Genomic DNA, 116,626 nt, shown 5'->3' on the forward strand with positions numbered 1-116,626 from the left:
TCTTTCTCTGTAGTCTGATGAACTGATTTCTTTAGTTCTTGGCATGATGCTGAAGTTTTTAAACTGAGTGTAAATCGGGTGTTAACTCTATTTTGATTTTACAGCTTTGAGTATTACAAAGGTAAAGCCCATCGATGGCTTGTGCCTGACACTGATTATTTTTTCCTGAAATAATGCTCTGCTGAAAAAGCACCTTCAACAAATTTCATAGTGCGGCTAATAATTTTGTCCTCCCCTGTGCTATAGTTATTTACCCCAGTGAGAGGCGAAAGAGCTTGTAGTGCAAAACCCCAGGCTTTACCGTTACCTGGATGAGACCAAATCCTGCTTCTTCTCAGTCCGATCTTCTTTTTATTTCCCTTTTCCTTGTGTAGTCAAAATGACTAAAGTATCTAAATCAACTTAAGCTGTCGTTTAAAAGAAGTAGGACATAAAAGAGTCTCCAGTTTTAGGAGAATGAATCTGATCTTAAACCTCGCACTCTGCGACACACTCGATACATCCCCCCACAAGCTGAACCATGGAAGGTGTCAGGAACGGACCTGGATCCAAAACCAGAAGAAGGCCGAGTGCCGTTTGGATTTCTACTTAAAATAGAAACTTGCTCGCCGAAGCGCTCTTACTTCAGTCTGAATGATGAAGATTCCATCACATTCAGGAAACACACATCTCTATGGTCAGTTTTTCTCTTCCTCCTTTATTCATGCAGCTCTCATCACATCTGGAACAATTTTTTTCATTCACCAACAAAACAACAACAACAATGTTGACCTGTGTGCACCAGGACTTCATGCCCTCTATGCTGGCTCCGGTGCACCTGTAAGGACGGAAAGATGTTCGACTGCTACAGAAACACACTGCACGACACAGATACCATTTTTGAGCCTGGCTTCATACTAGACTGACCAGCTGCTGTGCAGATGAAAAACAACATCTTATTACTATAGCAACAGCCTGCCACAAACATGGTTGCCATGGGCTGCGTGGACACTTGTGAGCTAACTGATGCTAACACTTCCAGGATACAAAAAGTGTAAAAAATACAAAATGAACTTTGTACAAGTCTAACACACTGTTAAAAATCTGAGGTCATCAGAGGACAAAGGTCAGAGGTCATGGTGGATACTTACAGCAGGATCTGATCATGGACGTAACCCTAACTGATGGCTCAGCATTCGCCCCGGTGTTTCACTCCAAGAAGGAGAAAAATGGCCGTTATGTAAAGTCCAATGAAAGAGTCAGAAATCCTACTGAGAATGTGCAGATCAGATCAAGCTGTAGTGTAATGATATTATGTGGCTGTGCTAGCCTCCTTTGGGAGGTGGGCTTTGTAGGGATTGCTACTTGCAGGCTATCTGGATTTCTTAGCACCATTCACAGCCAGAGAAGAGAACATCTGTGTGAATCTGAAGGAGTTTAATTCTGATTCGGAGATTTTCAGAACGTCATTAAATGAATGAATTAGAAGGGCACTCGGACAGGCACGAGTCCTGTCTAACAAACAGGAAGCAGAAGCATTTGACACAACCAGCTGTCGCAGACAACAGCTGAAAGCAACCAGAGGAGCTTCCACCTGGAACAGAAACCTGACCTGAAGGAATACTGGTGCGACTGCGACAGTTCTCTCACGATGAAGTGGCATGACCATGTCCTGCTAATCAAAGAGCACTACAGAAAGCACAAATGTTCGGTTATAATTCTGCTACTACGACTGAAACTACAACTACTGCATTTATCAGAGCTGACAGAACAGATGGAGTGACAAATAATGACATGAAGATGAGAATACCAAAAACATTCAGTACCATGTTTCTAGGGTGTAGTACTAGTTACACTAACACTGTAGGGGTTGCTGTTGGGCTTCTACTGCAGAATGAGTCAGTAGGCTAAAGTATTATAGGGTCATAGTTCTAGGTAAAGTACTATTATAGAATAAAGTATTTGCTGTATGGTGTAAAACAGTCGTTATGTAGTTTTAGGGCAGAGTACTAACAGCTCTAATGCTGATGTGGTACTTAGTGGTAACTGTGGGGTTTGTACTGGGTTAAATACTAGCTGAAGTACTAATGGCATATAATTTATAACCCTTCCTTTATGTCAGGTAGCTTTAGTACTTGTAGAGGTACCACTCTGTCTGATGTAATACTTGTTTAGTAGGGGTGCAACGATACTCGTATCGGTATTGAACCGTTCGATACAGAGCTTTCGGTTTGGTACGCACAGGTATCGAACAATACAACATTTTTAATTTATTTTATCAACTTTTCTTCTGACGATGCTGTCTGTGTTGAGCGCTCAGTGGATCTGCGCTCGACAGTGCAGCCTAGGCGGAGTAGTCGAGCGCAGATTCACTGAGCGCAGCGCAAGCTAGTGAGACAGAAGCTAAGCTCGTTGCAACATGGCAAACTGAACCTCCCCCACCCTCATTCAGATCTGGCCTTTGGAACTATTTTGGTTTTCATGTGACGTATGACCCTGAAGGTAAGCGAGTCATGGACTAAAGTAAAACAGTATGTTGGATGTGCCACGCAATGCTCAATTACATGGGTGGGAGCTAGTGTGTTAGCGCAGTTAGCTCGTTAACGTGTTGGCCGTGTTGTGGCGTTAACGTCATTTCAGATTAACGCTGACAGCACTAGTGGGAACACAACGAATATGACTGCACATTTACTCCGACATCATCCTAGTGCAAAGACAAGTGGAAGCAGACAAAAACAACAAGCATGCTACAAACTTTACCCGAGTCATTTAGACAGCCGTTAGCACAGGATTCTCCTTATGGGGACCTGATATGTTTAATATGCTGCTGAGAATATAGCCCAGAAGAAGCTATAGTAGAGCTTTTATTTTGGAAAGAGCCATTTCTCTCTAATAAACTCTCTTTTCCAAAGATGAGTGATTTCTCCATCAGATAGATTTATTATTTTTGTTGTTTCAGCAACATTAAATTTAAAAACTGTACTTTTGAGTTAAATATATATTTATAATTTTAATAAATGACAAATTAAAAAAGCATGAACATTTTTTTTTGTATCGAAAAAATATTGAACCGTGAATTTTGTGTATCGTTGCACCCCTATTGTTTAGTAACTTGCAGTCTTAGTTGTACTTGATGCTTTTATATGCTGGAGTACTGCTATCTTAGAAACGTGAAGTAGTTCAGTGTAAGCAGGGCTTACTGGTATTTATCGAGTTGCATTGCCATTTTCTACTAGCTGAAATACTACAGCTTTATAAAAGTACAATTAGACGACTCAGGAGCTTTCAATTTAGGATTTAGTAGTTTAAGATTTTAAGACTAGCTGTAGGGTTGTTTGGAGGGTTGCATTTGAGTTCATGATGAAATATTACTATTATGAAGCGCTAGTAGTCATTGTAAGGACTGTTGGACAGTCTCACAGCGACTGCTTCATTCTTCCAGTTTTAGGATAATGACGTAATGTTGGATCGTCCACCAGGAGGTGCCACAATCCTCTGAGTAGAGCGCCGTGGTATGTGGTCATCAATCTGAGTTCCTGGACAGAAAAACAAGAAGATGATCATTTCAGTGTCACTGTTATCGTGTTTTTTATTGCTAACCTTACACTGGTCAGATTATTGACCAGAAAACAGCACCTGCGAGGGTGAATCCCGACTGGTGGAGATTTCGGGGGCCAGTCAGGGTTTTTGGACATGGGGGCCCCCTGGTGGTCGGGGTGGGTGGGACTGATTTAGTCATGCTGATGACATCATGGACTGGACCATCGTAATTTCCACGGGGGACACCGCGAGTTTCGGCCATCTGAAACGGGAAGAAATAAACCTCCAGATTACTGGATCATTTAGCCTACTGGACAGGTGGAGGCTGTTACCATGCATCTGTCACTAACTACCTCTCAGCGGCCGCTAACTGCCGGTTACCTTGCTACGGGCTTTGATTCTCTTGTACACGATATCAGGAAAAGCCTTCCTGGGAATGAAGCGTCCTGAACCTTCGGTCACGTTGAGTTTTCCGTCCTCCAGAAGAACTCGTCCGCCGCTGATCACCACCGATGCCACTCCCCGAAACTCCAAACCCTCAAAGATGTTGACCTCTAGGTTCTGCACACAGGAAATTGATCATGATGAGAAGTTTTGAAGAGGTTTGACCCTAGATGTAAATGATTTATAGCGGTGTTATTACCAGGTTGTGAGTGTTTGCAGAAACGATTCGTGTCTCCTTCGGATTCCAGATGACAATATCAGCATCAGATCCAACAGCGATCCGACCTGAGTGTACAGAAGCATCAATCCTTAAAAACAGCTAATGTTTGGGGAAGAAAGGGCTGCAAGACTTTGTAAGATTGTTCTTCAGGATGGCCGGAGTGTTTTGTGATGTAAAGCCGGTATGTCCTTGGACTGATCCAAAGAATCTCTCTTCTCTGTGAGTGTAAAGAAGTTTTAACCATGCCAATCTCTGAGATATCGAATTATTAAAAAGAGCAATTTTAGCAATGTATCTCAATTTTTCTGGATGAAAAAGAAATGCTGCTGTAGTAAATGAAAGAAATTTGTCAGCACATCTCTTTGGGCTGTGAGACATGCTTGTGTAAAATCTGGTAACTTGTTGTCCATTGTCACTGAATTGTTTATTTATTACGTAATTACTTTGACCTAGTATGATTCATTAGCAGCAAAAGTTGTATATATATTTATTCACATTTTTCAGTGCCATCCAATGAGGTGGCTTGGAGTCTTCACCTGGCCTATCCTATATTTGACACCCCTGAAATTTGTCCTCTTGTCCCAGAAACCTGTCTCCAGTATTTATCTGGTGTATTTATCCTTTACAACATTTACCTGTGACTGACGTCATACCTTTTCGTGGATACATGCTGAAGAGCTTTGCAGCATTGGTGCTGGTTACTGCAACAAACTCATTCTCATCCATCATTCCAGTGGCCTGAGAAACACAGTGGAAACAGCATGAATGCTGGGACTCACAGTAAAAGCAGAGAGATGGAGATCAGGAGGAGGAGAATCAGTACATTCACACTGATGATACCATGAGACTGAGGGTCAAGTTTTCTTACCACTGCTCTGTCCCAGACCACAGACATCCTCTCCTCTATGCCATTAGTTCCCTCTGGAATCGAAGTGAAGTTGTCTTTACCAACAGCTTTCTGAGCGGTGGAAAAGCTGGCCTGAGCGCTGGAGGTTACTTGGAGGTCTCCACTGGAAAACACACAGCAAGCACTTGTAAGGGTCACCTGTGACATCTCAATGGTTCAGGTGAGGGGTAGTAAATGGCCTGTATTTGTATAGCGCTTTACACAACCAGTCATCCACCCATCCACACACACATCCACGCACACATTCACACACTGGTGATGGCAGCTACATTGTAGCCACAGCCACCCTGGGGCGCACTGACAGAGGCGAGGCTGCCGGACACTGGCGCCACCGGGCCCTCTGACCACCACCAGTAGTGAAGTGTCTTGCCCAAGGACACAACGACCTGTCCAAGCCGGGGCTCGAACCGGCAACCTTCCGATTACAAGGCGAACTCCCAACTGTTGAGCCACGATCGCCCCATGAAATGCTTACCATGCTAACAGGGAGGTCAAGTACTGCGGAGTCGAAGGATCAGGGTTAAGGGGCGGGCTTGTGACGAAGGCAGCAGCTATGGCCCAGTCTTTCGACCAATAATGGGAGCCGTCGGTAGCCAGGCCAGCTGTGATTGGTTCCCCATACACCACCATGCCTGAGGACAAAGAAGTTCAACTTTAGGGCACCAAGTTGCTTTTAAAGTATCAGTACCTGAGGCTGGGGGTGTTGTTTATGGTAACAAGTTACCCCAGAGCTGTGTGCAGTCTGTCAAAGTAAACTGGCTTAGGTGACCCCTTTCTCTGTATGACTTGAACATGGTGGTTAGTTCACCAAATGAAAAGCTCAGACAGCTCGACATCCAGTCCAGAAAAATGTAAATGTTGTGTTTCAGGACAGCTGGAAATCCAGAGGCTCCTGATCCAAGCCACAGGTGCGGCCAGCGACAACTCTAGAAACTGGCACCAAACTACTGACAGTCCAGAACAGTCACTCAGACCTCTCTCAGAGTCCAGGATTCCTGCGTGAACAGGAGCAGAGGGTAAGTGGCTGGTTTGGCAAACGAAGGAGACAAATGACCAGATATGGAGGAAGCCCAGCGTCACAAACATTCAGAGACTGCCTTCTTCCAGCATAAATAGGAACCGGCTAACAACCAAATCTCTGCTAGGTGTATTAATCAGATTCTGACCTGAGAATGTCAGAATCTAAGAACAACCATACCTTCTGACCTGGGTGATAGGTAGCAACAGTGGTACACCAAAGGCTGTCAGGAAACTTGTTTTGTTCTTTTGTCCATAACAGGGCTGCTCGAGTGGCCCTCCAGATCCTGCGGCAATGACGGACATGAAGTTGAACAGAAGGAAATCTCACCTTCAAAAGTTGGAAACAGACGTAGCCCAGAGACACTTCGAAAGATGACAAACCCGTAGCAGAAGATGCCAGCGAATTGTGAGCAAATTCGATCCAAGAAATTGGTTGGCTCCAAGTTGCCTTATTGGAGGATGCAAGACATTGAAGAGCAGCCTCCGGCTCCTGACGTGCCCTCTCCACCTGCCCTTTAGTCTGTGGATGGAAACCAGAAGACAAGCTCACCTGCTCGTCTCTCCAGACTCGAGGTGTAAATTGTGGGCCACGATATGACACAATGTGTTGAAATATACCGTGAAATCGGAAAACATGGTGGACCATGGGGTTGAGCAGCTTCTAGCGCAGACTGGAGTTTGGAGAGGGCGAAAATATGTACAGCCTTTGAAAAATAGTCTATGATGGTGAGAAGGACTGTTTTACCCTCCGAGGGAGGCAGACCAATGATGAAGTCCACTGGGATGTGAGACCAAGGTTGTTCCGAGGTTGTAAGAGGGTGCAGGAGGCTGGCTGGAGGTGAACTGACAGATTTGTTTTGAGCACACAGAAGACATGCAGAAAAATGCTACCAGGCTTCTTTGATCAAGGACGGCCACCAGAAGGAGCGTTGAAGAAGAGTGATAGCCCGGTTCTTACTGGGATGGCAGGCCAACTTAGAGGAATGGAGCCAGTGGATGACTCATTAATGGATGTTGGATGGAACATACAGCCGGTTGGGTGGACCGCCACCTGGATAAAATTCATCCCTTTTGGCAATTCAGATCAGTGACTTCATCTTGGAGGTGAGTGAAACTCAGAGAGAAAATCGGGCTTTGCATTCCGAGAACCTGGTCGATGAGTAATTGTGAAATTAAAGCCTGGGAAGAAGGCCCCCCTGGATTGAAATCTAGTTATCATCTCAGTAGACAAAGGAGAAACAGTTCAGGAAGTCACGGACCATGTGAAACACAGATGGTGCACAGATTAATCCAAAAGGCATTACGAGGTATTCAAAATGTCCTAAATCTTTACTAAATGCAGTCTTCCACTCATCCTCTTCTTTGGATGCAAGGTGTTTCGCAGTTTAAAGAACACCGTTGTGCTCTGTGGGAATTCAACATTCAAACTTGATGTTTTTTAAGTTTTGTTTTTTCTCTTGTTATTTTAGTTATATTTGCATGTTTGAAATAAAATAAAAAAATAAAATCTATCTAAAAGGGGGATACAGCAGTGGGGGGAGTGGATATTTGTTTTGGATGGTGATATTATTTAGACCTTGGTAACTGATGGACAAAGAGACTTGTCCTTTTCTCTACAGAAAAGAACCCTGCACCTACAGGAGAAGTGGAAGTGCAAATGTGCCAGCTGTGAAACCCTTGGTAATATATTTTTCCATTTTCAGGTTTGGTGAGACTGTAACTATGACTTGTAGGTAGCGAAGCTATGGGAAGAAGGTCTATTGCACATTAGGCCAGATCTTTACGAAAAAACTGAACAACAGATCTGGGGCTTCACTGGGGCTCTGCCTCCCGTTCTACTTTTAAATACTCTAGGAACAACAAGTAGGCCTGCAGTGTGAGAGCAAAGTGCTCTGATAGGGTGATATGGTACTACAAGGTCATTAAGATAAGATGGGGCCTGATTATTTAAGACCTTGTAGAGATGGGTGAGCCGGGAAACAGAAGGACCACCAGCTGAGCTCAGCATTCACCCTCTGACTCTGAAGGCTCAGGACCCCAAATAAGGGTCTGAATGAAACCTGTTAAATCTGGATTAAAGGCCAAAAGGACGAAGCTGACGCCCTCACCTTTCTTCCTGGCTTTGGCGATGACATCAGCAGCAGATTTGCTCATTACCTTGGTAATGTACAGCGGGCAGTTGGACTGTTTGGCAATGGTGATGGCCCGATACACTGCCTCAGTCTCTACCTGAAGCACACACAAAAACACACATCAGAAATATGCAACATGCCAACACATCAGCCACAATCTGCACAGGAGTGTGTCTCAGGTGTGCGTACCTCTTCTGAGTGCGATATAACATGTCCTTCAGGTCCAGTAATGCCAAGACAGAGAAGCTTCTTCTGCTCCTGAAACAAACCAGTATATACCAGTTAAAACATATTTACACCAGTTAAAGCCTCGGGTAACCAAACAGTGAAACTGAGCATGAACCTTATTCTCCAGGAACAGGTAAAATGACAAAATCAAAGGGTGTGAGTCTGTTTGTTGTGTTAAAATCTCTCTCTGCCATGTCATTAGAGGATGTCACATTCTGGCAGGAGGCAGCAGTGTACCTACAAGCTATTTGTGAACCACACGCAAACCATAGTAGTGGTTCGCTGCAGGGTGTCAGACCAGAGACACCCCAGCTTTAAAGGCTCATTATGGTAATGGAAGCTGTGAATGTTGGAGGAACTGTGGCTATGACACAGCTCACCACTACCATCCAGTGGCTTGCAAAAGGATTGGCCCCCTTGAACTTTCCCACATTTTGTCACATTACAGCCACAAACATGAATCAATGTTATTGGAATTCCACGTGAAAGACCAACACAAAGTGGTGCACACGTGAGAAGTGGAACGAGAATCATACATGACTCCAAACATTTGTTACAAATAAATAACTGCAAAGTGGGGTGTGCGTAATTATTCAGCCCCCTTTGGTCTGAGTGCAGTCAGTTGCCCATAGACGTTGCCTGATGAGTGCTAATGACTAAATAGAGTGCACCTGTGTGTAATCTAATGTCAGTACAAATACAGCTGCTCTGTGACGGCCTCAGAGGCTCCTTTTTGTTGGTTGCCAACCGCCGTTAAACACGAAGAAGAAGAAGAAGAAGAAGAAGACGGCGGCGGCGGCGGCGGCGGCGGCGGCCTCGGCGGCCTCAGAGGCCGTCTAAAGGAATATTGGGAGCAACAACACCATGAAGTCCAAAGAACACAGCAGACAGGTCAGGGATGAAGTTATTGAGAAATTTAAAGCAGGCTTAGGCTACACAAAGATTTCCCAAGCCTTGAACATCCCACGGAGCACTGTTCAAGCCATCATTCAGAAATGGAAGGAGTATGGCACAACTGTAAACCTACCAAGACAAGGCCGTCCACCTAAACTCACAGGCCGAACAAGGAGCTGATCAGAAATGCAGCCAAGAGGCCCATGGTGACTCTGGACGAGCTGCAGAGATCTACAGCTCAGGTGGGGGAATCTGTCCACAGGACAACTATTAGTCGTGCACTGCACAAAGTTGGCCTTTATGGAAGAGTGGCAAGAAGAAAGCCATTGTTAACAGAAAACCAGAAGAAGTCCCGTTTGCAGTTTGCCACAAGCCATGTGGGGACACAGCAAACATTTGGAAGAAGGTGCTCTGGTCAGATGAGACCAACATGCAAAACACTATGTGTGGAAAACTAACACTGCACATCACTCTGAACACACCATCCCCACTGTCAGATATGGTGGTGGCAGCATCATGCTCTGGGGGTGCTTCTCTTCAGCAGGGACAGGGAAGCTGGTCAGAGTTGATGGGAAGATGGATGGAGCCAAATACAGAGCAATCTTGGAAGAAAACCTCTTGAAGTCTGCAAAAGACTTGAGACTGGGGCGGAGGTTCAGCTTCCAGCAGGACAACGACCCTAAACATAAAGCCAGGGCAACGATGGGACGGTTTAAAACAAAACATATCCATGTGTTAGAACGGCCCAGTCAAAGTCCAGATCTAAATCCAATCCAGAATCTGTGGCAAGATCTGAAAACTGCTGTTCACAAACGCTGTCCATCTAATCTGACTGAGCTGGAGCTGTTTGCAAAGAAGAATGAGCAAAGATTTCAGTCTGTAGATCTTCAAAGCTGGTAGAGACAGACCGTAAAAGACTGGCAGCTGGAACTGCAGCAAAAGCTGGTTCTACAAAGTATTGACTCAGGGGCTGAATAATTACGCACACCCCACTTTCAGTTATTTATTTGTAAAACATGTTTGGAATCATGTATGATTTTGGTTCCACTTCTCACGTGTGCACCACTTTGTGTTGGTCTTTCACCTGGAAGTCCAATAACATTGATTCATGTTTGTGGCTGTAATGTGACAAAATGTGGGAAAGTTCAAGGGGCCCAATACTTTTGCAAGCCACTGTATTTTGGGATTGTAAGAATAACTACTGGAGAGATGTCCATAAAGTGATGCAAAACATCTTTAGTACATATTTAGCCTTTGATTTCAAATCCATATTTTTAGGACACATAGCCTCAGACATAAAGTGTATAGATAAATACTAACTATGTGAACTGCTAGCTGCAAGTAAAAAGGCACCGACCAAAAGATGGCTAACATAGGATCCACCAACATTAAACAGCTGGATTGATGTAACTTTTGAGATGTATAAGATGGAAAAGATAACTTTTTTAGTGAATTTTGAGTATGAGAAATTTGTAAAACACTGGGGAGAATGGCTCCGCTATGTGATGATATTCATCATTGAAGGAATGGTTGTTTAAATTTTTGTTTGTTATAATAACATGTACTAATGCTATGTCACCATCTGCTACTGAGTGTGTTGGCTTTGCAATTGCTCTCTCTCTGGATAGTTACAAACTGTATCTGTCTTTAGATATGTTTGTTTGTGTGCTTTCTTTTCTTTCTCTTTTTTCGTACCTGCTTGAAGAAAAAGTACTTGAAGTGATGGCGGTCACCCAGACTACTGTACATATATGAGTCTTAGAACAAAGGAAGCCATCAAATAATGTACATTTTATTTCATGCATAACTTCAATAAACACTAAAAAAAACAACCTTTTTTTGCTTCTGACTACAACACTTAATTCAGTTCAATTTTGTTTTATTTACATATCGCCAAATCACATCAACAGTCACCTCAAGACACAAACAGTTGTCTCCAGCTTCTGTTTGCATTATGCTCATCCTTAGTTTGGACTCATTTAACTGATTCAAGCCAACTGTGAAACACCAACTTTCAGTTTTCTGCTCTTTATTAAATGAACAGTCAGAGTTTTGCTCAGTTACCTCATCAATGATGTCACCATTCTCAGCATGGACCTGCGCGATGGCTCCGAGATCACGGAGGACACTGAAGGCCTCATAGAGCTGAAACCATGACAACGGTAAAATGAAAGCAAAACTAACAAAAAGAAACGATTAATGAGAAGTTACTCTGTCTGCACACCTGAGAGTCGGAGCTCTGGTACTTATCTTTGTAGGCCATGAAGAAGAGGAAGGAGTTCACACCTGAAACACAGAGTACTGCAGTTTATACTCAGCCAGACTACAGTTCACCCTCTGTGTCTTGCGATATCTGACTATAATTGATAATGAGCTTATTGATTATTGCTTGGCAATCTTGACCTTTGTCCTTGACAAGTGTCTCCAGCTCCTCGTACAGCCCTTCGTGCCAGCGGGTGATGTCCACATGGAGGGAGAAGTCGCAGCACGCCCTCTGCTCTGCCGCATCTTTCCACTGGTCAAATGCCGTTAGTAAACTAGTCCCCGGCTCCACCAGCACGTGGTCCACTGCCAACACAACCAGCTTACCGTTAGCACATCACACTGAGGCCAGATGGTATTGATCGAGTATTGGTTACTGACTAATGGTGGTGGTTCCTCCGGACAGGGCGGCTCTAGTTCCCTGGTAGAAGTCATCTGCCGGGTTCAGGCCTTTCTGCGGTGAGTACAGGTTTGTGTTGGCGTCGATTCCTCCAGGGATCACCAGCTGACCATATGCGTCCACCGTTTTCACGCCGGGCGGGACAATCAGGTTCTCGCCGATCTGTCTGATCAGGACACAACAGGAAGTCCGAGGTGTCATTGGTGTAATTATCGATTAGAATGTTCACTCGACATCTGACTATAGGAGTAACCTGATGAAATATACTTTGCTGTGTTGTACCAGTGCTCGATGAAGACCACTAGTATACTTCCAGCAGGGGTGGGGAACGCCAGGCCTCGAGGGCCGGTGTCCTGCGGGGTTTAGATGTGTCCTTGATCCAACACAGCTGATTTAAATGGCTACATGACCTCGCCAGCATGTGTTGAAGTTCTCCAGAGGCCTGGTAATGAACTCATCATTTGATTCAGGTGTGTTGACCCAGGGTGAGATCTAAAATCAAGGCCTGGAGTTGGACACCCCTGACTTACAGTAAACCGGGCTTTTGGATTTTCTCGTTTTCACTTCTGGTAAGATGAGCAAGCAAAAGGTTAAAAACAATGAAGCAGATCTAAGAACACCCTGGGAGAAGACGACTGGAGCTTGGGATGGCCAAAGAAGAGAAACCAGCACCTCATCTCTGACTTTTTTAAAGATGAGGAAGCAGATGAAGGACTGCTCTGTCAGAGACTGAGCTGTGATTGTCTACAGCTCAAGATGATGCTGATTCTCTGAAGTAAAGAGAGTTTAGGAATAAAACTTTGGAAGATAAACTTTTGCTTGAAGACGTCATGAAGAACACCCTAAAGCTTGTAAATTGACTTTTCTACTCTTTCTGAGCACTTTAAGCCTTTTTTCTATGTAACATTTACACACATTCATACTCCAGTGGATGCATCAGAAAGCAGATGGGGGTTGATATCTTGCCTAAAGCATGCAGGCTGGAGCAGATGGGTATCAAACCACCAACCTTCCAATTAGTAGGTGACCTGCTCCACCACCTGAGCTACAGCCGCCTCAAGTGGCAGAGGCTGAAGGACCAGATGTGCTGGTCTTTGGATAAAAATGGACAAAAGAGCTGCTCAGTGTGGAGAGAGCACCACGACGGGATGGGGAGATGCTTAGGCCACACTGGGAAGGTTGATTATGAAGATTCTCAAACACAGGGACAAAGTGAAGGCGATTCACACCGACCACAAGTAAAAACCTGACACCCAACCAGTGAGATTTTAAAAGTAAATTAAATGAAATAAAGATTATGTGTGAAGAACTCAGTGCGGTCCAAACAGCTGGAAACCAGTTTTCAGATGCAGCCTTTAGACTGAAGGTCAGTATGATCCAAATTCTGCTGCCTATCACAGACATACGTGAGCAATGACTCGGATGAGAACATCTGGTTTGACACAAAGATCCAACCGTTTCAGGAAGAGCTCAGAGAGACGCAGAGGAAATGATTTGTTAAGAAACTCCACTGAAGCTGCCTCTCCTGCTCTGAATCCAGGGTGTCAGCATTAGTACAAACGTGAACAAATATCGATGAACTTTCAAGATCACAGTGAAATTTGGTCTTCTCAATGACCAAATGCCCCCCACTAAAAAAACCCAACTAATTACAGAAAATACACTGCAAATGCTCCATCAGAGGAACCAATAACCCCAACATATACCTGAAACATTGACCTTTTTGAGTCAAAGAAAACTTGGTTTTAAACATGAAGGGCTATGTTGTTCTTCAGATGAGGAAAACGTTTTTTCTTCAGTGAATTTGCGTGTTTCGTTTGCCATGTGTGGAACACGAGGACATGTTTGTTCCTCTTTAAATCAGAATGATTACATCAGTGAGAAAAAAGAGAATATATTTACTTGATTGTCCCATCCTCAATATAGATATCAGCGTAGAACGACTGGTCGTCATTGACAATCTTTCCTCCTTTGATGATCAGACGGTCGCCCTGGAAACAGAGAGGATGGTGCATAGATCATAGGAAAGAAGCTTCTGACTGCAGATTCAGACGGGGTCGACGGGAGAGGTGTGGCCACCAAGCAAGTTGAGAACGCTTTCTTTGAGTTAGCTGGATCAGAGTTAGCAGCTCCCACCACATTATCATCTTTCTGGTAATTCTGACTCTCTGCTTTAGAATTTAAGCCTGCTCATGTTTAAAGAGGCATTTCACAGGTCACGTGACTCTTCTTCCTCACAAAATGATCCTCGTTCCGCTTGTCCTTATTATGTTGGGGATGGGGCTATCTCAGCTACCGTTGGTCAGGAGGCAGGGTCACAGTTTTTATTTGATTCCTGATGTTTTAGTTGTTTCCTGCCTTCCTTGCGTCCCCTTGTAGCTTCTGATCTAGTCTTTATCTCTGTGTTTGGCATCTATGTTCTTTCCTGTTTTATTTTGATAGTCTCGTGTCTTGTATTTATTTTTACTTTGCATGTTACAGGTGTTTCCCCTCATTAGCACTCGGTGTGTCTGTGTGCATGAATAACATGCCTTTGCCCTCAGTCACCTCCTGAGCGCCCTATGCTGGGCCGTGAATATTTATAATATTCATAACATATAAAAATGTATATTATATGATGTCATATTACACATATACAGTTATTATCCATGTGAGACGGGTAAAAACGAGTCTCCGGTTCTGAAGATGAAGCCGGTGTTTCTCTAGATTAAAACGGAGGCTGTGCTCTGTATTTACCCGTTGTCATGGCAAATCCTGGACGATGACCTCAGAGTGGACTGAACTCTGATCACTAATCTCAGCCGATTATCTGCAGTCACAGTTTTACAGATGTGCATCGCCTCTGATGAGGTCCCTGATTGGAGGAGTAACTCAAAGAAAGCCTGGATTTCTTGAACTTGAACATCTGTTTGGTGCAATCCAATCTCGTGATACAACACAGATGGAGGCTGCCACCCCAACGTCACCCACTAGACCAGGGGTCGGCAACCTTTCTGATGATGAGTGCATCTAAAATTTCCTCAGAAGTCAACGTGCCACATGATTGCATTAGCATTAAATTTAATAACGCTCTATATGAACAGTTAAACACTATATAGAACAACTTTATAGAATCATATTTGTTCGCAGATGTTGGCAGCTGTCAGCGAACAGTTATCGCTGTCTACATGTTTTTAATGTATGCTAGCATCATTCAGAGCCAATCAGCTTTTAGCTGATGGTGACTGCACACCTGACCTTACAAAGGGAGATAAAGCATGTGTGAGTGCTGTAAACACTGCGGTCAGACTGTAAACGAGCTGCTGTGTGAATAAAGTTTATATGAAGCAGGAAGTAAAGGAGGTAAACTGGTGAGCACGGGTTTTATCAAATATCGAGTGTTTGAACATTAAGGCCAGCTGTAGTTTCCTCCTGTGGCCTGCAGCCTTACTCGGGTTTATCGCACTGAAGAAAGAATAAGAACAAAGAACAAATATACGCTACGTGGCTCAAAGTGGTGAAACCGCAGTCCTGCAGTTTCACTATACCAATAAATACATTTACAGAAATAAAGTCGCCAGTATGGAGAAATATGAAAACACAGCAGATTAGTGTTTTAAACTAAAACACTTCAGACGCTCCAGCCGTCTGAGCTCTGAAAGATCTGATTGGTTAGTGCTGGTGAGTTCATACCTGCTGATCTCTGCTCTGGAGCAGGTTGGGTCTACAGCATCAGTTACCATGGTGATATACCCTGAATTACCTGGATAGACCAAATGCTGCCCCTCCCACTGCCACAGGTGAGCAGGACGGATGAACTGTTTTTAAAAACACGCGTAAAACGTGGATCCTGTCACCTGACAGGTGAACTGAAACAAATCGAACCGTGCTGTGCCAGGACTGGAACTGGCTCAGGTTTTAACCCGTGCATTTTTATCGACCTCCCCTGAAGGCAGCGTGAAAAAACCTGTCAGCATCCGTGACCTCTGCAAACCGAGCCAAGCCGAGCCAGGCCGAGGTAGACGTGTCTAATCAGCCCCGCCCCGCCCGGCCCGGCTCGCTTCCCAGCCTCGGTATGCTTCTGACTGACCGGCGGAGCCGCAGCATCACCGGTTGGTTTGCCCCGGCTCGGCCCGGCTCGGGTGGACCTACCGCGTGTCTCGCGCTGCTCTTCTTGGCCTGGAACGACATCCCGATCGATCTGTGATCAGCTGATTGATCCGCTCAAACACGCACACAGACACAGCAGCTATTGTTGCGCCCGTCGACACTGACGTCACGTTTCCGACAACACAGCCTGACACAGCTTCCGGTGGGAGCTTCAAAGTAAATCTCCCGAACGTGTCTTCTTAGAGTAATCAGAGTAAGAGTACGAGTATTGGAGGCACATTAAGAAAATATATCTTTTATTGATCATTTTTTGAATAAAGTCGAAGTTTCGAGATGAGAGTGGAAATGTGGAGTTAAACGGCTGCTGTAACACACTGAGGCGCTCATAAACAGCGCGGACATCAGGGAAGCTGCATCCGTCGCAGGAGTGGATCTGAACAAGTGAAATCGTTGGTCAGATGCCAGGTTCTTGCAGCCTCGGCAGTCAGTTTGCGTTGAAACAACGGTCATCTCCTCAGAATGATGTCTGGTTCCAGTTCAGACTAACAGCAACGAGTCAAAATGATCAAATGCTTTAAAGTGTTTATAATGTTTTAAGTGCTTTAAACTGATTTCTCTCCGAGTCCACCTCGAGTCTATGAACTGAGCAGATGCTGCTGTGTTTTTATTAAATTAGGAGATCCGGTGACTAAACAAAGAGCAGCTTCAGCTCAGCTTGAACTTTTTCATCAACATCAACTTTCAGATATTTAAACTCCTCAGGTTTTAGAGCAAATTAACAGCCTTTTATTCTGAAAGGAGATTAGACCTCTCGTGGCTTCTGATTGGCTCTTAGTGTCAACTAGTGGTCACAGATTTATTGAGTGATGTGAGTTGGATATTTTTTATTTGGATATAATTACACACAGTACAGAACAATAACACTCATGCTGCATGGCTGCACTGTCATTTAATCCTTTTAGTAGAACTGTACGCATACTTTTGTTTATTAGTCTGTCTATTTTTATTTTATTGTTATTTTATTCTGTAGAATGAATCACGAGTGAAAGCATGTAATAATGCACGTGTGCTAGTCTGCTCCAATTTCTCTGTAAGTACAACGACAGTAAAGGAATCTTTATCTGCTGAGGCCTGAAGGATCTGTTTATCCTCACCTTCATCTGTAGTTTGACTCTTAGTCCACACACACACACACACACACACACACACACACACACACACACACACACACACACAGAAACGTTTCGTCACTCATCCAAGTCAACTTTTGGAGATGTGTGTCTGATTGATATGCTGCTGATATCAGACTGATATTTCCTTACATGTAACAAGTAACTCCTCTCAAATACCTAAATATACCACACCTGAGTGTACCTGCTGCTGAGCCTTGTTTCAGGTTCTCAGTTCTTTTAGTTTTTAGTCAGTACTGTAGGGAGCGGCACGAGGATTCCCATCCCTGATATTTAGTTCGGTATCGTACTAAAATATAGCATTACCCAGGGAGGTGTTACTGTAGTACGCTCAGTAATCACAGTACAGTGAATGAAGTCTTGAATTATTTATGAGATGAGCGGATAGAAGAAACAAATCTACAATCAGCCTCTAACTTCTGAGAGCAATTAATCGTTGTGATTTACTGCACGAGGGATGAGAACGTGATGTAACAGACCTGTCTGCTGTGACCGTGGGGAGGATATGAATTGCTGAATAATTATTTTAAAGTGAAACTGAATCGTGAACTGTGTCTGTGACATTTCATTAGAAACTGAAGTGGAAGGAAGAAAAACTGGAAATGAAGTGAAGTCTCCACAGCCTGGGGTCACACTAACCGTATGCCCATGAACTTTGTAATACGATACAAAGTTGTTCCAAGCCGTCTTATCAATGATGTGTCACATGACTATACTTATCTGTAACAAATGACTGAAGCAAAATAAACACTCACCATCTGATGGTCAGTAACTCTGAGTTGTGTGAAGGTTGAAAGGTGAGATCAGCAGGATATGAGCATTACAAGGATAAACAGAACTCACATTTTCAATTCACTAGAAATAATACAAACCTCTCTCTTGCCACAATTTTCCCGAGTGTGTCCAGATGTGTGTCCTCTTCTGGCGGCGTGGCCTCCATCTCGGCTGTGGGTGCAAGTGGCTTGGCATTGCTGCGGCCGCAGACCCAACGACTCAAAGTTCAGTGTCTTGTTCTCAAACGCTCCCTCGACATTGCAGAACATCCCGCCATACTTCATCCGAGGTCGAGGAGAGTCTGAGCCGAGCCGCGAAAGGAGAGAAGAGCAGTCGTCCTCCGGGGAGCACCTCCTCTCAGACATCCTGGAGAGATGTGACCTGATCAGAAACAAGCAAGAGAAGAAAAGGAGGAGGAGGCGGGGAGGATGAAGATCTCAGACGATAAACGAACCGACAGGATGTGGAGGAGGAAGAAGGGAAGAAAGGAGGTCATGGGCCCAAAGTAAGATTAAGAGGGAGGAGGAGGAGAACACAAACCTTCAACCAATCAGATTCACAGGTCTGTCCTTTGTCTCCTTTTCTCTCTCAGGAGTTCATCTTTATTGCTCAGCATACCCTCACACCTCCTCACTCACTGATATCTCTGACTTTATCAGCTTAGAATCAGACGAAGGTCGTGACCAACACACACACACACACACACACACACGTCAGTGCTCATTACTGCTGATGCTCTGAAGTTGCTGCAGTTTGAACTTGATTTCTTTGCCTGTCAGATTTAGTCCATCTAATCACGCGCACACACACACACACACACACACACACACACACACACACACACACACACACACACACACACACACACACACACACACACACACAGCCAGTGAACTGTAACAAAGTCTGTAGTTCATGCCCACATGAAGCTTTCCTCTTTGAAAATGAAGTCAGAGTATCTGCAGGGCGACCGCAGTCAGAAAGTAAACAAAGGTTGTAACAACAAACATCAGGTTATTGGATGATCCAAACACAGTAAAGAAAAGGCATTCTATTCTATTCTACTCTAGTTTTTACTTCCCACTGTCACCATTGATGCTTATATAGGTGCTCTGACTAATTTTGTGTCGTCTTTACCTTATTAAAGTATATTTAGTTGACTGTTGTTGTGAATTACTGGTCTTTGAATGATGCTGAACTGATTTGGATTGGATTATTCTGGTGAAAATGCACTTGGACTCAATAATCCAACATAAGCAACAAAACACAGACTGCTCCTTGTTCGGTTTCCATTTTTAATCGCCAACTCTTCAGATGTTCAGTGTTTAGACTCACAGCAGGGATAGAAAAATATCATCTGGAATAATAAAAGTACAACAGCAGGATGCAACTTTTAAAACAACAGATTCTGATACTGCTTCATTTGAACACTGAGGATAACTCAGAGAAATGGTAAATGGTCAAAATGACAAAGTGCAGAATTTGAAGTCAAATACGGTTGCTGGCAGAAACCCAAAAGAAACAAAAGCTTTAAAAATATTAATGTAATGTAGGTATTAACCAAAATACAAAGTCTTTAGCTTTTTTATAATTAAACTTTTTATTTAACAATATCCGGTAACTTCAGTGTAAAGTGAAAAGGTGCATCATTTCATGTAATACTAATTAATCATATATTATATATTGTGATATAGTTTAGTTTTAGTTCTGTGACATTATTTAGATATGGATTTAGGAACAGAAACATATTGGGAGTCATTTCCAGGACCTAAATCCAAGATATCTAGCACCTCAAGGTCAGAGACCACTGCTGTGCTTCTCTCCATCAAATTAAACACAGTCTGAACCTGGTTTCTCTGGACCTCATGAACCTGGTTTGCCTGCACCTTATGAACCTGGCTTGTTTGGACCCGGTGAGACTGGTTAATCTAGACCTCCTGAACCTAGTTTGTCTGGACCCGGTGAACCTGGTCTATCTGGACCTCATGAACCTAGTTTGTCTGGACCCAGTGAACCTGGTTTATCTGGACCTCCTGAACCTGGTCTATCTGGAACTCCTGAACCCGGTTTGTCTGGACCTCATGAACCTGGTTTGTGTGGACCTCATGAACCTGGTTTATCTGGACCTCCTGAACCTGGTCTATCTGGAACTCCTGAACCCGGTTTGTCTGGACCTCATGAACCTGGTTTGTGTGGACCTGGTTAACCTGGTTTATCTGGACCTCCTGAACCTGGTTTATCTGGACCTCATCAACCTAGTTTGTCTGGACCCGGTGAACCTGGTCTATCTGGACCTCATGAACCTGGTTTGAACCTGCCAACACGGACGATGCTGCAATTCTACACTGCAATCATCGAGTCCATCCTCACCTCCTCCATCACCGTGTGGTACGCTGGAGCCACTATCAGGGACAAACAGAGACTGCAGCGTGTTGTGCGCTCTGCTGAGAAGGTGATTGGCTGCAGACTCCCATCTCTGCAGGACCTGTACACCTCCAGGACACTGCGGCGTGCAGCTCGGATCTCAGCTGACCCTTCTCACCCTGGACACAGTCTGTTTGACCTGCTCCCCTCAGGCAGGAGGCTCCGGTCCATTCGCACCAGAACCTCTCGCCATAAGAACAGTTTCTTCCCCTCTGCTGTTGGACACATGAACAATAACCATATGACTGTCCCCGCCACTAACACATGACCCTACGCTGTGTTCACTGCATCATTCCATGTTTGGCACTGATCACCACCTGCACTCATGTATATATCATGTATATATCTATCTACTTAGCACTTTTAATTCTTATTCTCATTTTTATTTTCATGTCTATTTAAGCTTAATTTATAACAGTATTTATAACAATATGTCTGTGAAGGTTCTCAGTCATCCAGGTCATCGTAGTCAAAGGAGCTTGCAAAGAAAAGCGTCTGGACTTCTTTAAGTTGCTTGAAGACGTTTCACCTCTCATCCGAGAAGCTTCTCGGATGAGAGGTGAAACGTCTTCAAGCAACTTAAAGCAACTTAAAGAAGTCCAGATGCTTTTCTTTGCAAGCTCCTTTGAGTATTTATAACAGTATTTATAACAGCATGTTTGCACTGAAGCACCGCAACAATTTCCTAATGTTGTAAACCTGCTCAACATTTGGCAATAAAACCCTTTCTGATTCTGATTGCCTGGACCTGGTGAACCTGGTTTATCTGGACCTCATGAACCTGGTTTGCCTGGACCTGGTGAACCTGGTTTGTCTGGACCTCATCAACCTGGTTTGTCTGGACCCAGTAAACCTGGTCTATCTTGACCTCCTGATCCTGATTTATCTGGGCCTCATGAACCTGATTTGTGTGGACCTGGTTAACCTGGTTTATCTGGACCTCATGAATAATGAATGAATGAATGAATACATTTTATTTAAGAAAGCGCCTTTCAAAACACTCAAGGACACTGTACACAAGCAATAACAACAACAAACATAACAATTTACAAAATAATAATGATAAAACGTTGAGCAAATAGATCAAATAAATTAAAGTAGCAGGATGGAAAGATTTATGTGGAATAGGCTAATGTGAATAGGTGAGTTTTGAGTCTGGACTTATATAGAGGGATGGAAGTGATGTTCCAAAGTCGGGGGCAGAGCAACAGAAAGCCCTGCGCCCCACGGTGGCTAGTCGGGGGGAAGGGATGGAAGAGAAAGAGAGGAGGAGGATCTGAGATACGGAGAAGGAATGGTGATTTGAACCAGGTCAGAGAGGTATGAAGGTGAGAGATGATGGGTAGCCTTGAATGTGTACAAAAGTATCTTGAAATCGATGCAGTATTTAACCGGACGCCAGTGAACCTGGTTTATGTGGACCTGGTTAACCGGGTCTATCTGGACCACTTCACTTCACTCTTATCTCCTAACAGACCTCCTGACATTGTGGAGGTCCTTCTTCTGTTGCAGACGAACCAGGTGTGACCTTAGCTCTGTGAATAAAGCGGGAGGAGCTAAATTCACTGTCTGCTCTTCAGGTGGAACAGCCAATCAGAACAAAGAATTATTGAACTAAACTTCTGTCAGGCTGGTTTCTGATGTTTTTATGTCTAGTTCTTATAGAGATTTTGCTCTTCAGCCTAACTCTGCTGAGCTCAGGTTCAGCTCTGTCACAGGTTACTGAACCAACCCCATCTGACAACTTCAAAATCAGCGACCTAAGCTAATCATATAGGGTGTCACCTAGTTTAGCTAGTAAGAGTCCAACACCAGTTTGGGCCAGACTCTTTTACTTAGCTGAACATCAGCAAGCTGAAACGAAGCCATCAGTCATTGTGAGACAGCACAGTGGCATTCTAGGAACGTGTAACAGGATAGTTTGAGAGCCAGCTGACAGCTGGGCTCTGCTCTGATTGGCTGGCAACGGAGAACCCATAGACCCTCGGTTGGTGAGCTGCTGGTTCCAGGAATCCTTTCAGGTCCTCCTGGTCTGATCCAGACTGAGCTGACCTGGCCACTCAGCTGCTGGACTGTGGTGGTCTGCACACACTAAAGCAGAGCAAACATTTTACTACACAGAGATCCAACAGGTAAACTCTGCACACCTGGGAAAGTGTGACCAACCTGCTGCTGTTAGGACCATAGGATGAAGGCCAAAGAGAAGAAGAGAAACAGGAAAAGGAACTGAAAGAAGAAGAAAGCAGTGCAGAATCTGTCGATGTCAGAGGAAGCAGTTTTTTACATACATGTTTCTGTTCGATTTGTCTTTACCTTCTCTTCCAGCTCTTTAATCTGTCGTTTCTGTGCTTCTATAAATTCTTCCAGCTCCTTGTTCCTCTGACAAACACAACATCATTGATTACAGACTACAAAGGAGAAATCATAATAGTGTACCTGTGCTCATTTCAGTGGTTTACCTGTTGGGTGAGCTGCAGTAGTTCCATCCGCTCTCGAAGGATTTGGGCATCTCTCTCTCTGAGCTCACACATCACAGTTCGTTTCCACTGGTCCATGGCTCTCCTCAGCTCCTCTCGCTCTCCCTCTGTCAGACTCTCAGACAGTCGACCCTCCATCTTTAATCCCTCTATCCTGGATTCCTCTTCCTGCTGCAGAGCCTCAAACAACATGGCCTCCAGCTCCAGGATCCTCTGGATCAAAGAAACATTTTTGCGCTGTCATTGTTGTTGCTCAATCATCCAGCTAAGGAAATCCCAAAATGTTGATCCTGTTCATTTGGATGTTTTCAGTGGGAGAAACGTTTTGTCACTCATCCAGGTGCAGGTTTCCCTAACTTTATAAACAGGACATTTGCACAATGACTGAAACGAGCACCACTGAACAAACAACGGGCCGTGAAGTCATTTCCTTGGTCATTAATATGCAGATTGTCATGGCCATAGATTGACAACCATTGATCACAGCCCACTGATCAACGGGCCAATGATATCAGAACAGGCTCAAAGACTTGCTCTCAGTTATTTGGTTGACCTCTCCACAGTACAGGTTCAGCTATTCACTGACCTTATGGGCCTGATCCATCGACTGCTTCCTGTAGTCCAGCTCTTCATCCAAGTAACCTTTCTGCTTACTGAACAGCTCCTAGAAAACAACAGCATCTTCACTGGCACCACATTTATTTACCCCAGACAACAACTTCCCAACATGGATACTGCTGCTTTACAAACCGCTAAGGCCTTTTAATGTTTTCTGTACAAACAGACTCCGACATATGAAAGAGTTGAAACTAAAAGCTTCCTGTCCAGCTCGCGATCACCACGCTCTTCTTACTGGACCGACTCACCACAGAGCACTTATTTTAGCCTCATAATTCAGATGGATCTAGTGTCATTGACCAGACCACAGATCAGATCACATGATTTCAGCAAGTAGAAAAAAGTCCCAACAGAGACCAGATACACTTTGTCTTTCACCTTCTCACTCTCGATGTCCAACATTTTCTGCTGCAGGGCCGATTTTGTCACTTCAATGGACTCCAGCCACTGAAAGGGGGTAAAGAGAGACAGGTGAGCAGACAGGTAGACAGAGACAGGCTGGTCGTAAAGCAGATATTGATTGTGCACTGTCTGTCCTCCTCATCAATCCAAGTTCATCTTTAAATTTCTGTGTATGTTCAGCTTTATTCACAGAGTTCACACAGATTTGTGTGAACTGTTTCTCACCTGAACTCGTTCATCCCAAACAAACAGTTTAGGAGCCTCAGGTGACGCATATGAACAAACGACGAGGACCGGGCTGTGTCACGGGATACTAGAGTATACTGAGTACTACTTTTCAAAGCTTTTATTAACCCACAGATGCTGGAGAATCTGGGAACCTCATCAACACTCAGCATCTTTAAATCTCACCTAAAGACTTGTTTTTAAATGTTTCTGACACTTTTCTGTTTTTCTGTATCTTCCTGCAGTAGGGCTGCCACAAACGATTATTTTGATAGTCGACTACTCACCGATTATTTTTGCGATTAGTCGACTAATCAGATCATCATCCATTGGACGTAAAACGTACAGCTTATTGCACCAGCAGCATCTGCTCTTATATAACTATCATTAGCTTACAGCTTTAAGTGTTTAAGGTGCTAACTAAAAATAAAGACAAGATGATAGTTTATTATATTATTTATTATATTATAATTTTAATGAAATTTGCAGATTGTTTCGGTGAAGTTTAATAAACTCCTTGCTATCTAAAATATAACAGGACACCGGAGTAAATTCTGGAGCATCTCACACTTCTGATAATCAGCTGTCTGCTTGACGTTTATTCAGCTGTGTAAAAACTTTAATCTCAGCCAAACCGATTTACTCAGGAACAAATAAAATACTAAAAAAAGCCAAACAATAACATGTTTAAGTTATCTAAGTGACTCATATGTTTAACCTGAGTAGCGAAAGACGGCGGTGGGTTTGAAAACAATTTGCCGGGAGTCCGGTGTTCTCACGGCTCTAGTTAGCCTAGCCCCCGGCTAGCTATCGAGCTAGTGGGTAACAGACGTCTCCGAAAACGTCGGAGCGCTTTTGAAAATATGCGGTGTCTTGATAAACTGAGCAGATATTTGAGGTTTGCACAGCTACATTCTCGCCTGAAAATATGTTAAACGTTTATTTTGTGACCCAGAAAGAATAATAAGAGTAAAGTTAAAACTAACAAGCTGCCGCCATTGTTGGAAACTGAGCTGGGCTGCGCTATGAATTCTGGGACACAGCTTCTTCTTCTTCGGGGTTTAACGGCAGCTGGCATCCTTGTACATGCAGTGCTGCCATCTTCTGTTTCAGTCCGTTATTACACTCTTAAATCCTGCTACTTATTCCTGCGTCCTTTGGGATCTTACTAAGCTTCAAACGACACGTCGACTATTAAATCAGTCGTGACTAGTCGACTAATCATGGCAGCCCTATCCTGCAGACATGCAAAGTACCTGTTGTTTGAATTTATTCTAGTCCATTAACAAACACATGATGGTAAGAGCCAACTTAGCTGGTGTTCATGTTTCTTGAATCACATGGTATTTTTGCATGTGCACACATTTCATATTGTTACCTCGCAGAGACAGAGCAAACAACTTTGTGAAACAATAGCGACGAGCTGTCTGACTGTTCACCTGATACCTGCCGAGATCAACAGCAACTTTACGAGATCGGACTGATCTTATGTAAACTTTGATGAGCCGTCAGTTATTCCACGTCCTCAATCTCACTATGCGAACCTGCTTTTTCCCTGTGCCAATAACTCTGAGAGGTGCAAAGAATAAGAAACTTTATCTGCATCCTGTCAGAGAGCAGAAACCTCAGCTCTCTGAGAACTGACAGGTGGGACGCTCACCTTTTCTGCTAGAGTGAGTACCGTCCGGGCATGTATTACCACCACCTGCTCTTCATTGGACAGATTCTACAGAAAAACAACATGTCAGCAATATATAAACAACACGCTCAACATGGAAAGTATTGTTGTCCCGACACAAACTCAGATTTATTCACTGATCATCAGAAAGGACTCACTAATGAAACAGGGAACGTGTCACCACGGTTACTAAACAGCATGTTTACAAAATGCACACATTCAACACACGTGAAGCCACAAGCGGATTACATGGATCACATGTTTCAGTGACACAGACATGTACAAAATAAATTCAACATACACTTACGGCGTTATCTCCCAGAATGTCCAGCTTCTTCATCAGCTCACTCATCACAATGTCCTGATCGGCAAATCACAAAAACAACCATTACACAGTGAAAAAATAAACACACACAAGTAGACGGCAAGACACAAAAGCAAAACAACTCAGTCACAATTAAAAGCTAGAGAGTAAGGATGTGTCTTCAGATGGAGAGACCCTAATTTGAAGAAGCAAACTGTTCCAAAGTTTACACACAGCAAAGGCCCCTCCTGTGTTTCAGTCAGAAGCAGCCTTCAGTTTATAGCATGAGATAAAGATCAGAGAGGTACGGCGAAGCTTATCCACCTAGAGACTTAAAAACAAGCAATAACATCTTAAAATCAATTCTATAACGTGCTGGAAGCCAGAACGCAAACAAGCCTAGACGGGGAAATACGGTCGCGTTTACGCCTGCCTGTCAGGAGCACACGTAAACACGCGAGAGCTGAAGATGAGAGAGCTGCTGCCAGGTCTGGATCAATTACTTGCATTAGCTACTCTCTCAAAGCCTTTAACAGCAGTTTCTCAATATGAAGAAACATCAAATAACATTCCCAGACTTTTGCAAAGGCAGTTCTGCTTTTCCCAGAGGGTCAAGGTCACCCTTAAGAGAAGAACGAGGGTCAGAAGGTCCACATAGGACAATCTCAGCTTTTTGATTGTTCACATTCAAAACATTTAATGCCAGCCATGATTTAATATCATGAAGACAGTCACGCACACTTTCAAAGTCTGTAGAATTCTTTTTAAGAGGAAAGTAGATTTGTGAATCATCAGCAAAACAGTGAAAAGAGAATCCATATTTTCTGAAAACAGAGCCTAATGGGAGCATGTGAAAGGAGAAAATGCTGGGCCAAGGGTGGATCCTTGAGGGACTCCACATGGATGGATGGATGAACCTGACAGAAAACATTCTGCTGCTTAAATAGAATCTAAACCAATCAAGGGCAGGTGCCTTAATACCCACAGCAGTCTGGACACTACAACACCATGACCCACTTTATCAAATGCAGTGCTCAGGTCTAAAAGCACTTAAATGGCATTAATAAAAGATCATTAAAAACTTTTAAAGGCATAGTTTCAGTGCTGTGTAGCGCTTTGAGCCTGGCGCTGGACGCAGACAATTTTCTCCAGGACTTTGGACACGAAAGGGAGCTCAGAGAACTCTGGCAACATGAATTATAGTTTGAAGGCCAAGAGAAACAGAATAGAACAATCCTTTAATTGTCCCACAAGGGGAAATTTGGTGATGCCCACCTGATTTATTTTTCCAAGTGGATCATTATTCATCCACTTGATTGATCTTTATTAATTATTTATTCTTTTAAGTTATTACAATTGGAACAGACAGGACCCGTGGATAGAAAAGGGAAAGACAAAGACAAGCAACCTTCCAAAAAAGGAGAGGGAAAGAAAAGCAGAGGGGAAGCGCGACAGAGAGAAAAGATCAGCTGGATCACCTGCTGGCAGAAAGAGGAGACCACAGCAACAACCTAGATAAGCAGAACTAACAGTAAATAATAAAAACTGAGCGGAGCAGCACACAACGACAACGCATGGAGGCAGCAGCCAAGGAAGAAGTGTGTGTCTGTGAACACAGGTGTGGACAAACAGGTACTCAGGTGTGAACACCTGTGTGTGCAAGCGCACTTGTATTCATAAGGTTCCTCCATGTAAGTGCAGCTGGATAGTGTAGTGGTAAGACTACACATCCCACTTTGGAGTGGGAGGTGCAAGTTCGATTCCCACCCAGTATCCACTAAGGGTCCAAAGGGACCAAAGCCATGGACCAAAGGGCTATTACTGACAAAGCTTGTTTGTTTGTAATAGTAGGTGTTGCGAGCCATGAAGCAGGCATGGAGATGATCCCAGACATCCAGAGGCCCCCCAGAGCACCGGAGGAGCAGCTGCGTACATCACCATTGTGGCGAGATCGCCACAGGCTCCGCCAGCAGCCGCCAACCGAAGAGGGGACTGAGCCCCCCACCCCTGGAAGGGGCCTGACCGAGCAACGGGCGCCGGATTGATCCAGTACACGGCATGGTGTTAATAATCAGACAGTAGGTCCAATGGTGTCAAAGACTTATTATGTCGAGGCTTCAGACGGGACACTACTTCAGTGCACCAAGAAACAGGTTAAAGGTGTGTTCAGGGGTATTCAGCACAAACAGCATCGACATGTTGAGGATGATTTTTAGTTATCTTGCATCACAGGGATGTTTGTTCTAAACTCCAACCTGAGCTTTTCTTAATCCAGATCTGCTGCTGCGACTCTACCGGCCTCTGATGTGAATGCGACGACTTGTGTTTGGAGGCGGTTTGACCCTTGAATCTGTGACAGACTAATTTCTACGTCTGTGACTGAACACTGACCAAACTTCAGCGCCTAAGGGTTCACAGATGCAGCGTGAACCCTAGAAATAAAAAGCTGTGAATGGTTGTCTGTCTCTGTATTAACCCAGTGACAAACCTGTGACCTGTCCAGGTGTACCCCGCCCATCGCCCTATGACAGCGAGGATGTGCTGCAGTCCCCCCACAACACTGAATTGGATAAAGAAAACAGATGGCTATAATAGATTTATCTCACTGCTGCTTGATGATCACAAATTCAATAATCTTCTGCAGCGCTGCTGTCATCGTTTTTGCAGCACTTTATTTTCTTTTACATTTTTATAGCTCTGTCAGCATTCCTCTAATAACTCCTCTCACTGGAGCAAAAGGAGCTCAGCTGATCCATTTGTAAAGAGAATGAAATGACAAATCAAACGCACCTTTCAGGCCCAGTTTAACAGTGAAAGTGTAGCTTAGTTCAGCCAGCTAACACAGCGAAAGCCTGGATATGCTGAATATGCTGGCAGTGCACCCCTCAGAGATATTTACAGGTGCACTCAGGTGTACTGACGGATGTACTCACAGTGACTCCCTCTGCCTCACAGTAAACCTGTAGAGGACTGAGGCCTTCAGGGAAATGGAGCTGTTGGAAATTGATGGCGGGTGAGCGCCGCTCCCTCTCCTGAACAGCAAACAGAAATCACAGGTAAACGTCTGGAAGTTTGAGATGCTGTTACTGGCATCTGCAACGTTTTCACCTCTAACTCCAGGATCCTGAACTCCAGCAGCTCGTTCTGGTCTTTGGCATCCTGGATGTCGTTTTTCAGTCGCAGCTCTTCACCTTCCATCTGCCTGACCTGCAAACCATCCGTTGTTACGTGTGACATTAAGTCTATTCTCAGCCAAATACCAAATATACCAAATGCAAGTTGTTCTTTTTGATTCAGAAGAATTTGTGTGTATATTTACTGAGACGTCACGATTGACAAATGCGATTCACCTTCGCCACCAGTTCCTGATTCCTCCGATACAACGCCTGCTTCTCCTCCACCCACTTCAGGTCCTGAGACACAGACAGAGCGACCGCACTGTCAATGTTGTGATCGTGTGATCTGTTTTCAGACCTGTTCTCTGTTCTCATCACACGTGTTCGGCTGTGTTCCACAGAGAACCACTGGTTTTGCTGTTATATGTTCAGATATATATTGAAAACTATCTATTCAGGATTGCATACCTCTCATCATGACTCTTAGTCTATTTATACCTTGTTTAGCTTTTATACTTGTATGTTTATTTTTTTTTAAATTTTTGTTTACCTTGTTACTAGGGGTGCAACGATACTCGTATCGATATTGAACCGTTCGATACAGTGCTTTCGGTTCGGTACGCACAGGTATCGAACAATACAACATTTGTAATTTATTTTATCAACTTTCCTTCTGACGATGCTGTCTGTGTTGAGCGCTCAGTGGATCTGCGCTCGACAGTGCAGCCTAGGCGGAGTAGTCGAACGCAGATTCACTGAGCGCAGCGCAAGACAGAAGCTAAGCTCGTTGCAACATGGCAAACTGAACCTCCCCCACCCTCATTCAGATCTGGCCTTTGGAATTATTTTGGTTTTCATGTGACGTATGACCCTGAAGGTAAGCGCGTCATGGACAAAAGTAAAACAGTATGTTGGATGTGCCACGCAATGCTCAATTACATGGGTGGGAGCTAGTGTGTTAGCGCGGTTAGCTCGTTAACGTGTTGGCCGTCCAGCCCCACGCACGGGGCGATCCGCGGTAGCTCGTTAACGGAGATTTGCCGTGTTGTGGCGTTAACGTCATTTCAGATTAACGCTGACAGCACTAGTGGGAACACAACGAATATGACTGCACATTTACAACGACATCATCCTAGTGCAAAGACAAGTGGAAGCAGACAAAAACAACAGGCAGCATGCTACAAACTTTACCCGAGTCATTTAGACAGCCGTTAGCACAGGATTCTCCTTATGGGGACCTGATATGTTTAATATGCTGCTGAGAATATAGCCCAGAAGAAGCGGATAGTAGAGCTTTTATTTTGAAAGAGCCATTTCTCTGTAATAAACTCTCTTTTCCAAAGATGAGTGATTTCTCCAGCAGATAGATTTATTTTATTACTTTGTTGTTTCAGCAACATTAAATTTAAAAACTGTACGTTTGAGTTAAAATATATATTTATAATTTTAATAAATGACAAATTAAAAAGGCATGAACATTTTTTGTATCAAACCGAACTGAACCGTGAATTTTGTGTATCGTTGCACCCCTACTTGTTACAGAACACTACACTCCAAGCTGCGCATGTGCACAATTGCAACTGCTGGCACGGTCTCTGCACACAGAAAATCTGCGTTGCGCACAAAAAAAATAATCTAACCTGAATTGAAATTAAAATTAAAACTTCAACAATTCTGTTTTGCAGTGTTAGTCAGTGACTGGCTGCTCCCGTATGGGAACGATGCCACCTTATCCCACAGTCCAGCCAATGATGCGATTCACATTCGTATATACGCAGCTAATCAACGTTGTTGACAGGCTATGACAGCGTCCTTATGTGCCGACACCGGTGTGCTGACACTAATTGGCTGCTGCCGGTCCAAACAATTTGATTTTTGATTTGACTGATAGTTGTTGAATAACAAATGTTGTGAAGCTATATAATATGTATATAGCAGTTGAAATGTTTTAGTTAAATCCTTATTGGTTAAATATATGGTTTGTTTATTTATTTATAAATTGTGTACACAGGAACAAGAATGTATTTAGCTTAACTGGCTGACATTTTTGTGTTATTCTTGTGATTTCTTATTGGCCTTGTTTATTTAATGCAGGCCAGGTGAACCTTTTTGGGTATGGAAAAGGATGGTGAGCCAATGAACGGCTAGGAGCAGGACTCATTCTGCATTCAAGCTTCCACTGGACTGGTAGGAAGCTATCAAAGATGACGCTCTGTCCCCATTTTCCGAATACACTGATTTCCACAATCATACACACCATTTCCCCCGTTTATGGACAATAGCGCTTGGACATCTCTCATGGACATTCAGATAAAACTCATTGACTTCAGTGTGGATCAGTGTTTTTGATGTTAACATGTGTTATTTATGGGGAACTTTTTTTTTTCTTGTTATTTTTCTTTGCTTTCGATTAAATACATGGTACCTGCAAAAGCATTTTGTGTTGTGTGTATTTATTAATTACTGCCCATCAGCTCCAGTAGCATTCCTAAATCTTCTGATTAATAATAACCTAATATTTCACTCAATACCTAGCCTGTATTAATTCATTAGCGCTTCATCAGTGTTACACATACTACCCTTTAGGCCTAAGCCCCGGGTGTATAAAGTGTTTGGCTCTGCCTCTGGAGTCAACAGTGTCCATGACACACAACGTAACGTTCGATAATGTGTCATGCGCAAAAGCATCAGCTCTAAGAGCCGTGCTTACAGAGTGCTTTGCAGTGAATCAGAAGAGTCGACTCCCATGAACAAGAGCCGGCTCCTCCTTTCGCTGCTCAGCTCTCACACAGTTGCTCAGCTATGCTCCAATCCCTCCATATTGTGGCCAATCACATGCGAGGTTATAGGATAACATCATTATGTGAAAAACAGAGAGGATGAGAGACACGACAGTCAAGTGGAGCGTGCGTCCGTCCTCTCAGTAAGTGCTAACAAATATAACTGTGTGGATTCCTACAGCATCCACACTATTGAGTTCCTGTTTCTCTTTATTTCGCTCTTTATGGGCGATTGTGGTTCAAGAGTTGGGAGTTCACCTTGTAATTGGAAGGTTGCCGGTTCGAGCCCCGGCTTGGACAGTCTCGGTCGTTGGGTCCTTGGGCAAGACACTTCACCCGTTGCCTACTGGTGGTGGTCAGAGGGCCCGGTGGCGCCAGTGTCTGGCAGCCTCGCCTCTGTCAGTGCGACAGGGTGGCTGTGGCTACAACGTAGCTGCCATCACCAGTGTGTGAATGTGTGGATGACTGGATATGTAAAGCGCTTTGGGGTCCTTAGGGACTAGTAAAGCGCTATATAAATACAGGCCATTTACCATTTATTCTCTATTCCACTATATTCTAGTTACTTCTGTACGTTTTCTGGCACTTAACTAGTCCCACAGTTTTTATCTGATTTTCACCATTCAAACATTTAAAAATTCTGCTATTTCTGCTATTTCCTGCTATGACTTTTGGTGCTCATATACTTTTTGAGATATTACATTTTTATGCAATTTTTTTGTCCCATTGAAACGAATGGACCAAATTATCAGTGTGGTCATTGATTTTGCTTGCCAGGGTGAACTGTGTTTTAGCTCAGTGAGATGAGTAGCCGTTCTCAGAGCGGGAGGCCCGGGTTTGAATCCCGCCTATGGCAACATTTTTTTCAGGTAACAGTTAAACTTATCAACACAAATTTCAGCTTCTTCACCCCTTTTCAGCAGAATTATTAGTTTTTTCATTCCTTTTCGGGAAAAATTCCAGATTCTTCAGCAGAAACTTCCGCAGCACAACATTCCGTTTCTTTTCAGTTTCTTCACCTACTTTCAGGACATAGTTTTACTTCTTCAGCTGTTTTTAGCAGATTCCCCTACACGGCATTCATGCAGCATTTTCGCAGGAAATGCAACTTTTTCTAGGTTAAAATATTTCTGCCAAGTATTATTTTTCCTCTTCGTTATTGCAGTTCTGCTAAGTAATTACATTTTTGCTAAGTTCCTATGCTTTTGCAAAGTTATTACCATTGGTGCAACTTTTCAGCTATTTTCAGCAGACAGCTTCAGCGTTACAGCATCCACACAGCATTTTCGCAGGAAATGCAAATTTTTCTAGTTCTATAAAGTTGTTCTATATAGCGTGTAACTGTTCATATAGAGCGTTATTAAATTTATTGCTAATGCACATTGACTTCTGAGGAAATTTTAGATGGCACTCATCAGAAAGGCTGCTGGCCCCTGGTCTAACAGATCTTCAGGATGAACATGGATCTGGTCAAGCATTCAAAGATTTCCTCTCACCTTTATCCATATTTATGAGAGAAAAAGAAAAAGAAAAGTCAGGGCGTGCTCTCCTGAACTACCTCTCCAACCGTTTGCACCAGCAGAAATGGCAGCTGATGGAGCTGTAATGTTGTGTAACTCTGGGCATGTGCAGTAGAGGTTCAACCTACAGGAAAAACAGTGCTTTGGACACACCAAATTGTTGGATGTGGAGGTTTTACACCCACCAAGCACCAACATGAAGGTTTTGCCTCTTTCTCCAGACGTTAAGGTCAGAGCTCGAGGAGGAGATACGACCTGCCTGTCACTGTGAGTGGAGACTGTATCACAGCTGTGCCTCCTGCTGGCTCTCTATGGAGTACAACTGTAGTTTACTCTACCTCTGTATGGCTCTGATTGGTTCTTTGATTAGCTTGAAGACACACCCCTTTATTGCAGGATTCTAGCCTAGAACCAATCAGAATGCAGATAATATTCTCATTCACCTGCCTCCTCTTGGTTTTATCCTTCTGTAATTTTTCTGCGTTTTAGAAACTCAACAGTTTTGCATGTTACCAGTCCTTGCTGCTTCAGCGCTGATTCCAGATCTGAAACTCTGCTCTGGTATCGACTGATCTCACTCAGCAGCTGCTCTCTGGTCTGAAACACAAAGAATACAACCGTCAACCTGTTAGTGCCTTGCTTCATTGCAGCTAATGCAGCCCTCTGTGCCCCCACCGGGGTCACCTTGATCTCCTTCTCTGCATCGTAGTTTCCGCCACTCGTCTCCGCTAACAGAGCATACGCTCGCTGCAGCGCTTGGTACTCCTGAGTCAGCTGACGGTAACGAAGCTCCGCCTCCTCATGCACGCATAACTAAAACACACAAAACCCCAACTTCAGACCAGCGAGTCAGAGCAGTAACTGAAACAGTCTCAAGCTCTCATTGTTGCTGTCATCATGAAACGTAATACAGATAGCACAACCAATCATGCACAACTACACACATATCAGCCAATCAGACACTTGCAAGTCGCTGCTGGACGTATAAAAAACATGGCTAATATCGTGCCACTTCCGATTTAAAAGCTATTTCAGAAATAAACTCAGCTCTGTTTTTAATTTAATGACTCTATTAGGACTGATGCAGTTAACTGTTTATAGATCAGGGGTGTCCAACTCCAGTCCTCGAGAGTTTTTAGACGCATCCTTGGTCCGACACACCTGAATCAAATTTATGGCTTGTTCCTAGGCCTTTGCAAAACTTGATGGGATGCTGAAGAGGTAATCCAACCATCTGATTCAGCTGTGTTGGAGTAGGGATGCATCTAAAAGCTGCAGAACTGTAGCTCTCGAGGATTGGAGTTGGACACCCCTGTTATAAACACTGGCAGCTTAAGCAGGTTACAACTTAAAGTACCTGAAGGATGTTTTGTTGTTACTATATGAATTATTATTTAAAATCTAGCAAAGGTGGATCTTTGAAGGTTTTGTCTTTCTGTCGGCTCTCCATCAAAGGCTGAGCGCTGTCTGTTCCAAGAGTCAGAAACTACCAGCTGTTTCCTTTTACATCCCACTGGACTTAAGGACACGTTTGGATGTCCTCACCTTTGGAAACAGTGGGTGTGTGTATGTGTGTGTGCGTACCTCGTCTGGTTCAGTATCTGGAGTTCTGTCAGTGTGAAAGGACAAAGACGAGCCATCAGAATCCACAGACGCCTCTTCATCATAGCCATAAAACGTCTCAATGACCTGCAGGCAACACACAGAGACACAACGTAGTTCTGAAAACCCACCACAAAGTGCCATAACACCATCAAGACATCCTCCATTTTTCTACATCACGCCCAGTTCAGGATGCTTTACAGATCATCAGAGATCTGATTTCTGGTCCAGAAGAGCTGACCAGAGTTGGTCCAACCAGCTCTCAGTATGTTTACATGAAATCATCGAAATCTGATGATTGGGCTGTAACCTGATTGGTCAAAGCTAATTTAATTTGGAGCTGTGACAGGAGAAGACTCTGAATTAGTAAACGACGTTTAGTTTGTGACCTTTTAATATTTCAATCATTATTCAGAAAACACTGAATGTCTGTCACCATGGTGACTTAATTTAAGGAGCTTGTAAAAACACAAGCGACTGGACTCGTTTAAGTTTCTTGAAGATGTTTCAAGTTTCATCCAAGACGCTTCTTCAGCTGTAAAACCAAATAGTGGCATGTCCCTTATTTGATCATTACCCTCATCACAGGAGCCAAAGTGTGAAAAAAGGTGTAGTTGCTATTAGCAGAGGTTTAGCGAGAGCATTTAGAGAGCATCCTCACACAGAACATGACATCGTGGTTTGGGAACAGCTGTGTGAAGGACCAAAAAGCTCTCCAGAGAGTGATCCGTACAGCAGAACGCTGCTGCAGGATTGCTCTCCCCCCGCTTCAGGACACCTACACCAGGAGATGCCGGACTAGAGCAGCGCAGATACTGAAGGACCCGTCCCATCCTGCCAACAAACTGTTCCAACTTCTGCAATCTGGTAGAAGGTTCAGCATCATCCGGGCAAGGACAGAGAGACTCAAGAGGAGCTTCTATCCCCAAGCCATCCGTGCCCTAAACACACACACCCGCCCTCTCACATCATCTATAATTGACTGAGACAGGACTCTTCCAGACACTAAACCAAGGCACAATGTACATTTCAATTCCTTTAATTTTAAATATGTTTATATTGTCTATCCTGTAAAATAGTCAGATGTCTATTCATATTAATGTACAGAATTCACCTGCTTGCTGCTACTACTGCACATTCACCCAGTGTATATACTATATGTATATATATATATATAATGTTCTTCCTCTACACCCCCCCCCCCCAATTTTTGCACATGTCGAGGAGCGTGTCAGGCTACATTTCACTGTGTTATACTTGTATAACTATGCATGTGACAAATAAAGAACCTTGAACCTTGAACCTTAGCTGAACCATCGTGAGTCATGTGACCTACTGAGATCAACTCACCCATGTGAGTGGGCGTTAAGGTCTCTGTGAAGGATCTCAGAACTGGATTATAGATGGCAGACAGTTGGTGTGGTAAGCCCCGCCCTCTGTTCAAAGATAGCCGTTCACAGTGGACACAGATGCTTCTTTTACTCCTCTTTCAAACCTGTCCTCTCTGTCCAACATGTGAACATTTGCATCCTTAAAGCAGTGACCTTTGTCCTTTAGTACAGCCGAGCCTTGTCCCGTGGAGGTGGCTCTTCTATGTTGTGCGTTTATAAAGTGGATGTTTGGTGTCTCCAGTGTAGAGGTCTGAGCACTCCTCCCTACACTGTACAGCTACGCTACATTGTTGAGGTTGTGTGTGGGATGAACCAGTTTGTGTCTGAGTGTGTGGCTGGGTACACTGGGATGTCGTGCTTGGAGAAGACTCTCCTGAGTTTCTCTGATAAACCTGCCACATGAGGGATGACAGTTGTTCTGTTTGTCCTTCTGATCCTCTCTAGTTGGTGTCTGACCGTCTTTCCTGTGCATCTTAGTTGATTTGATGAAAGCCCAGCTGGGATAACCACATGTTTATGAGCTTTCTTTACATGTGTGTTCCTTTGTTTCCCCTTCTGGCTTAGAGGGGATGTTTTTCCAGGGTTGCAGGATCCCGATTTCCCCAAGTTTGTGTTCCAGAGGGTGGTGGAAGTCAAGTGGGGAGTAGGTACTGGTCTGTGTTTGTGGGTTTCCAGCAAATGTAAACGTTGAGGTTTCCATCCTCCTCAATGTGCCATAAATAGCCCCTACATGTCGTTTCTATTGACGACAACATTAAGCAGACATTTAAAAAAAAGTTGTCACCTGGTTTTACAGTGGACCCTCTCAGTGGACCAAAACTGGAGGTCCAAAAATGACTTATAAAAGACGTCGCTCCAACTTCACTTTACATAATGGGATGCACATTCAGTCTGAGCTGCTGGAGCTTTGCAGCAGGGCTTCATTTGCTGCTTTCAGGAACAAGCTGCACACAAAACACTGAAAGCGTTCTGCACATGAAAGAAATGCTGAGGGTCACCTGCTTCTGATCAGGTAAGCTGGTCAGCCTCGGTTTTCATGGAGATTCAATAGGTAAACAGCTCGCTAAAGAATTAACCTGGCTTCGTCATACACTTCTCTGCACATCTCTTACACACAAACAAAGAAATATCGGGGTACAGGCCTGGCCTCACCCTGCAGGCTCTGAAGGTCCGTTTCCTCCTCCCTGATTCCTGACGCCGGTACCTCAGTAACATGTCTCTCTCCTACAGACAGACAGACAGCAGCATGTTTCACTATTAACAGAAAGACCTTACTCTCAGGGTTATCACTGATTCTATGCATGTTCGATACAAAGCTCACAATCCATCACACAGGACACACCAACAACTGTATTAACACTGGTACGATTCAATACTTACAATCACATTCTTCACATAACCAGCTGTCTCCAGAGCCTGTAAACACAAACTAAGTCTTATTACAGTGAAGTACTGAACTGTAGTACAAGTATAAATGTGTGAGTGTGTGTAGTACTAGTAGGAGCAGTAACAGTATTACTTGTCGTCTGTATGGACACAGTTGCTCACTTAATGGGTTTTTTCACATTGTGGTTCCTCACTGAAGGCATCAAAACTATGAATGAACACATATGGGCTTATGTGTGTCCATCCATCCATCCCCCTCTTCCACTTATTCAATTCAGGGTCGTGGGGGGGAGGGGGGGCTGGAGTCTATCACAGCTGTCTTAGGGCAGGAGACAGGGTAGACCCTGGATTGTTTAAAGATCAGGCTTCAAACTTTCCTTTTTGCTAAAGCATATAGTTAGGGCTGGACCAGGTGACCCTGAATCCTCCCTTAGGCTGCTGGGAGACTCCCATGATGCATTGAGTGTTTCTTCTTCACTCACTATGTTTTTATACAACTCTCTGCATTTAATTACTAGTTATTATTAATCTTTGGCTTCTTCCTGTTGACAGCAGACGGCCCCGCCCCTCCCTGAGCCTGGTTCTGCTGGAGGTTTCTTCCTGTTAAAAGTGAGTGTTTTCTGCCCACTCTCGCTAAAGTGCTTGCTCATAGGCAGTCATATGATTGTTGAGATTTACTCTGGTTTATTTGTATTATTGTAGGGTATTTCTTTTACAACATAAAGCGCCTTGAGGCAACTGATGTGATTTGGCGCTATACAAACTGAACTGAATTGAACTGAATCAGTAGTATGGGTACCTTGGACAGGTCATCAATGATGTGTTGCTGCTCCAGGACTTGTAACCGCAGAAACTCCATCTCTCTCTCGTCCTGACTGTAACCATGGTAACTGGTGGAGTGGCTGCGGTCCAGATCATTTAATGAACTTGGCCTCCTCTGTGGACCACAAAAGCATGGCTGTTACCATAGCAATGGTACGCTAAAGTATTCGATTGCAGTTTGATGGTTTTTCATGCTCACTGTCACCAAGTGCTCGGCCATGATGGGTTGTCTTTTCTTTCATATAGAAATATAACTAAAATGAATAGATGTGGAAGAAATGCTCAGCAGCTGATGCAGCACTGTTTCACTGTGTTTGAATAAAGTATACTATAACTAGGGCTGTTCGATGTAACGATATAAAAACGTCTATGGTTTCATATTACGCTATCGTTTGTTTTGTGGTAAAATAAACAGTTTTCAGCAATATTTTTTCATGGTTTTGATGGTCACGGTAGAATTTCCCAAAGCTCTATTTTTCTCTTATATTTAATATAACCACACTACAGTGGACAAGTGACTGTTTTTATGCGTTGTCATTACCAACAACGATGGTAAAACCATCGTGTGGCTTGTTTATTTTCCACATAAACCTTTCACAATAAAGCTGAAGATCCTGTTGAGATTTTTCAAAATAAACTGCAAAGTATTTCGGACAAGAGTGTTTACGGACGATAAGCTAAGAAAGAGCCCATAAAGAAAATTGCGTCCGTTTCAACTTATGTAACACTCGACTCCAGGTAAACGACGCCCAGCTGAAAACACTTCACGCAAGTTGAGTGGACCAAATTTCACAGAATTTACAGAAAATGTTAAATTTTTGTCTTACATAGGGATATGTGATTTTGGTCATATCGCACAGCCCTAACTATAACAATTTCCCGTTTAAGTGTAATTTCCATTACAGTAAGTAAGTAAAAGTAAGTAAAATGTATTTTCACAGATAAAAATCACAAAGTGCTAAATAAAATAATATAAAACAATGAGAAAATGAATTAAAAGCTTGTATAGAAATGCCTTCAGCTGCTTTTCAAAAGAGTCAATTGAGTCTAAACACCGTAAAGCCAACAGAAGAGAGTTCCACAGCCTCGGTGCCTGTTTTGAACCCAGTACATGGGGCCAACAGTAACTTCTGACCTGAAGACCTAAGTGCTCGGGATGGAGCATGAGGTTTCAACAGGTCAGATGGACTGGGGAGCTTCACCATGCAGAGCTCTAAAAGTTACGACTAAAATTTTAAAATGAACCCTAAAATTTACTGGCAACCTGTGAAGAGAAGCCAGAACTGGAGTAATGTGTGACCTCTTGTCAGTGCCAGTTAAAAGTCTCGCCGCAGCATTCTGTACAGTTTGAAGGCGATCCCGAGCAGATTTGTTGGAAGCACAAAGACCGTTACAATAATCCAAACGAGAAGAAATAAAAGCATGAATCATCTCAGGTTCTGTCTTTGACACCAGTAGTCTGAGTTGACAAATGTTTCTTCGATGATAAAAACAGTTCTGGACTAGTTGTTTGGAAAGATTCACACTGTACTGTCAAATATGATGCCCAAGTTTCTGAGACTCGATTGAACAGGAGGGAGTAAAAAACTGATATGCTGCTTAATTTCTGAGATTATATGGTCAGGACCAAAAATCAAAGTTGTGATTAAATTGTCATTTGATCATTGTTGGATTTCTGACAGACAATTATTTAAACAAGGCAATTCATAAAACTCAGAAGCTTAACAGTATAACTGAATGTCATCAGCATGGAGATGATAATTTGGCCTAGAGGGAGGATATACAGCAAAAAGAGAATCGGACCTAAAACAGATCCTTGAGGTGCCCCAGAAGGCAGAGCTGATGTTTCAGACAACACATGATTCATACAGACAGTAAAGATCTCTCAGATAGATGCGACATAAACCATTTTAAACAACACCAGTAATCCTGAACAAGTCCTTTAGCCTATTTATCAGGATGCTGTGATCAACAGCATCAAAAGCTGAGGAGAGAACCAGTATAACCAGTACGAGCACTCCCCAGAGTCTGCTGCCATCAACATGTCACCACACACTGTAAGTAAAGTGGTTTGAGTCGAGTGCAATTTGTGGAAACCAGACTTGGAAAATGTCCAGAACATTGTTCTTCTCCAAAAAGTTGTTCAGTTGTTCTGCAACTCTTTTTTCCAAGATCTCTGACACAGATGATCATTTTGATATTTTCAGTGTGATACTGAGAGGATGATGGAGAGATAATAGACCTGATGGCAGCGACTTTATTTACAAAATAGTTCAAAAATTCATTACAATCAGATTTAGTATAGACTGGTACATGAGGGATATCGAACAACACTTTGGGATGGTTCTTTTTTTTTAATTCAGTTCTAGCATTTTTTAATCATGTCATTAAGTGAGGAAATTGATTCCTTGAGATGTATCCCATGAACCTCGAGCTTGGAAGCCTTCCATAAACGTTCTAACTTGCGACAATATTTCCTAAAATTCAGAATATTTTCATTTATCCAGGGACAGAAATTTGAAGAATGGACGACACTTTGTTTCAGAGGCGTCCCTGTATATGAGATAGATTTACATTAATTGTTAAAACGTACGTATATATCTGTGTATATGTTTGTGTATATAGGTAGGTATGTATGTGTGTATGCGTATGTACTCCTTTGTATGTATAACTTGTACATATCTTTTTTGTGTAAATGCCTGTGTTACTGTGTAGCCTGTGTTACGCTATTGTGTGTTACACACACTCCCTCAGTAGGTACCCTTAAACTTATGTCTATCTTATCTTCCTCTCCTATCCAAAAACTGAATGTAAATCTACATCCTGCCAACGGAGAGATGCCAAACTGTGTTTCATTGTTCTTGTAACAGTGACAATACAGATCTATTCTATTCTACAAGACACCAAGAGTCCTGCCAGGGTCAAGCGTGGCCGAGAGCCTTCCAGCAGCATCCTGGTTTATAATCGGGATCATTCAATCTTTTGGATCATTGGTGTAAGAGGTGAAAGATCCAAATAAAATGACAAATTAAACTTCAGTCTTGTAATTGGGTTGTCAATGAAGTACCTAAACCCTGAAGTGTGAGTGAATCCTGACACCTGCTGGTAAAAAGCAGTAACTGCGTGTGGAAGCTGGACATCACATCAATTCCAACACCATCACCAGTTTGACTGATACAGAATAGGGTGTGTTAGAGTCAGAGGTTACCATAGTTACCATCTCCAGATTCTCCTGGGTGACGAAGCGAAGCTTGTTATCGAGTCGACGCAGCGCTAGAGCCAGCTCTTCGTTTTTGCGGCTCAGACGCTTGTTCTTGTCCAGAAGAGGAAGAAACTGACTCTCGGCCTCTCTCAGGCGCTTCAACTGCAGAACACACAAAAAATAAAAACATACAGGCAGGAAGAGGACAAGGATTTTATCAAGTAATTCATTAGCCCCAGGTAAGATAACATTAGGGTGACAGTGCCCTACAGTGTTTGTAGTTCTTATGATTGGAGTCCATTAAGCTTACGGTCTCATTTCAAGCTCCATATTTTGTTTCCTGGGCTGGAGAGGCACTGCATGAGTTGCGGTTCATTAGCTGCATAAGGTGGAATGTAACAATTAATTTACTCAACATTACCCTCTACAGGTGTAGCTGCCTTATTAGTTAGGATCAGCCTGGGTTAGAGTTAGGACAATAAAGGGAAGGAGGAGCTAACACGAGACCCAGCGTGAATCTCACCGGGCGTGCTACTGATTGAGAACATTTCAGTCACTAGCTTTCTCTGCCAACTTACTCCTATACAGCTTGAAAACTGTGTTTCAACCAACTTAAGCACTCTGGAGGACCACAAAGAAGACCGGGACAGTAGAAGCAGTATACCTGCAAGTGTTTCAGGTCCATTGTTAAGGGGAAACAAGACACTGACTCCATCCAGCAGCAAAGGAAACATGTTTGGAACGGGCTTCTCCTCAGACTAGCAACATGATGGAGATTTTGGTGTCCATAGATAAAAAAAAACCATCGAGCTTTGACATATACCTGCCCCCACTGGAAATCTTGCATAAAGACTTTCAGGTGCTGCGTAAGTCCGTGGAGTTCAGCCAGCCGCAGGTGAACACACTCACTGCTGTGGCCGGGGAGAGTCGGGGTAATCCCTCAGCGACGGTATGACCCAGATCTCAGACGAAAATTTAAAAAAATCAAGGAAACTGTCGTCGAGCTCCAGGCCTGCAGCATGCTAGGCCTGGAGGCATCCTAGAGAAGGCAGCAAAGGACCTGCAAACTACAGTGAGACATTACATCTAGATCCACCTCAAACTCCACATGGTAAAACATCAGCTTCCATTATGTCCATCATCTGGGACGTAAGCAAGCTGATGGACGCAGACCCAGACCAACTGTGTCCAAATTGGAAAACTTTAAACAGAAAGAGCTGGTGTAGAGCCATGGCTGGGAGCTGACAGCAACAAACTTCGGTTTCTCAAAGAGCTCCTGGAGCAATGCAAAGTCCTGTTCCTGATCTGAAAGAAATTCATCCACGGAGGCTCCTGAGCTGTCACTGTGGTCTATAAACTGTGCATCAGTGGCAGCTTTATCGTGACTAGACCATCTGTAGCTATACTAAGGCCTCTTTCTCATTCTTTTCCATATCCTTTTCCCCTGTTTAATAGACATGTCTACACAGAACAATTCATGCTGGTTTAATGACCACAGCCTGTTTTCTCGTGTTGTTTTTTCTTAAATTCCCCTCTATTTGTTTGTTGTTGTTGATATAACGTCACTTGCGAATGGTTCATTGGTGGCTGCACATCTCAGTTTTCACACCATTTCTCTCTGCACTCATTGTATTTGCTCTGCCTCCAATGCTGTGATTTACTTCACAATCACACAGCACAGGTACATACACAAGCAGACAGACACACACACAGCGATTTAGCGAACATTCAACACCCCACCAGTTACTTTAAACATGAACGCTCTGAGGTTTGTCACATACAATGTTAATTAGTTTGCTTCACGCATGGAGTCGTAGATCAAAAGAGACGGAGATTTGTGGAAAAAGCCACCCGGTCTCTTGACATAAACTCAGCCACTTGCTCATCTTCTCCTCGTCCATCCAGCCCTTTGAGTTAGCCTTGACGATGACGCCGCCCGGAAACTTTTCTTTTGGCAAAGTCTTCCTCTTGAAAATGACCATGGGTGGTAGTTTCTGGCCATTAGCTTGGCAGCCCAGAACTACAGTGGAGGATGACTTCTCGTTCTCTGTGGTGCGTATAGATACCGTACTGGTCCCTGTTTTCTTGACAGTACGGTTCACGGGGATGTCAAAGGTGAGGAGGACCTCGTCCATGCTAGTGATGTGTTCTGGCCGGATCTTCTTTTCAGTGATCTCATTCTGGCAGTAGGTGCTGAAAATGGCCAACTTTTCTTTGTAATCGTTTGGCAGTTGCTGTGAGACTTTAGTTCTTGTGCGGATTGAGAGATTATGCCTTTTCATAAAACGGAAGCACCAAGAAGGTCGCCCTCGAAAGTTGTTAATCTGCACGTCACGTGCTGCTGTAGCCTTGAGTCGAATAGAGACTGTAGAGACACTTCTGCCTGCTGTTCTCTGTTCAATAACCCACTGTTCAATTTTGTCCTCTAACTGCGGCCATCGCGCCGTGTTCCCTCGGAAACTCCTTTTGGTTGTCTTTACTTGTTTTAGGTCATCTTCTTGCTTCCTCCACTTGCGCACCATCGACTCATTAATGCCGAATTGTCTGGCAGCTGCTCTATTTCCATTTTCTTTTGCTTAACTAATTGCTCGAAGTTTAAAATCCGCTTCGTAAGCGTGTCTCTTCGCGGGTGCCATTTTGGAGTCGTTATACACACACAACACGGTAATGTTGTGTTGAAGCACAGTACGTATTACTCCGCGAGGCTCCTGGCAACAGTAACCGTAATGCTCCAAAAAGTGGCACTAAAAATCTTTTTTTGACAGATTTTTGAGCACAGTGTGCCACATAAAACCGGTTCGAGGTCAGTAAGCACAAACCAAAATTCATACATTAGGCGCACCAGATTATAAGGCGCACTGTCGATTTTTGTGAAGATTTAAGGATTTTACGTGCACCTTATAGTGCGGTAAATACGGTAAAACAAAGACATGTAGCCATATTAATTAGCAGAAAAATAAACTTGACCATTAGCAACAGTATTACAGATCCAGAAGGTGGATTTATAATACTTAATTTATGTTTTCAAAATATGAATCACTAAATGTTGATAGGCCCTCCTTTTTATTACATCTTCACTTCACTTTCAGATCACTCTGACATCACTCCTATAATAGGAGGAGACGTCAACCTGGTATTTAATCCACAAATTGATATGCTCAGTACAGCTGTGAGTCAAAGGAACTGGAAGTCTACCGACATTCTCAAACAACACATGAGTGATTTTGGTCTTTGCGATGTTTGGTGTTCATATCAGTGGACATCAGAGTGGGAAAGATAATAATGACCTTCCAGGAATATAACGGTGTTTTTTTGAAAATCAGGAAAGACAAAATAATACACAAATAAAATAGAACCGAAAATGTAATCATTAGAAGCTCCCTATTAACATACAATTAACAACCTGAGAAAACTAAAACTATAGTTAAATGAAATAATTAATAATAATAAAACACAATTTCTGACACAAATGCTGCGTTTGAAGAACTTTAAACATGGCAATAAATCTGGAAAATTCCTTACTAACCAGTTAAAGATAAATTAAGAAAAAACATCTATAAGGATTCAACGGAGAACAGTACTGCACAACAAATAATTAGGAAACGTATATTCACCCCAGATTAATCCATGCTGACATTGAAGAATTTCTTAACAATATAAATCCACTGAAACTAAACGGCTAACAAATGACAGCTCTGGATTCACCTCTCCAGTGTCTGAATTTCACAAAGCCCTACAGCAGGGGTGCCCAATCCCGGTCCTCGAGAGCTACCGTCCTACAGCTTTTAGATGCATCCTTGTTCCCACACACCCGAATCAAATGAATGGCTTGTTATCAGGCCTTTGCCAAACATGATGGCATGCTGAAGAGGTAATCAAACCATTTGATTCAGCTGTGTTGGAGTAGGGATGCATCTAAAAGCTGCAGGACGGTAGCTCTCGAGGACCGGGATTGGGCACCCCTGCCCTACAGCATCTCCCAAACAATAAAGCCCCAGGTCGAGACGCTTTTCCAGCAAAGTTTCATCAACATTGGCACCCACTTTTTTCAGAATGGTAAACCAAATTCAGAATGAACTCTGCCATTGTCAGTGTACTTCTTAAACCAGCCAACATAAGGACCCTACATAAGGAAACCATTTGACCAGGTAAACTGGAAATTCATACACCTCTCCAAGCACATCAGCTAGGACAAACAACCTTACTCCCCAGCTTCAATCTACAGAGGGGCACCAGACTGGGCTGTCTGCTTCCCCCGTTGCTTTTGTCATTTTCATCAAACCACCAGCAGTAGCAATCAGACACAATGTAGATATTAGAGAAATTCAAACTGGAAATACAGACCATACAGTAAGCTTATTTGCTGATGTTTACTTTTGCGTGGTAACTCACAAACCTCTTTTCTGAGGACAGACACTCTTAATATTATACTACTCCATCAGCTGAAGCAAATCAGCAGTTCTGCCTTTGAATTGTAATTTTCAGAACTGCTCCACCACTCCAGTACGGTCAGGTGACATTAATTAAATCTGGGACTCTCCACCATCTACCCTAGAACTGAAGATGAGAGGTGAAATGTCTTCAAGCAACTTGAAGAAGTACAGATGCTTTTCTTTCCAAGCTCCTTACAATCACCTGGATCAACTCTGTTCAGGTCACCTCCTCCGGTCCTAGCTGTCTACTAAAATAGAAAGCGCACGATTAAACAATCAGTCCCAACTGCTCTGCCAGCCCTCATGGAACTGCCTCCGAGCCCGCTGCACAGCCTCTCCTTTCCAGCAGAGCCGCAGGCCAGAACTCGCCACGTAGCCATGACCATCTGTGCCTCCAGCCTATAGAGCACCTTTCACTTAAATGGCTGGAGAGCCAGATACCACTGGGTGATCCAGACATTGAGATCCTTCATGCGGTGAAGCTATTGCAACAGTTTTTGGTCTGAATGAATATCCCAAGAGATAATAACGAAGGCAGTCGACCACCCACCAAATTGCCAGACATTCCTTCTCCACTGTGCTGTATATGGCCTCTGTCTCAGGGCAGTCGACCCCCCTTACCTGCTGGGGCAAAACAGCCCCGAGCCCAGTTTGAGGCATCCATCTGCAGAATGAAAGAAAGGGAAAAGTCAGGGGTGTGGAGCAGAGGTTCCCCACAAAAAGCCTCTTTGACCAGGTCAAATGCTGCCTGGCACTGACCCATCCTCTGGTGCACGTTCTCAAGTGAGATCAGCCAAAGTGTTGGTCAGCTTCATGAAGCCAGACACAAACAGCCAGCCCCAAAAACCACTTCACGTCTTTTTTGGTCATGAGACGCAGGCAGGATGTTATAGCTGTATTTTCTCCATCTGTGGACACACTTATCCAACTCCCAGGTGGCACTGCAGATACTGTACCTCTGTCTGTCCAACCACACACTTCTTCCGGTTGGCCGTCAGCCCTGCCTCAGGCACTCCAGGACCACCGGCACATGCTCCACATAGATGTTGTTATGGATCATAATCTAATCCAGGTAGGGAGCAGCATATGAAGTGTTTGGATGCAGCACTTGGTCCATGAGAAAGGTGACTGGGGCTCAGAACAACAGAAGTGTGATGAATTCGTGCAAACCATACAGAGTGGAGAAGGCCCGTTTTACTTAGACTCTGGAGACAAGGATCTATCCCCTGGATATATCCAGTACCTAACCAGTCTAGGAGCTCATCGACCCAGGGCATAAGCATCAAACTGTGATACCTCATTTACCTTGTGATAATCCACACAGGAACTACAAGAACTATGGGGTTACACCAGGAACTGTGGGATTCTTCTGTTACCCCTATCTCCAGCATAGCAGCCAATACAGTGTGAGCTATTTGCCTTTTATGTTCGGGGAATCTATAGGGAAGTGCATGCACAGTCACTCAGGGTGCTTTTCAAAACAGCGCTCTGTGAGAGTGGTATGACGGGGCAGCAGGGAGAACACATCTGGAAAAAGCTTTTGTAATGCAGCAACTCATACAATACAAAACTCTCCATAGAACAAACTATACAGGACAAAGGATGTTCCACAAAGGTCTTGCAGACTCTAGCATATGCAAACACTGCAGAGGTAACTCTACTGAGAACTATATACACACTACCGTATATGGTCTTGTACACCTGTTCAGAGGTTGTGGCAGAGACCAGGGCCGTGCAGAGGTTTAAAGGGGCGGGTGCTCAAGCCCCTCTAGCCCCCCCCTCTGCACGTGCCTGGCAGAGACCTATCCACATGGTTTAGTTGACATATCCCAACCTCAGCCAAGCTGTGCATCTTAGCTGATGTAAGTGAATTAGATATGGAAACAAATACATCGCATAGTCCTCACTGTGTGAAGGGGGCCCGGGAGCCAGTATGTGAACGTGGACCGAAGCGCAGATCAAACATGGAGACAGCAGATAGATTTCTCACAGGCTTTATTACAAACACGAAAATAAACTTGAAACATGAGGAAGGGAAATGTAGTGTGTTCGGATGTGGAGTAACTGCAAATAAAGGAGAACATAGTTAGAAGGTGAACCAGAGGTAGATGAAGATTGGTTTGAGTTGCTTGCTTGGCAGGTGGAGCACGTGGGGCTCTGAGGGGGAAGGAGATGCTCCGGGTAGCATTGAGGGAGGCGAGTAACTGAGTTTGTTTCTGACCTTAATTCCTTGTGTTTCAGAGAGTTCCAGGCTTCTTCTCTTTGTGTGCATGGTCCAGGGCCCTGGTGCTGGGGTTGCCCATTTTCTGGTTGGGACCGTGCTTGTGTGGGGGTGCACTGCATCCCCTTGGCTGCTTCACCTGGTGGGGTGGGTAGGCCCACACTGAGATGTCCGGTCTGTGCCTTGGGGGCTTTTGAGAACCTGCAGGCTTATGTGCTGAGAACTACATGCTTTTTCCTTCCCCGCTTCTTCTGACAGCACAACACTAACACACGTAATATCACGAGGGGGAATATATGCCTCACAGGCCTCAATCGGCAGGACTTTGCTCACTGTGCTGCACAGCCATTAATTACACTGTAGTCATTACAGTTCAGGACACATAACCATACACATAGGACGTCTGGGGACATATGTGATACCCAGAGGTTGGTGGGTGGGCTGCTGAGGCGGTAGGGCTGCTCAATTAATCGAATTTTAATCTCGATTACGATCTGGGCTTTCAACGATCATTAAAAATGACTGAGCCGATTATTAGCCCCTCCCTCGTGCTTTACTCTCGCGCTGCTCCGTGTGGCAAATCGAGCGCACCTCTCTGCATTTCCAACACGCGTCACAACAATTAAGAGGACCCGAGGGAAGCTCGGAAAGCTAAGCAGAAGTTATTTGGACAGGAGAGTGGCTGCTGTTGGTTGAAAAGAGGTAAAAAAGACTTCAGTGGTGTGGAAACATTATGGGTTCGCGGAGTCAGACGTGGATCAAGTAGACATAGTGTGTAAACTTTGCTACGGTGTCGTAGCTGCACCACAGAGCAACACTGCAAAGTTGACTAAACACAGATGTTTACATTTTTCATTTATTTCTTATATTGCAAACATTTGCACTGTTATCAGTATTTGCACACCATTTTATATTATTTTTTAAAGTCATTATTCAATACGTTGTTATTGTTAACCCTTTAAAGCCGGTCGCTCCATTTTGCGTAACTATTTTTAAATCCCTGTAGAACCTGAACCGCGTAAGCTAGCGCAATAATTTTTTTGCATATGAAACCGGAGGAGTTGTACTTACATCTGATGCCATCAGCTTGTCCTCGGTCACGGTTTCCTTCCACATAAAGCTTTGCAAAAATTGCATAAAAAGCGCTTGCAGGAACAAAAACACAATATTCCAGAAACACGCTTTGCCGATCCGATCAGCTGTTTGTAACACTTCCCACATTGAAAAGGAGGTCAGCGCGAACTATCGCATGTCCGCCATTTCCTGCCCGAAACCGGAAGTGACGTCATTTTCGCAGAAAATGTAGTTTTTTACTTGTAGGCCTTAAAAGCCTATACTGGTCATGTTTGACTTTTCTGAATAGTTTCTGGGATGCTTGGAACTCAAATTGCACTGCTGGAAATAGTTTATTTTGATGCACATGCTGTTTTCTTTGCAAATTTGCATCATAGGATTGTTTTTCGTTTTTCCTGCAGTATATAAAAATTGCTGTATCTCCAAAATAAAACTATGAAGACACTCAAAATAAATTTCCTGTTGTTGTAAACTATTTTTTACAATTTTTTTGTATTTAAAGTTTTGAGGGACAAACCTCTTAAATTTCTCCAAGTAGAAATATATGCAAAAAAAACAAAAACGATTTTCAATTTTTTTGTAGTTTTTTGCACTTTTTTGCAATTAATGTAGTTACTATGGACTTAATGCATACATATTATTAAAATATGGGCTATAACAGTTGTATTGATGTATAGCAACTTGAAATGCTCCCACAAATGGCACTACAGCATGTAAAAAAATAATATAAGCTCTGGCGGACTTGGTTCTATAGTAGGTCTTAAAGGGTTAAATAAATATCGTCAAATAATCGAGATCTCAATTTCAGTGAAAATAATCATGATGATCATTTTTGCCATAATCGAGCAGCCCTATGAGGCGGCGATGAGCACTGTTGACCATCTGCTCATGTCTCCTCAAATCTAATCGCAGTCTAATTTCCACACTCACCCAACAGGCCACCACTGCACTGACATAAAAAGAAACATACTGCTCATACAAACGCTCACAATCTTCTCCCACATATGACAAAATTGTATGTTTGAGAATCTTGCCTTGTTGTGTCTTTCAGGTGCTTTGTGTTTTGTTACAGATGCAGCAGTTGGAGACCCTGTTTGCATCAACCTAGACTCTCCACCTTCACCAAACTGGCCTCCAACCTCCTGTCTGCTTCAGCACAACACCCACTCTGATAATAATGTAAAAAAAATATATATATAAACAAAAAAAAGATTAACAATAGGAGCCTACAGAGAGGCCATAGTTCTCCTCTTGGTAAAACAAATGTGTTTGGCACAACAAAGCATTCAGGCCATGATTCTGTTTGCTAAAACTACCACACATGACAGGTAAAGAGATAAATAAAGAAATGAGCAATGGGTCCAATATAAGGTTTTGTGTGTGTGTGTGTGTGTGTGTGTGTGTGTGTGTGTGTGTGTGTGTGTGTGTGTGTGTGTGTGTGTGTGTGTGTGTGTGTGTGTGTGTGTGTGTGCTTTACCAATTCGTTGCGTTCTTCTGACAGTAGAGCATTTCTATCCTCTAACTTCCTGACGACGGCACTGAGCTCAGCTATCTTCAGCTGAAACCTCCGAGTGTCACGATCCTCCTGAGACTGAGCACAAGAACGACAGCCCAGGTCAAAGGTCAGCCACCAACCAAATGCCTAACTGCAAACTGCATTCAAGCATCATCAGCGAGGTAGCATGCAAACACATGAAAAATCTAAAGTTTCTTTTGTATTTTCATACAATAGGAATTTCTTCAACACTGAATTACTAAAAATATAATTTGAAACAAACTGAAAATCAAACAGAACAAACTGAAATCTTAAGAGAATTCAGTAACAGTACAAATGGTGTTAAAAGGTGAACCTCTAAGGAACTTTGGCACAAAGTCAACAAACCTTTACAGAGGACTTTTACTTATAGACATCCCATTTTAGTGTTCTATCACTCTCTGATAACTAGTCAGTAAAAATTTAAAAGGTCCATGAGAAAGTTGAGTGCATCTTTCTGCTAGAGTGTTAAAGGTCTGGTTAGCTCCAAGTTTGTTTTAAAAGCCTAAGTTTTCTGTCTCTCTCTGTCTACCTTAGCCCTTTGAGCCTGGTCTGTAGAAGAAGACTGCACATGTAGTTTGTGTAGACACCACATTTCTTGAGGTGAAACAGCAAAAAGTTTGGCTGAAGTCAACCTGTTATTGGCCTTAATTTCCGGTCTCAAATTAGCCTGGATGGTAACTCAGGACTTTACCATGCTGTACACTTCAAGACTGTTAGGATGGCTAGGAAGGCCCTGAAACACTCTGCTGGGCAACTGGGGTATTATTTATAAGAAAGATGCCTCTGGTGGTATACTTTGAGAGAAGTACAGCATGACTCAGTCTAACTATTAGGGGGTATTATACTGTGTTATTTAAAACATGTTGGATATTAGCAGTCACAGAGCAGTCATTAGGTCAAGTACCATCTCAACAATGATTATGAAACTGACTCCCAGCCCACTGTTCGTCAGTGGTGCTAGTTTCAGTCATTGTGCAAACGTACTGTTTATAAGGTTGGAAATTTGCAGTCAGACTGAAGAAGTCACCTGGATGTAGGGCTGCTCAATTAATCGAATTTTAATCTCGATTACGATCTGGGCTTTCAACGATCATTAAAAATGACTGAGCCGATTATTATCCCCTCCCTCGTGCTTTACTCTCGCGCTGCTCCGTGTGGCAAATCGAGCGCACCTCTCTGCATTTCCAACACGTGTCACCACGATTAAGAGCAGCGGTCTCCAACCTTTTTTGCGCCACGGACCGGTTTATGCCCGACAATATTTTCATGGACCGGCCTTTAAGGTGTCGCGGATAAATACAACAAAATAAAACTAGTACCGGTACCGAAAAAAATAAGATTTATTATATTTATATATTATATTATATAATAAATATATTTATATTTATATATATTTATTCATAACACACGTGAAAAGACCCAGGAAAACAGAGTAAACGATAAAAACGATAACAAAATAACGCTGAAAACCGATAAAAACCCTGAAAACCAGACATTTCAAGCCTGAGCCTCAACTCTCGCGGCCCGGTACCAAACGACTCATGGACCGGTACCGGTCCGAGGCCCGGGGGTTGGGGACCGCTGACTAAGAGGACCCGAGGGAAGCTCGGAAAGCTCAGCAGAAGTTATTTGGAGAGGAGAGTGACTGCTGTTGGTTGAAAAGAGAGGAAAAAAACTTCAGTGGTGTGGAAACATTATGGGTTCAGTCAGACGTGGATCAAGTAGACACAGTGTGTAAACTTTCCTCGGTGTCGTAGCTGCACCACAGAGCAACACTGCAAAGTTCACTAAACACAGATGTTTACATTTTTCATTGATTTCTTATACTGCAAACATTTCAGAATCAGAATCAGAATCAGAATGGGTTTATTGCCAGATGTTGAGGTTTACAACATTAGGAATTTGCTGCGGTGCTTCAGTGCAAACAATAAGAATTAAAGTGCTATGTAGAAAGAAAGATATGTGCATGAGATATACATGAGATATATACATGAGAATAAGAATTATGAGTGCTACGTAGAAGGATATATACATGAGTGCAGGTGGTGATCAGTGCCAGACATGAAATGATGCAGTGAACACAGCGTAGGGTCATGTGTGAGTGGCGGGGACAGTCATGTGGTTATTGTTCATGTGTCCAACAGCAGAGGGGAAGAAACTGTTCTTGTGGCGAGAGGTTCTGGTGCGAATGGACCGGAGCCTCCTGCCTGAGGGGAGCAGGTCAAACAGACTGTGTCCAGGGTGAGAAGGGTCAGCTGAGATCCGAGCTGCACGCCGCAGTGTCCTGGAGGTGTACAGGTCCTGCAGAGATGGGAGTCTGCAGCCAATCACCTTCTCAGCAGAGCGCACAACACGCTGCAGTCTCTGTTTGTCCCTGATAGTGGCTCCAGCGTACCACACGGTGATGGAGGAGGTGAGGATGGACTCGATGATTGCGGTGTAGAACTGCATCATCGTCCGTGTTGGCAGGTTGAATTTCTTCAGCTGCCTCAGGAAGTACATCCTCTGCTGGGCTTTCTTAATGACGGAGGTGATGGTGGGCTCCCACTTCAGGTCCTGGGTGATGGTGGTACCCAGGAAGCGGAATGAGTCCACAGAGGTGATGGGGGTGTCAGTCAGGATGATGGGGGGGGAGTGGGGCTGTGTGCTTCCTGAAGTCCACAATAATCTCCACTGTCTTCTGGGCATTCAGCACCAGGTTGTTGTGGCTGCACCAGGACACCAGACGTTCAACCTCCCTCCTGTAGGCAGACTCATCCCCGTCCGAGATGAGCCCAATGACGGTGGTGTCATCTGCAAACTTGATTAGCTTGACAGACTGGTGGGTGGAGGTGCAGCAGTTGGTGTACAGGGAGAAGAGCAGAGGAGAAAGAACACAGCCCTGAGGGGAGCCGGTGCTGATGGTCCGGGAGTCCGAGACATTCTTTCCCAGCTTCACATGCTGCTTCCTGTCCGTCAGGAAGTCAGTGATCCACCGGCAGATGGGATCAGGCACATTCATCTGGGAAAGCTTGCCTCGGAGATGGTCTGGAAGGATGGTGTTGAAGGCAGAGCTGAAGTCCACAAACAGGATCCTGGCGTAGGTTCCTGGGGAGTCCAGATGCTGCAGGATGAAGTGTAGGGCCATGTTGATGGCGTCGTCTACAGACCTGTTGGCTGTATATGCAAACTGCAGGGGGTCCAGGAGGGGGGCCGTGAGGGTCTTGAGATGGGAGAGAACCAGGCGCTCAAATGACTTCATGACCACAGATGTCAGAGCACTGTTATCAGTGTTTGCACTATTTTAGATTATTTTGTGACAATCTTTAAAGTCATTATTCAACACATTGTTATTGTTAAATAAATATCGTCAAATAATCGAGATTCAGTGAAAATAATCGTGATTATCATTTTTGCCATAATCGAGCAGCCCTACCTGGATGAGTGACAAAAAGGTTCTCCCACTGAAAACGTCCAGATAAACAGAATCAACCTTTTGGGGTTTACTTACCTGGATGATAGAGCATGCATCAAGATACCAACTCAACAGTTTGGAAAGGGTTAGTGTTAACACATTCAAACACAGTTTATATGAACTATATTTGAAGAGTTTTAGTCAGGTTTCAGAGCTCATCACAGTAAACAGCTTTAGTGAAGGTTACAAATGATCTGTCCAGTAGACCTCAGTGCAGTTACAGCGATTAGACGATGCACTGCTGTGGTTTCTTTAATCATATCTAAATAACAGACTCCAATTTCTTCTTTACACACTTAGGTTAATTATAAAGTTCCACAAGGTTCTGCACTAGGGCAAATATCAGTATCAGGGCAGTGTCATTCAAAGGCTTGCCATACATTTTTACTGCTATGAGGATAATACCAAACTTTATCTACCCATCAGGGAATGTCTTAAAGACATAAAGACCTGGATGGCTGCTAACTTTCTGCTTTTTAATTCAGATCAAACTGAGGTTATTGTACTCGGCCCTGAAAAGCTTAGAAATATGGTATCTAAGCAGATTCTTCCTCTGGATGGCATTACCTTGGCCTCCAGTAACGCTGTGAGGAACCTTGGAGTCATGTTTGACCAGGACATGTCCTTCAACGCACATATTAAACAAATATGTCAGACTGCTTTCTTCCATTTGTGCAACATCTCTAAAGTTAGAAATATCCTGTCTCAGAGTGACGCTGAAAAACTAGTTCATGCATTTATTACTTCCAGGCTGGACGACTGTAATTCATTATTATCAGGAAGTCCTAAAAACTCCCTGAAAAGCCTTCAGCTGATCCAAAATGCTGCAGCAAGAGTCCTGACAGGGACTAGAAAGAGAGAGCAGATTTCTCCTGTTTTGGCTTCCTGTTTAATCCAGGATTCAAAATCCTGCTCCTCACATACAAGGTCTTAAATAATCAGGCCCCATCTTATCTTAATGACCTTGTAGTACCATATCACCCTATTAGAGCACTTGGCTCTCGCTCTGCAGGCCTACTTGTTGTTCCTAGAGTATTTAAAAGTAGAATGGGAGGCAGAGCCTTCAGTTTTCAGGCCCCTCTTCTGTACACACTCACTCTACTTTTAAAATTAGGCTTCAGTTTTGTGACATTTTAAAAATCTGTCTCAACACAAGACCACAGCACTGTCTTGGTATTGGTACTTGCTGTGGTCCCTGATGCTGTTTGTCCTCCCAGTATTAGTCACCTGAACACATACACCTGTGCAGGTTTTTGGATGGCTCAGTGAATGTTGAGTATATTGATAGTTGATGAAGAAGGAGCCTGATGTGGGATGTTAAAAAATACACAGAGCCCCTGAGAGCTGACATTGGGGAATGTTTGCTGGATTATTTTAGCTAAACTGCTGCCTTCCTTCTGGTCTATGTGAACAGTGAAGGGAAACACTGCAGACACCACAGTAGAGAGATGCTGTGCCAGTTTAACTCTCTGTGAACAGCTGATCTCTAGCAGCATCCAGCTGCTCTGTAGGTATTATCCTGTCTTTGACTGCTGCGGTTTGGTCTGTGGTGCTGTGAATATTCGGTGAATACAGCAGGCTTGTATCACTAAAGTCACAATCATAAATCGCAGCCATGACGACAGGCTCAGTCCCAGTGGTTGCTGAATCTGCTTTGTTTCTGCACTGGTGCAGGCTTGTGCCTGGCACACAGCTGAGGGTGACACAGTATATAAGTCATGAATCAGTAGCACAACACAAACAGGAACTCCCACTGTAATGCTCTGGGGCTTTTGTGACATGAAGCAAATGAGATGGCTTTTTCACATGCAGTTTAAACAAGCAGGAAGAGGCGGAGCTTACAATGTGAGGAGCGTTGTTGGGGTTAGGGTTAAGAGTGGGGTGGTTTAGCCCCGCCCTCTGTGCATCTCTCAGGGCTGCAATTTGCTGTTCAGCAGCCTGAGTCTGCAGCTGGAGGCGGTGGGCGTGTCCAGCCTGCAGACCGAGGGCTTTGTCCAAAACACTGACAGCTCTGTCCTTCAGCTTTATCTCATCCATCTGCGCACAGACAGGTGAGAGACAGACATTGAGACAGGTTAGAGGAGACGGGGTTAGTCAGCTACGTCCTTCGGTTTTCTCTCTCTTCAGTCAGGTGAGACACAGACAGGTGAGACGGACAGGTGAGCGACAGACAGCGAGACAGATTAGAGGACGCAAGGTTAGTCAGCTGTCTTTGTTTTATCAGAGACAGGTGAGGGGTGAGAACTGAGGCTTGGGTTATTTCAAACACACAAGTGAGAGTCAGGTCCAGAAACAACTTTCTAGTCTTTGTAATGTAAAATGAAGCAGGTGATTTTTGTACCTGAATGACTCGTGTATAGCACACTGAGTATCTGAGCTTCGGGTTTGTCCAGAGAAATCTGCAGGTGCACACGCTCATAAACAAGCTAGAGTCAGAAAGTTTTGTGACTCTGCCCATGATAAATTATTTTGGCTGATGTCTCAGGTAACCTTTGCAGGATGTTAGTGCAGCTGCTTTGGTGCTGGATCTAGTTTGCATCTGTGATTTTACTGTGAACTTCCAACCCCATCCTATGTAAGCGAGCAGTACGTTTACTTACTCACTAACCTAAAAGGTGAGATTAGTGTAACCTGGTAACCACCCACACAAAGTCTTGGGGTGCGAATTTGTCCGTTCTACCTTAAAGGAAGTATGTGAGGGAGGGTTCGGGACCGAGGACAGTGGTCAAAATGAAATCTTGAAAAGTTTTCGTTCCATGGCCTGAGGCATGAACCTTGTACGTGATACCGTATCTGGTTACTAATGTGTATGTGATAAAATCACAGATTTTTTAACTTTGAGAGAAATAAGTTGGGCCAGCAGCTTAGGTTGATGTCTTAGGTCATCGTTGTCCCCGGCGGAGTTTCAGTGAGCCGGTGTTCAGCCTCTGTACTGCACCAGTCTGTGTTTGTGTCATACCACTCCGTGTTACTCATGTATTCACTTTCATAATAATGCATTTATTCACCAGAGTCCACCAGAGGAACGCTCCAGTTTTAGTGGCTCATTCATCTGCCAGTTTCACATTTTTCATCTTATTCAGAGACAAGTTGCACGATGTCTATGGTTTAATATTTTTAACTGACTGCACAACGACAGCTGCTTGCTCAATGCTTTGGTCAGGTTTAAACTCTGCATCCAAACAGAAAACGACCCTTCACGCTCGTTTTCTATTTAAAAAAACGCCGCTGGATTGATGATTCCCATGTTTCCAGAGTCACAGCAGTTGGGAATTTCATCTTAACCGGGACTTCATTTTTGCCAGAACGCATTTTTGAGTTTTTAATAAGCATAAATCTGCAGGAAGTCTAATTCTACATTTAAATTCTGTTTTTATTTTTTCATCAGAACATTACACAACTCCACCAAACCTGCAGTGGAAGAATAAACAACTAAAATTGTCTTTAAACATTAATATAGTGAGACACTCAATTCTAATCCATCAAATTCTACTGTGTGTTAACGACAGAGCTGTGATCTGATAAATCTGTTTACTTACAGTCGCCATTTTTAGTCTCCTGTCTTCAAATGAGCTGAACTTCATTATTTTAGTAGACCTTCTCCAATTATACTGAACAAAGTGTTTAGAGCACACACGTGCTCACATGCTTTGGAGGTCACATTTTACGCCAACTCCCGCACTGACTGCCCAGGGTCGTCATGTCCACGGAAGATGCAACCCAGGCCGCCCCCGAGCAACATGGCGGAGGACTTTCATCGATCATCTACCCACCTTAGATGTTGCACGGGATGAGGCCGAAGCAGCTGCAGCTGGCCGATTATGCTCATACAGCACACAAGTGCTGTGTGCAGCAGCTGTGTTTCTTTCATTCTGTCTTCTGTGTTTAACCTCTTTATATTTTCTAGGTTTACCTTTAGTTGTAATGCTAATAGTAAAGCTGTCCATGTTTGTGATATGTCAGACGCTTCAGTATCCAAACCACCGACCTTCTGATTAGCAGATGAGCCGCTCGGCCACCTCAACACACAGCGCCTGGTTATGTGTAGCTATCATGAATGTGTAAACAGTCATGTGTGCGTCACAGGCTCCTACCAGGCGGCGAATCTCTCTCTCACAGTCTCTCTTGGTCCTGTTAAGCTCCTCTTGGTGTTGATGATGAGCTGATCGCAGCTCGGCCGCTCTGGCCTGGCAGGCCTGCTGAGCCGATGTCAGCGCCTCCTCAGCATTCCTCTTTGCTCCTCTCAGCTCAAGAATCTCGTGTTGGAAGCGACAACGCTCCGCCTCCCAGCTCCTTCTCGCCTCCTCCACTTCCCCCAGCAGGGCGCTCCTCACCTGAATAGCATGAGAACAAAGAGCCAATGGTGTCCTCTGGCGGTAAAGAACGAATACAGCCCAGATGCAGGTATTACAGCTACTGTGCTGCAGGGGTCCTCTTCACACACTGAGGTTAATTATGGAGTTCCACAGGGTTCAGTGCTAGGACCAATTCTGTTTACATTATACATGCTTCCCTTAGGCAGCATCATTAGAAGACATAGCATAAATTTACACTGCTATGCCGATGACACCCAGCTCTATCTGTGCATGAAGCCAGATAACACACACCAATGAGTTAAACTGCAGGAATGTCTTAAAGACATAAAGACCTGGATGGCCGCTAACTTTCTGCTTCTTCATTCAGATAAAACTGAGGTTATTGTACTCGGCCCTGAAAAGCCTAGAAATATGGTATCTAACCGGGAATACATTATGAGGGGTTGTATGTTAAACAGCTAAAGCTTTATTTTCCAACAGCTACTATGCCTAAAATGAGAAGTGTTTGAAATTAAACATAACAGACTACATTTTTTCTACAGTGAAATTGCAGAGGCAGCAGCAGTAAATGATATTTATTACTGGGATGTGCAGAAGCTGAGAACAGCTGATCTGCTGGCCTGCTTCATGGCCTGCTTGTGTCACATGCTTGAGTTAAATTCACTCTTTGCCAACCTCTTATGTCATTTGTGCAGTGTGATGCACCCAGGTGCAACTCGTTAACCAAGCTAGCTAGCATTAGCTGATAACTTAGCACTCCACCCTCATCCAAATATATTTGTCTCAAGAGACAAACATCACCGTGGCCAAGTTCATATAATATGTGTGTACAGTGGAGGAGGAGCTTAATGCAGTGAACACAATATGGACAGATGGATGGTGTCGGACAGGTGTGCTTTAGGTGGTTCACCTTGTCTGTGGATCCATCCCTTAAGGTGAGCACCAGTCCATTAAGACGTTGGATTTCACCATCTTTGATCTTTATGACCCTCATGAGCTCCATCTCATGTTGCCGTAGTAACGTCTCCCGGGTGAGTGAAAGCTCCTTCTGCTTCTCCTCGTGGAGTTTGGTCCTCAGCTCAGTCACAGCAACCGCCGCCCGGTGATGCTCTGCCTTCAGCTCCTGACTTTTCTCCCTCTCCAGTCGGCTCACCTACAGTACTCAGTATTATCATTACATTACTCTGAGTACTGTGAAATTTTTGCAGTAATCTTTGTGGTACTCTGAGTTTTTTCTTGATGCATACTCAATCATCCAGGTAAGAAAATCCCAAAGTTTGATTCTGTTCATCTGGATGTTTTGAGTGGGCGAGACGTTTCATCATCATCCAGGTGACGTCTTCAGTCTCAGCTGACTGCAGGTTTACATCCTTATAAACAGGACATTTGTATAATGACTGAAACCAGCCCACTGAATAAACAATGGGCTGTGAGGTTAGTTTCCCCCCACAGAGTAACAGAGTGTGCGCTGTTAAGTGCCAGGATTTAAACATCGGGGAAACCAAACAACCTCTGGCTAAGAGGACGGCACAACACAGAAGAGCCACCTCATCAGGCCAGGACTCTGCAGTCTATTCACACCTACAGGCCAGTGGACACTCTTTCAATGATGAGGATGTAACATCCTGGACAGGGAGGAACGCTGGTTTGAGGGCGGAGTCAGGGGAAAGACCATCTCTGAATGGAGGAGGGGGCCTAAGGGTCCATCTGTCACCATGGGGGCGATTGTGGCTCAAGAGTTGGGAGTTTGCCTTGTAATTGGAAGGTTACCGGTTCGAGCCCCGGCTCGGACAGTCTCGGTCGTTGTGTCCTTGGGCAAGACGCTTCACCCGTTGCCTACTGGTGGTGGTCAGAGGGCCCGGTGGCGCCAGTGTCCGGCAGCCTCGCCTCTGTCAGTGCGCCCCAGGGTGGCTGTGGCTACAATGTAGCTGCCATCACCAGTGTGTGAATGTGTGTGTAAAGCGCTATATAAATACAGGCCATTTACCATTTTACAATGCTGTGATTGCAGCCATTCTCCAACTCTCTGTGAAAGGTACTCATGGACACTGATCAGTGGTCATGTCACTTTGCATACTAATGATCATAAACTGAACTCACAGCCCATTGTTCATTCAGTGGGCTACTTTCAGTTATTGTGCAATGAACTGTCTATAAGTTTGGGGAAACCTGCAGTCAGCAGAGACTGAAGACGTCACTTGATGATGAAACATTTCTCCCACTGAAAACGTCCAAATAAACAGGATCAACTTTTTGGGATACTCTGGGTTTTGTAGTCCTTACCTTGTTCTTTTCCTGTTGTAGTTCGATCTGGATCTCTGTCAGTTTTGCTCTGAGCTCCTCATTGGCTGCTTGAAGAGTTGCCATGGTGTCCAGTCGCTCCCCCTTACCCCGCCCTCCTGCTCCTCGCTTTGACATCACCACCTGCAGGCTCCGCCCCCCACTCAAGTGTTTGTCAATCTGAGGTTTGACTACATCTGCACCTGTGCTCGCACACACAACCAAGAACACACAGTCAGTATAAGTAGAAGCACGTCACACTACTACACTACTGGTGACCATGCTGAGATCTCTCCAGGCAGCTCTCTGGGTAGTTATTTTGAAACACTGCATTAACTCCTAGTTGCCAGCAGTGATGATCCCAACCCAAACTACTGAAGAATATCCCAAAAAATGGACCACACGTCTGCCAAGAGAATGTCTGAGAATATCCACAACATGAGGGCAGTCATTAATCTGCTGCGGCATGGTTTAGATTGCACACAGCTTCACGTCCACACTGACAGGGATTCTCTTCTGAGGCGTTCTAACGTTTGGTGGCCATGGGCTGCAGTTACACCAAGAATGTAGAGCAATCAATCAAACACAAAAACCTCATCCAGCGCAGGAAACCAAAACCAGAATCATGGTTGATAAATCTGATGAAAACCTCTGTAAGTGTCTGACGTCATTCCAAAATAAAGAAGCTTTTTCCCTGGAAGTTAAACTTCTCGCGAGCAGGTTCCAGATCTTCACCGGCAAAGGAGAACTAGACTTCAGTGTGGTAGCGCAGCTGCATACTGCTGTACCAAGCAGTACACAGAGGTAGGAGCACTCTGCAACTGTGGCTGCACAGCTACACACCTTCTTACTCACCTGGCACTGATCACATGTTCGATGTCTGACAGGTGACTTCTCTGACAGAACAAATACATGACTGTTTCCATGGCAACAGCAGCAGCACATAGCAGTTGTCATCAACATATTAACACACACACACACACCTAAGGGTCTAACTGATAAATCACTCACCGTCCAATTGAAAGCCCTGGACACTGCATTGCTTTGCGTGTGTGTGTGTGTGTGTGTGTCAGTAGATTAGCCTTCTCTCCACAGCATGCTAACAGCAGCTAGTTCACACAAAGTGTGTGTGCTGCCAGCTTCAGCCTGCCTTTACCTGTCTGCCTGTGTGTGTGTGTGTGTGTGTCTGTCTGTCTCTCTGCCTGTGTGAGTGTCTGTCTCTCTGCGTGTGTTAGCAGTTAGCTCCTGCCAGAGTGTGTTTGTGTGTCTGAGCTGTTAGCATCTCTGCAGCCTCTGCTGGTGTCACCTCCTCCTCTTCCTCCTCCCAGCATCCCTCACTCTGGAAGCTGAGTCCTCTGAGTTATGTCTCCCTCTGCTGGTCACTCACCTCCACCACACCTCACTGCTTCTTGCTGCTCCTCATCTCCACATGGCTGATGAAAGGCTGGCTTTTGTCTTCATGATAAAAAATGATCATGAAACAGGAACAACGTGAAAACTGTGATTTGACACACACAGGTGATGAGCAAACTGGACACAGGTTTGCAGAATAAAGATCAGAACAGGAAGTGGCAGAAAATGAATAAAGACGACAGCTGGTTCATAAAGATGACTTGTTCATATTTACTATTGAAGTGTTAATTACTGAAAAATATGATAGGAGTGGGCTCTAACCATAGCTAACCATAGCTCGACTGGCCATCAGGCAATCACCCTGATGGTGATTTTTCCTTTTTATGGGCCGATAGTTTTTTTTTTGTCGTTGGGAACGGTATAAACAATGAAAAGTGGTGGATTGCCCAGATGCTGGCAGATGTGTAAAAATAACTCAGTTTCTTGGTGGTGCACAGCAAAATCTCCAGTGTTAATCTAACACTGGAGATTTTGCTGTGTGGCTATAGCAGAGCTTCCACGAGACAGCAGGTGGATGAGGGAACAATCCCAGATAGAAAATATCCATTGAAACAATGTTAAATCAATATCAGGCAATTCTATTGAATCAATCTGATATTGATGTAACGTCACGTTTGCACCCTCTGTTAATGTTGAAACATCAGAATTTGATATTGAATCAATGTTGAACGCTGACATTGTTTTAACGTCAAACTGTCAAACACTGTTAATGTTGAAACAATGTTAGAGTCTGATACTGAATCACTGAACTCTGATGTTGATTTTCTATCACTTTGCACCCTTAGTTACTATTGAAACAATAAAATCATGATTAAAACTCAGTACTTAAAAAACTGTACTTAATAGGCATTTCTATCAATACTAAACTGCTGCAAATTACCAGCAATACTTAAACCTGCAAAAAAGACAATTGTGTATGATCCACAAACAGGAAACCCATTATATGCAAAAAAAAAAGACATCTCTGTATCAATAACAAAGTAATTTATTATATTTTTTAAAAAGTTGTGTTACATGTATTGGTTACAAGTCACTTTTTTTTTAAAGTTTACTCGGGGTTCGGGCTGAATATCGACCATTCTGCACCACCCATCTGATCTGGAGCGTAGTGGAGACATTTCTGCTCTGCTTGGGCGAAGGCAAACTCAGAAACAGCGTTTACCCCCACGTGCTGAGTCGGGCCATCTAGGCCACAAACAAACAGAAAGAAGGAAAAAAGGCCAAATTAGAGCTTAAATATGAATAACCTCTTGTCAGTTGTCTTCAGCAGGGAGAAAGCATCTGAACTACTAGGCTGATTAAGATGAAAGTCACAAGGCAGAAATCAGTAAACTGCTGCCTGACTTTGATTCCCAAAGAGCCCATTAGCTGAAAAGCTCAAAGCCCAATTTTCTAGAGGCAAAAAACTATTTGCAGTGAAATGCATTTCTATTCCTGCTTGTTAGATCTTCCAATGACAGCCTGCTGTTGTATATTCAAGCAGAACATACAGGACAAGGCCATTTTTAAGCAGTCTAAGGAGCTTGGAAGGAAAAGCGTCTGGACTTCTTTAAGTTGCTTGACGACATTTTTAAGCAGTTTAACTGAATTTGACAATTTCTAAAGTTCAGGGTTACAAAAGTCACATAACCTTTAAGAACTGACCATTGCTTCATTTGCCTCCAGTCATTGCAGAGTTGTTCATCTCATCCATGTTGTGCAAAGGCTAATCCAGAGGCAATACCCCAGCATCAACAGGTTCAGTGCTGCAGGATTAACGGGGGCTCTGAACTCCTCGCCGGGGTCCCTGACTTCTCTGATCAGCTCTGTCACCATGATTATAAGCTTTTGGAAGGCTGCATCTGTTGAAAAGAACAATAACACAACAAATACTGGCTTGTGATAAACTGGATAAGCATTGTGATGACAAAAATATATATAACTATCCATAATTTTTCACATTTTGCATTTAGGTTTGAGTAGTTCAATCTGTTAAAACTGTTTACAATTTAGCCTTTTAACATACATGAAATCCTATGCAAAATGTCAAAGTACAACATTTTAGAACTTGCCTCAGAAATCTAAACCAGCAAAATATGATGACATTCAGCAGCATAAATTAGTGTTTTGAAGTTAAGATTACAATGAAATTGTGATGCAGCTCGTTGTTTCAAAGCATACCGTCGTTAGAGAAGGAACTGAACGCAGACTATTTGCTGGGGAGGTCGCATAGCTGCCCGGGGCATCATGTTGGGGGCAGACTGCAGAGCGGCCGAGGCTGTTTAGAAAAATGTTTAAAGAATTAACACACAACTCGTCTACAAAGGTTCCTGTTCTCACACACACACACATATATATATACACACACTAAACATTACATTATTACCTGGCACTTTCCTGAGGAAGCTTTATTTTGGAGGTTGCTCATCATCAGAGTCTGTAACTGTATAAGGGATTTGGTCTAAAAAACAAAACATTAGTATTGCACTGCATTGTGTTTTTTTTTTTGCTTATTTTGCCCTAAGTTGTTCGTTTTTAAAATGGTTAAAACTAACAATTGTAAGACATGAGTATCTTACTTGTTTATGGATGGATGGTACTTGTACTAAAAAGAAGCACAATGTTAATAAAAAGAGGAAAAACATGATATTCAAGATAAGCTCCAGGTAGGAAACATTCATTATTAAAGTCACGGAAACGTAAAGCCAGGTGGGCATGTCACGTGATCATTCGGTCTCAGGCGACTCTTTCACGTGTTTATAAATGGAAGCGGGTGCGGTCAAAGCTTCAAATGTAACACACTCGTGCACATTTGTAGAGACAACTTTACATTTCTGGATCATATTGCACACATTTGTAAGTCTCGTCTGAATGCTGGACACTCGGAGACCTGTGTCTCTCAGTGGGAGACCAGAGATCACATTAACATGTGTATCCCTGTATTGACAAACATGCCATATTGGCCCAGTTTATTTTTCTTATCACTGTTGTGAGGAGACCATAAATAGCATTTGCATTTTCTGTTGTACGGTTCATTTGCTGTTATGTTCATGTTAAAGTGTCTATTTTTTGTTTCCAAATAGCTGAGAACTATTCGCTGATAGCTGCCAACATCTGCGAACAAATGTAATTCCAAGTTGTTCTTTGTAGTGTGTAACTGTTAATAGAGTGTTATTAAATTCATATGGCACATTGACTTCTGAGGAAATTTTAGATGCACTCGTCATCAGAAAGGTTGCCGACCCCTGCACTAGAGAGATTAATAGAAGAGAAAGAATGAATCTGTTCAAGCTGCTTAACTTCACCCCAAATTGAAAACCCCTAGGTTTCCAAGTGCTGGGTTTGAGTCCTGCCTTACCTGCCACACAGCTGAACCTTGGCGAAACCAGAACTCTCAGTGAGCCAGGCCAGGGGGGAGCTTGAAGCATTTGGTTGGCAAAAAAGGGCGATCAGCATGTAAGTATTAACACTGTAATGCCTGTTTATATTTGATTTCATCTGGTGCCTGTAGAATGGTAGATCAGGGCTGCGATTCCCATTTTTGAAAAGGTGGGCCGGAGGGTGTGCTTCAATTACTGGGGCATGGCTCTGCTCAGTCTCCTGGGAAAAGTTTATTCCAGACTGCAGGGAAAGAAGATCCAGCCAACTGCTGAAAACTGGATGTGGTAGTAGAAATGCAGGTTCTGACCTGGCTGTGGAACAGTGGTCCAGATGAGCTTGCAAAGAAAAGCGTCTGGACTTGTTGCTTGAAGACGTTTCACCTCTCATCCGAGAAGCTTCTTCAGTTCTAAGGTCAAATGGTGGAGAGTCCCAGATATAAACCTAGTGGGAGTTTCCCCCCACAGAGGGACAAAAGGACCCCCTGATGATCCTCTAATCGCCTGAGCCAAGGTGTGAAACTGGGTGTGGGTCCCAATCAGCCAGAGTTTCGGCTGATTTCATTGTGAAACCTGGCCCCACCTTATCATGCGAATTCCTGAGGTCAGATGGCCCAGGATGTGAGTGGGCGTTAAGGCGCCTGGGGAGGGATCTCAAAACTGGATTATAGATGGCAGAGAGTTGGTGTCGTAAACCCCGCCTCTGTTCAAAGATGGTACACCTATGTAGCCGGTGTATCAGAGAAACTCAGGAGAGTTTTCTCCAAGCATGACATCCCAGTGTATTTCAGACCCAGCAACACGCTCAGACAAAAACTGGTTCACCCGAAAGACAAAACGCCAAAACACAGACTTAACAATGTGGTGTATGCTGTACAGTGCAGCGAGGAATGCTCAGACCTCTACATTGGAGAGACCAAACAGCCACTTCACAAGCGCATGGCACAACACAGAAGAGCCACCTCCACAGGACAAGACTCAGCAGTCCATCTGCATCTAAAGGATAAAGGTCACTCTTTCGAGGAGGCCAATGTCCACATTTTGGACAGAGAGGACAGATGGTTTGAAAGAGGAGTGAAAGAAGCATCTGTGTCCACTGTGAGCGACCATCTTTGAACAGAGGCGGGGGTTTACGACACCAACTCTCTGCCATCTATAATCCAGTTTTGAGATCCTTCCCAGACGCCTTAACGCCCACTCACATCCTGGGCCATCTGACCTCAGGAAATCACATGATAAGGTGGGGCCAGGTTTCACAATGAACACACCTGAAACGCTGGCTGATTGGGACCCACACCCAGTTTCCCACCTTGGCTCAGGCGATTAGAGGATCATCAGGGGGTCCTTTTGTCCCTCTGTGGGGGGAAACTCCCACTAGGTTTATATCTGGGACTCTCCACCATTTGACCTTAGAACTGAAGAAGCTTCTTGGATGAGAGGTGAAACGTCTTCAAGCAACTTAAAGAAGTCCAGACGCTTTTCTTTGCAAGCTCCTTTGACTACGATGACCTGGATGACTGAGAACCTACACAGACATAGTGGTCCAGATCTTCACCCTTCCAAGGTGGATGGAAGGATGATGAGACTTCGCCCATTCAGCCTACATTTGATTTGTAGACTTGGAGAGTGTGTATTGACTGGGCTGAGGTTGGAACCTCCAAGACTGATACCATGATTATTGGCTGGAAAACAGTCAAAAGCTTCCTATGGGTTGGGGTAGAGAGGTTGGCTCAAGTGAAGGAGAAGCCTTAAACCTTTTGGAGTTGGACCAGCACATTGGTGCAGAGTAATGAAGGCATTGTACCGGACTGCAGTGATGAAGACAGAGGTGAGCCAGAAGGCAAAGCTGTCATGGCTACTGGACTGACTCAAGCGCAGACAGAGTTCTTTGCACACAAACAAAGACGGTTTATTTACAATATGGAACACCTCAGTGCTATACATGTACAGTGAGTGAGGGGGGGGGGGGGGGGGGAAGAAAGAAAACAAAACCTGTAGCCAGCAGTGTTGGTCAAGTTACTTGAAAAAAGTAATCAGTAACTAATTACCGATTACTTCCCCCCAAAAGTAATCCCCTTACTTTACTGATTACTCATTTTCAAAAGTAATTAGTTACTTAGTTACTTTTTAAAAACACGATTTACAACCTGAGTAGGTGATAAAGTGATAGATCTTTCAGCCCAATTCTACTTTTTCTGCATAATCCATCATACAAAATGTAATCAAATGGAAAAGTCTCTTTTTAAAACTTGTTTTATCAGTTTTAATCTTTTAACTTTATGCATCAAGCAAAAATTTAATTATCTGCAACATTCTCTGACTGGAAGAAATTAGTTTAACATTTAAACCTATTTTCTGCACATTCCAGCACATAAAATAAAATATTTTGTGTGTTTGCACTCAGTCTTTCAAATAGATGCAAGTAAAACACAGCAGAAAATAAATAAAGTCAAAGACTCAGCGGTCCTGTTGCTCTATTTTCACCTGTAAAGCAGGAGTGGGGTAGGCGGAGGTTTACCCTGGTGCAGGTGTGCCGCGGTCAGTGGAAGAATCCGCGAGTTTCTCTGTGAGTTTCCCATTACGTCGTAGCTACTCGGTGCTTGTTGGAAGTTTAGGGGTTTTTTCGCTGTAAAAAGAAGTTTTCTTCCCACGCACAGCGGACACTAATGTTTTTGTCACTTTTTATGGAATCAAACTCAAAGTAAGGTCAGTACTTCCACGCTTTAAACGCTGCACGCTCATACTCTCTCTGCACTCGATATATGATCCATTGTTGATCTGCACACAGCTGTTGTCACTAACGTCGCACTCGCTTACATCACTGTCGTGAGACATTCTCGCAAAAAATCACGGTTTTAGTAACGCAGTAACGCAGCGTTCCTACGGGAAAGTAACGGTAATCTAATTACCGTTTGCAATAGTAATCCCTTACTTTACTCGTTACCTGAAAAAGTAATCAGATTACAGTAATCGTTACAAGTAACACGTTACTGCCCATCTCTGGTAGCCAGTGTGAGCCAGCCAGAGAGACCATGGCAAAAGCTTCCAGTTTATCAGTTAATCTACATCATAACCCTTACCTGTGGTCATCAAATCTGGGTAATTACCAAGAGAGCACGGTTGTGAATAAAAGCAGCTAAATTGAGCTTATTCTGCAGGGTGGCTGGGATCAGCCTTAGAGTAGAGCCACTACTTCTGCAAGGTAGGTGGATGTAGTAGCAAGTTAGGTGCCTCCAGAGCACCTCCATGTGGATGTGTTCCAGGAAAAAACCCCGGGGTAGACGAGAACCCACCAGAGAGATTCCATCTCTCATCTGACCTGTGAGAGCCCCAGTATCCCTCAGGAGAGCTGGGATGTGTTGGGGAGAAGCACGGTATTCCAGCTACCACCATGACCTAATTTCATTTAAGCCAAAGATAATGGATGGATTATTAAAATCATTAAAGTTGCTGCACTTAATTATAGATTTGTGGGACCGCTGTAAATACCTTTTTCCTCTAATGGTTAAAATTTTATTTGTAGAAAAATTCATATAGTCATTACTAGTTCAGGTTATTGCAGTGTGTGGCTCAACAGGGGGCATGGGGCTGTTTCTTTTTTATGAAGATCAATGACAGCTAGTATTCAATTCAATTCAATTCAATTCAATTCAATTCAATTTCTTTATTGTCCCACAAGGGGAAATTAGTTTACCCTGGTAGTATGCTGTCCTAGGTTAGTGAGGGCTTATTCTTCTTATCTTAATGACCTTGTAGTACCATATCACCCTATTAGAGCACTTGGCTCTCGCTCTGCAGGCCTACTTGTTGTTCCTAGAGTATTTAAAAGTAGAATGGGAGGCAGAGCCTTCAGTTTTCAGGCCCCTCTTCTGTGGAACCAGCTTCCAGTTTGGATTCAGGAGACAGACACTATCTCTACTTTCAAGATTAGGCTTCAAACTTTCCTTTTTGCTAAAGCATATAGTTAGGGCTGGACCAGGTGACCCTGAATCCTCCCTTAGTTATGCTGCAATAGACGTAGGCTGCCGGGGATTCCCATGATGCACTGGGTGTTTCTTCTTCACTCACTATGTGTTCACAGGCCTCTCTGCATTGAATCATATCTGTTATTAACCTCTGTCTCTCTTCCACAGCATGTCTTTATCCTGTCTTCCTTCTCTCACCCCAACCAATCACAGCAGATGGCCCCGCCCCTCCCTGAGCCTGGTTCTGCTGGAGGTTTCTTCCTGTTAAAAGGGAGTTTTTCCTTCCCACTGTCACCAAAGTGCTGCTCATAGGGGGTCATATGATTGTTGGGTTTCTCTCTGTATGTATTATTGTAGGGTCTGCCTTACAATATAAAGCACCTTGAGGTGACTGTTGTTGTGATTTGGCGCTATATAAATAAAATTGAACTGAAATGAGTCCCACCCCCTTTTCCTCTAAATTCTTGTTATGGTCAGTACTAAATAGGCAGAAACCACCTGCTGACAAAGACAAATATCTGAAATCTCAGGGGGGATTTCTTTTATTACCTCTGGGGTTTATGGGCTCTGAAGGGTTAATAAAAATATCAATGTTTGATATAATTGGATTTTTACCAGAAAAACAAAAAGTTGAATAAATGAGCTGTTTTAATGTTCTGCTGCTGCCACATCAAAAAAGCAACAGGTGTCAGTGCTGCACCAAAGTTCAGCAGCGATGTGGCCTTAAATCTGTGGAAGACTTTTTTATCGGGTTTTTCTGGTGATTCTTTACATTCAGGCGTTATGTCCTTTATTAAAGGTAATATAGATGATGCCTCAAAATAACTAGGACTTTGGTTTAATGCAGTAATAGTGTAGTAAGAGTGGGCATTAACCAGGAGTTATCTAATTTAGGAGCTACACTATCTTTAAAATAGCTCAGCACATAGACAATGTCACCTGTCTCACCTGGACACAACAAGCGGAAAGTACACCTTTGCGGTCAAACTGGTTTGACAGGTGTGAGGTGGAGGAGAAGGAAAAGAAAGGCCAGCTGGACTCAGGTCAGTGACTGTATATCAGCCCGCAGCGTCTCAGACTCAGACCTGTTCTTTGTGTCAGTACTGAGGCTGGCATGGGTGGAGTCGCCACTCAGAAATCATGTTTGTGATGACCATGTTCTCACCTCCAGGGCTTCAGCTGTGCCACAGCCGTGAGATGTGATGATAGTTGGGCCACATCATGTGTGAACAAGGCAGGACAAAAATGTCAAGGCTGGGCTTTGTTTCCTGATTTCTTTGACCTGCTCAATACTACATCTGGGTGACCACATGTGGATGTTCTCACATACACATACACTGCCGCACTGTGTGTGTGTCTACCAGCCCATAATTGTTTCCTCTGCCATGATCTCAGGTTGCCATAGTAACAGACAAAGAGCAGCTGGATGATAGTGATTACTTAGAGAAGGAGACGGCTGTCTCGACCCGCTGGTGTGTTTTTGCCATCCATTTTCTTTACAGCTTAACCAATTTAGGGTACGTTTAGCTGTCACAGGAAGAGAGGTGGGGTCACCTCCACAGGTGATCTGAGGGTTAGCACAAAGAGAGGAACAATCATTTACATCTATGGCCAATATGGAAACACAAATTAATCTATCAGGCATGTGTCTAGACTGTGGAGGAAAGCTGAAGAACCAAGGGAGAACATAGACAGGAACTCCTCCACATCTCTGTGGAGGTTCTTATTCATGGTAGTCTAAGGAGCTTGAAAAGAAGATGACTGGACTTCAAGTTTTTGAAACATGACATCCCAGTGCACTTCCAACCCAGCAACACTGTGAAACAAAAACTGGTTCATCTCGAGCACAAACTCTCAAAGAACTCTCTAGCACCTAGCCACTGGTACAGATATATGGAAGAAACCTGGAACAAAATTAAAACCCAAGAAGAAGACACCTTCATGGTTCACATCAGCTCAGTGGATAGAAACATAAAGTTCACCAGGAAGACACAAAGATAACAGTTTGCTGTTTTTGGACTGTAGTGTGCACACTGGGGAGAATGGAAATGTTAACAGCAAAGTTTACCTGAAGCCCACACACACGGACCAGTACCTCCTCTTTGACTCCCACCACCCGGGCAATTGTAGCTTTCACCTTGTAATTGGAAGGTTGCCGGTTCGAGCCCCAGCTTGGAAGGTCTCGGTCGTTGTGTCCTTGGGCAAGACACTTCACCCGTTGCCTACTGGTGGTGGTCAGAGGGCCCGGTGGCGCCAGTGTCCGGCAGCCTCGCCTCTGTCAGTGCGCCCCAGTGTGGCTGTGGCTACAATGTAGCTGCCATCACCAGTGTGTGAATGTGTGGATGACTGGATGTGTAAAGCGCTATATAAATACAGGCCATTTACCATTTACCAAAGCTCATAAACATGTGGTTATCCCAGCTGGGCTTTCATAAAATCAACTAAGATGCACAGGAAAGACGGTCAGACACCAACTAGAGAGGATCAGAAGGACAAACAGAACAACTGTCATCCCTCATGTGGCAGGTTTATCAGAGAAACTCAGGAGAGTCTTCTCCAAGCACGACATCCCAGTGTACCCAGCCACACACTCAGACACAAACTGGTTCATCCCACACACAACCTCAACAATGTAGCGTAGCTGTACAGTGTAGGGAGGAGTGCTCAGACCTCTACACTGGAGACACCAAACATCCACTTTATAAACGCACAACATAGAAGAGCCACCTCCACGGGACAAGGCTCGGCTGTACTAAAGGACAAAGGTCACTGCTTCAAGGATGCAAATGTTCACATGTTGGACAGAGAGGACAGGTTTGAAAGAGGAGTAAAAGAAGCATCTGTGTCCACTGTGAACGGCTATCTTATATACCAACATACCAACTGTCTGCCAGTTGCTCAAAACACCACAGACACATATTTCTATGTACTATGACTCTGCTCACCAGCTCAGCACTTTTGGCTTGAAAGCTTTCCTCCATCTTTGGCTGCAGAATCCAGTCATCACACCATTTGTGCTTTCTGACATAACCTCAATTAGTCTTCCAGCCAAGCAGGCGAAACCCACTCTCACAGTTCTTGCGATTGACAGAAATAATTGATTACACAGCGGTGGAGAGTAGACGTTATCAAAGTAGATGTCTTTCTGAAAGCGCTGTAACTAAGTTTAAGAATATAATCCACCCACTGTTATCATCTTCAATGCCCTGTACCAACACAGAGCAGAGCAGCTATCTGAACGCTACTCCAACAGAGGTCAATTATCTTGTTAATAATTTCACCTCCTCACTAGTACGACTCTGGATACTGTAGCTCCTGTGAAAACTAAGGTCTCTAATCAGAAGTACCTGACTCCGTGGTATAATTCTCAAACACGTAGCCTAAAGCAGATGACTCGTAACCTGGAGAGGAAATGGCGTGTCACAAATTTAGAGGATCATCATTTAGCCTGGAGAAATAGTTTGTTACTTTATAAGAAAGCCCTCCACAAAGCCAGAACATCTTACTATTCATCACTGATTGAAGAAAATAAGAACAACCCCAGGTTTCTCTTCAGCTCTGTAGCCAGGCTGACAAACAGTCAGAGCTCTGTTGAGCCAACCATCCCTTTAACGTTAACTAGTAATGACTTCATGAACTTCTTCACAAATAAAATTTTTATCATTAGAGAAAAAATTACCAGTAATCATCCCACAGATGTAATATTATCTACAGCTACTCTTAGTACCATTGATGTTAAGTTAGACTCTTTTTCTCCAACTGATCTTTCTGAGTTAACTTCAATAATTACTTCCTCCAAACCATCAACGTGTCTTTTAGACCCCATTCCTACAAAACTGCTCAAAGAAGTCCTGCCATTAATTAATTCTTCGATCTTAAATATGATCAACCTATCTCTAATAATCGGCTATGTACCACAGGCCTTCAAGCTGGCTGTAGTTAAACCTTTACTCAAAAAGCATCTCTAGACCCAGCAGTCTTAGCTAATTATAGGCCAATCTCCAACCTTCCTTTCATATCAAACATCCTTGAAAGAGTAGTTGTCAAACAGCTAACAGATCATCTGCAGAGGTTTATTTGAAGAGTTTCAGTCAGGTTTCAGAGCTCATCACAGCACAGAAACAGCTTTAGTGAAGGTTACAAATGATCTTCTTATGGCCTCTGACAGTGGACTCATCTCTGTGCTTGTCCTGCTAGACCTCAGTGCAGCGTTCGATACTGTCGACCATAATATCCTATTAGAGCGATTAGAACATGCTGTAGGTATTACAGGTACTGCACTGCAGTGGTTTGTATCATATCTATCTAATAGACTCCAGTTTGTGCATGTAAATGGAGAGTCCTCTTCACACACTGAGGTTAATTATGGAGTTCCACAGGGTTCAGTGCTAGGACCAATTCTGTTTACATTATACATGCTTCCCTTAGGCAGCATCATTAGAAGACATAGCATACATTTACACTGCTATGCAGATGACACCCAGCTCTATCTGTCCATGAAGCCAGATAACACACACCAATGAGTTAAACTGCAGGAATGTCTTAAAGACATAAAGACCTGGATGGCCGCTAACTTTCTGCTTCTTAATTCAGATCAAACTGAGGTTATTGTACTCGGCCCTGAAAATCTGGTTTCCAGGTCTCATCATGGTGCACTTTGCTGGCCTATTGGGGATATGGATATTATGAAGATCACGGACATTTCTTCTCAAATGTGCACATTCAGGCAGGAACACATGCACACACAAAGTAAGAAAAATGTGTTTGTGAAAGCAACTTAAAAAATAAAGAAAAATATACATTTCTTTTTATAAAACAATCACATGTATGTGTTTTTTTCTTACATTTGCTTTGTGCTGCTGTTTATGGTTTAAAAAAATTCCATATGTTCAGATTTTTGGGGGGCTTTCATTGATATACATCATCCAAATAATGTCATGTCAGATTTTGGAGGAAGGAACAGCTGGCATACCCTAGAAACAGGAAGTGAATATTTGTCAAATTTAGCTCATGTTCAACGACCTTCAGCTCAAGTTAAACTGAAGACTTTAACCCCACAGTTTAGTGCGGGTCTGGGCCGAGATTTCACCTGAAACAGAAATGCAATATCATCTTAAAGAACACAGCAGTTTAGTTTTGACAGTTTAATTTAAAACACGGCAGGACCAACAGCCAATGAAACATTAGAACACACAGATCATTTCAACACAGACATCCAATGAGAAGACAAAAAAACAAAACACCCAATCAGGACATCGTGACACAAAGCCTGCTCAACAACAGCGCACCGTGCCCATTGGTGAGGGCAGGGATTACACCAAATGGGTTTTGTTTGTTTGTTTGTTGACCACAAACAGTAGCACACTTTATAAATGAAGCTGGGTCAGGTGAAACTGTTCAGAAGGGACAGGTGAGTCAGGTGCACATGTGGTGGTTGAGGGACTGTCTCTCTGCTGGCCAAGTCCTCGGGGCAAACAGTGTGAGCAGGTGCTTCCTGTTCCTGTTCCCGGGGTCTCTGCTCTCAGATGCTTGTTGAAGTTTGTTGCTGCTAAGACGGTGACATCAGATCACCACGAGGGATTCACACAGACATTTTTGTAATTCAGCATTTTTACAGACAGAAAATTACATACAGTTTATAGTGCTGTGACAATAAGTATCAAGTAACGACAAGAACCCTGAAAAAATGTAAAAATGTATACAAAGGTTAGTAAGAAAGAACTGATTTTGCCAGAAATAAAGATGTTAGAGGAATGCAGAATGTTTTTTTTTAAATCTTACAGTGTAAATTTATTAATAACAATTTTATTAATCATGCCACCTTAAAAAACCCCATTGATCATTGTTGTGTTTCTTCTACTGTGTGAGTAGAGAGTCTGGAAGACTTCAAGTCAGTGGCAAAAAGTCCCAAAACGCAGTTTAACATCATGTGATCAATTGAGAAGGGTTGTCACTTCCTTTTTATGACATTTTGAGCCCTTGATAATTTCAATCTCGGTTAGTAATCAGGCAGTATTTTGAGAAACTGAAGGAGCTACACCAACATCCCCTACAACTCCCAGAGTACATCGAATGGCCAATCAAACTGCCAAGTCTCCTAGTTTGCCATTTTCTACAGCAGATGAGAATTTCTGGAAAACTTGTAAAAGTCAGATTTCTTAATGGGGTCTATAGGTTTGTTTCCAGGAATCAAACACAAACTGAAGTTAAAGGATCACACTGTAAACACACACTGAACAGAAAACACACTATTAAAAACAAGTGCAAAAGCTGAGAGCCACCAAGGTCAGATCTTCATAGACGTAGACTCCATAAACATTAATTCTACAGACCAAGAATCCAAAGACCAGCACACTGCACAGCAGGACTCCATGGGCCTGGATGTGACAGACCTCTAAGGTTCCTTGTGGTACCTGACACCAAGTCCTCAGGGTTGCTGAGTCTGTTTCCTGGAAGCACTCCACTTAAGCTGGGCAAACACTGTGCAATTTTTTCATTCGTGTTATTCAGCTCCTGCTCAAACTGCACGATTGACTCGCAGGGGTGAGAAGTTCATAGGTCACGATGCAGGTCTCACACTATACGACCCGATGCTCTGATGCGACCTGAGTGCTCACACTGTGCGTCCATAACATGAAGGTTATAACAGAAAATCTGTCTCTCGTTCTCCCTCTCTGTCTTTCACTCACACAGACACACCACCACCATCAACTTTGCTAAATTGCTGATGAAAAACATGATCAGGCAGCTGTGATTGAGCAGCAGTGTAAATCCAACTATTTTCACGGTTGTTGTGGTCGTGATAATTTTGTGAGGCCACATCGAAAAGGCTCGGATGAGCTTTCCAAAGTTCTACAAGTTGTGCCTCCATCGCTTGTGTCCAGATCACACGCTGCACAGCTGTGCTGCTTCTTTTCACTTTCATTTCTGTGTTTGTGCGTGCGCAGCGTGAGAGGCTGCGGTGACGCCCTCTCGACGGCCGACGGGATTTCAAACAGGTTTGATTTTCTTACGACCGAGCGATTGATGATCGGGAGCTGGTCGTGAGGTGTTAATCGCTTCTCGTTACCCCACGTATACTACACGATGCACGCCACACGATGAAGGCGAAACTCGGGCTGATGACCAAAACGAGCCAAAAAAAATCGCACAGTGTATGCCCAGCATTATCAGCACCTGACTAAACTCGCTGATATTTGCAAGCTTGATGTTATCATATCTTTCCCACCTTTTTCCCTTTGCATATGAAAGGTCAGAGGATTGTGGCTCTCTATTCTCTTTGTTTTTGCATTCATGCTTACCTTTACAGAGGAGGGAGAGCCTCTAAAGAGCTCGTGTATTCATTCCTTTTTGGGGTTTTTTGTTTGTTTCTCAGATTACACAAATGAAGTTTGGCTTTTCTGAGTTCGTCTGTAGATTAGTTCAGTATTTGTCTTTACACAGTTATCTGCCCTCAGAGTGCCCTTCTGGTTTAAAATGTGTTTACTCACTAATCTCTTTGTTTATGGTCTTTTTTCTACTTGTTATTGTTTTTAATCTGTTATTATGGTCCATTTTTAAGTCTAGGAAGCTGCGGTGTTGATAAAGTTTGAATGAATAGTCTTTACAGGACAAAGAAACAGTCAGACACATGAACATTTGTTTTTGTGCTCTGGTTTTCGTTTCTGTCAGTTATGAATGAGACTATGAATTAGATCCAGTCCAGCAGATCCAGATGACGAAGTGCAGTTCACCCTAGAAAATGGTCTAATGTTGGTTCAGGTTCATACTCACCTGACAATTTACAAAGTCTAGAACCATGAGAATCTACTGAGAATGATGGTTCTGGTCCCATTCAGGTTTGTCCAACAAAACCACAGACAGTTTGATAGTCCCAGTTCAAAACATGAGTCTAAATCCAGGAATCGGGAGGCATGAGTGCAGTGAGACAGGAGTTCCCGGGAGGTTTTCTGAAGATTTGGAAGGACCTAAAAGGGTTCTATAAAGGTTGTAGATGGTTCTGTAAGGTTCTTTCTCAGACATGTTCTCATCTCATCTTCCTCAGTCTGGTTCTGTTCTCTTTCTCTCGTTTCTTTAAGGCTGTGATGTAATGGCTAAAGAGTACTTCCTGTTCCTTCTTCCTGGTGAGAGTGCTGAATCGCTGGTCATCCCGATAACGAACACAAAATTCCTTAAAAGTTGTTCTGGAGAAGAAAAACAAAACAGGAATATTCATATTTTGATATGAGAGCTGGAAACAGTAATTCTGATGGCAGCCCTTTTTTGGCTCATTAAACTACATGAAAAAATATTTTATTTTAACTGCAAATAAGAGAACCTCAATAAGGAACGAGGAACCAAAAGCATTAAACTGAGCTGAATGGTAAATGGCCTGTATTTATATAGCGCTTTACTAGTCCTTAAGGACCCCAAAGCGCTTTACACATCCAGTCATCCACACATTCACACACTGGTGATGGCAGCTACATTGTAGCCACAGCCACCCTGGGGCGCACTGACAGAGGCGAGGCTGCCGGACACTGGCGCCACCGGGCCCTCTGACCACCACCAGTAGGCAACGGGTGAAGTGTCTTGCCCAAGGACCCAACGACCGAGACTGTCCGAGCCGGGGCTCGAACCGGCAACCTTCCGATTACAAGGCGAACTCCCAACTCTTGAGCCACGATCGCACAATGTATAAATTGCTTAATAAATTTTAGATGCTTTACGTTATGGCGAGAGTAAAACTTTAAAACATGAAACTTGAAGGATTCTGGGGGAAAGTGACTCTTAGTGCTGTATCCCGCCCGCTCTATGGTGAATACGTCTCACAGGGTTTATGATCATTATGTCCTTCATGTGCCCAGAGATTATTTATACATTTCAGTATAGCTGTGTTAAAACATTCAACTGATGTGACGTGTGTGGCTTGTAAATAGTTGTGTCAGAACCACAGTGTGCTCAGTGATTACCTCAGGCAGCAGAAACCTGAGAAAGAAGAGGAGCAAGAACAAGAGCATCATGAAAGTACAGGCCCCTGCATGACATGTACCACTGTTCGAAAAAAGAAGTAGCTCAAACCCAGAAACTGTTATGGTCCTGGGTCATTTGACCCAGCATTTTGTTTATTATTATGATCTTATGTTCTAGTTTATTCTGATTACGTATCCAGGTTAAGACGTTCTAGTTCTTTGGTTTTAGTTTCCGTTCTCGGTCGGTATCGTGTCTCTGAGTTTTGTCAGTGTATATTTCCTGTCTTACATTGAAGCCCTGTGTCTCTTGTCTCGTCATATTAAATAGCATCAGCTGCTCCTCCTGTTTTGCCATTCCTCGTCTCCTTCCGTGTATATATACTGTGTGTTTATGGCGTTATTTTTGTGCCACTATTCTGAGCGCTTGTAAAAAATTTTTGCAGGTGCAAGTGTTGTATTTTGAGTAGAAATTTATTTTGAGCGAAGAAAAGCTAAATTTGAGTGAACAAAATTCATTCCTGTGTGCAAAAGCTGTATTTCAGTGTTTGCTATTATCCACACACACAATAGCAGCCCCTCTAACTCAGGTGAGTTTATTTATACAGTGGTGAGAAGGCAAACAGGCAAGAGGGAAGACAAAACTAAAGACCTGAACTGGGAAAGCTAAATGACAAACCTGAGATGATACAAAAGGGGATGAGAGGCAGCGAGACGAGGAGGACACAGAGTAACACAGACTGACACGGAGGAACACAGACGAACCGGCAACAGGCAGGAGAACACACAGGGCTTAAATACACACACCAGTAATCAGGGGATGAGAGACAGGAGGGCAACACAGCTGGGAGGAATCTGGGCTGACGGGACAGGGGAAACGTAAACTGAGCACACTCACATACGACACGGACCTTCACAATAAAACAGGAAACTGTTGGGTTGAGGGAAGTTACGCAAATTTGCGCAGGTTTAGTAAATCTAGTGTTAAAAGAAGATCTCAGTTTGGTAGATATTTGGAGGGTTGTTCACACTATGGAAAGAAAATACACCTTTTATTCTCATTCACATAAAAGATATTCTCTCCTCCTCCTCTCAGTCCTGCAGGAAATGCATCGGAGGCGTCGCCCAGAGGGGATCCATTGAAATGCGGGGTGAAGAATGTGAGAGGGGTCGTTGATGATTTTGGCTGCCTGTCTGAGGGCCTGTTGGCTGAAAACCTGTCAGTTCTGACAGGTAGGCCAATGACTGTAGAGCACGCTGATACAGTGCGCTGCAGTCTGTTCCTGTATGAAGGCTGAGGGAGGGGAACCAGCAGCTGATGGAGGTCATGATGCTTTCCAGGAAGGCGTAGTAAAAAGTCATCACGATGGTTGTGCTGACTCCAAAGGAGGTGTAGCCATTGGTGGCACCTCCTGAGAATCTCTCTGTGTTGGCAGAGAATTTCAGGAGGTTGTCAAAGATGGTTCCCAGGTATTTGTGCTCCTCAACTACCTCCACTGGCTTCCCGTGGATGGTGGTGGTGACTGAAGCAGCCAGATCCCTCTGCCTACTGGAGAAGGTCACTACCATCTCTTTGGTTTTGCTCACATTCAGTTCAAGTTGGAGCTGTCACACCACACTACAAACTCCTGCAGAGTGGACCCGTGGTGTTGTGAGGGGCCTGACAGCAGTGACAGGAGAACTGAGTCGTCAGCATATTTAACCAGGTGACAGTTGGGCTGTGTGGATCTGCAGTCATCGGTGTAGAGGATGAAGAGAAGGGGGGAGAGCACACAGCCCTGGGGGGAGCCAGTGGAGGTGGAATGGAGACCGGAGAGAGTTGTTGACCCGAACTTTCTGAGTCCTGTTGGTCAAAAAGGCCAATATCCACAGGATTAGCTGCTCATCAGGTGGAAAGTTTAGTGGGCAGGATACGAGGCTGCAGAGTGTTGAACGCTGATGAGAAATCAGCAAACAGAAGTCTGGGGGAGGAGTCAGGAGCTCCAGATGTTTGTGGATGGAGTCCAAGATGAAGATTTTTGCGTCATCTACACCTCTGCATGGATGGTAAGCAAACTGGAGTGAGTCCATCAGGGGTCAGTTGCTCTTACGATGTGCTGTTTTATGATCTTCTCCGTCGAGCGGAAAAGTCGGAGACTGGGCTGCAGCTGCATCTGCAGCTGGATGAGGGAGTCCCTGGTGTAGGTGAGCCTTGGGGTCATGTTGAAGTGTTGGAAACAAGTCCGAAAAAATCACAAAAATGAGGAAAAGGAAAATAATACAAATATACCGAGTAGACGGCGAAATACAACAACAAAAAGAGCAGCGACCCGGAACTGGATCTCGGAGATTTGTCAGTTTAAGTATATCCTTCATGAAATTTATAACAAAAAAGGAGAATATGCCCCCTCATCTTAAAACTAATTTTTATGAGAATGGTGAGAAGACAGGCAGGCTATTAGCAAGACAACTTAAGCAAATGAACAATCAGAATGTTATTACAGCAATGAAAACGATGCTAAATTAGTTACATCCTCTTCGGAGATCAACATGATTTTTAAAATATTTGATCAAGTATGGATTTGCTAAATGCATTTGCTTCTTGCTTTTGGTTCTTGTATTTGTTGTTATAAAATGCAAAATCTGATAAATACTTGAATTGTACAAACAATAAAACAGTTCTGTTTCCGGAGCTGAATTAGCCTAGTTCTCTAATTCTTGGTGCTAATGAATCATTCTCCAATGAATTTTATTCTGGTAGAAATACCTCATCTGCATCTCCAGTTTGTCCCAGCGACTGGTCGATAAACAGCTGCCAGTCGAGGTGAGGTCATATTTTACAGGAACATAGCTGAATAATTAAGAGTGCTTCTCTGAATAATGAATGAGGAATACCTGCTGGTGATCTTTGCTTCCTCCAGCAGCTGTTTGAACTCTTCTCTGGCTTTCTGCAATTTACTCTTCTTCTCTTTGTACTCATCCTTCATCCTGCTCTTCACAAACTGATCAAACACCTGGACGCATACAGGTAACACTGATGTCATCGTGACATCATGACATTGCATGAAAATGTTAGAAATGAAAGTAATCTTTAATTTGCCAAACCTGTTTCCTCTGATCTGAAGTCAGCAGCAGGTATCGAGGGTCAAATACCATCTTATGAAGCTCCTTCTCCCAGGTGGAGAATGCAGACACCTGAGGAGAGCCACAGGTCAATATTTAAATTTAATGGTTCAATCTGTATTTATCCTGGCAGGGTGACTCTTAATAAATCTAATTTATATGGAGGTGCATTACACATATTGACTAAGATCAATAATGCTATCTATACAGTTTTTTTAATCTTCAAACCAACATGAGGTGAAAAAGAAACAATTTTAAACACAAATACAAAAAAGACACAGATACACGTAAAACATAATTTTAAGTCGGAGAATTGTGGCTGTGATGAAGCTCAATTCTGTCTTTCAGTGAATGAAGATCCATCATTGTTCTTCAGATAGTGGGGGTCTGATCCACCAAATCCAGCAGGATAGGAGTAATGATGGATCCAAAAGTGCAGACTCAAAACAAAGATTTATTACCACATGACAAAAACAAAAAACTGGCTGAACTGGGAATACAGAAACTAAACTGGCAGGCAGATGGATGGAACACACAGCGTGGGATGATGGTACAAACAGAAAAGTAGAGTGTATAAACAGAACCTAAGGATTACCTATACTGGGAGAACTGACAAAACAGACCTAAAGCCTGTTGATACGGAGGGAGAAACTCAGGGAGATGACACAGAGGGAGCAATCAGTGAATGGGAGACAGAAGGGAAACACAGCTGGGCAAATCAGGGCAAAGCAGGGGAAGCAAAACCTGATACAATCAGTGCTGGGCAAGTTACTTTGAAGAAGTAATTAATTATAGTTACTAGTTAATTCTTCAGAAAAGTAACTGACTTAGTAACTGAGTTACAAGATCCTAAAAGTAATTAATTACTTCAAAAGTAACTATTGCGTTACCTTAAAAAAAAAAGTTTAACCAGGGTATAATTGTCCATTTTTTAGATTGTCCCGCTACATTTCACCTACAAAAACTATTTACTTTGCCTTGTTTGGTATCATCCTTTTCAGCACAGCCTCACGTGTCTGAATTTACAGTCATGTTTTCATTTTGACAAACTGTATTAACACAATTGATCTAAAATCAGACAAAAAACATAAAATCCGAGTAGAAAAAGTTATATTTTTTACTGTAACAACCACAAACATGTTTATTGAACCATATTTCATAACTTGAAATGCAAATATAAATTGTCAATTTTAAAATCATATGCACAAGTTTTGCAAACAACAAAGTTATTTGCAGCCATTTACCTTTTACCCTTTTTTAATAACCATTTCACTAGCTGGGACCACATCCTCGGTAACGATGGGCGATGAGGGATGAGGAAGTGAAAACTGGTGCTGCGGCGACGGCTCTCGGGCCGGGCAGAACCCCCAAGAAATCATCCCCTACAGGAGTGAAGACTGGGCATTACGGAGGTCTTGGAGATTGTTGCGAATGTATAACTGGTAGGCTTGTGATGACCATCGACCCAGGAGCTTGATTAGGTGGTCAGAGATTCCTTTGCGGGAGGCAGAAGTTGCGGCGCCGATGAGAAAGGAATGGCCAGAGAAGAGATTTGGAGGAATCCCAGAAGACGAGAGCACTTGGCGAAAGTGTGAGAGGAACGATGACCTGGTCGGGGCGTGGCCAGATTCGGTGATGAACAGTGGATCTGAAGGTAAGGCGTGCTGAGATTTTCTGAGGTGGAGGTAATGGGTTACTGATTCGAAGGGACTTAAAGGTGAGTTTATTTTGAAATAGTATATAGGCGTGGGGCTGCCGGATTGATTGGTTTTGCTTCGTTTGAGGAAGAAAATGAGGCAGTCTTCGAAGACTGGGTGGATGTCGCTCAAGCACGGGTGAAGAGTCGAATGGGATTTCGAAGATGAGGAGGTGAATTCGGAACAGCGTAAGAAGCCGAAGAAGGCGAGCAGGAGTGTGCGTGCCAGGAAGTAGTCGCTACTTCAGCCGGAGGGTAGAGATGCAGCGATGTAGAAGATCTGAAGTTAGGGGTAAGCGGTGTAGGGTCGTGGCAGGTGACTGGCGCTGGAGACCTTTGATGAGTAATGATATCTGGGACGACATAATGGTTGGGCATGGCGAACCTGTGAGCAGCTTGGCAAAGAAATTGATGCCGCTGAGGTACGTGTTTATGGTGGGAATCTTATTCTTTTTTTTCTTTTTTTTATTTCCAAATTTGTTTTATTGATTTCAACAATGACATACAAAGTTAGCAACAGCAAAGTCAATCTTGATTTCAGAACAGTTGTATGTCCATTATACCCTCCAACCCCCCTAACCCGAATTCTCCCCCTACCAGGTCCACACTAGACATGACGCCGCAGAGAACCAGTCTCTGCCCACACACACACAAAAAAACCCCCCCAAAAAACCAAAAACACATCTCAAGACCCATATACGTAACAAGCATAACCCCCAAAAAACAACAACCCCCCCGCAAAAAACAAACAAAAACAAACAAAACAAAAACAGAGAAAACAAAAGCAGAGAAGGGACCAAACAAAACAAAAGGAAAAACAAGTAGATAAGGTATAAATAAGATTTAAAAAATAAATAAAAAAGATATAAAAAATAATTTAAAAAAGAAATAAAAAAAAAAAACTTTATAATGTAGCTTCGCTCAGTTCACTTCAGACTCAGTGATGGTGTCCACCAGCAAGAGAAATGATTTCCAGATTTGGTTAAATTCCTTAATAGAACCTTTTAGAGAGAATCTAAGTTTTTCCAACTTTAAGTTAAAGAGTACATCTCTCACCCAATGATCATGAGTTGGGGGGTGGGGAAACTTCCACTTCAACAGAATAAGCCTCCGAGCTAGTAAAGTGGTAAAGGCTAGGGCCTGTTTGAGGGGGCCAGATGAGTTCAAGTCGGGAGGAATGCCAAAAATTGCGGAGAGTCTAAAATTCTAGTGTCTAAAATTGGGCAGACCAAGACCACCGTCAGCTTTAGAGGACCGAAGAATAGACTTGCGAATTCTAGCTTGTTTCCCTCCCCATATGAAATGTGACAGAATCTTTTCTAACTTGTCAAAAAATGCCTTGGTAAGAAAAATTGGGACATGTTGAAAAAGATACAAGAATTTTGGGAGGACACTCATCTTTATCAGGTTAACTCTCCCTGCCACTGACAATGGTAGAGAAGTCCAACAGTCACAATCTTTCCCAACATTTTCTAGTAGGGATAGGAAGTTCTCCCTCATCATTTTAGGTATAGAAGAGGAAATAAAAAAAACCCAAATATCTAAATCCGGTTTCTGTCCACTTAAAAGGCACTATTGAGTGGGGAAGGGCTCTGGCCAGGGAATTGAGGGGTTGCAACTCGCTTTTTTGATAATTGAGCTTATATCCTGACAGTGTACCATATTGGTCCAGTATGTCAAAAAGCACCGGGAATGAGTTTAGAGGGTCAGAAATGTACAGGAGCAAGTCATCTGCATAAAGAGAGAGTTTGTGGGTAACACCGGACCTTGCAATGCCTTTAAATCTATCCTCTGAACACAGCCATATTGCAAGAGGCTCGATAGCAATATGAGAGAGGGGTGAGAGAGGGCACCCTTGCCTAGTGCCCCTCTCAAGTGGAAAAGGCAAAGACAAGTTGTTGTTAGTACGAATACAGATGGATGGCGAGGAATATAGTAGCTTAACCCAGAGAATAAAGTCAGCCCCTAAGCCAAACCTATCCATCACCTCATAGAGGAAGCTCCACTCGACGCGGTCGAAAGCTTTCTCCGCGTCAAGAGATACCACAACCTCTGGAATTGAGTTGCACGATGTGTGGATAATATTCAAGAGGCGTCTTGAATTGTCATATGAGTGCCTGCCGGCCATAAATCCCGTCTGATCAGAGGCGATAATTTGTGGCAGAACACGTTGTAGCCTAAGTGCGAGGATTTTAGATAGTATTTTAAAATCAATATTTAAAAGAGAAATTGGTCTGTAACTGCTGCACAACAGAGGATCCTTGTCCTTTTTCAAGATTAAACAAATAGTAGCTTCAGACAAAGTCTTGGGTAACTGACATTTTGAAAAGGCTTCATTATACATTTCTTTCAACAACGGTGCCATAAGATCAGAATTAGCTTTATAGTATTCTGCAGAGTAACCGTCAGGGCCCGGCAATTTACCTGTCTTTAAGGATTTAATGGCTTCTTGTACCTCTACTACAGTAATAGGTCCCCCTAATCCCTTCATCAGATCTCTATTCTTGTAAAATGTATATTTTGGAGAGTTTCTTCTGATAGAGGGGGAGAGCTTGAAGTGTACAGATTGGAATAGAAACTAACAAATACTTCATTAATTCCCTCTGGGTCCGATATTATGTCACCAGCAGCAGACTTGACCTTTGGGATTAGCTTGGAGGTTGCTTCGGCACGGGCTTGATAGGCCAGAAGTTTCCCTGCCTTGTCGCCGGATTCAAAAAAGCGTTGCTTTGTCTTAATTAATTGAACCATAGCTGTTGCGGTGGTGGTTAAATTGAGCCTGGCTTGAACTTTCACACGTTCTGTATAGAGGTTAGGATCTGGGTTCGATGCATATCTGCCATCTAGATCTTTGATCTTATTCAATACACTGGACGTGTAAGATAACTCTTTCTTCTTTAAATTTGACACAAAGACTTTCGACGTTTCCCATAATACCTCTTGACACTTCAGTAGAGTCATTCAACTCAAGGAAAAGTGAGAACTGTGACCTCAAAAAATTTGTGTAGTCATCCCTTATCAACAGGCTAGAGTTAAATCTCCAATGTTTAATGGGTCGAGACGGGGTCGCTAATACCACATCAAAAGAAACTGGTGGCGATAGCATGATACTGACAATGGCTAATTTTACAGAGAAACCTAATATCGACAAGGAAAAAGTCTATACGTGTATATGTATGGTGGGGATGAGAGAAAAAGGAAAATGCCTTAGTAGTAGGATTCGCATGTCGCCATGGATCCACAATCCACAGCTGAGTTTTGAAAAATTCTGGGGTTTTAGCAGATTTATTCAGGGAACAGGCCTTAGTTGACGATCTATCCAGCAGAGCGTCCTGAACCAAGTTAAACTCACCTCCAATAATAAGATGATAGTTTTCCAAATTTGGAAGTGAAGAGAAAAGTTTAGCTATAAAAGAGTCGTCGTCCCAGTTCGGCCCGTACACGCTAGCCAGTATCACAAGTGAGCCCTGCGAGTTTCCTGACACAAATGTGAAACGGCCATCTGGATCAACAATAACTTTATGCTGCTCAAACAGAATATTATTACGAATAAGAATAGTTGTCCCTCTAGCCTTGGCGTTAAATTTGGAATGATATATATTGCCGATCCAGTTTCTCTTGAGTTGCCTCACTTCTTTGTTGCAGAGATGCGTCTCTTGAAGAAAAAACACATCTCCTTTAAGCTGCTGTAAATGTGCCAGAACTTTGTTAATTTTGGTTGCATTCCCCACACCTCTCACATTCCAGGAGACAATTCTAAGACCATTGATTGTGCTCGACATATATGTCGGCAAGGTCTCACTATGAAAATATAGTGAGACCTTGCCGCCTCACTACATTTTCAATATTCTGCTAGATAAAATTGAGGAACTAGGATGTACAGTGGGGCAAAAAAGTATTTAGTCAGCCACCGATTGTGCAAGTTCCCCCACCTAAAATGATGACAGAGGTCAGTAATTTGCACCAGAGGTACACTTCAACTGTGAGAGACAGAATGTGAAAAAAAAATCCATGAATCCACATGGTAGGATTTGTAAAGAATTTATTCGTAAATCAGGGTGGAAAATAAGTATTTGGTCAATAACAAAAATACAACTCAATACTTTGTAACATAACCTTTGTTGGCAATAACAGAGGTCAAACGTTTACTATAGGTCTTTACCAGGTTTGCACACACAGTAGCTGGTATTTTGGCCCATTCCTCCATGCAGATCTTCTCGAGAGCAGTGATGTTTTGGGGCTGTCGCCGAGCAACGCGGACTTTCAACTCCCGCCACAGATTTTCTATGGGGTTGAGGTCTGGAGACTGGCTAGGCCACTCCAGGACTTTCAAATGCTTCTTACGGAGCCACTCCTTTGTTGCCCGGGCGGTGTGTTTTGGATCATTGTCATGTTGGAAGACCCAGCCTCGTTTCATCTTCAAAGTTCTCACTGATGGAAGGAGGTTTTGGCTCAAAATCTCACGATACATGGCCCCATTCATTCTGTCCTTAACACGGATCAGTCGTCCTGCCCCCTTGGCAGAAAAACAGCCCCATAGCATGATGTTTCCACCCCCATGCTTCACAGTAGGTATGGTGTTCTTGGGATGCAACTCAGTATTCTTCTTCCTCCAAACACGACGAGTTGAGTTTACACCAAAAAGTTCTACTTTGGTTTCATCTGACCACATGACATTCTCCCAATCCTCTGCTGTATCATCCATGTGCTCTCTGGCAAACTTCAGACGGGCCTGGACATGCACTGGCTTCAGCAGCGGAACACGTCTGGCACTGCGGGATTTGATTCCCTGCCGTTGTAGTGTGTTACTGATGGTGACCTTTGTTACTTTGGTCCCAGCTCTCTGCAGGTCATTCACCAGGTCCCCCCGTGTGGTTCTGGGATCTTTGCTCACCGTTCTCATGATCATTTTGACCCTACGGGATGAGATCTTGCGTGGAGCCCCAGATCGAGGGAGATTATCAGTGGTCTTGTATGTCTTCCATTTTCTGATGATTGCTCCCACAGTTGATTTTTTCACACCCAGCTGCTTGCCTATTGTAGATTCACTCTTCCCAGTCTGGTGCAGGTCTACAATACTTTTCCTGGTGTCCTTCGAAAGCTCTTTGGTCTTGGCCATGGCGGAGTTTGGAGTCTGACTGTTTGAGGCTGTGGACAGGTGTCTTTTATACAGATGTTCAAACAGGTGCCATTCATACAGGTAACGAGTGGGGGGACAGAAAAGCTTCTTACAGAAGACGTTACAGGTCTGTGAGAGCCAGAGATTTTCCTTGTTTGAGGTGACCAAATACTTATTTTCCACCCTGATTTACGAATAAATTCTTTACAAATCCTACCATGTGGATTCATGGATTTTTTTTTCACATTCTGTCTCTCACAGTTGAAGTGTACCTCTGGTGCAAATTACTGACCTCTGTCATCATTTTAAGTGGGGGAACTTGCACAATCGGTGGCTGACTAAATACTTTTTTGCCCCACTGTATCTTACTATACTTTTGTACTACTTTTGTATCTTACTATACAAAAACGGACAGAAGAAAAGCACAAAAAAGACAGGCTGAGGTATTGTTGTCCTCCATTTGTACATGGCAGGAATCAAACTGTAGGAGAGGCAATAATAATGAAAGAATGTGTGCTTATATAAAGTAAAACAGTATATACATATATGTGTACGTAGCAGACTAGCATGCCAACAGTGGCATTAGAACAAAATATAAACAGGGGTATTGTAAAGGAAAATGAAAGAAAAACACTATATACATATGAACAGTATCAACAGGAACAAAAAAGTATAAAATCTACAAATATACAATTGGGTGTAAAAAAGAAAAAAGTACATATGTAAATAAATACAGTTTGGGTCATTGCACATAGAATTTAGTATTGCACAGTGGTGGTTTACAGACGGACATGGGAAAAATCAGAGGGTGGGACTGATGGTTATGGCCTTTGGGAAGAAACTGTTCTTCAGTCTGTGGGTCTTTGTGCTGATGCACCTGTAGCTCTTCCCTGAGAGAAGCAGGCTGAACAGGTCAAAGCCAGGGTGGGACTGTCCTTGATGGTGTTTGTTGTTCTGTTGAGGCAGTGGGAGGAATGAATGTCCATCAGGGAAGGGAGATACAATACAATAATACATTCTCTGTATGCATTATTGTAGGGTCTACCTTACAATATAAAGTGCCTTGCAGCGACTGTTGTTGTGATTTGGCACTATATAAATAAAATTGAATTGAATTAGAGGGCAGCTGATGATCTTCTGTCCTGCCTTGACTACACTCTGAAGTCTCACTGTCTGCCTTAGTGCAGCTGCTGTTGGGCCTTCTTGATGACCGCTGAGATGTTGTCTGTCCAGGAGATGTCAGCAGAGATGAGGACACCAAGGAACCGGAAGTATGTCTGTGAAGGTTCTCAGTCATCCAGGTCATCGTAGTCAAAGGAGCTTGCAAAGAAAAGCGTCTGGACTTCTTTAAGTTGCTTGAAGACGTTTCACCTCTCATCCGAGAAGCTTCTTCAGTTCTAAGGTCAAATGGTGGGGAGTCCCAGATTTAAACCTAGTGGGAGTGACCCCCCACAGAGGGACAAAAGGACCCCCTGATGATCCTCTAATCGTCTGAGCCAAGGTGTGAAACTGGGTGTGGGTCCCAATCAGCCAGAGTTTCGGGTGTGTTCATTGTGAAACCTGGCCCCACCTTATCATGCGAATTCCTGAGGTCAGATGGCCCAGGATGTGAGTGGGCGTTGAGGCGTCTGGGAAGGATCTCAAAACTGGATTATAGATGGCAGAGAGTTGGTGTCGTAAACCCCCGCCTCTGTTCAAAGATGGTGTGAAGCAGTCTTTGTGGTGGGCCTGGCACTGCGTCTGAGGGGAGTGTAGGCTGGGGGAGAGCAGGAGGGAGAGGTGGTCGGCTGGCCAAGGTGGGGGAGGGGTATGGCTCCATATTCACGCTTGATGTTGGAGTAAACATGGTCTGGAGTTTTCTCTCCCCTGGTGGGAAATCCGACATGCTGATAGAACTTTGGGAGCACAGTCTTTATGTTAGCCTCATTAAAGTCACCTGCAATTATGTGGGCCCGCTGATAGAGAGCGCTGTGTTTACATTGGTATCAGGTGGAATGTACACAGACGTGATGATCACTACTGTTAGCTCTCTCTGTAGAGGTTCGGGGAGCAGTGACTGTTTATAATTGTCCCGTTGATGCACCAGCTTTCATGCACGTAGATACACTTCTTTTACCTGTAAAATGTTGCTGTATCCTGAGAGTTTTCACAGTATTTCCAGTGAAACATTTGTACTTCAGGTGTAATTGTACTTCAGTGAGTGCTTGTGTACAGCATGTGTGTTGAGTTTAATGTTACCCCTCTCTCCAGCATCATTTCCTTGAAGTGAGCGATCCGGAGTTCCAGTGGGAGGAGCTGAACCCCTCCTGGATGGGGAACGAGAGACATCGACTCCTCTGTTCTAAAAATAAAGAACCAATGATGGTAAAAATGGTAAATGGCCTGTATTTATATAGCGCTTTACTAGTCCCTAAGGACCCCAAAGCGCTTTGCACTACATTCAGTCATTCACCCACCCATTCACACACTGGTGATGGCAGCTACGTTGTAGCCACAGCCACCCTGGGGCGCACTGACAGAGGCGAGGCTGCCGGACACTGGCGCCACCGGGCCCTCTGACCACCACCAGTAAGCAACGGGTGAAGTGTCTTGCCCAAGGACACAACGGCCAAGATTGTCTGACCCAGGGCTCGAACCGGCAACCTTCCGATTACAAGACAAACGTCCATCTCTTGAGCCACAGGTTGGTGATGACATCAGCAAAGCAACATCTTTACTTTTACTAACAAAATAAACAAAAACACTTTCACCTCCTGCATCGTTTAGACTCACCTGTTCCTCTTGGTGCTGTGTTTAAGGTCATTATCTTCATCTTCATCATTCCTATGGAGACCAGTTGATTGACAGCTAGAGCTGATTTCTGTCAGGAAGATGTAAAATCCATAGTTAAAGAGTGAAGTGAGAGAGTTGAGACACAGGTGAAGGATAGAGAGGTAAGGGTCAGACCTGAAGGTGAGGTCTTCTTTCTCTTATGGGGCGGGTCCTCGATGATGCGGCTGATGTCTCGATCAATCAGCTCTCCTGGTCTCTCCCACACAGAGAGATGGATTGTGGGATTGAAGAAGAACACTCTGTCATCTCCAGTCCAGACCACACACCTGAAGACACACATGCACACATGGGTGAATCACGAAACGAGGGTCATACTATGAGCCTCACTGCCCTCTAGATAAGGGCCAATCTTCAGAAGTGAATCATCTACCCTGAGCACCATCTTGAGTCTCCTCCCATGAAGACTTTTGATAGGGTGGAGGTCAAACAGGGCTGAAACATCTCTGATTATTGATCCTTACTGACAAGCTAATTATGTGCGGCTTCAGTCTCACAGAGAAGAATACAAACAAAAGATCGAAAAAATAAAAGAATGTCTGTATAACACATAGGGCTGCCACGATTTGTCGACTAGTCACGATTACGTCGACTATCAAAATCATCGACGACTGATTTAATAGTCGACGCGTCGTTTGAAGCTTTGTAAGATCACAAAAGACGCAGGAATAAGTAGCAGGATTTAAGAGTGTAATAACGGACTGAAACAGAAGATGGCAGCACTGCATGTACAAGGATGCCAGCTGCCGTTAAACCCCGAAGAAGAAGAAGCTGTGTCCCAGAATTCATAGCGCGGCCCAGCTTAGTTTCTAACAATGGTGGCAGCTAGTTAGTTTTAATGTTACTCTTATTATTCTTTCTGGGTCACAAAATAAACGTTTAACATATTTTCATGGAGAATGTAGCTGTGTAAACCTCAAATATCTGCTCAGTTTATCAGGACACCACATATTTTCAAAAGCGCTCCGACGTTTTCGGAGACGTCTGTTACCCACTAGCTCGATAGCTAGCCGGGGGCTAGGTCACTAGCGCCGTGAGAACACCGGACTCCCGGCAAATTGTTTTCAAACCCACCGCCGTCTTTCGCGACTCAGGTTAAATATATATGAGTCACTTAGATAAATTAAAACTGTTATTGTTTGGCTTTTTTTAGTATTTTATTTGTTCCTGAGTAAATCGGTTTGGCTGAGATTAAAGTTATAGTTTTTACACAGCTGAATAAACGTCAAGCAGACAGCTGATTATCAGAAGTGTGAGATGCTGGAGAATTTACTCCGGTGTCCTGTTATATTTTAGATAGCAAGGAGTTTATTAAACTTCACCGAAACAATCTGCAAATTTCATTAATATTGAATAAACTATCATCTTGTCTTTATTTTTAGTTAGCACCTTAAAAGCTTAAAGCTGTAAGCTAATGATAGTTATATAAGAGCAGATGCTGCTGGTGCAATACGCTGTAGTTTTACGTCCAGTGATGGTTGCTGCATTTTATTTTTGAAGGACTTTTTGTTTATTTTGGATGATGATGATGATCTGATTAGTCGACTAATCGCATAAATAATCGGTGACTAGTCGACTATCAAAATAATCGTTTGTGGCAGCCCTAATAACACATATTTTGTGCACTTAACAGCTCCTTTCAAACATGCCTCGGCGTGTACATGCACATCGATATATATGAAAGTAACCACATCACTGATAGATGGGTAGATACACACATATACTTACTATAGTATAAATAGGTTTGCTTATTAAATATGGTATAACGATTATGGGGTATGTATTGTATGGAAGTACTCTGAGTACATGTATATGAATGTAAATGTATGTGTAGAGGCTAAGCCTACGCTTGAAGTCTCTGAGGTGTTCGTTGGCGGGGGTGACGCGATGCCACTGTTATGAATGAAACCTGTTACAGTCCAACAACTCCAGCCGTACTTCTCCATTTAACAGCTTTATTCCACTTCCATCAGTTGCATTTGTTGTTAACAGTTCTCTTCATATTTAAAAAGAACAGATCCTAATAGTCATGCAAAGTCATGAATAAAAGCCTTGTTGTATTTCGGCGGTCGGTAGAGTTTTAGAAGAATCGGCCATATCCAATAATTGAACTCCAAAGGCAGGGGAGGTAGGGGAGGGGAGCTGCCGAATTTTATGTTTATTTTCAAAAACCAAGGTTAAGCTACCACCTCTGCCCGTAAGCCTAGGTGAGCTGAAGAAGGCACAGTCTGGAGGGAGAACCTCCGAGAAGGCGAACGACTCACCAGGGCGAAATCAAGTCTCCGTCAGGAACAAAACGTCCAGCCCCGAGGTGAGGAAAAAGCCATTTAAAACAAAAGTCTTATTCACCAGCGACCTTACATTTAGTAGAGCCATCTGTTTCATGGGCGCCATGTCTCTACTCGTAGTGCGTCGCAAACGGCTTAGGTTGCTGTGATCCACGCCACCTCTGGAAGACGTTATCCAGGTCCTGGGAGGACTGGGTAGACTTACTGCCCGACAAAGCAGAGCCACCAACAGCTAAGCGATCTGACAAGAGCGATGAGCATAATACCAAGAGAATGAGGAGTGCAATGCAAAAGTCAAAAAAGAGGGTTCGAAAGGAGAGGCAAGGACGACAAAAACTTGAAACTGGTATTCAATACCAGTGTTGGGTAAGTTACTTTAAAATAGTAACTTAGTTACATTACTAGTTACTTCTCTCAAAAGTAACTCAGTTACTTCAAGTTACTCGTTACTTTCAAAGTAACTAGTTACTAGGGAAAGTAACTTTGGTTTTACTCAGAATTCTCTTGTTAATGTGTTGCTTCCATAACTTTGCAGTCTTCTAGCTTGCTTACTTGCCACAGTGCACTGTGCCACCTACCAACAGAAAGGAAAAGATAATGTGCATATTTCCACGAGAGAAATCCCACGCCTGGACCGTCATTGACTGCTGCCATGATTCTAGCCTACGTCACAGCGTCATGTGCGCCTTTTACATCCAACACAAAAACTGCAGTCGTGGTGCTTTCGATTGTACTCAGAACTCGGAAATTCTGCCTTCTGAATAGGAAGATGTAGGTAACAGCAGACTGCAGATGAGCTGCATACAGGGCTGGACTGGGACAGAAAATTGGCCCGGGCATTTTGACTAGAGACCGGCCCACCATTATAGGAAAAATCATAAAGCCTTTGAATGAAAACAAACACTGTTGTGACAGTGATGTTCACTGTTCTGATGGTATATATGCATCAACCTATCAATCGTTTGTTGTAAGATTCAGATAATTATTTTTTAAAAGCGAGACATTTTAAATGAGAATAAGAAAGAAAAGTATTTCTTTGTGCCCCCCTCTCCCTGTTAATGCCCTACCTGGCCCCCTGGCAACACTTTGCTAGACCCGCCCCTGCACAGTTACCAGCTGTCAGCTGCTTAGAAAAGGATCCTGGTGTTATTCGTCTCTCAGAAACAGTTCATAACTTCAACTCATTCATGTCACCTAAAAGGTAAACCTGTTTCTCCATCACCTGTTCAGTAAGGACATCTCCTGGTTTCATCTTCATGTTTCCCTCTCACCACATATCCAAACCGACATCATGACCAGCAGCTTTACAGCTGTGGCTCCAGCAAACATCAGCTGATACTAGAAATTAATATGAAATAAATTCTAACAACAGCTGATCAAGCTTAAACGTGCTGCTGTTGTTTAGCGCCACATCCGCTGGTTTCTTCTTTCTTGCGCAAAGTGGGAGATAAATAAACGAGAGAAAAGCCGATCAGCTGATCATTGATCAGTTTCATGATTGAAGTAGAAACAGGAGAGGGAGGGGAGAGGATGAGAGAAGAAGAGGCAGCTGTGCAGCAAAGACACAGAATAACTCCAGCTTTGTGTCTTTTTCATTGTAGCTGAATTACGGGACAAACTGTTCCTTTTCACCTCAATAAGAAACGCGTAATATTTTCTCTGAATACCAGACGGGACGGTTGGCAACTCTAATAACTTATGAACAAAATAAAGTTCAACATCAGTAACATCATAGCACCACCCAACTGTATAGAAACTCCGTCATGCTAGCTAGCACGCAGTAGGAAAAAGTCAGCACAACGAAAATAAACTCCACCTAAACTTGGTTTATATCTGACCCAGAGAGACTGCAGGTCATAACTTCTTACCTGAAGTTCAGTTCACACTTGGACCGGCGGCCGCCTCGGGTCTCTTTTCCTTCATCCACCTGCTGGCCTCCACCACTTGCTAATGTTACTGAATCTGTGGAAGCTCCGCGATAGCCACCACACGAAGTAACGAATAACGAGCCTATCTAAATCCCAGTAACGAGTAACGCGTTCCTGATTTTGGAATAATAACTAGTTACCGTGCTCGTTACCACAATAATAACGTAGTTACTGTAACGCGTTACTTAATAACGCGTTAGTCCCAACACTGCTCAATACCTACTGCACATTCCACTTTGTATTATCTCTGTCCTGTCTTTGTTTATCGCACAGTTAATATTATATAGTTACCATTATAGTATTGTATAGAATTGTATAGTTAGTAATTAGTACCTTTTTATCCCTTAATTTTACCGAAATTTAGCATGTTATTTATTTCTAATTCCTAGTTTTATATCTCTTGGAGATATATCCTTTATATATTTATAAATACACCATGGGGGGCTTAGGGTGAAACAGCATTTTGGTACACTGTACACTGTGTATACTACTATATTGACAATAAAGCTCTTGAATCTTGAATCTTGTGTTCAATTTCCCCATCAGGCCTGGGCTCTTTCTGTGTGGAGTTTGCATGTTCTCCCCATGTTTGTGTGGGTTCCCTCCGGGTACACCGGCTTCAATGTTGAAAATGGACAGGACAGGGACATAAATCAGGACAGGGGAGAGGCATATGACAGTGTCCAGTAAGTTCAGGTTCACGACTCCAGGAGCTTAAATGGTTCAACTAAATCCAGGAGCTGAGTGGCTGTGGAAGATAATGGTAAAGATGGATGACTGCTCTGTCATTCTCTAATAAAACAAGACAAATATTCTGTGATTAAATGATTCAACTTTTGTATTCATACAGTAACACAAACATGACCTGAAAAACAGAAAAGTGAAGTTATAGTTGCTACAGACTGAGGGGCATGATTTTTCTCAGACCCACAGATGACAGTCTGTACAATCAGCATCCTCAGTGCCGTTGTATTTTTTGTTTGCAGTCTTACCTTTAAAACACAAAACAACCAGACGACTGCATCGGTTCATGGTTGCCTTGGTAACACCAGAGAGGAGTCACAGTACAAACAGTGGAAACGTCCAGATCAGCCACTGATGAATTTTTAATGAATTTAGGCTAAAACATGTCTGAAAAATCAATAATCATCAATAACAAATGGTAAATGGTAAATGGCCTGTATTTATATAGCGCTTTACTAGTCCCTAAGGACCCCAAAGCGCTTTACATATCCAGTCATCCACCCATTCACGCACACATTCACACACTGGTGATGGCAGCTACATTGTAGCCACAGCCACCCTGGGGCGCACTGACAGAGGCGAGGCTGCCGGACACTGGCGCCACCGGGCCCTCTGACCACCACCAGTAGGCAACGGGTGAAGTGTCTTGCCCAAGGACACAACGACCGAGACAACAATAATGTTACAGAACAATGGTTACCATGGGGACCCAGGCACAGGAGTTGAGGCGACAGGGCGCTTGTCTTTCCTTCTTCCTTCTCTTATGTCCTCCTCCTCTTCATCATCATCCTCTTCTTTGTGTACAGACACACTGACACACTGCAGCAGACACACACACACAACAATGTTATTGCTCTACAAGCATCAAAGTATAGATAAAAAAATGGGGCTTTTGTTTGTAGTTTTTGGCTTTACACAGTAATCTAAGGCTATATTTGAATTCTGTTTTCATATTCTTTACTTTCAGACTCCCAAAAGTTTGATTCTGTTCATCTGGACGTTTTCAGCGGGAGAAATGTTTCATCACTCATCCACTCTCGGCTGACTGCAAGTTTCCAACCTTATAAACAGGACATTTGCACAATGACTGAAACTGTCCCACTGGTGAACAACGGGCTGGAAGGTCAGTTCCTTGATACGTAACACGCAAATTGCCATGACCATTGATCATCATCAACAACAACAACAAAACCAACAAACACTTAAGGTACTGTTTATAAGGTTGGAAGGAGTCACGTGGATGAGTGACGAAACGTTTCTCCCACTGAAAATGCCACGTCCAGATGAACAGAATCAACTTACCTGGATGATTGAGCATGCATCAAGACGTTACTTTCAGACTAGAGATGCAACGATACCAATTTTTACAAACCGATACGATACCGATACTTGGATCTGAGTACTTGCCAATACAGAGTACAAAAACCGATACTTCTACCACACACACACACACACACACACACACACACACACACACACAAATGCAATGAATTGAAAGACAGGTTTTATTTTATTCTCTGCCGATAAAAAATAAAATCTTAATAAAAATGACCACAAAAAAATTTCAAGTGAAAAATAAGCACTTCTGTTAAATTATTGCAGAGTGTCCATATTGTAAACAAATAAACAAACAAAATAACGAAAGTATTTGGCACTGACGAACTCCCCATCTGCCCATGGATCATCAGTCCACTGTGACGTTAAACCGAGGACTGACATCGCGCACACACTGCTGTCTTTACCTCTTCAGAAAGTTTTGGCACCATTATCTCCCTGATGTGTGGGCGGCTGGGAATTTCATATCGCGGCTCAAGTGTGCTGAGAAGAATCCTATGTTTTCCACGACTGGCATTGGCTGGTCATCCAGAGCGATAAAATGAGTCAGAGCCTCTGTTGTTTTAACTGCCCGTGGATTTTCTCTTGACATTTTTCATCACTTTTCCAAAACCTGAGTTAAAGTTGGCTGTTCCGGTCCACACTGCTGACATTTTGTTTTTAGTCTAACTACAGAAGCCTCCAGTTTCTCTTTTTTTATCTGGAGCCGCCAGTCTGACTTGCCTAACCCTGTGCCTGTTTAGCGCGAGATGTCCCCCTAGTGGCCAATCTAAAGAACTACAACAGAAATGACATGCCACCATCTGATTAATGAAATAAGTTAGTATCGGTTCATGGTATCGGTTAACTTTTACGAGTATGAGTACACACACATTTTACAGTATTGGTCCCGATACCCGATACCAGTATCGGTATCGGTGCATCCCTATTTCAGACTGTTTCAGACTGCAAAAAAGAAAAAAAAAGAAAAAAAAAGAAAAACATCTATAACCCTCATCAAATGAACATTAGTCATTCATTTGATGTCCCTCCTGTGACCAGTTCCAGAGTGATTGAGTAAAGTTACTGGCAGATGCTAGAATGAAATTGACCTCAAGGAGATACTGTATATGGTGCTGCTCAAAAAAACGCCTTGCAGTTGCTTTGGTTGCTAGCATGTTGATGTGGTTGTTAGTAGTTTGTAGGATACTGTTTTATCTGTGAACACTGAAACTATTCCCTAAGTGGTAATGACACTGCAGAAAGTGTAACACAAACTGAAAATAGAGAAGGTTCTCTCTTTTCTACTTTGCATCGTCCTATCTCATGCTTCATTAGAGCTCCTCCTAAAGTAAATGGTGAATGTTTGCAGACAAGTGCATCTCTTCTAGACAAGCTATGGGCTAAAGTAAATGATCAAAGCGATTTTAAGGAGGTTTTTGGTGGAGCTTTCTCTTTAAGACCCATTTAACCTAACAACTTCCAAAAACCACTCACCAACCAGTCTAGGAATATACATATTTCCTTTGAGACCTACAGTTGCCAGGGGGTCGCCTACTGGGTTTCAGGTTTGTGTGACTGTGGCCAGCTTTGTGTGACTCAGTATCCTGATTGATGTTGAACCCAGATAATGGAAAGATGCCCATTTCAGGTGATTTTGTGTTAAACAGCTGTGTCTTTACAGAAAGAAAGGTTGTAATTTTGCTAGAATTATCTGAGTTTTATTTTGATTTAAATGGATCCTCACCTGTCTGTCTTCTGGTTTCTTTGTCCTCAGCAGTAATGCTCCTTGATAGGAAAGCTTTCCTCCACCCGTTCCTCGTTTCCCTGACAAACAAAACAAATAAAACGTATTGCCCATACAGGATACCTGGATCTGAACTGGGCAGCACAGACTTTCTCCAACAGGTGAACTCATTGAAGAACTGCAAGGAAAACAGTCAAACAAGCCAAGTGGCTCTCCTTTGACCCTTGAACTCTAATTTATCTGCTCAGTAACAACTCTCTTCCTAGTTTGACTGTGAGAGTAAAAATGTAACAAGCTAAAAATATGTGACAGATGAACAGAATTCCTAAGGCTCAATGTTTGATACTCTGTGAGAAGATGAAACATTGTGACAACAGAAACATGGGTCATGGGAGCGTGATGTCAGAAACGATCAGTGACAGGATGATGAAGTCAGATCTGTTTTGCTCTGCAGACTAACCTAATCCTGACCAAACCTACTCACACCCTAACTTTTACTGCTCAAGAGTTGAAACACGGTGAACTAAAGGGTTAACTTCTGATTTGATTCAAGAAGGAGTTCTACTCTAAAATCATTGATTTCCACTTTTTAAAGAATTCTTATAGATTCATGACTTCATGCTCCTTTACCTCTGCCAGACAGCAGGTGAAGTTTAAACGCAAATGATCAGTATGTTTGATGGCTTCTTTCTACCTGCTTTGCTATTTATTTATTTTTAACATCCTTCAGCTTTAAGTGCCTTAAGATGGCTGTTGTTGTGAACTGGTGCTGTATAAACAAAAACCTAATGATCATGAAGGTCATTTTACATTTTACACAGCTCCATCTGTACTCCAATGGGATCTGCCTTGAGGTGTAGACAGGAAAGAAGTAGGGCAGATTTTTCTGATCAATCATTCAGAGGGAAACAGACAAGGGATGCTACCAACATGAACTTGCTGTGCAATAGAGTCAGGACCCTCAGAGGTACATTAGGCTATTTGCTCTCTGGATAATTTAACCCAGGGTCCCCCAACCCTTTTTGTGCCATGGACATGACTTAATAAATGATCAAATTGATTGATTGATTGATTTACTCTGCCTTATAGAAAAGTTGGGACCAACATAACATTTACATTTACAGTAATTGATTACACAGCAGTGGATAGTAGACTTTATCACAGTAGATGTCTTTCTGAAAGCGCTGTAACTAAATTTAAGAATATAATCCACCCACTGTTATCATCTTCAATGCCTCAAAACTACACCCTTTTTGCCTCCTACCTCAAAGCACACTGTACGCTGTTGATCTAACATGCTGCACAATAATATTCAATATTTTATGTTTACTGCTATATACACATAGAGTACCACGATGGTGTTGTGTTTATTATATTGCTTTTTATTAGTTTTTGTTTGCTTGTTTTCTCTTTTTTTTTCTCTTAACAGGTGATCCAGGTGATATACATTTTTTGCCCCCCCCCTTCTTTGCCCTTCATCACTATTCCTCTGTTGTTTCCCTCCCTCCCCCCGGTGATGTCTGTCCCGTCTGTAACAACTGAAAATAAAATAAAATAAATAAATAATAACAACAAAGGTCAATCAAATGGACCAATACGGCAAGGCAGGGAAGGTCCACTTGGTAAAGTAATTCCATTGGGCTTCTCTCTTTGCCTTCAGACAATAATTCTGATGGCAAAAGAACCAAACGGGACAGGCGGCCAAAGAAAAATAAAAATAAAAGATGTATAACCCTTCCAGCTGAGGTACCTGAACTGCATATCAGTGTGGTATGAATGGCAGTTTTACAAAGTATTAATTTCTCGCTGAGTATCTGTGGCATCTTCTCTTTAAGTTTCCAACAAATGCCTAATTTCCATTACAACATGCACCATCCCTCTCTCACTGAAGCAGGCAGCAGATAGCCTTGTCAGTCCCAGGACTCAAATGTAAGACAGGGTAGCTAGTGCCGTCTAAGAGCTTTGGATCATCAAGCTCAACATCTGGCTAAAGCTCTCAACCTGGCCTTCAACATATCTATGTATCTGTGCCAAAAACACAGACAGAAACAGGAGTGAATTATTGTGTATGATGGACACGAGATATTTATGGCCATCATTTACTTTATACAGCACATCATAATCAACAGTGAAATATTCATTTGCCACATGGTTGATTTCGTCCGCGTAAACAAAGATTTCAGTGTTTCAATCTGCTCTCATGGCTCAAAGGCATTTCATACACACAGTGTGCTTCTGTTTATGGCTGACACACACATTTACACAAACAACAGATGAACAGAGACATACTGAGAGACACGCTGTCTTACTGTGTCTGTAGTTTGTCAGCAAAGTGAATCTGGAAGAAAATTGTGAAGAAAAAAAAGGCTGAACTTCTTTGATCACCTGAAAGAGAAGAGATGTGATTAGCACAGCTTGAATGGACAGAAAGACAAACTGATGGACAGATCAGCTGGAGACTCACCTGGAGAGGTAACACAGGACACTTTTCAGTGCAGAGCTGAGAGGGACGAACAGGTCCAGAAACACACTGCTGAAAGACCGTGAGAGAGATGGGTTCTGACCACAACACCTGTTCACCTGTCTCACATCAGCCACTCAGCACCAGGAACAGCAATTCCTCCAAACTCCAGGTAGGTGAAACTGCTGCTCATCTCGTATAAGGTCACCCTGACTCCCGTTCAACACATTCAAGACATCTCTAACCAGGACATCTTGCTCTTATCTGGCTCCTCTTACTCTAACACCAGCCATCAGGCTGAGAGGTAACTTGGGGGTTGTAATTTAAGTTTATAATTCAGTTCAGGGTTTATCTATCTAGCTAGAAGCACATCTGCATCAAAAAGTGTTCATTGTGTTGATCACTTTGTAACATTGATGTGATAAATACTCACCTGAATGGGTGGTGTTGGTCTACTTTCACAGCTTATCATTGGCCGGAGCCATGTCACTCTTCGATGCTGATTGGGTAGAATGAGATGCCACGCCTCCTTGCGTCTCTGCTTGTGAAGGCCGGTCCATTCACAGTACATTACATCTACAACACAACACAGATCGTTTCAGTGGATAGCACTGTTGCCTCACAGAAAGAAGGTCCTGAGTCAGTCCACCATCAGGTTGGGGTCTTTCTGGGTTGAGTTTGCATGTTCGCCCCATGTTTGTGTGGGTTCTCTCCGGGTACTCTGGGAGGGAGGATAGGTTAATTGGAAACTCTAAATTGCCCATAGGTGCAAATGGTTGTCTGTGTCTATGTGTTAGCCCTGCGACAGACTGGCGACCTGTCCAGGGTGTGCCCTGCCCCTCGCACTAAGACAGCTGGGATAGATCCAGCCCCCCCACGCCCTGAAAAGGATAAACTGAAGAGAATAGATGGCTGATATCTGTCATGGTCTCCGCTCCTCGTCAGCTGACAGCCGTCAGGTGCTTTGTTTTTGTTTACCTTTCTCTCTCACCTGTGCTCTCCCTTTCTCTCTCGCCCTCTTCCATTCTCTCTTTCTCCTGCCGGGGCGGAGCTCAGTATGGGCTCCTGCCCCTGGCCTACGCACCTGGAGGTGATCAGCACATCTGTCGCTGATCATGAAAGATTGGAACCCTTCTTAAGAGGGCGAGTCTGCTCTACTCGTCGCTGGATCGTTGAGCCATCAGCGTCAGTCGTCCTGTATTTTGTAAAGTCAGTTTGTGAGCATGTCTAAACCAGGAGACTAATGTTTTTTTTCTGCCTGTGCATAGATTGCCTCTGGACTTATTCTTCCCCTGTGCCTGGCGACTGAACGGGAGCAAGAGAGATAGAGGAAAGGAGAGGAGATGTGCTAGGACTGAATGGAAACCTTCCCTTCCTGGACTCCTGCCTCTTTCACTCCTGGACCCTGGAACCCCGGCCCCTTTTTTCCGTTGACACCATTATGTGTATATATGAATTCCACTGTAGGAAACACTGTAAATAAATGCACCTTTTGAAGACACTAGTGGTCTGCGCGTGAGTCCGATCTACGAAACTTGACAATATCCTTATTAAGGATGTAGATGACGGTTCTGCTGTTTTATGACTTCACAGCGATGCTTGTGAAGGTGGTTTAAACTGGTTCCAGGCTGGTTTAACTGAGGTTTCAGCTGAGGAGAATGTGAGGTGACTGAAATCTTTACATCATTTGATTATCTCTTATCTCTCCCGAGGTATTCACAGGACAGAGAGCTTATATAACTACCTAAACCCACTTTTTCGGTGCACTGGAGTAGTTTTTCCTCTGAGCTGCTAACCTTATTAGATGTTTTTTTATTTACTTGTACACACACACACACACACACACACACACATATATATATATATATATATATATATACATATACATATATATATATATATATATACACATACATATACAGGGAGTGCAGAATTATTAGGCAAGTTGTATTTTTGAGGAATAATTTTATTATTGAACAACAACCATGTTCTCAATGAACCCAAAAAACTCATTAATATCAAAGCTGAATGTTTTTGGAAGTAGTTTTTAGTTTGTTGTTAGCTTTACGGGGCGATCGTGGCTCAAGAGTTGGGAGTTCGTCTTGTAATCGGAAGGTTGTCGGTTCGAGCCCCGGCTTGGACAGTCTCGGTCGTTGTGTCCTTGGGCAAGACACTTCACCCGTTGCCTACTGGTGGTGGTCAGAGGGCCCGGTGGCGCCAGTGTCCGGCAGCCTCGCCTCTGTCAGTGCGCCCCAGGGTGGCTGTGGCTACAATGTAGCTGCCATCACCAGTGTGAATGTGAGTGTGAATGGGTGGATGACTGGATATGTAAAGCGCTTTGGGGTCCTTAGGGACTAGTAAAGCGCTATATAAATACAGGCCATTTACCATTTACCATTTGGCTATTTTAGGGGGATATCTGTGTGTGCAGGTGATTATTACTGTGCATAATTATATGGGCGGTCAATCCTTCAAGCTCGGGTCCTCTACCAGAGGCCTGGGAGCTTGAGGGTCCTGCGCAGTATCTTAGCTGTTCCCAGGACTGCGCTCTTCTGGACAGAGATCTCCGATGTTGTTCCCGGGATCTGCTGGAGCCACTCGCCTAGCTTGGGAGTCACCGCACCTAGTGCTCCGATTACCACGGGGACCACCATTACCTTCACCCTCCACATCCTCTCGAGCTCTTCTCTGAGCCCTTGGTATTTCTCCAGCTTCTCGTGTTCCTTCTTCCTGATGTTGCTGTCATTCGGAACCGCTACATCGATCACTACGGCCGTCTTCTTCTGTTTGTCTACCACCACTATGTCCTGTTGCTGTCTTTCAGTCCAGCTTTGTCCAGCCACTGGTAGGATTTCTGGATATCAGCCACCTCCTCTATCTGCCGGTGGTACATACCGTGCAGGGGCCTGTCCTTCCATGATGGTTCCTCGCCTTCCTCCACTTTCTTTGGTTTCTGCTGCCTGAGGTATTCACTGAGCACTTGGTCAGTTGGGGCCATCTTTGTGATGTATTCGTGGATGTTCCTTGTCTCATCCTGGACTGTGGTGCTGACACTCACCAGTCCCCGGCCCCCTTCCTTCCGCTTAGTGTACAGCTTCATACAACCCTCCATGTATGGTAAGGAACTTTCTTGTCTTGATTTCAGTGGCTTCCATCTCCTCCTTTGGCCAGCCTATTACCCCAGCAGGGTACCTGATCACGGGCAGGGCGTACGTGTTGATGGCCCGGATCTTGTTCTTACCATTCAGCTGACTCCTCAGGATTTGCCTGACCCTCTGCAGGTACTTGGTTGCAGCTTTCCTAGTGGCCTCTTCATGGTTCCCATTCGCTTGCGGGATCCCCAGGTACTTGTAACTGTCCTCTATGTCTGCAATGAAAGAGGAGGGAGACGAGGAACCATCATGGAAGGACAGGCCCCTGCACGGTATGTACCACCGGCAGATAGAGGAGGTGGCTGATATCCAGAAATCCTACCAGTGGCTGGACAAAGCTGGACTGAAAGACAGCAACCGGACATAGTGGTGGTAGACAAACAGAAGAAGACGGCCGTAGTGATCGATGTAGCGGTTCCGAATGACAGCAATATCAGGAAGAAGGAACACGAGAAGCTGGAGAAATACCAAGGGCTCAGAGAAGAGCTCGAGAGGATGTGGAGGGTGAAGGTAACGGTGGTCCCCGTGGTAATCGGAGCACTAGGTGCGGTGACTCCCAAGCTAGGCGAGTGGCTCCAGCAGATCCCGGGAACAACATCGGAGATCTCTGTCCAGAAGAGCGCAGTCCTGGGAACAGCTAAGATACTGCGCAGGACCCTCAAGCTCCCAGGCCTCTGGTAGAGGACCCGAGCTTGAAGGATAAACCGCCCGCAGGGGCGTGCTGGGTGTTGTTGTTTTTACATATATATACAGATGACAGATAATGGCAGATAAATTAAGAGCTACAATTTGAGACTAAGCTCCCTCACCACAGAAAACAAAGGAACAAAACAGTGACGGTAATCACAAGCTTATGCATCACCTGCAGTCACATCAGGCATGTTATTACAAACGTGTCAATACTAGGGGAAGCTAGACCAGTAACAGTAAAATGAAAGTGATCGGTTCCCTGCCCCAGTACATGCTGGGAAGCCATGAGGCTCTCTGTAATGCTTGTACATGTACAATATTTTTAATGTATTTTTTAACAATATAAAACAAAAACAAGGAAAAGGCAACATGGTGATCCATAGACAGTGTACGGGCAGTTCAGAGGTGTGGACTAAAAACCCGTTCACCACATTCAGGAAATGTTTCATTAATCTGGTTTTACCAAATATAACAACGTTGATGCTTTATATCAACTATATTTATTAAGTAAAAACAAACAAACAGGTAAAGGCTTGTGTTCCAGCTTCTTTTATTCTTTCTAGCTTGCAGTAGGGCTACCCTCAGACCACAAATAGTTTAAACAGCTGGAAACTTTCATTGATCTGATCACTGAGTTAGAAAACAGCTTGTGAGACATTCCTCCCCCCGAGGTGAGCCTAATTTGGCCCGACGCCCAAAAACTGACTGTCACTGCGGTCTCTAACAAGACAATCTCAATCTGCACACCGAGCTGACTGGTCAGGAGGTGTTTAGTTTGTATGTTGAACAACAGAACATCTGGGTTCAGTTGGTGTTGGCTTAAGGATCAGCTGACCAGGTCAGTGTTGTTATGAGCTCTAACCAGCAGAGGGCATCTTTCAGAGAGGACAGGAAAGAAAAGCAGAACATCTTTGTGTTCGTTCTGCCTTCAGCAATGAATGATACATCATCTTCTCCTCCTTTCTGCTGCTCTTCTTCTCTGCTGACAAATTAAATCAGTGTCACATTTAAATGCAACACGCAGTGCAGGCAGAGTGTGTGTGTGTGGATCTGCAGCATCTGCATTTATGGCTGAAACACTTTAACCCTTTAGTACCCCTGTCCTGGAAAAGAAAGGCCACTGCATGCGTGTTTCTGGCTGATTATCAACTAAAGCTGTTACTGCTGCATTGTGCACACAGCCTATGTGGCTCAGAGGCTAGCTGCAGTCCTTTACCAAATCATTTCTTTTGGGGCAAACTAACTGCATCTCCAGGCTCTCGACATTTTCTGTTCTCCATGTTACTGACTGAATTGATACTTATCACGTTTCAGACAGTTTGATTTCTTCTGTTATATTGGAAATAGTGTGCTGCTATTATTAGTTAGGATTTAGTTGTGTTTCATTCTAGCTTTTGTTTCTTCTGTAACTCCTTAATAACAAGTCTTTTCTTGTCCTCAGTGTTTTACTTTCAGTTGTGCGTATGTCTGTGTGTTCCATATTGTCAAGCTGGTGTTGTCACGTCTCTCCGTGTTTCCTGCTTGGTTTTGAAGAGTCTAGTGTTTCCATGTTCAATGTGTTTTGTTTTACTTTCTCTGTGGCGTCGTGTTCATTTGTGTCAGCTGTGTCTCCCCGGGTGTTTCCACTACCCTCTTGTGTATTTAAGTCCTCGGGTTGTCTGTTTATTTCAAGTCAGGTCACAGAAACTTCCTCTCTTCATTCCTTCTTCTCTTCCTCCTCAGGTTCATGCGCATGTCAGATTTAGTTTTCTTCATGTCCACGTTTCACATGTTCCCGTTCACTGTCATGTTCTAATTATCATAGTCATTCCTAGTTTAGGTTTCAGTTTTAGTTCTCGCCCCCTGTTCGCCTCGCTTTGTTTTTGTCTTCATGTTTTTCAGCCAAATAAACGTCTCGCTTTTTATCAAGCTTAGTTTTCTCTTGTGTCTTGAGCAGAGATGGGCGTTACTGTAATCTGATTACTTTTTTCAAGTAACGAGTAAAGTAAGGGATTACTATTGCAAAAACGGTAATTAGATTACCGTTACTTTCCCGTAGGAACGCTGCGTTACTGCGTTACTAAAACCGTGATTTTTTTGCGAGAATGTCTCACGACAGTGACGTAAGCGAGTGCGCCGTTAGTGACAACAGCTGTGTGCAGATCAACAGTGGATCATAATGTGGATTGCACAACACTGGTCACTATATTCTTCATTTCCAGTTAATACTTGTACAGCTGCTGTTATTGTGTGTGTATATATATTTATTTATTTATATTTCTTCATACATTCTTATATAGTTCTATATTGTGTATTTTGTTGTACAGTTATTTTATTTATTTATTTATTAACCTTTATTTAACCAGGAAAAGTCCTATTGAGATTAAAAACCTCTTTTGCAAGGGAGTCCTGGCCAAGAGGCGACAACACGTTGAAATTACAAAGTTACATACATATTATAAATAACAATTACATTTTAAAAACATTTTTCTCTGGCTCTCTCAATCTGGACTTAAAAGCATTTAATGAAATAAGATCTGCTATCTTCCAGTCTTTTTGCATCATGTTCCATGTGAAAGGGGCAGCATAAGTAAAAGCCCTCTTTCCCAGTTCAGTTCTGGCAAATGGAACATTGAGCAATAAAAGATCGCTTGAACGCAGGCTGTAAGAAACAGTACTTCTCCGTGTGAGCAGATCGCAAATGTAGGTGGGCATTTGTCCAAGCAGGGCCTTATAAATAAAGATGCACCAGTGAGCAAACCTCCTGGAGGACAACGAAGGCCATCCCACTCGAGCGTACAGATCACAACAATGGGTCAAGGCCCTACAGTTTGTAATAAACCGTAAGGAGGCATGATAAACTGAGTCAATCTTATGAAGACACTGGGCGGAAGCATTCATGTACAGCAGATCACCATAATCTAAAACAGATAAAAATGTGGCATTTACAAGACGCTTTTTTGTCTCAAAAGAAAAGCAAAATTTGTTTCGAAAGAAAAATCCCAATTTTAGTTTGAGTTTTTTCACAAGATTGTCTATGTGAGGTTTAAAGGTCAGAGAATCATCAATTAAAAAGCCAAGATATTTATACGTATGCACCACTTCTATGAGGTTTCCCTCAAGAGTGGACACCAAGGGGACAGTTTGAGGAAATCTCTTCATGTTTGAAAACAACATTAGCTTTGTCTTTTCAGCATTGAGAACCAATTTCAGCTCCAGAAGTGTGTGCTATTATTTTCAACTTTAATTTATATATTTTATCTTATTCTTTCCCAGTTAAATTTACCCTTCATTCTAATTTGCGTTGTACAGTTATTTCATTTTTTATATTCTTATATTTTATTCCTTCCTAGTTAAATTTACACTTTTTAGTTTTTCATATTTATTCCCTATCTTATTCATAGCCCTTTCCTTTTTTTTCTTTAGGTCACGAGCAGTTGTCCAAGCATTTCACTGCATATCGTACTGTGTATGACTGTGTACGTGACAAATAAAAATGTGAATTTGAAATTTGATTTGATATATCGATTGTGGGAGAGAGTATGAGCGTGCAGTGTTTAAAGCGTGGAAGTACTGACCTTACTTTGAGTTTGATTCCATAAAAAGTGACAAAAACATTAGTGTCCGCTGTGCGTGGGAAGAAAACTTCTTTTTACAGCGAAAAAACCCCTAAACTTCCGACAAGCACCGAGTAGCTACGACGTAATGGGAAACTTACAGAGAAACTCACGGATTCTTCCACTGACCGCGGCACACCTGCACCAGGGTAAACCTCCGCCTGCCCCACTCCTGCTTTACAGGTGAAAATAGAGCAACAGGACCGCTGAGTCTTTGACTTTATTTATTTTCTGCTGTGTTTTACTTGCATCTACTTGAAAGACTGAGTGTAAACACAAAAAATATTTTATTTTATGTGCTGGAATGTGCAGAAAATAGGTTTAAATGTTAAACTAATTTATTCCAGTCAGAGAATGTTGCAGATAATTAAATATTTGCTTGATGCATAAAGTTAAAAGATTAAAACTAATAAAACAAGTTTTAAAAACAGACTTTTCCATTTGATTACATTTTGTATGATGATTATGTAGAAAAAGTAGAATTGGGCTGAAAGATCTATCACTTTATCAGCTACTCAGGTTGTAAATCGTGTTTTTAAAAAGTAACTAAGTAATTAATTACTTTTGAAAATGAGTAATCAGTAAAGTAACGGGATTACTTTTTGGGGGAAGTAATTAGTTCTGATTACTTTTTTCAAGTAACTTGACCAACACTGGTCTTGAGACCCTTCATCAAACACACCGGCTGCGCAGCCATGACAAGTCAGCCTCTGAATGTTTGTAGGGTTGTTTTTGCCGCAGTCACTAATTTCTGAGGGCGGTTAAATTTTAGATTGATTAAAACAGAGTCACAGAGTTTGGTGATGTTCAGGAGAGTGAGCGATGTTCTTTAAAAACCTGCCGTATTAAAAACACAGCAGGCTTTCAGAGAAACCGCAGCTTTGCATGAGCACCCACACACTGATAACAGGTGACTGACAGGTATGTTGTTACTGTGACCAGCAATATTTTCCCTGAGTTGACTGAAGTGCATCATGGGAAAAAGAAAAAACCCCATCTTTCATCATCTCCCCATTTTTGCTGGTTTGCTCGCCCGTTTTCAGTCAGTGCATAAAAGGACGATTCATCTGCATCTGAATGGAGATTAACTCTGTGTGTGTGCGCGCGTGCGTGTGAAGCAGCTTTGTCTAAAACCACATTGATGTTCACACACTCAGCAGTAGGTAGCTTGGTTCTGTTTGAAGTATCTAGGGCTAATTTTCTGACTTCCTCTCTTCATTCTTTCTTCTCCTCCTCTTCCTCCTCTTCTAATCCCATTTATTTCTTTATTTTCCAACCTCCTTTATTATCCTCCATCCACGCTCTCCCAGTTTTCAATTAAAGTTAAATTTGGGATAAATGTGTCAGAATGACCAAGTGCAGACCAGAACAAGTCCAGGGTTCCCACTCAAACAGAGCTATCTCGCTCACAGGACTTTGACCAGGTGTGGCATCTGAAAGTTGACTGAAAGCAGGACAGATTAATTTGACTTTGAATGGGTGCAAGGATTTGTGGCTGTAGCTTGTGGCAGGCGGAGGACATCAGAGGTGAAGGGAGCTGTCATGATGAAAGAAGATGTGAGTCAAGCTTACCTTATTTTCCGCACTATAGGGCGCACTTAAAATCCTTTAATTTTCTCAAAAATCATCGGTGCGCCTTATGCACGAGTTCTGGTTGTGCTTACTGACCTTGAAACGGTTTTATCTGCTAGACGGCGCTCAAAAATCTGTCAAATCATGTTTTAGTACAACTTTGGTAGCTACGAAGCCGCACCGCTGTTGGATTGCCTGAGCATTACGGCTACAGTAGTCAGAAGTCTCACAGAGTAATCTGGGTCCTAAACTCCGTCAGCTTCAGGTCCCAAAGTCACACAAACACTGTGGCATCACTGAGAGTTAAAAACTGTCTAAATTCTTTCATCTTTAATAAAATGATCAGCGTTGCTGCTTTACCAGGTGTAACAATGAAGTTTAACATCCAGGCATCCATGAAAACAGGATTTATGAAGTTTAACTGAGTTAGAAGTTAGCAGGAAGTTAGCTCGCTAGCTTCCACCTAAACATGATATAGCATGTTCTGACTGAGAGATTTCTGAGGTAGTTTAAAAAAATCTCAGTTGGGGGGAATAAAGTTTCTCAAGGCTCTGGATTAGTGGGTCTGTCCTGGCTGGTACAACTCTGCAAAATGCTTTAAGTGGAGGAGGGTGGATCTGCACAGGCAGACTTGAGTGGCGGTTCCTGCTTGTTGACATATGGACTCTGTGGCTCACAGTGCCCTGCGGGGGATTCTCAGAGAGTGTGGGGTATCTCTCCCCTGTCATGGGCCATTCAACCCCACACCACCACGATGGTGAGAGCTTGGATTGCCAGTAGGTCAGTTATTACTGGTATTACTCTGTCAGGGCTGGACTTTGTCACAGATTATGTTCATAAATTGTATATGCAAAATTTCTAGGTGAAGTGGTGGGCGTCTCCTGTTGGCATCAAATGATGATGGTTTAGTTTTCAGGCCCCTCTTCTGTGGAACCAGCTTCCAGTTTGGATTCAGGAGACAGACACTATCTCTACTTTTAAGATTAGGCTTAAAACTTTCCTTTTTTCTAAAGCATATAGTTAGGGCTGGACCAGGTGACCCTGAATCCTCCCTTTGTTATGCTGCAATAGATGTAGGCTGCCGGGGGATTCCCATGATGCATTGAGTTTTTCCTTTCCAGTCACCTTTCTCACTCACTATGTATTAATAGACCTCTCTGCATTGAATCATATCTGTTATTAATCTCTGTCTCTCTTCCACAGCATGTCTTTATCCTGTCTTCCTTCTCTCACCCCAACCGGTCGCAGCAGATGGTCCCGCCCCTCCCTGAGCCTGGTTCTGCCGGAGGTTTCTTCCTGTTAAAAGGGAGTTTTTCCTTCCCACTGTCGCCAAAGTGCTTGCTCATAGGGGGTCATATGATTGTTGGGTTTTTCTCTGTATCTATGAAGCGCCTTGAGGCGACTTTTGTTGTGATTTGGCGCTATATAAATAAAATTGAATTGAATTGAATAGTGCGGGCTTCAAGTGTATTGGGCTCTTCACCCTCAGACATGAAAGATTGACAGGTGGATTGGTGAAGTGCCGGCAGTGCTGCGGATGCTGTAATGTGATGAGAAGACAGGGGAGCGTGAAGGCAAAGCTGCTAAATTTAACAGTTGATTCTCAGCAATGACCGCGAGCTCAGGGAGTGACCAAAAGAATGAGCAGCAGAAATGAATAATGGCGTCTGGGCTAAGCCTTAGAGATCGAGTAAGGAGTCCAGTCATTCAGGAGGAGCGCGCAGGAAGTCGCTACACCACATCGAAAAGAGCCGGTTAAGGTGGTCCAGTATGTGACTTGGAGGTTTCCAAGTCATCTCCTTGGTCAGGGTTTTCATTCACACAGAAACTGAAGGGACAACAGTCTGTGACATGTGACACCCATGAAGACGGACATCTTCAAGGTGTGAATGAGACCACCTCCACCTGGAAGGTACAATCGAAGCAAGAGGAGAGGCCAGGAGCTGCGATCACAGTGCTTTGTTAACTAATGACAACCATTACACACACACAAACATTTCCCCTGACAACAACAATGACAGTAGAACAGAACAAGAGGAGGAGGGGCCACAGTGAGAGAGACCAATGAGGAGGACGAGCATGAAGAGGCGAGTAGCTTCTTAATACTGTGAGGGTGAGAGGTGAAAGGTTTGTCATAAATCAGCTTTTTTCTCCCCAAACTGCACCTCCTTAATTATTAATAAAGTCAAACACACTGAACTCTGTGCATGTGTGTGTGCTGCATGTCTAATCAGTGATATCCACTCTGGTCTTGTTGTAATGAGCAAACCTGCTGTGAAATTATTCACTAAATTGGGTGTTTCTTTGTGTGTGTGTGTGTGTGTGTGTGTGTGTGTGTGTGTGTGTGTGTGTGTGTGTGTGTGTGTGTGTTTGGGGGGAGGGGGGTAAGCTATAAATGCAGATGGTGATTGCTAATTTTATTCTGAAAAACAGAAAGTCGGTCAGGATTATTTATGACATCCTGAAGTGAAGTATGAGAGGAAATAAAACTATGAGGAGGAGGAGGACAGGAGAGAGGAAGGGTGGGGAGCAGAGAGGAGGAGAGGAGGAGAGGAGCAGGGCAGAGCGATGCTCGTGGTTCATCCTTATGGTGTCATTCAAGCACAGTCATGGAGTCGGAGGGATTAACGTTCTGAGGAGCAAGAAGGTTAAAGTGTCACATGATGACAGCGGTCACCTGACTGAATACTCAGACTACACATGATGGATCAGTAACCCAAAATCATGATCAGAGCCAGCAGCCCTGAGCTCAATTTTGATGTTTATTTCAACTAGAACTAAACAGGAAGTCGATGAATTTGTGTTAAAAAATTTAAAAGTGCAGCAGTTTCACCTTTTCTTTCATGTTTTATTCACACGCGTCTTTCATTTATTAATCAGCTGGAAGAGATGAAGAGACGGGAAACAACCAAACAACAGCACTCAGTCTGTTTTACATGCCCGTCTGTGTGACACGTTTCATCATGGACAGGACACCCACTGCCTCATGATGGTGTATGCTATCCCTAAGCATGTAATATTCTGATGGCGTGTCGCCCTGTAAAGGTGTGCCTGTCCTGATTGTGGGTCCTGTCCCGATGGTGTATGCTGTCCAGATGGCATGACTTGTGATCCAGTCAAAGAGCAGGTGAAGGTCACATGTTCACCACGAGCCTCTTGACTGGGACCGAGGTCTCCAGTGGGCCCAGGCAGTCCTAAAGTCACATCTCGATCTATCCTACGCAGACTTCAGAAAGGTTCAGAAATGTTTACGACAAGGCAACCAACTCAGACGCAGCGGCCCAGAAATGATTTTCTCAAGGCCAAGGTGAGTGGAGCGTTGTGGATGATTCCGTGGATGTTTAGATTTTTGCTGTGGAAGCAGGAATGGAGGAGCGAGCGCCATGAGGAGCATATTTGGACATCTGATGAAATGAAATCTGCAAAAGAATTTCCTGTGTCTCTTGATACCTTAATCACTGTCATGGATCGCTGTGTGGCAGGCAGGAGGAGGACCCAAAATGCAACACTCACAGACACGGGGATGAACTCAAAAATTACAGCTTTAATGCTGGAGAGGCAGAACGTAGGAAATACGAAACTAAACTGAGAAAACTAAATACAAAGCTCGCCAAGAAACACAGGGAGGAACACACACAACATGAGGGAGAACGCGACGCCGAACAGAGGGAGACGCAGACAGAAATACACAGAGGGTTAACGAGGAAAGTGGGAACACACGGGGAACACACGGGGAACACAGCTGACACAGATAACCATAACGAGACAGGGCGGGGTGAACATAACACTGACGGGAGACAGGCAGAGTCAAACAGGAAGTACAGAGGTTCAAACAGGAGGAGAGAGAGCACGGGGAAAAACACAGACATAACGGGCTGAGGAAGACATGGAATAAAACACGAGGGCTCACAGTTACACAGGGGCACACAGGAGGTAACCAAATAAGGAACATCTTAACAGAAGAACCTAGGAACCAAGGCATGACTAGGGGATGAAATACAAAACATACAAAAACCGAGAATACCGGGCCCACATGGCCCGGGTCCATGACAATCACCTTGTGTATTCAGATCATATAAGTGAATTCCACCCAAAGAAAAACTACAAATCCAGTGGTCCCTGTGCTGCACTGCTTCCGGCTCTGAAGGAGCTTCCCCTGAAGAGCCTTGGACCCCGAACTTTGACTCTGACAACGGAGAGCAACCGATCCAGCTCTGCTGTGTCTGCCCATGACACAACTGAGCGAGTGAGTGCCTCTGTTGCTGCAAAAAAGGAGATCTGATTGACACACGTCTTCATCGGCCAAGAGACAGGGCCTGGCAGTAATAGTAGGAATACTGATGGGAAAAATTGAAAAGTTCTGCAAAGTTCTGCTTCCAGTCTCATTTACACATTAAACTATGCATTTTTGAAGTACCTAACACTCTTCCATAGCTTCAAGCTAGGGATAAGTACATCACCAATTCACTGGTAGGTGGCATTATCCATCTATTATCCTCTCCTCTTGGAGAGAATCTAAATGGTTGTCCAAAATCTCCTTGAAAATAAACTTTTTGTTAAGGTTGAGAAATGTGAATTCCACACCCATAGTATTTCCTTCCTAGGTCATATGGTTGAGAAAGGACACAGCAGGGCATATCCAGCAAAGATCCAGGCAGTTTTGAACTGGCCCACACCTACTTCTCAAAGCACCTTTCAGTGTTTCCTGGGGTTGCCAAATTTTACCGCCGGTTCATGCAAAATTTCGGTAAAATTGCTTTACTTCTCATTACTCTGATTTCTACCAAAGTGCAGTTCGTGTGGAACAGTGCTGCCAATAATGCCTTCACCATTATTAAGGACCAGTTTGCCACTGTATCGGTATTCATTCAGCCTGACACTACTCAACAGTTTGTGTTGTGCACGTTTCAGATACTGGAGTCTGGGCCATTCTCTCAAAATCCAAGGAAGGTAATTCCCACCCTTGTGCTTTTTTCTCTTGTCGTCTCTCTCCAGCAGAACGCAATTATGATGTCGGTAATCGGAACTATTGCAAAAAGGCACTGGAGGAATAGGCAAATTAGATGGAGGGGGCTGAGCACCTGTTTATCTTATGGGACGATCGTGGCTCAAGAGTTGGGAGTTTGCCTTGTAATCGGAAGGTTGCTGATTCGAGCCCCGGCTTGGACAGACTCGGTCGTTGTATCCTTGGGGGGGTCAGAGGGCCCGGTGGCACCAGTGTCCGGCAGCCTCGCCTCTGTCAGTGCGCCCCAGGGCAGCTGTGGCTACAATGTAGCTGCCATCACCAGTGTGTGAATGTGTGGATGACTGGATGTGTAAAACACTTCCGGGACCTTAGGGACTAGTAAAGCGCTATATAAATACA

General features: G+C 43.5%; 3 protein-coding genes and 1 long non-coding RNA gene across 15 annotated transcripts in view; all 4 read right to left on the bottom strand.

Annotated features, from left to right (window-relative positions):
- Positions 1-682: 682 nt before the first annotated feature.
- On the bottom strand, positions 683-21,048 carry dpysl4 (dihydropyrimidinase like 4). 2 transcript variants are annotated; one of them, XM_086304582.1, is made up of 16 exons: positions 20,450-21,048; positions 18,178-18,460; positions 13,929-14,017; positions 12,008-12,192; positions 11,768-11,932; positions 11,589-11,650; positions 11,429-11,509; positions 8,432-8,500; positions 8,219-8,339; positions 5,566-5,722; positions 5,052-5,193; positions 4,837-4,921; positions 4,163-4,248; positions 3,901-4,080; positions 3,616-3,781; positions 683-3,515 (listed from the first exon to the last, which is right to left on the bottom strand). In XM_086304582.1, the coding sequence occupies exons 2-16, from the start codon at positions 18,442-18,444 to the stop codon at positions 3,424-3,426; spliced, it is 1,947 nt and encodes a 648-aa protein (XP_086160708.1). In that variant the 5' UTR covers positions 18,445-18,460; positions 20,450-21,048; the 3' UTR covers positions 683-3,423. The 2 variants fall into 2 exon arrangements, with proteins under 2 accessions (XP_086160708.1, XP_086160709.1); XM_086304583.1 differs by lacking the exons at positions 18,178-18,460; positions 20,450-21,048 and adding an exon at positions 16,158-16,295.
- On the bottom strand, positions 19,195-62,661 carry jakmip3 (Janus kinase and microtubule interacting protein 3). Of its 8 annotated transcripts, none has more exons than XR_015130810.1 (24): positions 62,353-62,661; positions 61,345-61,544; positions 59,972-60,214; positions 58,840-59,079; positions 56,588-56,782; positions 51,232-51,345; positions 42,033-42,188; positions 38,802-38,939; positions 37,997-38,032; positions 37,769-37,840; positions 35,208-35,312; positions 34,308-34,436; positions 34,137-34,220; positions 29,558-29,620; positions 29,316-29,414; positions 29,141-29,239; positions 26,205-26,264; positions 25,886-25,951; positions 23,977-24,045; positions 23,567-23,644; positions 22,963-23,193; positions 22,817-22,882; positions 21,950-22,594; positions 19,195-20,325 (listed from the first exon to the last, which is right to left on the bottom strand). XR_015130810.1 is itself a non-coding variant. In XM_086304580.1 (24 exons), exons 2-23 carry the CDS (start codon positions 61,477-61,479, stop codon positions 22,679-22,681), a joined length of 2,520 nt encoding a protein of 839 aa, XP_086160706.1. In that variant the 5' UTR covers positions 61,480-61,544; positions 62,353-62,661; the 3' UTR covers positions 22,459-22,594; positions 22,670-22,678. The 8 variants fall into 8 exon arrangements, 7 of the variants coding, with proteins under 7 accessions (XP_086160703.1, XP_086160702.1, XP_086160701.1 ...); XM_086304580.1 differs by lacking the exon at positions 19,195-20,325 and adding an exon at positions 22,670-22,729 and having other exon boundaries at positions 22,459-22,594; positions 42,042-42,188; XM_086304579.1 differs by lacking the exon at positions 19,195-20,325 and adding an exon at positions 22,670-22,729 and having other exon boundaries at positions 22,459-22,594; positions 26,211-26,264.
- A 1,125-nt stretch (positions 62,662-63,786) lies between these two features.
- On the bottom strand, positions 63,787-65,736 carry LOC147324103 (uncharacterized). The gene is made up of 4 exons (XR_015130847.1): positions 65,120-65,736; positions 64,915-65,011; positions 64,399-64,595; positions 63,787-63,939 (listed from the first exon to the last, which is right to left on the bottom strand). It is a non-coding gene; the product is annotated as an uncharacterized LOC147324103 (long non-coding RNA).
- A 9,478-nt stretch (positions 65,737-75,214) lies between these two features.
- The window catches only part of tcerg1l (transcription elongation regulator 1 like), a 74,359-nt gene continuing 32,947 nt past the window's right edge, over positions 75,215-116,626 (bottom strand). For all 4 annotated transcript variants that reach the window (XM_086304587.1, XM_086304588.1, XM_086304585.1 and 1 more), the window contains 11 exons: positions 102,685-102,827; positions 102,255-102,323; positions 102,100-102,175; positions 99,791-99,870; positions 97,430-97,548; positions 91,887-92,038; positions 91,713-91,800; positions 91,179-91,281; positions 82,108-82,197; positions 81,898-82,016; positions 75,215-78,258 (listed from right to left, as the gene is read on the bottom strand). In XM_086304587.1, coding sequence (XP_086160713.1) covers positions 78,102-78,258; positions 81,898-82,016; positions 82,108-82,197; positions 91,179-91,281; positions 91,713-91,800; positions 91,887-92,038; positions 97,430-97,548; positions 99,791-99,870; positions 102,100-102,175; positions 102,255-102,323; positions 102,685-102,827 — 1,196 coding nt within the window. In that variant the 3' untranslated portion in view covers positions 75,215-78,101. The remainder of the gene's footprint in view (positions 78,259-81,897; positions 82,017-82,107; positions 82,198-91,178; positions 91,282-91,712; positions 91,801-91,886; positions 92,039-97,429; positions 97,549-99,790; positions 99,871-102,099; positions 102,176-102,254; positions 102,324-102,684; positions 102,828-116,626) is intronic.

This window comes from Aulonocara sp. 'chitande type north' Nkhata Bay, linkage group LG8 (assembly GCF_057382095.1).
Source record: "Aulonocara sp. 'chitande type north' Nkhata Bay isolate Kocher_YH1m ecotype deep benthic linkage group LG8, A_spYH_male_GT1.1, whole genome shotgun sequence".
Classification (NCBI taxonomy): Eukaryota; Metazoa; Chordata; class Actinopteri; order Cichliformes; family Cichlidae; genus Aulonocara; species Aulonocara sp. 'chitande type north' Nkhata Bay.

Coding starts and splice junctions, on each gene's coding strand:
- dpysl4 (XM_086304582.1), bottom strand. CDS start 18,444: ATGTCTGAGAGGAGGTGCTCCCCGGAGGACGACTGCTCTTCTCTCCTT. Junction 14,018..18,177: donor AAAATTGTGGCAAGAGAGAG/GTTTGTATTATT, acceptor CTCTGTTTCCAG/GGCGACCGTCTGATCATCAA. Junction 8,501..11,428: donor ATGGTGACATCATTGATGAG/GTAACTGAGCAA, acceptor GGTTTGTTTCAG/GAGCAGAAGAAGCTTCTCTG.
- jakmip3 (XM_086304575.1), bottom strand. CDS start 61,479: ATGTCAAAGCGAGGAGCAGGAGGGCGGGGTAAGGGGGAGCGACTGGAC. Junction 42,189..51,231: donor CAGAAGAACGCAACGAATTG/GTAAAGCACACA, acceptor TGTGTTCTGCAG/TTGAAGCGCCTGAGAGAGGC. Junction 22,595..22,816: donor TTAAAGAGCTGGAAGAGAAG/GTAAAGACAAAT, acceptor GCTCTGCTTTAG/TGTGTGCAGACCACCACAGT.